The sequence below is a fragment of the Chionomys nivalis genome, chromosome 2, assembly GCF_950005125.1.
Source record: "Chionomys nivalis chromosome 2, mChiNiv1.1, whole genome shotgun sequence".
NCBI lineage: Eukaryota > Metazoa > Chordata > Mammalia > Rodentia > Cricetidae > Chionomys > Chionomys nivalis.
Window position 1 is genome coordinate 74,301,762 of NC_080087.1, and position 141,226 is coordinate 74,442,987.

At 49.3% G+C, this 141,226-nt stretch overlaps 3 protein-coding genes and 1 non-coding gene across 6 annotated transcripts; all 4 read right to left on the minus strand.

Moving 5' to 3' along the window:
* Positions 1-7,709: 7,709 nt before the first annotated feature.
* On the minus strand, positions 7,710-16,384 carry Nop53 (NOP53 ribosome biogenesis factor). 2 transcript variants are annotated; one of them, XM_057762176.1, is made up of 13 exons: positions 16,139-16,384; positions 15,708-15,772; positions 12,599-12,707; positions 11,980-12,179; positions 11,594-11,664; positions 9,934-10,029; positions 9,542-9,646; positions 9,268-9,462; positions 8,891-9,066; positions 8,719-8,785; positions 8,190-8,266; positions 8,034-8,090; positions 7,710-7,771 (listed from the first exon to the last, which is right to left on the minus strand). In XM_057762176.1, the coding sequence occupies exons 1-13, from the start codon at positions 16,360-16,362 to the stop codon at positions 7,765-7,767; spliced, it is 1,449 nt and encodes a 482-aa protein (XP_057618159.1). In that variant the 5' UTR covers positions 16,363-16,384; the 3' UTR covers positions 7,710-7,764. The 2 variants fall into 2 exon arrangements, with proteins under 2 accessions (XP_057618159.1, XP_057618160.1); XM_057762177.1 differs by lacking the exon at positions 7,710-7,771 and having other exon boundaries at positions 8,030-8,090.
* On the minus strand, positions 8,570-8,678 carry LOC130870611 (small nucleolar RNA SNORD23). The gene has a single exon (XR_009056755.1). It is a non-coding gene; the product is annotated as a small nucleolar RNA SNORD23 (small nucleolar RNA).
* Positions 16,385-19,306: 2,922 nt separating the features above from the next.
* Positions 19,307-38,090, minus strand: Ehd2 (EH domain containing 2). The gene is made up of 6 exons (XM_057762783.1): positions 38,029-38,090; positions 34,813-35,269; positions 34,304-34,401; positions 28,883-29,295; positions 22,834-22,998; positions 19,307-21,025 (listed from the first exon to the last, which is right to left on the minus strand). The coding sequence occupies exons 2-6, from the start codon at positions 35,214-35,216 to the stop codon at positions 20,474-20,476; spliced, it is 1,632 nt and encodes a 543-aa protein (XP_057618766.1). The 5' UTR covers positions 35,217-35,269; positions 38,029-38,090; the 3' UTR covers positions 19,307-20,473.
* Positions 38,091-40,890: 2,800 nt separating this feature from the next.
* Bicra (BRD4 interacting chromatin remodeling complex associated protein) lies at positions 40,891-113,908 on the minus strand. 2 transcript variants are annotated; one of them, XM_057761501.1, is made up of 15 exons: positions 113,580-113,908; positions 66,526-66,626; positions 64,110-64,155; positions 63,960-64,002; positions 60,785-60,850; positions 55,465-57,411; positions 54,940-55,116; positions 48,216-48,845; positions 47,865-48,045; positions 47,525-47,634; positions 45,960-46,021; positions 44,907-45,055; positions 44,629-44,723; positions 44,337-44,439; positions 40,891-42,686 (listed from the first exon to the last, which is right to left on the minus strand). In XM_057761501.1, exons 3-15 carry the CDS (start codon positions 64,148-64,150, stop codon positions 41,581-41,583), a joined length of 4,710 nt encoding a protein of 1,569 aa, XP_057617484.1. In that variant the 5' UTR covers positions 64,151-64,155; positions 66,526-66,626; positions 113,580-113,908; the 3' UTR covers positions 40,891-41,580. The 2 variants fall into 2 exon arrangements, with proteins under 2 accessions (XP_057617484.1, XP_057617485.1); XM_057761502.1 differs by lacking the exons at positions 64,110-64,155; positions 66,526-66,626; positions 113,580-113,908 and adding an exon at positions 61,914-62,014 and having other exon boundaries at positions 63,960-63,980.
* Positions 113,909-141,226: the final 27,318 nt, after the last annotated feature.

Sequence of the window (141,226 nt, forward strand, 5' to 3'; positions counted from 1 at the left end):
CTCCCAAGTGCTGAGATTAAAGGTGTGCACGCTCCACACTCAGCTCCCATTTTTCTTAATTGAAATAAACTTCTGGATTTACCTTGACTTTATGTGTATGTTTTGCCTGCGGGTGCATATGCGAACCACCTGCATACAGTGCCAGTGATGGCCAGAAGAGGACATTGGATCCTCTGAGACTGGAGTTACAGACGGTTGTGAGCTGCCATGTGGGGAGTGGGAATTGAACCCCCGGTCCTCTGGAAGAGCAACCAGTGCTCTTAAGCACTGAGCTATTTCTCCAGTTCCTTTATTAGGGTTCAAATGGGCTGGATTGGTGGCTCCATGATCTTTCAGAGAACTGAATTTCTGCTCCCAGCAGCCATGTCAGCAGGCTCACAACCCCAGTAACTCCAGCTATCTGACACCCTCTACATATGACATATATACCAATAAAATAAATAAAAGAAAAAGCAAGGTTGGGAACACTAAGGATCAGCTGGTGTCTGGGTGTCTGAGATAGCCAAGCTGATGAGACAGATCAGAGAACATCAAAGCTGGTCTGGCAGGCTCCCACTGGGTCCCAAAGAGCCCTCCTAAGGACCATACACAGGACATCTTTGTCCTTTCCCCTAGTAATCTCCTCAACCAGAATGTCTTCCAGCACTTTATGATATTTTTTCTCTCTCTGATTGATTGATTACTTAGAAACAGGGTCTTGCTTTGTGGTCCAGACTAGACCATGAGCTCCTTGGCCTCTCAAGCGCTATAGCAACACTTGTTTTAACTTTAACATAGTAAAATTACATATAACAGGTATCAAGCAAGAATTACAGTTACAATATTTCTATTTATCTTCTATCATAACTAAGGAAAACTATAACTATAAATTTTTCAACTCTATCAAAGACTCCAGAAGGATATAATATTATCTAAGTAAACAGAAAGTGCATTGTAAGCAACTTCCAAAACTAGAAATGACAGAGACATCTCGCTGCCTGGACAGTTACCCAAAGTTCTTCTGTACTGTTGGGGCATCCATCTTTAGCCTATAGGCCCATAGTATCTGGCAGACTTTTCCATGAAGCAGGAAATTTCAAAGATAGTTTAGTCACTTTCTTCTGTATCATGAAGCAGGAACCCTGAAGGATCATCTCACCTTTAGACAAGTTCAGCAGTCATTTCTCTGTGGGTACAGCATGTTCAGTTAAGTAGTCCAGGCAAGAGCAGTTTCTTGCCCAAATGGCTAACCAACTCCATGAGGAGCCTCTTCATGCCCATGTTCCTCTTGAAGTAGCCAGGAGCAGATGTGTCTCATTGTCATGAAAAGTCTTAAGTTCTTAAACATTTTAAATGCCATATTCTGAAGGTCTCTGAAAGATTTGAAGAATACCTATCTAACTGAAATATACTTCTATACATCAGAAAATCTAACATGACTCCAAACTTGACTATTATAGAGGATTATCTATTAACCTATATTTCTTAATTATACATTCCATTTTTTAATCATAATACCTTAATCAAGAGCAGAAATATACATATAACAAAACTGACCTTAAATTTGTATCAATAAACCAAGATCTATACCAAAGCAATTATTTAACCAATACAAGCAACACACAGGGGACTCCCACATCCGCTAAGTACAGTAGCAGGCCTTGCTCAGTCTTCCCCAGCTCTGAGCTATGTATTTTCAATTTATCTCCTGCTAGAAAATAAGCCCTGACCTTTACTCTCCCTGTGCTCCAGTGTGAACTCTTCAGAAACAGCAGACCAGAGTCAGTGACAGTGACTCTTGGGGTCAGAGGAAATGTGGGAGGAGGCATTTCCCCACTCACAACGCCCACTTCTCTGGGTTAGCCCAATCTGAACACAGCTCACAAATGGGATTCTAGGATACTTGAGCTTGAGCTTTAGCGTTTCACATAGCAAAATATGTTTTAAATTTCATGATATTTATCTATATGGTGGGCCCGTAAGAAGGTTCAGCGGGTAAAGGTGCTTGCTGCTAAGCCTGAAGACCTAAGTTCAAACCCCAGAACTCACATGGTGCAGGAAGAGAATTGACTCCTATGAAAGTTGTCCTCTGACCCCTATACCTGCTCATGATAAGCAAAACAAGCAAAGCATACGGCTGGGCCTGTCTGTAAGGGTTTTTCAGAGAGGATCAGATCCCAAGTGCTCTGGCCCGATGCATCATTGGTGTCTCAATGGGCTCACAATATGACTGATGTCTAGGAGGCGGCCAAAGGCAGGGGGTGGGGCCCAGCTTAAGAAACTGTCACCAGGATGTATGTCAGCATACATCCTGTCTTTGCTCCTCCCTTTGTTTACTCTCTTTGTTTCTGGGACATCTTGAGTGAACTGTTCTCTTCAACCATGCCCTCCCCACCATGAATCTCTAAAAAATCTCTAAAACCATGAACCAAAACAAACAATTCAAGGCTGGAATGTTGGCTCAGCAGAAAGGAGAATTTGCTGCTCTTTCAGAGGACCCAGATTCAAACCCCAGCACCTAGATCTACCACTGAGCCACACCCCCAGCCCCTCACTTGTTCTTCCTATAGGCTATACTAACTCTTTCCAGCAGGGTAGCACCCCACCTGTCAGAAGGCTGCCATCATAAATTTTCCCTTTTTAGTTTGTGCCTACTTGCCAAAGAAGTCAAGAATTGTTTCTGGTTGGACATGATGGCATAGGCCTTCAACCCCAGCACTCAGGAGGCAGAGGCAGGAAAATCTCTGTAAACCTGAGAGCAGCTGGGACTAAGAATTCCTCCCTGCGGTTACTGGCTAGCTGTATTTCTATGTCGCTGGTTCAAATCTTTAGACCATTTTCTTCCAGGGGTGTTTGTCATTTTGTTTGTAGCAGCTCTTTGTGGTGGATTTGAATTTGAATTCTGTCACGAATGTTACACTCCTCTCAGGCTGTTTCTGGGCTGAAGATGGGGTCTTGTCAGGCAGAAATTCTTAGTGGTTTTAGATGTCCTTTTTGTTGTTTCTCTGTTTTTGTTTTTTGAGACAGTGTTTCTCTGTAACTGCCTTCATAGACCAGGCTGGCCTCGAACTAGATCTGCCTGCCTTTGCCTCCTGAGTGCAGGGATTAAAGGTGTGTGCCACCACTACTTAACTCTTCTTTCTTCCTCCTTCCTTTTCTTTCTTTCTTTCTTTCTTTCTTTCTTTCTTTCTTTCTTTCTTTCTTTCTTTCTTTTTTTCCTATCCTTCTTTTTAATGACCTTCGGAATGGCTTCTCCAGGATAAAAATCTTCATTTAAAAAAAAAAAAAGGACCAGGCACTTTATAAATAGGTGAGGGAAGGGACTCTCGTTAGATTCCTCCCACGGTCCCCTATAAAGCCTATCCTGAAGGCTCTTCCTGTCATCCCTCCCCCTCCCCTAGAAAGGAATGTTCTGTAGGCTGGAGAACAGTACTTTATGTGAGGGTGGAGACAGATGGCAGGGGAAGGAGAGGTGGGAATGAAAGTTAGTGAAACACGGAAAATATTTTTTTTTTTAAGAGATGCTTTCCAAGTATCTAAGGAGTCTCAAACTCTGGGCTCTGGTGCAAAATGTCTGCACCAGCAGGGAACTCGATGGAGGAAGGAAGCTCAGGGCCAGAGAAGGCCACTGGGGTGGGTGATGGATGCATTGGGTGGGGTGGTCCTGGTCACCAGGTCACCAAGTGTGCAGCCTGATCCTTCAAGGCAAACTTCGGAACCTCAGTGAGACTGCCGGAAATGTGTGTTCCACATGCAGTAAATGGCCCATGTCCCATCTGGAATTGCATCAGAAACGACCTGAGAGGAAGGGAGCCCACCCACATTCCAATTACAAATCCTGGGCCTGTTGCAGGATAGTGTGACCTCCTTTCTGCAGGTGACTTAAGCCCTTCAGTCCTTCCAGTACAGTGGAGGATAGTGCCCTTGGCACTGGATGACGGACCTGCCAGTCAAGTGATTTAGGACTGAGACATTCTCTCCAGTCATTTGCTGACTACTGATATAACAATGGAGTTTGTTTTGTTTTGTTTTTAAAAAAAGAGTCCTTTTCACACGCTGATCTCACTCTTGGGGGCTGTGAGGAAACAGGGGAATCTGGGAGAAAGCTTAAGGCCTGGCACTTCAAGAATGGGAGGAAGTGTATAAGGGCCAGGGGTTTTTGTGTTCTGGTGCTGGGTGGGACTGACCAGCCACTCTGGCATGCAATCAACAAATGTCTTGCCAAGTCCCAGGGGCAGCAGGATTCCAGCAAATTCACTATCATTTTTCTCCCAGCGGTTCATTTTTTTTCTGTACTGAACCAACCTTTTATTTCCTTTTAAGACAAAAGTCTCAGAACTGAGACTGTTGGAAGAGTACTTGCTTGGGAAAGCAGGCTTGGTAGCTTATGTCCACAATCCCAGCACTCAGAAGGTAGTCAGGAGGATCGGAAATCCAAGGCTCTCAAATGTGACCTAGGAAATTTAAGGCTAGCCCTACTTGAGATCCCCACATCTCAACTTAAAAAGGGGTGGGGAGAGGAGAGACAGTTCAGCGGTCCAGACAGTTTGCTGATCTTAGAAGACCAGACAGTTCTGGAGGCTTACCTGTGTCTCCCTCCTGGATACCTCAAGGCCCTCTCTGGCTTCCGTGAGCAACACACACAAACATTAAAAATGATAACTTAAAACAAACAAGTGGAGAAATGATCCAGCAGTGAAGAGCACTGGCTACTCCCCCAGGGGCCTAGGTTCAATTTACAGCACCCACGTGATGCTTGAAAACCACGTGTAACTCCAGTTCCAAGGTCCTCCCAAGTTCCAGGAGAACCAAAGTACTTGACACACTAGCCACTGAGAAGTTCTGGCTGGATCCACTCACCCTTTGTTGGGGACTGTGGACCCCCAGACTCTGAATTTCCTGTGGCCCCCTGCCTGCCAGAGTAAACAACTTGTTTTCCTATGCTTGCAGCTGCTCTGAACAAACAACTTGTTTTACAGCTGCTCTGAGCACGAGACCCTTGAGAGTTCCTGATGGTAGGGGAATGGTTTCTGGTGGGCTTGCAGCTGAGAGTTAGGGCGTGGCCATTAGTCACGGAGACCCTATATAAGCTGCCCTATAACACAATAAAGAGCATTCTTGGCATTACCCATGTCTGTGTGTGTTTCAATCTCCATCCCTTTGCCCAACTTGCCAACCATAGCGCAGTGCGTAGCGTGTAGAGCAGGCGTTGCCCTACAACCCTTCACTCAAGAAGCCGTACCAGCACAAGCAGCAGACCCTAGGACACCCAGGATACTGCTGCTTTTTGAATGGGTGCATGGGGAGGTCGGGGATGGGGGCAGGGGTCCCTAGAGACCTCTTTCTAGACTGGTCCAGAGCTGCTGGATTTGTTCATCTGCAGCTTGGATGCCAAGGAATTTGACTTGTTTTTTCGATTTTTCAAGACAGAGTTTCTCTATAGTTCTGGAGCCTATTCTGGAACTAGCTTTTATAGACCAGGCTGGCCTCAAACTCACAGTGAATGCCTGCCTCTGCAGATTAAAGGCATGCACCATCACCACCCAGCGACACTTGACATTTTCATACCAGTTCCTTTCACTCTAGAGCAGGAAACAGGTCATGCAAGAGTTTCTGGGAGAGTGAAATCAATCGAAATACACGGTCCACATGTATGAAAACCTCAATTAAAATTAAACATACTGTTCAGCATTCAGGAGCGCGAGGCACAAGGATCAGGAGGTCAAGGCCATCCAAGGTTACAGTAAGACCCTGTCTAAAGAAAGGGATATGAAAGCTGGAGGACCATGGGGCTGGAGAGATGGCTCAGTGGTTAAGAGCACTGACTGCTCTTCTCAAGGACCCGGGTTCAATTCCCAGCACCCACATGGCAGCTCACAACTGTCTGAAAATCCAGTTCCAGGGGATCTGACACCTTCACACCAATGCACATAAAATAAAGTTAAATATTAACCATAAAAATTTAAAAAAAAAGAAAAAAAGCTGGAGGACCAGAAGTTCAAGGGCACCCTCAGCAAGAGTTCTGGGTTAGCCTGGGCTATATGAGTACCCGTCTTAAAAACAAAAACAAATCAGAATCTCAAGCTTGTTTATTACATTCTTTTAAAATAAAGGTTTAGGGCTGGAGACAGCTCAGTGTCTAAGGCTTTTCAGTGTACCTGGGTTCAATTCCCAGGACCCACATAATGGCTCACAACCATCTATAATTCCAGTTCCATGGGATCCACTACCATCGTCTGGCCCCTGTGAGCATCATATACAAGATACACAGACATACATGCAGGCAAAACACTTAATACACACAAATCTTTAAAAATAAAAACTTTAGGGCCAGCTGTGGTGACACACACCTTTGATTCCAGCAGAGGCAGGCAGATATCCAAATTTGAGGTCAGCCTAGTCTACACAATGAGATGTCAAAACAAAAACAAAAAAGTAAAAATGGATTTGTGTGTGTGTGTGCACTAACCACACACCTATGTAAGAGGCCAGAAGAGGCCACTGGATCCTCTGAACCTGACTACAGGTGGTTATAGGGACCTGATGTGGGTACTGGGAACTGAATCCAGATCCTTGCAAGAGCAGAAAGCTCTCAGCTACTAAACCACGTCTCCAGCTCCATTTTTCCCCTATAAAGATGCAAACTTGGTTGCTTGCCAAAGGCACTTATAAACAGGAAGTGAAGAGGGACCCCGTCTGGTCCCCTAAGAAGCTTGGATTTGCCTTGGACTTGCTGGGAAGGACTAAGTCTAAACCATGAGGGGAGGAAGGCAAGAATTCTCATGGTACTGAAGAGTCATATAGCTTCCCTTTCGCAGGGGCCTTACAGACTCCACTGTATGAAGAGTTTGACATTTGGACACATGATCTGCTGGTTTACAGATAAAGTTACGGCCATTATTCTCACCTGTTATTTACACTGGCAAGGCGTGATGGTGCTTGCCTGCTATCCCAGAACTGGAGGAAGCAGGAGGATCAGTCCTGAGTGCCCCTCACTACATAGTGTAAAGCTATGTAAGACCCCATTTAAAAACAAACAAAATTACAAAAATAATAACAGAAGTTGTAAGAAGATAAACAAAAGGCCAAGGGTGATAAATGTCACAAGGAAAGGGACTAGAGTACTAGGAGGCGCTATAATCTACAGCAGGATGCTAAGGGAGACTGCAGTGAGACCTGAATCTTGAGTAAAGATCTAAGGGAACTGAACTGGAAACCCTGGGAGCTTCCCTGGAGGTGGATATGAAGATGCAGCTCAGGGGTAATGGAGGTGTGGTTCAGTGGTAGAGCCCCTGCCTAGAATCCCCCAGTGTGGGGCTAGGGTGTGGTTCAGTGGTAGAGCCCCTGCCTAGAATCCCCAGTGAGGGGCTGGGGTGTGGCTCAGTGGTAGAGCCCCAGCAGAGCTGTGGTCTGCATACATTCAGCACTGGTGGCAGGCTCTGCTGGAGAGGGATGGTACCAAGGACTGGGACACAGAGGAGGGACAGACATGGGGTGAATGTTTGGAGAAGACACTGCTTGTAAGAAGAAAGTAACACGCCGGGCGGTGGTGGCGCACGCCTTTAATCCCAGCACTCGGGAGGCAGAGGCAGGCGGATCTCTGGGAGTTCGAGGCCAGCCTGGTCTACAAGAGCTAGTTCCAGGACAGGCACCAAAGCTACAGAGAAACCCTGTCTCGAAAAACCAAAAAAAAAAAAAAAAAAAAAAAAAAAAAGAAGAAAGTAACACGATGCCTGGGCTGGTCAGAGCACTTTATTGAGGGGCGGGGCTCCAATATCTGCTCAGCTACAACCTGAGGAAAGAAGGCAAAGTTGAGGTGAATGAGTGCAGGAGCATGCCTCAATGCCTCTTCTGGTTTGGGGCTTCTGTACCCTTGGGCACCGCACCCTCTCCACCCCTACTCTAGATTCCTGGACCCCCACCGGTTGACCAGTCACAGGGTTTGAGAAGGGCCCTGGAACTGGCAGCTTTCAGAGGGAAGGAAGACTACTATGGGGCAAGCAAATCAAAGGCACAGGATGCCGGTAAGCCTCACATAGGAGGGCCTCACTTACTGTATCTCGCGGAAGGCCCTCTTCTCCACCAGCTTCACTTTGTATTTGCGCTTGAACCTGGAGAAGGGGCAAGCATGGTGAGCATCCCTATATCATCGCATGGGGGGAAGGGTCATCTCAGTCCCCTCCCATCCTTCCCATTACAGTAGGTCTTACTTGGCTCGTTCCCGGGGCTCGATCATATTTCTTTTCTGGAAGCTCTTGAACCTGTCTCGGAGAATGTTACCTTCTGGCTGTGGGAGAGAGGGCAGAAAGACTTTAGCAGGGCCCGGGAAAAAGAAGGCAGGTCCTAGACAGCGCTGGGATCCAGAGGGAGCTCAGTGTTGTACTGGCGTCAATGTGTGCTATTCTGTCTAGGCTCAGAAGACAAAAATGCAAAACTAGGGCTGCAAAACTGGAGCCTCAGAGCCAGGCCAGGCTCCTGTGCAGGGCTTGAGGGGACTCACTAGGACTGATATGACAGGCTAGGACAAAAGGCCTTCTGAGGGTCAGAGGCTCACACCAGAACATCCACCCAGACCCTACCCCCGACCCTGTGCCCTCAGACCCCAGGCAATGGCTCAACTGGCCCAGCCCAGGGCAGCCATGGTGTCGCCCACAGCCCCAGAGGGCACGGGGAGCAAGGATGGTTGTCATCACTGGGCACAGGGTTTCCACAGCACCCTGCCACCCTCATGGAAAGTACCTTCAGCGTCCTGAGTGAGCCAGACAACTCGGAGCTGAGCTGCACATCAATGTCAGGGTCCTGGTACCTGCAACAGGGTTGAGGACACTCAGGGGTTTGGCTCTGATAGGTCTAGGGAAGTACAATGTAGCCTGGAGACCTCCATTTCCCGGCACCCTACCCCAGGCCTCACTTGAGCCGCCCCAGCCTGCGGGGCTTGTCAGCCTCTGCCAGTCGCCGCATGCGCCGCTGCTCCTTCCGCCGTGCCAGCTCTGCCAGTCTCCGGGCCACCTGGGCCTTGATCCCACGCAGTCTGAAAAGCTCCTGATGCTGAAGCCGGGCTGCCCGCAGTGCAGCCTGCTGCACCCGCTGGGAACAGAGATTAAGAGCTCACTCAGCCTAGTGCCTTCCCCATCCAGGACCCCTTTCGATGGCCCTGGGATCAGGTCACGCAACAGCTGATTGTCTTATTAACACCTCTGTCTGAGGGCCCTGGAAGGTGGTGCCAAGAGCCCTGTGCTGAATGAGAAGGTCCATGGCCAACATGAGCCCACAAGGTGGGGTGCTCACCAGCTTGCGAGCGGCCTTCTCCCGCCGCCGTTGCTGCTCTGTCTTCTTCTCCATCCTCTTCTCAGCACCAGCAGGGCCAGTGGGAGAGGTCTCATCGGTCCCATCATCTGTCTCTGGCCGCTCAGCGCAGCCTGGCTCATCCTCGCCATCAGACTCCTCCAGCAGTCCCTCACACATCTCCCGAAATACAGACTCCTAGGGAGCACAGTGATCAGCAAGTGGGAGTGGGTGGGGCGCAGTAGGGGAGTTACAGGTGGCGGTGGATGGGGCTCACCTGGGTGGCAGCTTGCTCTGTGGTGGGCAGGGCCAGCTGTCGCTCCAGCTTTTCTGCCTCTTTCTCACGCTGCAGCTCCACCTCGTGGGCCTCTCGAAGCAGGGCCTGGGCAGGGGAGTTCCAGGAGATCTAAGTGTCAGGAATGCCCTTCTGACCCCACCCTCCGCCTGGGCCTCAGCAGTGGTCCCAGCAGGCATAGCTGAGCCACTATCCCCTCACACCATGCTGGCTCTGGTTAGATGGTCTATTCCCTGAACAGGCAAGTTCCAGGGATGGAAGGGAAGGGGGGCCCCGAGCTAAGGGGAGGAGCTGTGGGGCAGGGCCGAGGAGAACAAGGACTCCAAACACTGACACCTGCATGTAGTCAGGCCAGACACCCACTCCACATATACCTGGTGATCTTCAAAGGTTGGGTTGTAGGAGGCTCCGGCAGGAATCACCTCTACTGCAGGCACCTGGGAGGGTTTGACATGGAGGCGTGGTGGTCGCTGGAGAAAGAGAAGACCAGGGAGGCAGGATGAGCTCCATGCAATGAACCGTCAGGGCACCCCTAAAATGCCTACAGTGAATCTCCAAGACCAGTGTGATAATATTAAGAGGTGGGGCCTGATGAGGCAGGCCTCAAGAGGACTGAATTTTTGTTTGTTTTGAGACAGGGTTTCTCTGTGTAACAGTCCTGGCTGTCCTAGAACTCGCTTTGTAGACCAGGCTGACCTCGAACTCACTGAGATCTGCCTGCCTCTGCCTCCCAAGTGTGGGAGTTAAAGGTGTGTGGCACCATCACCCAGGGAGGACTGAAGTATTATTAAAGGCTTCACCCTGCACCCTTTTCTGTGCCCAGCCTTCCACCATATAAAGACACGAACCAGGCCCACTCCCCTCCCAGATTTCTGGCTGGGGTACAGGAGGAAGAGCTCCGTCTGCCTATCTCAGGGTTCCACTGTGGAGATATAAAGGATCAGGAGACAGAGATGGAGCTCTCCCACATGGGGTGCCCTAGTGGAGGCTACAGGCTGACCAGCCAGTTACAGGACCTCACACCCTGCACAAGGGACATCTGCCCTTGCGGTGAGCAAGCTCCCCAGACAGGGCTTTGCTGGGCTCTCCTATGACAAGTCACAAGACCACTGAGGGAGAGGGGGCATTTGCAAACACACATGCCACGATCAATCTGGATGATGTACCAGCTTACAAGCACACTGCCATCTTTGGCTGTGCTGTGGGCCTTCTGCTGTGTGTCACAGCAAGGTATGGGTGACAATGCCACAGGGTCCCAAAGTACTCAGAGGACACGAGAACAGAAAATCCAGGGCCACCCAAGATCTTCCAATGGAAATCTCAGGTAACCAGAGTGCCCTCTACATCAAACGTTTTTGCCCACTGCAACTAGTCTCTTCCTTGGTACAGGACCTATACTGAGTGGTCCCCTAGCAGCCCGATCTCTCCCTCACCAGATCCTGTGAGTTCTACAGCTCCTGCCTTAGGACTCTGCCCCCATGCACACATGCTGGCTCAGGGCCCACTGCACACTCTTGGTTGCAGGGGTCTCTGGCCCTGCTTTGCCAATGGCTGGCTTGCTCCTCTGGTCTCTAGCCCCAGGGGCTTTTCTCCAGCAATGGCTCCTGGCCTTCCTGAAGCCTGTCCCCAACCTATATTTCCTGGAAATACACAACACACGGATATAAAGGATGAGGTTTCCTCCAGTCCCTCAGGGAGCTGTGTAAGTACCACCCCAATATTGCTGAGACAACACAGCATCTGGCTCCAGAGCTCAAGAGACGGCCACAAAGCAACCTCCAACCCACAGTGCCAGCAGTTTTCAGGCATTGCTTCTTTAACCTGCACCTCCCCAGCTGTCCTAAGCAGGCTGTCACCCACACTCTACACTTAGAGGAAGGAACGGAGGCTCAAGTGAGGCTACCTTCCCGAGGTGAGTCAACCAGGGGAGCTACGACAGAGACACAGGTCACTAGGATGACAGGCTCGGAGGTGGGGATGGAGATCACCTAGGAGCTACCCTCCCTAACCCACTGCCTGCCTGTGCAAACTCACCCTCACGCCTTTCTTCTTGGTCTGCTCCAGAAAAAATTCATCTTGACCAACCAATGGCTTGTCCAGAGGGTCTGCGGAGAGAGAGTAACTGCAGCGGGCTTTCTCCAGGGACCCTCTGCACTGCGAAAAATCACACTGAAATCCAGGCCAGGGATGATGCTCAGACCCCCGTGGCCTCAAACCACATCTAGGTGGGATCTGGGAAGTGGGGGAAGATAGAAGGCTGAGGTGGAAGCCCCCACAAGCAGAAAAGGGTGGCATTGAGGACCTCAGATCCCTGTTGGAAGACTGTCACACCAACACATGTAGTGTATGCCCTTGGCTGCCATATTCTTGAACAGTATACAATATGTATACAGTATACAAATCAGAACAGAATCACTCACTGTTTGGGTTCCAGAGGTCATAGAAGGGCCGCTCAACGATGTCTTGTGGTCCAGGTTTGACCTTTGGTGCAGGAGGGCTGAGGAGCCGGGCCTGTGCCTTGCGCACCTCCCTGGGCAGCTCTCCCTGCTTTGCCAGTTTCTCCCATAGCTCCTTCTTTCGCCTGAGCTTCTTGGCATTGGGGACCTGGTGTGCGAGGATGCTGGGTAAGGGGAGAGTGGCATCTGATAAGGTGACAGCTGAGCAGTGGCTCTTCCTGCCTCAGCAGCCTTTCTCTTGTCTACCTCAGAGTTGTCTCCTTGTGAAATGGCTCAACACACACCTCATGCCCACTACTTCAAGTGGATCTGAGCTTTCAGAATATCACATCTCCCACACTCCACCTCAGGGCAGCCTAGCCTGCTAGCCTATTCTCTTTTATGACAGACACTAAGCCCGTATCTCCTGTGCCCTGGAGCCTCTCTACCCAACAGCCCCTAGCTGGTCCAAGCTACCCTGTTGCCTTGGTACTAGGGCTGAATCCTCTAAGACACTCTCCAGAGACCCAGTGGCCTCCCAACTGCCACCATCACCCCACCTTCCTGCACAGAGTCTTTAGGGCCCAGAGCCGGAGGGACTCACTCTTTGGGAGCGGGGATCTTAGACTGATTCTCAAGGGTAAGGTCAACCCGTAAGGGTTTCTGGAGACGTTGTGACTTCTTCTGGACCCAGGTCCTCTTCTTGCTCCGTTCTGCAGCAGAGAACAATCCTCACCTTAGGCCTCCGCATCTTCATAAACCAATCCCTGACTTCAGCTCAAATGGGGCTGGGAAGCCTGCAGCCCAGACTATCCAGCACATAACCTAATTCCCAGACTGTTCTTGTTCACCCACAGGGAAGATTCCAGAAGCCCAGATCTGACCCACCCAGGGCCAAGGTCAGCAAGAGGCAGGCCTCGTGATGGGGACTAAGTCCCCACAGACCCATCTGGAGGGACTCAGAGACACAGTAGGGAAAGGACCTCAGAACTAACAGGGAAGAGGGCAGGCATCCAGGGGCACTGAGACTCAAGAAGAACCTCTCAGCACTCTTGCTTTCTACTTCCAAAGGCCATCAGGTAAAGGAAGAATTCTACTGCTAGCCTTTAATCCCAGCACTCAGGAGGCAGAGGCAGGTGGATCTCTGCGAGTTCGGGGCCAAGCTGGTCCACAGAGTGAGTTCCAGGATAGGCTCCAAAACTACAGAGAAACCCTGTCTTAAAAAAAAAAAAAAAAATATTCTACTATGGAGCACACTAAGGAGACCACGTATCGGTGGTGTATTACCTGAAATACTAAACTCTGGGGACTAAGGCAGGAGGATTGAGTCTTTGGCCAGCCTGAGCTAAACAGAGAGAACCTAACTGCACAAATTACCAGGGGGTGGTATGTAGCAGTGGCAGAGCGCCTGAGGAGCACACGGCCCTGGGGTCCGTCACAGCACTGCCAATAGTAACAGTAACAGCAAGACGGCATGAAAAACTGAGTGCCGGACTGGAAGGCGGCTCAGTGAAAGGTTCTTGCCACCAAGCCTGGCAACATGACTTCAATCCCTGGAACCAACAGGGTAGAAGGAGAGCTGATTCCTACATGTTGTCTTTTGACAATATGTGTGTTATGACACATGCACGAAAACACACAGAATATTGGGCTGGAGAGACGGCTCAGCGGTTAAGAGCATTGCCTGCTCTTCCAAAGGTCCTGAGTTCAATTCCCAGCAACCACATGGTGGCTCACAACCATCTGTAATGAGGTCTGGTGCCCTCTTCTGGCCTGCAGACGTACACACATACAGAACACTGTATACATAATAAATAAATAAATATCTTAAAAAACAAACAAACAAACAAACCACACAGAATAAATGTAAAAACAAAAATTTTCTTTAGGGATAAAACTTTGTAGCTTCAGCCGGGTGGTAGTGGCTCACACTTTTAAACCCAGCACTAGGGAGGCAGGAACAGGCAGTTCTCTGTGAGTTCAAAACCAAGTTGGTCACGAAGAGAGTTCTAGGACAATCAGAGCTGTTACACAGAGAAATCCTATCTCAAAAACAAAATAAAATAAAATTTAAAAAAACCTTTGTAGCTTGGCCCGTTGACTCCTACCTGTAATCCTAGTACTTGGGAGGCTGAGAAGAGGATGTGAATTGTAGGGCAGCTCACGCTACACAGTGACCCTTTAGCTAGTTTGGGTACGGAGTGAGATCTTGTTTCAAAACAAAAACAAACCTAGAAATCACTTAGTTAAGCATAAATAAGCCAGATTCAGAAAGATAAACACCATGTTTTCCCTTATATGTAGAACCTAGATTTAAAACTACATGCATTGGCCTGGCTGTGGCGGTACACGCCTTTAATTCCAACAGAGACAGATTTTGGTGAGTTCAAGACCTACAAGTTCCAGGCCAACGAGACTGAATACTAAAACCTTGTACCAAGAAAGAAAAACAAACAAACAAACAAACCAAACCAACTCCCACCTGTCACAAAATCAGAAAGGAAACTGTGGGACGGGGAAGAGATCAGAAAGATGTTAAGATGGTTTAGCAGTCATACACACCCAGTATTTGCAGGTGAAGGTGTGTGTGTGTGTTCCTAGTACTCCCATGGAGGCTCACAACTGTCTCTAACTCCAGCTGCAGAAGATCTGATGCTCTCTTTTGATCTCTAGGGCACCAGGCACACATGTGCCATACATATACATGTAGGCAAACCACTCATATACATAAATAAATTTGTTAAATTTTTTAGACAGAAAACAAAAGGGGGGACTATCAGAAGGGAACCCACTAAAGAAGATAGGGAGGGTAGCGGGGAAGGGAGTAAACGAGAATAAAGTACGGTGACATTAAGTCATCATGAAGCCCATTTCGTTATATGCTAATGTAAAAGTGAGTTTAAAAAGTTCCTGTGCCCCCATGCACTTCCCTAAAAGGATCTTCTGACTCACGTTGTGAATATTTGCTAGCGAAACGCCCAGCTTGCTCTGCAAAGCCACTGGCTACCCTGGTTGGCCAGGCACCAGCTTGTTTTCAGTGCCTGCTGAATCACTTCTGAGTGTTTTTCTGCCACACTGGTGAAAACCCCAATTAATCATCAAAGCAATCCCTAACTTGCCCTTGTCTTGGTGTCTCAGCAGGTCCAAAACCAAGTTCCTTACAGAGTAGGGCCAGTTTGTCAAGACACGTTTCCTACCTACTGGCTAAAGCAGATCTCACTGTGTAGTCCTGGCTGCCTCTGCCTCCCAAGTGCTGGGATCAGAGGGGTGGATTGGCACACCTGCCATCATGCCCTTTTAAACAAGGGGCTGAGGGATACAGCTCACTGATATTTGCCTAGCCACGTGTGAGGCCTGGGTTCAATCTCCAGAACTGAGAGAAAAAAACAAACAAGAAGATTGCTTTTCTTTTCTTTTTGGTTTTTCAAGACAGAGTTTCTCTGTAGCTTTGGAGCCTATCCTGGAACTTGCTCTGTAGACCAGGCTGGCCTCGAACTCACAGAAATTCACCTGCCTCTGCCTCCCAAGTGTGGGATTAAAGGCCTGCAGAACCACCGACCAGCAACCAGGCTGGTCTTAAACCAAGGCAACCCCCTGCCTCTATCTCCCAAGTGCCACCACATTCCCCCAAAATGCTGGCTTTTTAAATAATGGCGTCAATATAGATCTCTTGTGATGCAAGACTCACACAAGATCACAAACGCACTCCTTACCTTTTTTCTTGGATCCAGTGTCCACGAAGAAGAGCTTCTCATTTGGTGCCTCGGCCAACAAGCCACTGAAGGATAAAAATGCAAACCATTATCTAATATAATGCTGGGAAGACAAAGACCCTCCTAAGGTGGGGCCAATTCTCTGGGTCCATTCCAACACCTCCTAAAACCCTGGGATCCAGGGAAACAACTGGAGCTTGGTATGTCTACACACTGTCAGGCCATCTAGAGCGGCCCGGAGAGGCCCTGTGTCAAAATTTAAAAACAAGCCTAAAAGACATTTAAACTTTGTTGGAATTTCTGTAAACTTTATTAAAGACAGTACTAGTGAGTCTTCGACCCCGAAATTCCCGGAGCCGGAAGTTCCCTGTCGGTCTCGTACCAGGCCGCAATGAGCGAGCCCAAGCTAGCGGAAGTCCCGCCCCACGTACCCGGTCGTGCGCTCCTGCAGCCGCACGTCGTCTAGGAACTGGTCTACCTCTAGCCCCAGCGGCTCCTCAGCGAGCCTCCTCCAGCCGCGTTTCTTGTTTCTGGGGCCCCGCCGCCGCCGCCTCAGAGCCGGATCCACCGAGGTGGGCCGCAGCCCAAGGAAGCCAGAGTCCGCATGGCTTTTCGAGCCGCGCTTCTCACCGCCGCTGTTACTTCCCGCCGCCATCTTCTTAAAGGAAGAGCTCGGTCACTCAAACTCTGATATCCGGTTTGGAGTGTGCGCAACTCACTAGACGTATATCATGACGCACTTCCTGTTGCAGCCATCTTAGTAAAGTGTAGTATTACAAAGAGGTGAGGAAGGCTATCTTGGTAAAGGATAAATGGTTTCTCTTCCAGGCTTTTGTCTTTTTTAAATTTTTATTCTCGGCCGGGCAGTGGTGGTGCACGCTTTTAATCCCAGCACTTGGGAGGCAGAGCCAAGCGGATCTCTGTGAGTTCGAGGCCAGCCTGGTCTACAAGAGCTAGTTCCGGGTCAGCTTCCAAAGCTACAGAGAAATCCTGTCTCGAAAAACCATACTTTTGCCGGGCGGTGGTGGCGCACGCCTTTAATCCCAGCACTCGGGAGGCAGAGGCAGGTGAATCTCTGTGAGTTCGAGACCAGCCTGGTCTACAGAGCTCCAAACCACAGAGAAACCCTGTCTCGAATAACCAAAAAAAAAAAAAGAAAAGAAAAGAAAAGAAAAACCATACTTTTTTATTCTCATCTTATGTACATTGGTGTTTTGCCTGCATGTAGTTCTGTGCACAGGAGTCAGATCCCTCCCCTGGAATTGTAGTTATAGGCAGTTGTGAGCTGCCATGTGGGTACCAGGAGTTGAACCCTGGTCCTCTAGAAGAGCAGTCGGTGCTCTTAACCGCTGAACCATCTCTCCAACCCATTTTTTTTTAAAGGTCACATGTACTCCAAGAAAGCTAAGAACTCTCAGTGTATTACAAGATGACCTTCAATTCCTGATCCTTCTGCTCTCGCCTAATGCCACCCTACCAAGCTCCATTGTTTGCAACTTGGACTTGCAATTTCTGACCTGTGGAGAGTAGGCTGTGTAGATTCTTGGGTCTCGCTCTGAGCAATATACCTTTCCTGCTGTTCTGAAATTTTGCTCAAGCTATTTGTTTTTAATTCTTTGGCAAATTTCATATGTTACCTTGGCCATTTTTCCTTGCATCACCTTCTCACACACCTTTGCCACTCCTGCTGCTTCGCTCTTCTTCCCAGCAGTCTTGTCTCTCATGTCTTGTTTCATTATACACGGGATTTATTAAGATTGTTTGTATGAGCATGAGATGAGTGAAAGGTTAGTCACTAGATCAGAGGCAACTGATGAGCGCATATACCACCGAAAGACACCACTCCTCCCCAAACAGTAATACCATAGGGGTGGAGTCGGGTCAATTTCTCTTTAACTTTATTAAAGAAGATGCTGGACATGGGACTGCCAAGAAGACTCAGGTAAAGGCTGTTGCTGACATATCTGATGGCCTGAGATTAATCCCCAGAACCCATATGATGGAAGCAAAGAGCCAACTTAAGGCAAGCAGGTTATTCACAACCTTCACAGGGCATGCTGCGGGGCGTGTTTGCTTACATACACACACACACACATACTAAAAAATATCTGGTAGTCATGACTCTAACCCTATCTACTCAAGGCGGGAGGATCACGTGATCATGGACCATCCGTACTGCAGAGTTCCAGTAACTTAGGGGATCACAAAATGAAGAACAAGGACTGGGGAGAAGACTCGATGTGCTTAAGAGAGCTTTATGGGCAATCAATGAGGAGCTGAATTTGAATTCCCAGAACTTACATAAGAAGCTGAGTATGTGGTCTGGAGAGATGAGTTAGCTGTTAAAAGCACTGGCTGCTCTTCCAGAAGACCCTGGTTCCCAGACCCACATGGTGGCTCACAACTGCCTGTTACTTCTGCTCTTTGGAATGCACACACCTGTGTACATGCATGCATGAATACATACATACACATAAATGGAAAAAGTGAATCTTTTAAAAAGTTCCAATCCTAAAATATTGGAAATCAATAGAAGTCCTTTAGGAAGGTGAAAGTTGGACACAGAATGTGATATTAGAACAATGTTAGTTGCATACGTTATTTACAGACTTAGGAGGGGACTCAGAATCATTGCTCTCGGGCTTGATACTATACAATGCCTTAGTTTTCTTGGCTGTAAAACAGGAGTAATAATGCTGTTATTCTGAAGATAAAAGTTAATACATCTAAAGTACTTAAGGTCATGCCTAGCATCTGAATGAGCTACTGCCGCTGCCTCCACCCCCACCTCACCCTCCCAGGAGCCCCTGGGAAATAGTAGTCAACTGAAGGGGTCTACAAAGTATTACAAAGATTTTTTTCCTCCCGTTGTGCTGAGAGTGGAAACAGCCCTGTGCGGTGCAGGAAGGGCAGGCACTGGTAACATTGAGCCCCAGCCATACCACAGGACTTTTTTTTCCCCTCCAAGACAGGCTCAGTCTGGCCTGCTGCCTGGGATTACAAAGGACCACTATACTGGACTCTTAAGGAAAAAGACACAGGGAGGGAACACATCGCGCCAGGGTCACACAGTGGAGCTCGCAGGGTGTTGAGATGATGGCCTGGACTGAGTCACTGACCGCCTTTCCGCTTGATTACGCCAGAGGGCGTCCCTGGCCGCAGAGCGGGACTTGAGCGTGGGCGGGAGGCTCTCCAGGCCAGCGTGTCCTGGACGCGGAGGGTGTGGGCCGGGCGTGAGCCTTGTGCATTCAGACACTAATCCCTCCTCCCCCAAGACCCGGTGGTTTCGGGCTGCAAGATCTGCTCTAATGCACTTGCATCGTGTCAGTGCGCGCTGGAGGGCGCTTTGGGGACGAAGGGCGTGTTGTACCCAAACTGGCACAGGTCCACGCCCAGGTCTGGGTTCCCAGGCCCTGAGGCGGGAGGGAGGGATGTCCCCGGGGGTGGGGAGGGCCCTGAGTAACTTTTCTTTGGAAAATATGCAGGGCTGGCCCGCAGCCTGAGACTGAGTCAGCGCAGTGTTGAGTCACAGGCTGCACCGCCCTTGTGAGCCAGAACGGTCCCCCCACGCACCTCTTCCCTAGGGGTCTTCCGCCCCAAAATAGCCTGACAGTGAAACAAGCAGCAGTCTTAGCTTTATTGGCCCTGTGGGGGTCACTCTTGGGTTCCCAGCCCCTTCCAGCTGCCCCCATCTTCTCCATGATGTCCCCCACCAGGGGTGTTGAGAGCAGGCATGGGGGTCCCTGTAAGGAGGAGGAAAGGTTATAGCACCAAGAATTCCCAACCCCAGAATACCCGTGAGAACTCTGCCTTCAGTAAAGTGCCTGGCACCCCTGGGGCCTCTGTCTTTGGTAGGGACCTGAAGGTGGAAAGAGGGACCCGCTACTGGGGTCCCCAGCACTGGGCACATGGGGGCACCGGGCAGAGGATGCAAACCATCCTTGAAGGAGCTGGGAAGTTGTTTTTAATCTGCTGCAGAATCTTTGTGAAAAGGGTGTGTTCAGGGTTCAATGTTGTGGGAAGAAAGTGACAGAAATGGGTCCATATGAGGAAGGAGGAGGTCAGGTGTCTTCCTCTGAGCCCCCAATGGTCCCAAGACCTGAAGACATAATAGAGTAGGGAGCTCTAGCATGTCTGAGTAAAAGGAGCTGCTTACCTATAAAAAGGGACAAGGGGTCTTGCTGGTATCAGTATTTGTGTGACTATGAAGATGTCACACTCCTGAGAGTCTGTTCCACCAGGGCCCGGCATACAGTAAGTGCTCAATAAATATCCGATGGGGCTGCAGACATACCTCAGTTGACAGAGCGCTTGCCTAGCTTGCAGGAGACCCTGTGTTCACACCCCAGCACTGCATAGACCAGGAAGATGAAATATCCAGGTCATCCTCAGCTGCATAGGAAGTTCAGGGGTATCCTGGGCTATCTGAGACATTGTTTAAAAAATAATAATAAAAGGGAAAAAAGTCTCTATATGAATGATAGATAGATGTCTGTGTGTTTCTCTATGAAAGGCCTTGTGTATGTGAGGGTGGAGGTGTGAAGGATGGGACAGAGAAGGTTTGTCACTACCTCTGGTCCCCTATAAGTGCTTTGGCTGAATATCTGGTGTGGGGGAGTAGTCCCCCTCAAGTCCTTACAGCCAGGAAGGGTGGGCAGAGAGGGTGAGTGGGCCAGAGCAGGGATCTGCGTGTAGCCGTGTAGCCAACTGGAGCTGGGGAGCCACAGCAGGGCAGAGTGGGAGGGAGGACCATCAATCGCGCTGTCTCACTCAGCAGAGCCCTTCTGGCGTCGCTTGGAAGGCGGCACCAGGCGGCGGGGCAGGTTGGTGGGTAGCCCGTGGCCCTCGAGCTTGGCCTCGATGAGATGGCTGGCCAGGGCGAACTCCTCATCATCCAGCATGCCATCTCGGTCAACATCGCTCAGCTTCCAGATCCGCCCCAACACAGAGTTGGGAAGCTTGGTGCCTACCATCCAGGTTTTGGCCTTGGAACCACTCAGCTTGCCATCGGCAGGCGCCAAGTTATAGAAGATTTCGTCGTATTTGGACTTGTCCTTGGTCACCACCCATTCGGCATCATCTTCTGAGCCCTCCTCGCCATCCTCCAGTGCCTCGTCAGGGCCCCGCTCCACGAAGGGGCCCATGTGGGTGCCCTCAAACGCACCACCCTGCACGCCAACCTCCACACTCTCCAGCTCCTCCTGCCGAAGCAGCGGCATAAGCTTAGCAATGTCGTGTGTCAGCATCTCATCCAGAGCCTCCAGCAGCTTCGGCTTCAAGGAGTGGAACTTAGTGAAGTCATGTGCCATCAACAGCTCCTGGGGCGGGGGGGGGGGCGGAATGGAGAAGCTAGATGTCAGGGGGCACCATCGCAAGGTCATGCCCTTATCCCTCACTACTAGGCAGGGACTCTCTTACTAATGAGCCCTGTCCTGTTTTACTTTTTTCCCACTTTGAGTAAGGGTCTTGTTTAACCCAGGCTACCTTCAACTCATGGTGTAAGAAAGGATGGGCCAGGCATCGGTGGTGCATGTCTTTAATCCCAGCACTCAGTCTTGAACTCAGATACCCGCCTGTCTCTGCCTCTCAAGTGCCAGGATTAAAGGTGTGTGCCACCACCGCCTGGCCCGAGTACTTTTTAAATTCATTATTGTTGTGTTTGTGTGTGTGTGTGTACATGAGTTCATGTGCACCACATGCATTTGGGAGTCCGCAGAGGCCCAGAGAGGGTCTTGTAGCCCCTAGAACTGGAGTTACAGATGGTTGAGCCACCTTGTGTGGTGCTAAGAATTGAACCCGAGTCCTCTGAAAGAGCAGTCAATATTCTTTTTGTTTTGTTTTGTTTTGTTTGTTTTTTTTGTTTGTTTGTTTTTTTGTTTTTCGAGACAGGGTTTCTCTGTGGTTTTGGAGCCTGTCCTGGAACTAGCTCTGTAGACCAGGCTGGTCTCGAACTCACAGAGATCCGCCTGCCTCTGCCTCCCGAGTGCTGGGATTAAAGGCATGCGCCACCACCGCCCGGCAGCAGTCAATGTTCTTAACCACTGAGCCACCCCACTAGAGTCCCCACACACAGACCTCTTTTTTTAAGATAGGGTCTGACTATGCAGCTCAGACTGGCCTAGAACTTTCTGTGTAACTTAGGCTGGCCTTGAATTTCTGATCATCCTGTCTTTGACTTCCAAGCCTAGTGCTAAGATTAATAGGCATGAGTCAATATGCCTGACTATAACTCGGCTTTAATATGATAAGTGACTACCATATTGGACAGCACAGCTTGGACCATTTCCTTCAAAGTAAAATATAGTGTCCTTAAAGACAGAGGCTGTATTCATCTACCCCTCCCCCTTTAAAGATAGGGTTACATGCCAGGCAGTGGTGGCACACACCTTTAATCCCAGCACGTGGGAGGCAGAGGCAGCAAAGCTACACAGAGAAACCCTGTCTCAAAAAACAAAGACAAACCAACCAAACAAAAAAAGATAGGGTCATAAGTAGCCAGGCTGGCCTTGAACTACAGTAACTAAAGCTTCTTTGAGTTTCTGATCCTCCTGTCTCTCTACCTTGCTTAGATTGCAGGTGTACAGGATCTTGCCTAGTTCCTCTTCCTCTTCTTGTGCTAAAATATTTATTTGGATTTTATGTGTGAGTGTGTGCCCATTGAAATCAGAAGAGGGCATTGGATCCCCTGGAACTGGAGTTATACATAGTTGTGAACTGCCATGTGGGTGCAAGGAAAGGAACCCAGGACACCTGCAAGGGTAGTAACTGCTCTTAAGCTCTGAGCTGCTGACCCCCCCCCACCCCCCTGACTGAAATGCAAACACAATGACTGGAGTTCCTGCAGCCATTAATACCATGGGCAAGCATGGGAAACATAGTAGATCCCTGGCTCTACAAGCAGCAAGCTGCCCTTCCACCCCGAGTATACCCTAGGGTCTTCAAGAGAAAGAAAGTAACTTTCCATGTTAACTGTTACTATGGGTTTTCTCCCCATTCTGTTACCCTAACTCATAAGGCCGGGTTCTGCTGGATGAAAATGGCATCCAGCCCTCCAGCCTTCCAGGCTCCATCTCAGGATGGGGACTCTCATCAACACCCTGCCACCCTGTCTGGGGCAGCTCCCCACCTGCATCTTCTGGCAGTCAGGGAAATCCCCAGGGGAGATGTGGTGCTCTAGCTGGATCTTGGCGAAGATGACAGGCAGCTTGAGGATCAGCTGCTTCTTCTTGTTTTCCTTCCCGAACACCGAGGGCATCTCTTTCTTCAGGTAGCTGATGATGTAAGCATGCACCTGCAGAACAGCATTCACATCTGAGCCTACAGCACAGTCACCAGGAGGAGACTGGGGCTGGGCAGGGCCTGAGAACCTGCATTCCTTTCTCTGAGGCAGGGTCTCGTGTAACACAGACTGGCCCTGAGCACCTGGTCCTCCTGCTTCTGCCTCCTGAGTGCAGGGATGACAAGTGCGGGTCACTATGCACAGCTCTCCTCTTGGGCTTTTTGATACAAGGTTGAACTCTATACCCCAGGCTGGATTCAAACTTACAACCACCCTCCTGCCTCATGTCTGGCTGGAACCTCCTTTTCTTATATGTCACAGGTAGATGAACCCTTCTGTTCTATCTAGTGGGGTTCAACCTAAGCTCCCCTCTCTGCTAAGCCATCTCAGCCACTCCCAGCTTTAAGCTCCTGCAAGCTGGCCTCACCCAAATACCAGCCCAGAGCTGGGGCTTGCCTCTCTCCTGTCACATTCCTACCTAGTTCCACAGCCTGAGGCCCTCCAAGGCACTTGGGCTCAGCCCAGAATGAGTTGTCCTCAGCTGTGCCTAGCTCACACAATATTCTTTCTGTGTATATGAAGGCCAGAAGAGGGCACCAGACCTCATTACAGATGGTTGTGAGCCATCTGTCCAGCTGGGAATTGAACTCAGGACCTTTGGAAGAGCAGGCAATGCTCTTAACCGCTGAGCCATCTCTCCAACCCCGACACTTTGGTTTCTTAAGAATCCTTACGTAGTCCAGTTGGACTCCAACTAGCAATCCTCCTGTCTCCAGCTCCCAAATGCTGAGGTTAGAAAGACCTCAATTTGTTGATTGCATTTTAAAATCTTTTAAATGTGTTTGGGTGTTTTGTGTCTGAGCACAATGTGTGTGCAGTACCCAGAGAGGCCAGAAGAGGGCATCAGAATCACGGGAGCTAGAGTTAGAGATAATTGTGGGTGCTGAGAATTAAACCTGGATTCTCTAGAAGAGCAATCAGAGCTCTTAACTGCTGAGCATCTCTCCAGACACCCCCCAATAATTCCTAAGAGCCCCACTGACTGGCCCCTGCAGCTTCACCCACGTGCTGTACTCTCCCATCTTTCCCCTGCATACACTGCTCACCAGCATTCGCTGACCAGCACACGAACTCGTCCCCCTACCCAGGGCCTTTGCATATGACCATGCTCTCTACCAGGAGCTCTGTCCCAGCCTCCCCACGGACCATGAAAACCAAGTGTCCTTATCACTGCCATCTGATTATCTCCAGGCCCTTCGTCTTCTTCACAGTCCAGCTGAGTCATCATTATTTTATCTGACTGCTCTGTTTCCCTCCATCAAACTACAAGCTCTGCCAGCTCAGGCCTTGTCTGTTTCCTCTGCAGTCCTGGGACAATATGCACAGTGTCACTCAGGAAATCGTTGTGGGATAAACCACTGAACTTGAGAACCTTTGAACCACATTGTCGTAAGTTATTGAAACGTGAGTGAGAATGGCAGAATGATGACCGCAGGCATGTCTGCTGTCTACGGGCAGCTCCATCACTGAATATGCATGTCAGATGGAGACAAAATAAGGCTGGAGATGTGGGGTGATGTGAATGGGCAAGGGTAAAGGTGCTTGCTGCCTGAGTGGGTCCCACATGATGGAAGGAGAGAACTGACATAAATTGTCCTCCGGCCTTAATATATAGAATGTGGCACGAGCCGGGCGGTGGTGGCGCACGCCTTTAATCCCAGCACTCGAGAGGCAGAGGCAGGCGGATCCTGTGAGTTCGAGACCAGCCTGGTCTACAAGAGCTAGTTCCAGGACAGGCTCCAAAACCACAGAGAAACCCTGTCTCGAAAAACCAAAAAAAAAAAAAAAAAAAAAAGAATGTGGCACGTGAATGCATGACACACATATCATGCTCACACACAATAAAATAAAACAAGCAAACAAAAAACCAACAGTAATAGAAGAACCAACTCTTCTCAGATTGTAGCCACAAGCATTATAGCATTCTGGAATCACCCCTTCTAGTGGCTTACACTTCCACCAAGGGGCAGAGCCAGAGAATTCATGCGCACCCTGCCTTGTACAGACATGAACTGAGTTAAGGGAGTGGTTTACGAAGAACCCTTACTGAGCCTTCTTGGCCTTTTGGTTAGCATCAAGTTACATTTCTGAGAGCCCTTAACGGTCTTTTGCCACTGAAGGAGAGCACTCAAGGGAGGTTAAAGCCATGTGTGCTGTTATTGGTGACAGGGGTCTGGGTCATTTGTGAAGGGTGTGTGGGCGAGGATGTGCCCACGAAGTGGGATGGCATCATGAAGTTTGATCAGAGCCAACCCTGAAGACTAGGATCCCGGGCACTGAGCAAGGCACTGGGAAACTAAGCGTGAGCTTGCAGGACCAGAGGAAAGCATAACCTACATTTTTGAGAGGCCACTCAAGAGTAGGGGTGTGGTCAATATGAAAGTCACCGCCTGATACCGGGAGTCAACGGAGAAGTTGCGTGGTTGAGCAGAGAAAGCCAGTAAGGAAGAGCAGGGCTTGCCGGAAAAGGCAGTGAGGCGAGGGGCTGAAATGGTTAGGGAAGAGTAGGATTTGAGACAGCGAGCCACTTGGGAAGGGCGGAGGCCTGCCAGAGTGGGCCAATGGGGCAGGAGTGTGGGGACGCAGCCAGTGAGAATGCGTCAGTGAGGAGGAGGTGTGGCCTCCTAGAGTGTGTTAATAGGGAGGCTTTTGACCTGTGCGGTCAAATAGGAGGGGCGTGGCCTGAGGATGGTCTATTGGGGAGGGGTGTGTCCTGTTTGGGCAAATCAATTGTAGCTTGCTGTACCTGTTAGGTACAATGAAAAAGGGCGTGACATACGAGGACCGACCAATGTAAAGAGGTATTGCCTGCGAGGGCGGGCAATGGGAGAGGCGTGGCTTGTTTACTACTCCAGGAGAGTGGCCTTCTAGGGCAGCCCAAAGGGGTGGGGCCTGGTCTGTGAGGACCCTGGCTGAGGACCGTGGCTGGGGGCCGGTCGCCAAGGCAAGCGGGAGCGCTGATGGCTTTTCCAGAGAGGAAGTATGGGAAGGTGGCAGGAAGAGATAAGGGGGCGGTGCGGGCTGGGCCGGGGAGCGGGTCGGACTCCGGGGTTTGTCCCGGGTTTCCGGAGCCACCTCCCGCCTAGCTAGGGCGCCAGGTGTCCGGCCCGGCCCCTTGGTCCCTGTGCCGCGGGACCCCAGGTTTGGCTTCTGTTTCCCAACGAGGAGTAAGGGTGAGCCAAGGGGTACTGAGAAAGATGGAGAGAGAGGTGGGAAAAGAGAGAAGACTAGGGAAAGAGTATGAACAAGAGGAAATAATTGAAAAAGGAAGAAACTGATGGGGATACAGTGACTAAAGGGACAGCTCTGGCCTCCTGGGACAGACTCTGCCTTGGGTACCTAGTGCTCCCTTCCAAAGCGGATTCCTGCGGTGGGGTTGGAAGCGGTGATTCACTCCTCTCCAGCTCCTTTTAAACCACACCTCAGATGCCTTTACCACCTAGAACCTTCGTGGCCTCTTCTCCTGCCAGCTTCCTGCCCCACCTCCACCCTGGCGGCCTCCCCTGTGAATGCTCCGTTCCATCTCTGGCTCTGAAAGCAAAGCCCTTGCCCTCTTCTTCCTCTCTGAGGCCCAGCCTGAAACAGGCTGTGTCCTCCAACCCCCTCAGTCCTTCCTAGACCTGACTCCGCCTTCCAGAAGGCAGCTTTGAGTGCAACCCCGTCATCCTGCTCCAAACCGTTCCTCGTTTCCCTGGTGCCCTTAAACAAAGCACAAGAGTCTTAATGTAGCCGACGGGATCGGCAGTCCCCGGTCTCACCGTATTCCCTCTGATGCCCTCTCCTCTAAGAAGCCTTCCTGACTCCACCCCTGAGACTGGACCTTGGTTGGCTATCACAGCTGTGGGATAGGTCTCTTTTCTTCCCCCAGCAAAGGGTGAGCCTTAAGACTGCCTTGGATATTCAGACCTTGGAACCCCCCTGAGCAAGGCCAAGCAACCTCGGCCATTGCTGCATCTCCAGCAAGTCCCAGCAGAGGGCTAGGCACAGGAGTGACTTTGTTCAAGCTGAGGTGCTGCCCAGTGTCATTCATTCCATAAATATTTACAGAGCAATTCAAGCCCAGGGGCTAGGGACACTCAGTGAAGGAATCCTAAGATTCCAGGTTCTGCAGCACTTAAGTACGGAGTTGAGGAGGCAGAACAGGGGCCCTGACAGGCTCACAGGAGGTGACGACACTGAAGGGGTCACGACATGATAAAGGGTAAATCTGGAGTAGGTATGGTCATTAAGAGAGGGCCACCTTCCTGAGAAGGTGGCATTGAGTGAGCCATATGAACAGTCGGAGAAGAGAAGGCTGCCAGGAAGAGCAAACAGAGAGTACAAAGGCCCCGGAGTAGGACTGAGGTGGCCAGTATGTTGTGCAGCGGCTGAGGGAGAGAGTGGAGGTGAGGAGGTAAGGGGAAGAAGTGAGCAGCTGTGGTGATTTGAATGAAAATGACTTTCAGAGGCTCAAATATTTGAATACTTGGTTCCCAGTTTATAAAATTCTTTGGGGGGGGGGCTGGAGAGATGGCTCAGAGGTTAAGAGCATTGCCTGCTCTTCCAAAGGTCATGAGTTCAATTCCCAGCAACCACATGGTGGCTCACAACCATCTGTAATGGGGTCTGGTGCCCTCTTCTGGCCTGCAGGCATACACACAGGCAGAATATTGTATACATAATAAATAAATAAATATTTAAAAAATAAATAAATAAAATAAAAAAATAAATAAAATTCTTTGGGAAGGATTAAGAAGTTTAGCCTTGGGGCTGGAGAGATGGCTCAGAGGTTAAGAGCACTGACTGCTCTTCCAGAGGTCCTGAGTTCAATTCCCAGCAACCACATGATGGCTCACAACCATCTGTAATGAGATCTGGCGCCCTTTTCTGGTGTGTGGGAAGCAGAATGTTGTACACATAATAAATAAATAAATTTAAAAAAAAAAGAAGTTTAGCCTTTTTGGAGTAGGTACGCCAGTAGGAGTTGTTTAGTTTCTGGTTTTGGGGGGGAGAGGGGTTCAAGGCAGGGTTTATCTGTGTAACAATCTTGACTGTCCTGGAACTCGCTTTGTAGACCAGGCTGGCCTCAAACTCACAGAGATCTGCCTGCCTCTGCCTCCCAAATGCTGGGATTAAAGGAGAGTGCCACCATCACCTGGCCAGGTATGCCATTAGGGGTGGGCTTTGAGATTTAAAAAGGCCACAGCATCCCCAGTTTGCTCTCTCGGTGCCTTGTGCTGACAGAGACTCTCAGCTATTGCTCCAGCACCATGCCTGCCTGCCTGCCTGCCTGCCGTCACGCTCCCCACCATGACGGTCATGGACTCTCTAACCCTCTGGAACCACCACACCAATAGCGTTTCTTTATAAATTACCTTGGTTATGGTGTCTCTTCACAGCTATAGAAAAGTAACTAAGACAGCCAACGAGAGGACTCGGCTTCTGTTCAGTGGGATGGAAGGAGGGAAAGGAGGCCGGCGATAGGATGGAGACAGACAGGGAAAGATGCCAACTCAGGGCAATGGTAGAAAAGGGACCCTCCACACAGGACTTCCTTCTTCAAGCACTAGATCAACCCATCAGGAGAATTAACTAATCTGGGAGCTAGGTGGTGCGAATTAGCTGCACAAGCAGAGAAGAAAGAAAAGTCTGTCCCGCGACTTCAAGACCTCTCCAATTTAGGTCTCCTGTGACTCCATCAATCCTCCATAGCCTCCCGAAGTCCTCCCCAGTTCCCCTAAGTCTTCCTCAGCCTCCTTTAGTACTCTTGCAGCTTACCTTCCCCATCTCCTGATCTCCCTTTCAATCTTCCCTCAACTTTCCCAAGTCCTCCTGGGCCCCAGCCTGCCCTGCTCACCCGCACTAGACGCGCCCTCTTCACTAGGTCGTTGAGCTTGCGCAATGCCGCATGGCGCGGTAGACCTTGGATGTCACGGAAGAGGTCCTGTTCCTCCAGCTCGAAGAGATGTCTGTTGTCTGGCACAAGGAGCGGCTGGGACCAGAAGGAGCCGATGTAGACGCGCAGGACCTCGGGCGTGCCCACCACCTTTCCCAGCGCCCACATGAGTGCTCCGTAGACACGCATCAGCTGCTGTGTCTCCACCATGTCCGCCTTGTTGAGTACCACGCGGATCTTGTCCTCGTGTCCACGCAAGGCATCGATGGCCTCTGAGAACTCATCGGAAATTTCCAACTTGTGGGCGTCGAAGAGCAGGATGATGAGGTCCACGCGCTCGGCAAACCAGCGCAGGACGGCTGGGAAGTCGTAGCCTGGAGCAGGCAGAGGACAGGGACACGAGAAATAGAAGTCATACCCCAGTCATTAGCATTCATTTTTTCGAACTAATACTGGATGGTGCAAATGTTCAGATTATTAACCATGTAATTCCCTTGTATGCCAAGGCTCAGAGCCTCTACATGTGCCCCATAACTGCCACTTTTCAGGACCCAGACCCTCAAGCCATCTGGCTTCTTGGATGAGGCAACCATGCCCCCCCTTCACCTCACCCTCTGCCCCTCCACTCTCCTGATTCCCAGATCATTGGCTTTTCATTCATTCCTTAGGCAGACACTGGGCATTTGTTTTGACATCGATATATTTATTGGCATTTAAAATCCTGAAGTGTGGGGCTTGTGGGATGGCTCGGAGTGTAAAGGTGCAGCCACCAAGCCTAACAGCCTGAGGCAGGCCTGCAGCTTTCCTCTGACCGCCACTTATATGCCATGGCATGGACCCGAACACAAGAAATAAAATGTAATAAAAATACTTTCAAATGCTAAAGCTGGGGGCTGGAGAGATGGCTCAGCGGTTAAGAGAGCACACTGCTCTCCCAGAAGACCCCAGTGCAGTTGGTAGGCAGCACCCGCAGCAGGTGGGTTCCAGGGGAGGATCCAGTGTCCTCTTCTGGCCTCCTTGAGTACCATATTCATGTAAACATTCACACTCGCACACAATTTTTATTTATATTTAAAATATTTATCATTTATGTGTGTGTGCACATGTGTGTATGGGTACCTGCAGAGGCCACAAGAAAGTGTCATACAGACCACCCACAGCTGGAATGACAGATGGTTGTGAGTCACCCGAAATGAGCATGAAAAATGAGCTTGTGTCCTCTGCAAGACCAGCAAGTCCTCCTAACCACAGAGCCATCCCTCCAGCACCCGCATAACTTTCAAAGATCCTTAGGTAGCCAGAGATGATGCTGTACGTCTTGAATACCCACACTCAGGAGTCAAAGCAGGTGGATCTCTGTGAGTCTGAGGCCAACCTAGTCTACATAGTGAGTTTCAGGACAGCCAGAGCTGCATAGTGAGACCCTGTCTCAAAGAAAAATCCTAAAATGATCTCAAAAAGGCCCCTGGTATTTCTGAGCCTTCTCCCAGCACTTCCCAGGGACTTGGGTGTGCCAGAAATTGAGAGACAGGAGGTCAAGCTACAAAGACTTTTGTGTGTGTGTCTGTGTGTATCTGTGTGTGTTTACACGTCTATGTATGTCTCTCTGTTTGTATATGTGTGCTTGTATGTCTGTGTGCATCTGTGTGTGTTTATACGTCTATGTCTCTCTGTATATGTGTGCTTGTATGTCTGTGTGTATCTGTGTGTGTGTTTATACGTCTATATATGTCTCTCTGTTTGTATGTCTGTGTGTCTGTTTCTGTGAGTGTGCCTGTATGTCTGTGTATGCCTGTATGTCTATGTGTGTCTATGTATCTCTCCATGTGTTTTTGTGTGGGTCTGTGTATTGTGTATGTTCATGTGTATCTGTGTGTATGTCTATGTGTCTGTACATGTCTGTGTGTGCACATGCCTGTGTGTGTCTGTGTCTGTCTGTATGTCTACATGTGTGAGTGTGTATGTGTGAGTGGGTGGTGCACATGAGTATAGGTATCCATGGAAACCATAGGTGTCAGATCCCCTGGAGCTAAAATGACAAGTGGTTGTGAGCAGTCCAATGTGGGTGCTGGGAACTGAACTTGGTTCCTCTACAAGAGCAATTTGCACTCTTAGCCACGGAGCCATCTCCCCAGTCGTGCTATGTCCTTGCCACCCTATATGTTTAATAATTTGTGTCCATCCATTCACTCATTCCTTCCTCCCTCTTCTCATTCATGCCCTTCAATATTTCTCACTTTTATTCCTTCACTTATTCATTCACTAATGAGCAAAACTTAGGAGAGTGTAAAACCCACCCTTGACCTGGCAAACAGGAAGCCCTGCCCTGCCCCCATGTACTACGATATTAGCAAGTAGCTCAACTTTTCTGAACTTACCCATCCCCTGATTCAGCAGAAGGGGAGGCTGAGGTGGCCCCAAATCTGCCCTTACAGTCTGGGGACAAATCTGTGCCCAGAGTAGTCAAGTTAGGATATGGGGGGTCCTGGAAACTGTGGAGAGTCCCTGAGGGGGTGCTCTGGCTGGCCTAAGCACAGGTCAAGGAGGACTTCCTGGAAGAGGGGTATAGGGCAGCAGCTGGCCAGATAAGGGGCCTCACTGGTGTCCTGACTTGAGCTCAGGCTATAACAGACTCACTTGTCCCACAGAATCAAGTAGACAGCAATTTATGTCACCGTTCGCCAGCTGAGGAAACCAAGATACAGAAGGCGTGCAGGCAGGAGGCAGCCGGACAGGAGTCACCTCAGTAGCTGTAGCTGCCTGTTCATCCCCCCACTCTCACCCCAACATGGGCCCCAGGACACAGCCTGTTCCTTGCTGATGGAAGGGGAAGGGGCAGGGATATTGTTCTGGGGGAAGGAAGGGCCAGGTCACTGCAGGGGCAGCAGCTGGGCCTCTCCCCACTCCCTAGTATCTACATACACCCTGGCCTGGATTTGGAAAGTCTGTCTCATGGGGTTGAGAGGGAGGGGGGAATGGAGAAAGGGAGGGGAGAGGGAGGCAGGAACGTTGAGTCAGTGTGGGAATGGAGACGTGGCAGAGAGACGGGATGTTCACCCAAGAAAAACAGTCCTGGTTACCCGTCGCCCAGGCACCCATTTCCTCCATACAGCTAACGTAACACTTCTCAGGGGTTCCTATGGTTTGTCTCCCTATTCACTGGCGGGAAACCGAAGCACAGAGATACAGGTGGCTTGGTTAAGTCATTACAATGCCAGGGAACAAAGCCTGGCATGCTAGTGCATGCCTATCATCTCAGTGCAACAGCAGCTGAGGCAGGAGGACTGCCACCAGCTAGGGCACAATTTGAAATACATAGTGAGTTCCAGACCAGCCTGAAATACAGAACAAAAAGGCTCTGTGTCAAAAAAACAAGGGAATGAAAACATTAGCAGATCTAGACTAGAAGTGTTCCAGCAGGACACTCCGGGCAACAGTTACATCGGGGCAAGCTTCTCTGGGCAGCCACACCTCTGCCAATGTACACACCTACCACAAAACAGCTGGATGCATCAGAGTCTCCTGCACTCAGACTCACACTCCCAGACACATGCTTGTGTGTCGGAGTCTGGGACCTGCACAGATACACGTGCCACGTGGTCACAAAGATGCTTGGGACCCACACGGCATCACAGACACAGGAAGCAGTACACACTCCAGCACGGAGGACTGTCTGAACACACACTATGTGGCAGAGACATTACTGTGATGTCCATGCTGACCTCCAACTGGTCACAATCCTTCTGTCTCGGCTTTCCTGGCACTGGGATGACAGATGTGCCCTGCCACACACACAAGCTCTCCGGTAATGAAACAACTTTCAATACTGACCCACACAGACGTGAATACAGATTCACGCACACACACACACCTGTATAGAGTCACACACAGAGCTGAGGATGTAGTTCACTGGTAGAACGCTGGCCTAGGATCCCCTAGTGAAATGCTGGGGACGTGGCCTGCTTGCCTACTATGTGTGAGGCACCAACACTGTGGCCTGCTTGCCTACTATGTGTGAGGCACCAACACTGCAATAAAAACAACCTCACAAGATCCCTCCACGTCCCCGTCCCACACTTTCCCTCAGAATCACATAAAATCACAGCTAGTCACAATTAGAGGTACACAGCGCACGTAGCCAGCCCCTGTCAGTCACTCTTCCGTCAATTACTACAACTTCAGAGTCACGGCCACCACGCCACACCTGCCAGTCCACCCCATCACAGGCAGACACACATCGCCTCCCCTACTCATCACACAGTACTTCCCCAGGATTTACCGTTCTCCCCTCCCCCACAAGTCCCCCTGGACAAGCAGGCTCCACCCCCTATGCCTCCAGAGCCGGAGGAAGGGGATCTCCATCCCCACCCCTCATCATCTCCTGCGGAAGCTGGGGCCCTGGGCTCCCTCCATCACTTAGGCGCAGCCCCTGGGCTAGGCACACCAGGAATTCCTCCCGCCCCTGCTCCTCCCCCACCTCCAGCTGGCAGAGCACGGTGACCACTTCTGCAGCTGCCTCCGTGCTTCTCCCTCGGGGCTGCTCTGCTGGACAGCAGCCAGGGGCACTGGCACTTTTGGAGCCAAACTCTGCCCTGGCCCCGCCTCCTGCCTGGCCTTGGGTCCCCTCTGCCCCACACAGTTGCCTCCTTTGCCCCAATTCCCTGGCCGAGGCCTAGGGATGGGGGTGGTGGTAAGGACAGATAGAAAGGCTGTGGGCCCAGATGCTAGGGTGGGGGAGAAGTTGGGAGGGGCTAGAGTAGGGGCGGGGCTAAAAGACTGGGCAGGGTGGGAGGGGACAGGCTCACTGGAGGCCCTGCTGGAATTTACCCCCCGTTGCTCCCCCTGCTCAGCTGTTTATAAATTCCAGGCCCGGCCTTGGCCCCCACCCAGATTCTCCCTCTTAGCTCCATCTGTGGCCCAGCCTCCCAGCCAGGAGCTCAGAGGAACAAGCATGGGGCCCAGGGCCTCCCTGCCCAGCCTGTCTCTTCCTGGGACTCTCTAAGCACCTCCCTCCCTCTTCATCTCTCCTTTTCCATCCTCCTAACCGGCCCAGACATGTGGCTCCAGCCTGCTCACATGTGTTCACCCGTGCTTCCCCCGCCCCACCACCAGCACCAACGGAAGGAATGGCAGCCTCCTGTAGCTCCATGTTTCTGCACGGGGACAACCAAAGGAGACTCCAGCCTCCTCCCTCAGACACAGGGTCCAGCCCTAGCCTCCTCCCTCAGACACAGGGTCCAGCCCTAGCCTCTTCCCTCAGACACAGGGGATCCAGCCCCAGCCTCCTCCCTCAGACACAGGGGTCCAGCCCCAGCCTCCTCCCTCAGACACAGGGGTCCAGCCCCAGCCTTCTCCCTTACACTAGGCTTCCTCCTCACTCACCGCGGCTCACTCTCTGTTTGGCACCTGACAGGATGCCCGGTGTGTCGATGATGCTGATGCTCTCCAGGACCTGGTTGGGGAGTTGGGCACACATAAACCTGGGGGGGGGGGTGGAGACAGAAGGTCAGGGGTCAGTGTAAAGAAGGGTAGAAAGAGAAGGGGCAGGTGCGGAGGACAGGAGTCCTAGAAAGAAGGAAGTTCAGAGAGATCGTGGGATCTACAAAAGAAAACAGATCTGTTTCTGGGGATATCCCAAGTAACATTATAACCCTGGGTTACTTTCATTTTCCAGATGAATATGAGAGGCACAGAGAGGTTAAATCACTTGACTAAGGCTGCCCAGTACTCAGCAGCCCAGGCACAATTGGAAGCCAGGCCTTCCATAGGAAAGGCAGCAGATGCAGGAGGGGAAAGAAGTAGGCAGAAGGATGAGAATCAGAGCTGAGATGGATAGAAGAATTCTGGGATAGATGTCCCTCGTCCCCCCTCCTGGCTGACAGCTGCCACACCTGTTGAGGAAAGTGTTTCCAAAAGGATTGAGTTTGCGGAAGGGCTTCTCTGGGTCCACAACGAGAGCATTGCCCGGCACGGTGCCCTCTGTCTCGCCATGCATGACAGCCACGAAGCAGTCGGTGGTGGGCTCTGGACCCACACGAGAGCCAGGAACCTCCTGCTCCAGAAGGTACTGGATGAAGCTGGTTTTGCCAGTGCTATACTGGCCGGCCACCAGCACCATGGGTTTGCCATCGAAGTCGGCATCTTCGAGGGCCGGTGAATGGAAAGCCCCGAAGCGGTAGTGTTCCTCCAGGGGCAAAAGTTTTGTGCGGTACAACTCCTTGAGGGAAGAGGTCACAGTGCGGATGGCCTCAGGTCGCTGGCCCCGAGCCCCGCCCTTCTTCAGCCAGCTGAACATGGTGACTTCGATCCTACGGGTCACCCAAGGAGACTACAGGGTGGAGAGCTTACCTGTAGGAGAAAGGAGGAGACATGATGGAAGACTGCTAGGGAATGGCTAGAGATGGGAGGAGGAGCAGGGGGACTCAGTTAAGGGGAGGAGAGGGGTTTGCCTGGAGATTAACAGCGGTGTGGTTCAAGGGGGAGGGGGCCGGGAAACAAAAGGGAGAACAAAGGAAAGGAAGGAACTGCTAGGGATGGGGGCGGGACACATCCCTGAGCTGGATGTCGAATCCATCCCTAATGCCAGTGCTTGGGAAGCTGAGGCAGGAAAAATCACAAGTTCTCAGTTGACCCGGACAACATGTAAAAAGACCCTATCTCAAAAGACCCCACACGTCCATCATTGGACGTATTTTCACTGGAATGGCTCGCTCCATGCTGCAGGAGTCCAAGAAAGGAGCCACCCAACCAGAGCCCCCAACAGAGGACCTGGCCACACAACAGTTAATGATACCTGAGAAGCTCCAGGTATGGGGGCAGACAAGGGAAACTGACCACAGGGTCAGCAAAGGTCAGGGCAAGGCTGACTTTTGAGGTTCTTCATGAAGGACAGGCAAGACGAAGGTCTTAGGCAGAGGATGACATGTGCAAAGGCCCAAGGGTGTGACAGGCTCTCGGGCGCTGGGAACTGAGGATTGTTTGGTGGGGACACAAAACCAGAGGGTTGTGAAATAAGGAGCAGAGGCTACCTGGGTGCACCCAGGTCAAGAGAAGCCCTGGACATGAGGAAGAAACAACGTGATAAGCATAAGCCAGACACCGTGCCAGCTTGTATTTGGGGTGTGGTGCTAGAATGGAACCCAGGACCTTGAGCATGCTAGACAATCACAATACTGCTAAGCCATATCTGAGCCCCTCACTGGGGGATTCTAGGCAGAGGCTCTACCACTGAGCCACACCCCAGCCCCTCACTGGGGGAGTCTAGGCAGGGGCTCCATCACTGAGTCACACCCCAACTCTGTGCTAGCTCACTTAATTTTCATGACTATCAAGTGAGTTTGTCATTATCCTTACTTTAAGTCTTTTCTTTTTGAGACTGTGTCTCACATATTCCCTGATGGACTCAAACTTACTATGTAGCTGAGAATGATCTCGAACTTCTGATCTCCTTGGTTCTACCTTCCTAGCACTGTGATTACAGATATGCACCGCCATGAGCAGTTTTATCCAGAGTTGGAGCTGGAACTCAGGTTTCCAGCAAGCTAAGGAAGCACTCCACAGCTGCATCCTCATTCCTACCCACGTCCTAAGGAGGAAATTGAGCCTCAGGAGGATAGCAATGGCTTGCACAGGATCCCCGGGCTAGGAAACACCCCAGCCAGGCAATGCGTTCTCAGACCCTGTCTCCCTTCCTAGGTTCAAGAGCATAGTTAGAGAAAAAGTCATTACCAATCCTGAAGCAGTGAGCACCCCCGAAGCCAGACTGTGCTCTCTGTATACCCCATACCTTCAAGAGCCTTTTAGTCACTGCGGAGTCTGGGGTGACACCGCTCCTGTCTGTCAAGAATAGTTTCTTTCCTCGCTCCATAAGTAGATGTTTATTATTTGAGAATGAGGTTTTGGTCAGATTGGAGTCCCTCATGTCATTTTTCGCAGAAGGAACAGAGGGCTCCCTGGAGAAACAGCTGTCCCAAGGCTGGGGCCAGGAAGGAACAGTCCAGTCTGGATCAGCTCAAAGACCACCGGGGATGCAGCACCCAGCCTGATGTGGCTCCCATTAGCCAGAGATGAGACAATTTTTCCTTTTTTCTTTCATTTTTCCTAAAATTCATTTCTTTATTTTATGTGTATGAGTGTTTTCTAGGCATGCTTGTCTGTGTACTATGTGCAGGGAGTGCCCTTGGAGACCAGAAGAGAGTGTTGAATCCCCTGGACTGGAGTAACAGACAGCTGTGAGCTGCCATGTGGGTACTGGGGATTGAACCAGGGTCCTCTGGAAAAGCAGCTAGTGCTCTTAATCCCCAAGTCGGAGCCATCTCTCCAACTTTCTCCCCCTTAAAAAAAAATAGGGGGGGGGGTTCTCACCGTGTAGCTCTGGCTGGCCTGGAACTATGTAGACCAGGCTGGACTTAGATTCGGAGATCTGCCTGCCTCTGCCTCCTACATCTTGCATCTGGCTCAAAAAATGGGACAATCTAAGCATCAAGAAGAAGCCCTGCAAATCAAAATCTAAAGCTCCTAAAATCCTAGTGACACAAAGGGAGAGAAAAGAATATAAGGAAAATGGATTGGAGCAAAGAGGTAGGAGAGGTGACAGAGGCAGGAACCTGTGACATAGCTACAAAGGGAACCGTGGGGGTGTCCCAGACAGGGAGGCCGCTGAGGTACATCTCAAAAAGGACCGTTAGGAATGGCTAAAGGGTCTATGCACTTGGTGAGTCAGGAGAGGACTCTTGGGTGCAAGACAGATCAAGGAGAGCAGAAAAATGGGTGTGTTAATATTCCTAACAGGGTGTGGACGGTGGGAGGCTATTTCAAAGCGTGGTGTGTGTGGGGGGGTGGTTCTTCAGGATGAGGAAAGTTGGGGAGGAATTGGCAGAACTGGAAGTGGGGTGGTGGGGGCTAGGAAAGGCGGAAGGACTAGGAGAGGCTGGGAAAGGCTGGGGAGATCTGAGGAGGTTGGGAGAACTAGGGGAGAATGGAGGAGTTGCTGGGGAGAGAGGTCCTGGGGGAAGAGTGTGGGACCTGGGAGGGACTGGGAAGGAAGGTCAGGACGCAGATTGTTACAGGAGAGCGGGGTTGAGGGTTGGGGTTTGGGGAGCACTCACCAGGGACCCGGGGAGCGCAGAGCAAGCTGTCTGAGCTCTGTCCCGTCCGCAGCAGAGTGAGCCGGGTGGGGCTGCAAGGGAGGAGTACCGGGCAGGGCGGGCCCGGGCCCCCCGTCCCAGCCCGTGTTGGCCTCGAGCGCCACCTGGCGGGTATTGTGAAGACATACACAGGCTCACTTGTGTAATCCTTGGTTCGAGCTGTGCCTGGTCCTCCAGTTTTTGACTCCCTCCCAGTCAGTCTCTCTTGGCAAACGAGTAGACAGCGGCTGCAGCAGGTATACCAATAACTATCCTGTCATAGTAGTGCATGCCTGTATTTTCCAGCACTGGTGAGACCGAGGCATGAGGATGGTAACTGAAACCAGTCTGGACTATTTGGCTGGATCCTATCTTAAAAATAATTGTAAAGGTCGGGCGGTGGTGGCGCACGCCTTTAATCCCAGCACTTGGGAGGCAGAGGCAGGCGGATCTCTGTGAGTTCGAGACCAGCCTGGTCTACAAGAGCTAGTTCCAGGACAGGCTCCAAAACCACAGAGAAACCCTGTCTCGAAAAACCAAAAAAAAAAAAACCAAATTAGCCGTAACGATCCTCTTGCCTCAGCCTCCCAGATGCTGGGAGTACAAGTGTATGCTACCACACCTAGCAATCAAACAGTTGCTTTTCTGAAGACACTGCCTGCCCACAATGCCAGGCATTGACCACAAGAGTGTCACCATCCAATTGGTTCAACGTTGCCGCCCAGGGGTTACTATTGATGTTATTTCTGTATGTGGTTTGTGCATGTATGTACTAGTGTGTGCCTATGGGCGTGTGCAGAAGCCAGCCTACACCTCGCATCCTCTATCAATCCCCAGGCTATGTGCCCTTGTCACCCTGGTGCTGGGATTGGAGGTCTGAGATGACGTGGCTTTTATGTGAGTTCTGGCGATCGGGACTCAGTTCTTGATTGCACAGTAAGACCTCTCACCCACAATCCGTGGTAGACAGCGTCTTACACACTACTCTGTAGCAGAGGATGGCCTTAAACTTTTGATCTTCTTGCCTCTGTACAAAGTGCTGGGATTACAGGTATGTACCACCATGCTGTTTATGAGACGCTGGGAATGGAACCCAGGGCCCCCTGCATATATAACCAAAGTTTTGCTTTTTCAAATTTTTTGTTTGTTTTTTTGTTTTTCGAGACAGGGTTTCTCTGTGGTTTTGGAGCCTGTCCTGGAACTAGCTCTTGTAGACCAGGCTGGTCTCGAACTCACAGAGATCCGCCTGCCTCTGCCTCCCAAGTGCTGGGATTAAAGGCGTGCGTCACCACCGCCCGGCTTTTTCAATTTTTTTTTTTTTTTTATTTTGGTTTTTCGAGACAGGGTTTCTCTGTAGCTTTGGAGCCTGTCCTGGAACTCCCTCTGTAGACCAGGCTGGCCTCGAACTCACAGAGATCCGCCTGCCTCTGCCTCCCGAGTGCCGGCTTTTTCAATTTTTATGTACTTATTTAAATCCATAAATTATTTTGATGTGTATGGGTGTTTGGCCTGCCTGTATGTCTGTGTATGTATCACATGCACCTCAGAGGCCAGGAGTCAGATGCCCTGGGACTGGAGTTACAGATGAGCATAAGTCACAAGTAGGTGCTGGGAATCAAACCCAGGTCGTCCACAAGAGCAGCCAGTGCTTTTAAGTGCTGAGCCATCTCTTAAACTCCCATTTAGCCGGGCGGTGGTGGCGCACGCCTTTAATCCCAGCACTTGGGAGGCAGAGGCAGGCGGATCTCTGTGAGTTCGAGACCAGCCTGGTCTACAGGAGCTAGTTCCAGGACAGGCTCCAAAGCCACAGAGAAACCCTGTCTCGAAAAAACAAAACAAAACAAAACAAACAAAAAACAACAACAACAAAAAAAACCTCCCATTTATTTGTGCTTTGAGAGGTCTTGTATAGCCCAGGCTAACCTTGCCCTCCCAGCCCCAGGTCATTGAGAATAACCTTGAACATCTAATTCCACCTCTGAAGGGCTGGGATGACCAGAACTCCTAAGTGTCTTTAAGATTTGTTTATGTGTCTATGTGTGTGCCCATGTGATTTCTGTGTAACGTGTACAGGAATCCAAGGGACCAGAAGAGGCCGTCATATCTCTGGTACTAGAGTTGTGAGCACCCATCCGGCTGCTGGGAACCAAACCTAGCCCTCTGCAAGAGCAGTAAGCGCTCTTAACCACGGAGGCATCTCTGCAGCCCCATAAATGTCTTTGAACAGTAAACTGTCTGAAACAAGGTGCTGCACGGATGGTTGAGAACACTGACCCTAGACTGTGAGGGTCCCAATGCCATGTTTCCCAAGGTTCAGAGCATTTCAGGCAAAGCCCAAAGTACATAACTGGGTAACGTAAGAACAGACAGTATTGGTTTCAGAGGCAGGGACTTCCAAACTACCTTCTAGTTAACAAAAAAACCGAAAGAAACAAACAAAAAAAGCCCAAGTCCCCTTACATTTATTTGTGTGTGGGCATGTATGCCACTGCACAGATGTAGTGGTGAGAGAACAGCGTGGGGGGTCAGCACTTTCCTTCTCAAGTCAAGTGTCAGCAACCAAAATTGAGTCCTGGAGGGTGCTGCATCTATTAAGCCATCTCACAGGCCCCACGGGGCTTAGAACATGGCCTAGGACCCACTGGACACTCAACCAACATATGAAATTCCTCTCTGTCGGCTTGGTCCCAACCCACCAACACCAATCCCAAAATAAAACACCCAAAAGCAACAAGGGCCGGAGGGGGCCTGAGTACAGTCTTAAAAAAAAAGGATCAGCTTTTAATTTACAAGAGTTCTAGATGTACAGAATTTTCCCTTAAAAAAATCGTTATACACAATAAATACAGTACAAAAAAAAATCTTTATCTTACAGTACTAGTTTTGTCTCCAAGATTTCAAAACGTGGCATGGTGGGCTGGAGGCCAGAAGGATACAGGGAAGACAGCTTGGGAGGAGGAAGCCCCGTGTCTTGTTCCTCGGGAGGGATGGGGGTGGTGGGAATCTCTCTTACTCTCTCCTGCATGTACACACGCAGGATGACTCTGGCATGTGCATGTATGGATGGGACGCAGGTACTCTGGGACACTGGCTTGAGTCCTCGCTTCCTAATTTTCCAGGCTCTGCAGGGAACGGGAAGTGAGCCGAGCCTGTCTGAAGGTCTCTCACAGCTCTGAGTGCCCTGGACAGCGATCCATAAAGCCAATCAGATAAGGCCTGGTATTCAGGTGTTACCAGAGCGTCAACCCAGTAGCCCAGTCCTGGGAAACACTCACTCTTATCCCCTGGCCTGTGCCAGGGGGACATTGTACATTGCAACAGAACCCCCCTCCCCTAGAAAGCCCACGCCCCATCCCAATTCTCTAGCCAACGTGGAAGCAGGAGGGTGGCGAGGCCTTTGTGACTCAAATAACTTAGGCAAGAATTGTCGGGGACTGGTTTAGTGTCCCCTTAGAGGTGGAGGTCGGCTGCCAGGCTGCTCCCCTGGAGGTGGGGTTGGGAGCACCTGACAGGGGCCGCAGGAGCAGCCCAGTGTTATCTGTTCAACGTCCTGGCACCGAGGCCACCGTTGTGACTGGATGGTGGAAAGGCGTCTGGCCTGTGCAGGGGTGTTGGGGATGTGGGGTTGCCAGGCATGGGCCCTGTATGGGGGTAGGGAGCTGCGGGTGTCCGGCCAGGGGCCTGTTGCAGGTTAAGGATGCTGTCGATGGCGCTCTGCAAATGCTCAGTGAGCGTATCGTCCTGCGGGCTGTCACTAGAGAAGCTGGCCTGGTCCACATCAGGGGACTCGGACTTGCGTCGTTTGGCCGGGGGCAGTGCAGGTGCTTCCCAGCTGGGTTCGGTGGGGCCCTGGCTGGTGGTGGAGGTTGGGGTTTCTTGGGGTGGTGGGCCGCCCTTCAAAACACGCTGATACAGTTCGTCCTCCACCGCAGCCAGCTCGCGAATCAGCCCACTGGTAGCCTCATCCACCTTGGCAGGTAGCGAGGTCGGGCTGCTTGCACCCCGCGGCCGTCCCTGCGTACCCTCGGCAGTACCTGGGTCACCCACATTCTCACGGTAGGTCTTGCGCAATGGTAGACGTGGGCAGGGCGCAGGCACTGTGGGTTTGCGTGCTGCGGGCGGGGGATGGTCCAGAGTGCCATTCATCTGTGCCTGCGTGGCAGGAGGGAGTGAGGGCAGAGCTGAGCGCGGCGGAGGCTCCGCCCCTTTCGCAGGTGCAGGTACAGGCAAGGGCTGGTGCACAGGGTCCAGTGCAGTGTTGTGCACCACCTTGCTGAGCCCCGCCTCCTGCTTGATCTTGAGTTTGAGGCCGATGCGGCTGCGGGCCTCATAGGTCTTGATGGGTGGCCGGTTGCGAGAGGGCATGGGGCCATCCTCATCTGCGTCCAAGGATGAGGTGGCAGAGGATGAGGATGAGGATGTTGATGACAAGGAAGATGATGTTCGGGCCCAGGTCACCGAAGGGGAGCCACCAGCCCCGCCGTGCCGGATCACTAGCTTGGTGGGCGGGTGAGGAGGGGGCTGGGCAGAGGTTCCGGATGTGGAAGATGAGGATGATGGGCCATGGCTGGGGAGCCGGTGACCCTCGGAAGACACTGGGACAGGGAAGCCAAGGGAGCGGGAGGAAGACACGTACTCGTCTGTGGAGTTGGGACAGAGAAAACCCTCAGGGTTAGTAGGTAAGCTGAGAGAGGTACTTGTATATTGAATATCTTATCTTCAGGTCCAGGATGAGTCTAGACTAGCCGTTCTCAACATGTAGGTTGGGACCTCCTTAGGAGTCAGACAACCCTTTCACAGGGGTTGCATAGCAGACATCCTGCATATCAGATATTTACAGATGACACATAACAGTAGCAAAATTACAGTTATGGAATAGCAATGAAAATAATTGTATAGTTGGGGTCCACCACCACAAGAGGAAGTGTATTAAAACTAAAGGGTGGCAGCGTTAGGAAGGCTGAGAACTGCTGGTCTAGATGAGCAGATCCTTGGGTCACCCCACACTGCAGGCTTCCTTTATCAATGACTCCCAAGCCCTGCCTAAAGCTTCACTGCCCTCCCAGGGTCACGTGTGTAAGACAAACAGTAAGGATTTAAACAAGCACAGCTCCAGACAAAGGGTAGTGGCCTACATGGTCCACGTCGGTCATTCCGGCTACTCAGGAGCCTGAGGCAGGAGGATCTGAGTACAAAGGCCAGCCTGGGCAAGTCTGGGTGCTCAGTGAGACCCTATCTCTAAAAAATTGAAGGTAAAAATAAAACAAAAGAGGGTTGGGGAGTGGTTCAGTGGTAGCGCTCCTGCCTAGAATCCCACAGTGAGGAGTTGGGGCGTGCGTGGCTCAGCAGTTCAGTCCTAGCCTAGCATGCTCCCAGCCCGAAGTTTAAACACTTTGGAGGTGCTAACCTCAAAGACAAACAAATGCTCCAGGGTGACTTCCTTGTCTTCTTATGGGCTAGGCATACGTGTCCCCATAAGGCACGCTCCTGGCCCCTGGCTGCTTGCTTATGGCTCTGATTTACCCCATGTCGCCCATCAGACTTGTTACAGACATTCTTATGTGGGGATCACAGGGTCCTTCCCAGACTCACTAGGGATACTCAGGAGACACACATCCTTTCTAAAGGCAGAGAGCTCCAGAACAGACCTCAAAGGGTTCAGAAAGATTACACACTAGTGCCTGACTCCTGTGAGTACACAGCAAGGCCTAGGGCTGGGGCAGGGGGAAGCAGAATGATGGATTTTTTTCAAGAGAATAATGGTACTTGAATGTAGGACAAGGCTGAAGGAGAATTTTGGAAAAGCAAGGGGCTGGGGTGTGGACACATGCTTTCCTTAAAGGACAAAGCTTATAGGATGCTTAAAGTGCAAAAAGGAAGAGGAAAGCCTCGTTCTTAGGGGGGTGCAAGCAAAGAATGGGCACAGAGTGGGTGTGGCAGGAACCTTGCTTGTGTGCCTCAACCCTGGCTCTTCTCTCCTGCTTCTGCATCAGCCTAGGCTGGCAGAAACGCCCCTCCTCCCCGCTTCTAGGGTGGAAACTCACAGGGAGCTATAGCAAGGGAAGGAGGGGCTCGTGTGCCCCCTGGTGGCTAAGAAAGGTAAGGCCACTCAACACAATCCTTGGATTTGGTTTTGTTTTGTTTTTAGACTAGGCTGTACACAAACCCAGAGATCCTTCTGCCTCTGTCTTCCCCGTGCACCCCATGCACGTCAGGTTGCTTGCTGAGAATCCCAGCATCGAGGTGCATGACAGATGGGGGGGATGCTCTCCCCATCCCTCCCCTCTCACCAGGCTTCTCCTTGGCGAGCTGCTTATCCAAGGCAAGGGTGGTCTTCTCCTCTTGAATGAACATTCGGTCGATCATAACCATCTCTGCGGAAGGACTGACTCTCTGTGGCGGGGTGATATAAAGGACACAGGAAAAGCAAGTTAGGGAAGAGAAGGCCCTGGCAGGATGTAACTGGTCAGGCTCAGACCATCTACCCCCCTCCCAGCTAAGGGGAGACCACCCACTCCTGTCCAGAACAAGGCAAGGACAGTTCACAGCAGGGAAGGGACCCCAGCAGCTTGAAAATCCTACCCGGGACTCTTCCAAAAGCAAAAGCCGGTATTTATTGAGCATGGCCTGGGTGCGTTTGAGGAGCTGCGTGGAGACAGTCTCAAATTCTTCATCCACTGAAGGGAGAAAAGTCATACAGGTTAGGAGATGGATCAGGGGATGAGTGGACGGCACAAGGCGCCTGTGGCCGAGCGTACAATGCTCACCCTACTTCATGCTCTGTGGCCTGAACACCAAGGGCTGGTGGCTGAGCTGGGGGCACTTGGGGACGTGGGAGGAGAGCAGTGGGGAGGCCTCACCTTTGTGGTAGTCGTTGGGGGAGGGGAGGGCACCCTGGTAGACGTGGTAGGGCAGGAGGCGATGGAGGGCGTCCTCAAAGGAGGGAAAGGCTGTCTTGTAATCGGGGTGCAGGACGGAACCCTGATGTTTGTGCAGATGCTCCAGGAAGCTGGGGGTGGGGTTAGACCACATACACAGAGCTGGGGTGAGGGCCAGAGAAACTGATCCTGAACCTCAGCCCCATGATAAATTCAGACTGCAAAGGAGGGTGGTGCCAACCTGGCTCCCTGCGCCCACTTGTCTCATGGCTTCCCTGGCCGTGGACAAAGTTAACAGGTGACAGAAGAGGAAAGAGAAGCCTGGGAAAGTGAGGGGATGTCACTCTTGCTTAGAGGATCCAAAGGAGAGAGGGAGGGGTTGAGAGTTAGGTGGGAACCTTCAGATCCATGCTGCTCTGTCTCCTGCCACCAGGGGGCAGGACCGCTCCACTGCCTCTGTAGGGTGGGGCTGCCTAGGAGGGTGTTAGATTATAAGTACCTGTTTTATTTCCCAGCTGCGGTTTTCTACAGAATCCCTACTACAACGGGTTGGGTTTCCCGATCACATGACCACGTGCCCCACCAGACAAGCCTTGATGAGCGAGCAGCCCTCTACACCATGGGGCAGATCTCCTGCTCTCCTCTCTTTGTTAGCAAACACCACTCAGGCCTCTGAGTTCTCAAACAGCCTGCCTGCTCTCACCAACAGGTGGCCACCTATTCAATTTACCTGACTCACTCAAAACATGGTTCCCTATCTTCCCTGACCCTTAAAGTTATGTGCACTTAACCCACGGGCCCATCCGGACACCCCGGCTCGTCTCCACCACATCTGACAGGCTACAGAAACAGCAACAGCACTGACATCAAACTGTGGATGGAAGCCAGGGCCTGGTGCACTGCAGCCTCTTGAAGTAAGCAGCCCGCCATTGTTCCCTTAGCAGAAGGGAAACTGAGGTCAAAAGGGAATGCACACAGCTCGGGAGAGTTGGAGCTGGGGCTCTGTAGAGGTCGGGGCAGGTGGCTGTCACTCACCAGGCTTCTTTGCTGGGTTGCAGGAGGGGCTGTTTCTTCAGGCTACACAACTTGCTGTCATACTGCGGAAGGAAGACAGGTGAGTGACAGGTGCCGCCGGAGGAAGACTTCTAGGTCTCCTCAGTCTATGTCCCCCATCTAGCCACGGACGTAGATGGTAAAGGGAGCTGGCACCAGCTACAGCATCCCTGCCCATCAAGAGAAACCTGGTAGGGAAAGCCAGGTGTGCTGTCATATGCCTGTGTCCTGGTTAGCCCGAGCTGTAACTTGAAACAGCCTAGAGTCACCCGAGAGAAGCCTCAACTGATGTCTGCTCTTTGGGGAATTATCTTGATTAACTGATACAAGAGGGCCCAGCCTTCTGTGGGTGGCAACATTTCCTAGGCAGGTGACCCCAAGCTTCGGAAGAAAGCTAGCCTAGCAAGAAAATAAACCCATGAACGATGAAGCCAGTGAGTGAGCCAGTGAAGGACCATTCCCCCATGGTCTGTGCTCCAGTTCCTGCCCTGGCTTCCCTCAATGATAGGTTGTGATCTGAAAGAATAAGTCAAATAAACCCATCCCTCTCCTAAGCTGCTTATGATTACAGTCTTTTGTTTTGGTTTTTGATTTTTGGAGACAGGGTTTCTCTGTGTAGCTCTGGATGTCCTGAAACTCACTTTGTAGACCAGGCTTGCCTTGAACTCAAGAGATCCACCTTCCTGTGTCTCCTGAGTGCTGGAATTAAAGGTGTACACTACTACCACCTGGCTGGTTACTGTCTTATCATAGCAACAGAGAGCAAACAGAGACCCATCTCAAAAAACCACGGAGCTGGATGTTTGTGAGTTTATGGCCAGTCTTGGACAGAGACCCCATTTCAGAACCAAGGAGCGGGGTAGGAAGATGCGTATGGGGTCAAGACCAGCCTGGTTTACACACTGAACTTCAGACCAGTCAGGACTACAAAGAGAGTTTCTGCCTCAACTAAAACAGAGAGGAAGGGAGGAAACCTGCTTGGGAGATGTGGCCTAGGTTATGGGGAAAGAGTATTAGCAAATAGGTCCAAGCTCTTGCTGCCCCCCCCCCGTGTCCTCTCTGTACCAGCTCACGGAGGTCTCCTATGTTGACTTTTTAATTTCACCGTGATTAATAATATCCTCCCTCGTCTCCATTTCCTCTCTCCTTCTAGTGAATCTAGTTTCCATATACTTAGTTTGAGATAATTGGTCTGTCAAAACTTCTTTACCAAAATCCAGGTTTGTGCAAGTCAGTGCTCCATCCTCAAGCCACACCCCAAGCCCATCACTGGGGGATTCTAGGCAGGGGCTCTACCACTGAGCCACGCCCCAAGCCCCTCACCGGGGAATTCTAGGCAGGGGCTCTGCCACTGAGCCACGCCCCCAGCCACTGAACCGCCCACATCTAAACTGCTGTATTGGTGCTTCACCTCTGATCCTGCAGAGGTCCACATACTCCTGCCCCTAGCTAGCTTTCCTCACCACCTAAGCAGCCCTTGCCCCGTGTCCTATGTCCATCTCTTGCTAGCTCACTCTTTGATCCCTAGTTGCTCTGAGGCTCCTTACCTGCAGCGCTGGGGGTTTCCCTGGCCCAGACACAGCAGCTTTGGCCACACTCAGGGTTGGAAGGTTGCTGGCAAAAGCTTTGTTTTCGGCAGGAAGTAAAGGAGGGAGACCTAGGGGGGGAGCAAGGGAGAGGACCCGGGGTCCCCAGCATGAAGGCCCTTCCTCCATTTGAGCACCCTTCCCATCCCACAGCCCTCCCACCAATGCCTCATTCCCAATACCTGGGCAGTCTGCCCTCCTTCCTCGACTGGTTGGTGCCAGGAGGGTAGGGCGACACCCTGGGCTCTGGTACACGGCAGTTCTACCTGATCCCTTTGCCTAGGCAGGCTCCTCTCCCTACCTGGGGTTGCCATAGATGTGGCGGCAGGGGCATGGCTGGAGGCGACAGGAGCCCCAGGTGGTGCCTGTCCGCTGACTAGCACAGAGGCAGTAGGACTGGAGAGGGGCCCCAGGGTGGTAGACGTCTGTGGGGTGGCGGGGGTGCCTCCAGCCTTATTCTGGAGGACAATCCCAGATGGCACCTGAGGAAGGACAGGTGGCTGAGGGGTGGGGCATGGGATGGCAATAGGGTAGCCAGATGCACACGGACACATTGTAGGCAGGGCAGGGCAGGGCAGGGCAGGGCAGGGCAGGGCAGGGCAGGGGGCCAGTTTGGGAAGTTGGGGGAGTTAGTGTCCCTACTGATGGTTACCTGGTGAAATCTTTCCAGAAGTGCTTTTGGCTGGGGCAACGCAGGAAAGGGGGCAGTTACCATCTGGAAGGCCCGAGGTGGTGGTGGAGGGGGTGCTGTGGGCTCAGGGACCATGTGGAGGGCTGGTGGCGGAGTGGGGGACTTACGGGGTCCCTGACCCGGTGGGAACTGGGGCTGGAAGTCAGGGGGTGTGGGGACCGGCAACCTGGTAGAAGGCTCAGAGGAGGAGGCCACAGTGGAGGGGGTAGAGGCAGGAGGGAGGTGGGGGGTTGAGGGCAGTGGACCCTCAGGGGGCTGGGATGGGGGTCGCAGAGGGGGCTGGGATGGGCCTGGGGCCGTGGGGCCTGGGGTGCCAGCTGGTGGTGGGGCACCCAATTGATTCTGGATGACAAAGATACTAGCTGAGGAACCCTGGGGAGGAGGACAGGGGTGCAAGGTAGGTTCCAAGGGTTGGCAAGTCAGGCTCTGTGGCTGGGAAGGAGGGCGTGAGTGGGGTCTTGACGGTGGGCGGGAAGGGGGCCTGGCAGGGTGTGGGGAGGGCATGTGGGGACTGTCTCCCAGGGGAGCCTGGTGAGGTAGTGATGGGGAGGAGGCAGGGCCAGGGGCTTTTAGTGGAGCAGCTGCAGGGATCTGTGCAAAAAAGGGAGACAGAGGCAGAGACAGGCTCAGATCAGCCTTGGCTTCCGCTCTCCCAAGACACTGTAACCCCAGGCCCCCCTCACCCAGCCCTCAACCATCCCACTCAAAGGCTCCATTCTCCGCCTACTCCAGTCCTGTTGGAGGCAGGACCCCACTGCCACCGCTCGCCTTTCTCAGCACCTCGCTTCACCCGGCCACCCGTGCATTCTCTCCTACCCACCCCTCTGTCGCCACATGCCCCCACCCTACTCAACTCTCTGATCTCCCCTGTGCACCCCCCACCCAGCAGACCAAGGCAAGCCCTGCAGGGTGCACAGGTGGGCAGCAGCAGAGGAAGCAGTGGCAGGGAACACTGGGAGGAGCACCACAAGCTGCCGAGCAGGAGGCAGGAGGAGCACAGCACAGGGAGCTGCCCGCATGACATTACACAGACAACACTCGGGGTATGTGGCTGCTGGCCAGTGTGGGAGGCTTCAGGACTCAGCAGCAAGGACAAGAGGGCAATAGGAAGTGGCCAACCATGGGAAATGGGTGTGTGGGTGGTGTGTTCTGGGCACTATTCTGCTGCCTGTCTCTCAGTGTGCCCCTGACCTATGTCCACTTTTGTATATGTGTGGCCGTTCTAGACAGTGCCAAGTCACCCACACCATCCAGCCTGCATCCTGCACCCATGTGCACTGACTGTCCTTCCACCTAAGCAGGTCTCGGCCAGTTTTGCCCCTCAGGAATATCCTCAAGTCATGACCATAGTAGGCACTGTGCAACCAGTGAGTGCCAGCTGTGTACCCAAGCTGTGGCCGGCACCTTGACACTGTCCTAGAGCAATGAGCTGGCCACAGTACTGGATAATGGGATGCCTCACGACGAGGGTAAGTGGGTAGAGCTGGCAGATGCAGAGGGAGTCTGCCACCAACAAGATGTGGGGCTTGAGTGTAGGTCCCTGTGCGGCTGCCACCCTTCTTGAAGCCTTTACCACCTGAGACATTGGGCTGGCAAGATAGCTCAGCAGGTCAAGACCTGCTGTCAAGTCTGAGGACCTGAGTCCGATGCCCAGAGCCCACATGGTAGGAGACAACCATCTCCCACAACCACCTCTGCACGCCGCACATCATCTGTGACATGCACGTGGGCACACACACAAAGACCCGAGACCAGAGAACCTGGGGGCTCCTCACACTACACCAGTAATAGCAGTCCCCAACCTTCCCAGTGCTGCGACCCTTCAATACAGTTCCTCGTGTTGTGATGACCCCTAACCACGACACGACTGTCATTACTACTTCATAACTGTCCTTTCGCTAGCTATGAACTGTAATCTAATATCTGTGTTTTCAATGGTCTCAGGCAACCCGTGTTTGCTCGCCCCCCACAAAGGGGTCAGGACCCAGATGTTAACAACCACTGCTCTACACTGACACAATCTGTAGTTCATTCAGCATTACTGCCTGGTGGGAGACCCCCAGCATCTGGCCCCTAAATCCGGGACATTTTGAACAACCCTTCCAAGCTCAGCTCTGATTAACTTTTGGCAACTAAGAAGTAAAATACACTTAAAACAAACTAGACCAAGCAACCAGCCTCGCCATCCCTACAGCACTGCCAGCTCTTGGCAGAGGGCAGAGTAACAGATCTGGGCCTGCCACACAGTAAAAGGGACCATCCTCCGACAATCCTGCAGAAGGCAGCTCGCTCTGGTGATTTCAAAGCTTCATTCTGTCGGGAATGGCCTCAGTTGGTAGTGTGTCTGTCCACTATGTACAAAAACTTGGGTTTGATCCCCAATACTACTTCAACCTGGCACAGTGGCTGAAGGGCTGTGAAGGCAGCTAAGGCAAGAGGATCAGGAGTTCAAGGTCATCCTTAGCTAAACAAAACAAAACAAACCTTTAACTCAGTTGTTCCTTCTCCAAGAGCAGGCAACACAGAAAATTTGGAAGGGGTAGGAGGATGGGGGTGGAGCTTTAGTATCTACCTGCAAGGCAGGGCAGAGCTGTGCTGATATCCTTTAAGGTTTTTTTTTTTAATTTTTATTTTATGAATATATATGTTTTACCTGCATATATGTCTGGCCCACAGAGGCCAGAAAAGGGCACTGGAGCCCCTAAGACTGGAGTCACAGACGGCTGCCAGCTCCCTTTCAGATTATTTTTGATTGGTTTACTCAATCTTTCCACAAATAATAAAATGTTTCACTTAAATTTCTTTTCTTTTCTTTGGTTTCTCGAGACAGAGTTTCTCTGTGTAGCCCTGGATATCCTGGAACTCAATCTCTAGACCAGGTTGTCCTCAAACTCACAGAGATCTGTCTGCTTCTGCCTCCTGAGAGCTAGGATTAAAAATGTGTACCACTATCACCCGGCTCAAAATAAATAAACCTTAAAAGAAAGACAATCCCAGTCCTTGCTCACAGGGATATCCACTGTGGCCATATATACAATAGGCAAACCAGAGTATAGCCCAGTGTAAAAAGAGCAGATTATTGTACTGGTGCCTAAGAAAAGCCAGTGTGCTTCCATTACCCTGAACACCTTTCCAGTGAATGGGCCACACAGGGTGTGGGAGAGCTAAGTGAAACAAGACTGCATTGCTGAGCAAGTGTTTAAACTGGCTTATGAGTGCTGGGGACACGGCTCGGTGGACCCCGCACCTGTCCACAAGCCTACAGACCCAAATTCAAAACCCAAGATAAATATATGCACACAAAATAAATTGAGCACAAAACTGAACCAAGCAGCAGTTCTGTGTGCACACCAAACCTGCTAGCTTTGCTCACAGCACAAGTACAAAACAAGGGGGTTTGCTTTGCTTGTTTTTGAGACAGGTCTCACTTTATAAGCTAGACTAGCCCCAAACTTCCAGTAACCTCCCTGCCCCCGCTTCCAGAACGCTTCAGTTACAGAAGCGCATCACATCTGCCGGAATGATACAATGTTAAAGAGACAATTCTTCCCAGGGCTGTCATACTGCACTAAAATCTCAGGAGTGTGGGGCAGAGATAACACATACAACCTAGTCTCAAATATCCAAGTAACAAAAACAAAGCATTTGCACCACAAAAACACACAAACACCAAGAAAGACTGATGGTGGCTGGTGAGGTGGTTTGGTGCATAAGAACACTGACTGCACTTCCAGAGAACTGGGGTTTGATTCCCAGCACCCACATGGCAGTTCACAACGGTCTCTATTTCCAAGGAATCTGACACCGTCCTCTGGCCTCTGTCGGCACTTGGCATACAAGTGGCAGACATACATATATGCAGGCAAAATACCCATACAAATAAAAAAGTAAAATAAAAAAAAATTACTACCAATTTCTAAGACAGCCCTGGCCACCCCACCTCCTTATATTTAACCCCACCCATACCAAGCCAGGATTAGTATCTGTGATCAGGAATTCCCCAGAAGTAATCGTATGTCACTTCCGAGACAAGGCCAAAAAGAAGCTTCCTACAGCGGCTCTCACTACTTATCCACTGTGGAAGCCAATCATGGCTTGCTGTGGCCTGTCCCTTCAGACGCCCACATGGTTGAGCTGGCAAGCAGGTTCACCAGCCTCAGCAAGCCTTTACATGACTGCCGCCCTGCCCAACATCTTCTTTATTTCTTGATTTAGCCCAGGCTGGCCTGGAACTCACTAGGTAGATCAGAATGGCTCAAACTGCCTGCCTCTGCCATATAGGTCCTGGGATTCGAGCTTGAGCCTTGCCTATCAGTCTCACGTCCTGCAGGCCAACCTGGGACTCACTGTGAAACCCAGGATAACCTTGAACCTCTGGGTCTTCCTGCCTCTGGCAAGCATAGGCCACCACACCCAGCTGCCTGGCTCTCAGTGTTGGTCGGGCCTGGTTACACATTCTCACATGAATGTGTAAGAATACAGCGTTCATGAATTTACATGAGTATCCTCACTGTAAAGTAGCTGCTGTCATCATCACCCTTACTTGAGAGGCAAGGAAACTGAGGTACAGAGAAACAAGCAACTTGCCTAAGACCCCAGGGCCCAGAGGTGGTGACAGAAGATACCAGGACTCTCCCCTCCCCAAAACTCCACAATTCCCTTAGACCATGGCTTGTCACCTACATGCATTGCCTGCTAGGGGCATTCATGGGTTGCAGTCAGCATTTAAAAAGCATAAAAGGACAGAGCTGGAGTGCTGGCTCAGTGGTTAAGAGCACCTATTGTTCTTCCAGAGGACCCAGGTTCTATTCCCAGCACTCACACCAGGTGGGTCACAACTGCCTGTAACCTCAGCTCCAGGGAACCCAACGCCTTGCCTCTGACCACTAAGTGCACCTACAACCACTGGAGGTCCTGACTACAGCAGACACAAGCAATTCCTACTCTGTGTGGAGGACACACTAGCTCACTGATTCAACCTAAGCCTTCCTCCCAGTCCTCAATCTAGACAGAAGAAACATGTTCAAGTTTACATGGTAGACAGTCTATAAAATTGTGGCTGTTGGAGACCAAGTCCACACTGACTTTGCTATCCAGCCCCTTGCTGGATAATATATTTCTGTTCCAATTCCCACCCCTCCTCTGGCTCTTCTTTTTCTTTTTTAAAACAAGTTCAAGATCTGCCTCTCTAGAATAAAGGGGCAGCCTGCCTTAATCTCTCGTGTGCTTACGATTCACATGAGAGCAAAGGCCCACTTTCCTCACATGTAAAAAGTGTCCACAAATCAACAAGAAGCCGACCAAGAACCATCAGTTGAAAATAGCAAAGAATATAAACAATTTCATAGAATACCTCTTAAGAATATAAAAACTTGCCTGATTTCATTGACAATGAAAATAAATACAACTCAAAGACGAGTACAAGGCACTCCAGTTCACCGTGAATGTACTAGTGAGACTGGAGGAAGAGGGGTGCACACTGCACTACTGAAGAAGCTGGACCACTGACAGTCCACAGACGACAGCCGAGAGAGCATCACAATATAAAGCCACACCTTTTAGAACCGGGAAACCCAGTTTAAAGAACTTATTCTAGGTTATGTGTGGCAGAAGGACAATAAATGAAAGGCTTAAACTGGACAATTTAGCAAAACTCTCTCAAAATGTTCAAAGAGCTTGTGATGTATCTCAGTAGCAGGTGCTTGCCTAGAGCCCACCAATGAGGGGTCAGTGGCATGTCTCAGTGGTAGAGCCCCTGCCTAGAATCGCCCAGTGAGGGGCTGGGGGTGTGGCTCAGTGGGAGAATGCCTGTCTAGAATCCCCCAGTGAGGGGCTGGGGGCATGGCTCAATGGTAGAGCCCCTGTCTAGAATCCCCCAGTGAGGGGTCAGTAGCATGTCTCAGTGGTAGAGCCCCTGCCTAGAACCCCCAAGTGAGGGGCTGGGGGTGTGGCTCAGTGGGAGAATGCCTGCCTAGCACACACCAAGCTCAGTTCAAACCCAGATTACAAAACAATTCATCCTGCAAAATGCCACCCACATGAAGTCATTGTCTGTGGCCTTGTTCATAACAAGTCAAAGCCAGGAGTGACTTAGAAGCCCACCGACAAGAGTAGCTAAAGAAATAATGTACCCACACAATGGTCTACTATACAGCCACCAAGGTCAAGTTTAACAATCGGTACAAGTGTGAACCTAGGCACAGCACACTACTGCTTTTTATAAAACTGGAAGACAGAGTGTTCATGTGTGGTTATGCTCACATCCACACCAAAAGGAAATTCAAGAGCCCTGTCTAGGAGAGGCTGAGGAGACAGGGTCTCATATAGCCCAGGCTAGTCACAAACTCCCTATGTATTATCTGACCTTCCCGTCTCCACCTCCTGAGCACAGGTTACAGAAAGGGTCATCATGTCTGACTTTAGTATGTTTTGACATGTAAAGGAGCTGTGTTACCCAATATAGGAAGAGGTCATTTCCCAACTCTCTGTGACTTGTGTCCCCATCTAAAGCTGGACTCCCCCTGCACTGGCCCTGGTCTCAGATGTGCACAGTGGCCAGGAGACATTCAGGGAACACGAGAGTGGAGAACAAAGGAGAGCGTGATTTCCAAGGCAGCAGGACAGAGGCAGGCAGGGCAGAGCGGGGAGCTGCGCAGAGGACACCAGGCTGCCAGGGCGCATCTACCTGGGGAGCCGGAGCTGGGGAAGCCTGGCTGTCGGGGGTCTGAGCGCCGAGGCCAGCTCCTTTGGTCACGGGTGTGGCCAGGGCTGGGTCTTGGGCAGGAGGCGGGGCGCTGACTATGACCGAGGCAGGCACCGAGAGGTGGGGACCCTCTGTAGAGAGGGGCTGCTGGCTCCTCTCCTGCAAGGGGCCACCCACACAGGATCAGAAGGCCCCCGCAGAGGCCATGGGCTCCCACCTGAGCCTGCCACCCCCACTCAATCTCATGAGGAACTGTAGACAAGAGGCGCAGGGCAGGCAGACCTCAGAACCTCTGGCCACTATCCTGTGTGTTCCATCTGTCTGCCTGTCTATCATTTCATCCACCCATACTCCCTTACTGAGATTCCCAGTCGGTCTGTCAATCCCATATTTGTCAGACAAGACAACCTACAAACCTTGTGGACAACCCTGAGATCCCCCCACTAGCCCCCTCAGCTCAGCTATTTGCCACCCAACCCTTCCCCCCCCCCCAATGCTCCCCCATACCTGGGGCAGGAACATCTGGAGGGAATCCTGAGTGAGTATGGCCGTTGTGGCCGCAGGGGGTGGCTGTCCCAGGACTATCTTCTCTGGGCTGGCCTGAGGAGGGGTGGCCTGAGGCTGGGTGGCCGCCTGTGGAGTAGGGGCCTGTGGAGACTGCTGTGCCGGTGGCTGTTGGAGACCCAGGGGCAGTGATGTGGTGACAGCAGGGGGCACCTGGGTGGCAGGCTGAACTGCCAGAACAGACGTGGCCTCCCCAGTGGTAGCAGCTGGGGTGGTGGGCTGCACCAGCCCATCAGGGGTATTGAGCATGGCCACAGCACTGGGGGGCAAGGTGACACCCTGGAGGACGGTGGTGGCCGTAGGGCCAGTGGGGGCAGGCTGGCTCTGGGTGGGCAGGCTGCCAGTGGCCAGAGACACGGGCATCTGGAAGAGGGCGGGCTGGCCCACTTGGATGGGGGCTGCAGAGAGGATGTGCGCGGCGCTGTGTGCCCCAGAGTGGGGTGCCAGCACAGGGCCTAGACTCAGTGGGCCTGCCAGGTTCTGGTTAGTGAGGATTGGGTTGGCAATGAGCTGTCCACCTGCATGGGGTGCTGCGGCCGTGAGGATCTGGCCACCCACATTGGCAGGCAGGGCAGAGAGTGACTGGGGAAGTTGAACAGCTGGGCCGCCTGGCAGCAGGAACTGGTGGTTCTGGCCAGGAAGCATGTGCTGGGCTGGGATCACGATACTGCTGCCTTGATTGAGGAGGTGGACGCTCATGGGCTTGCTGAGGGTTCCGGGGGGCTGCGGTGGAGCTGTCCCCGTGGTGGTGACCGGTGGTTGCTTGAATACATTTGCCTGCAAGGCTGGTGCGGGGAAGCTGGACAGCACCACATTCTGGCCAGCTTTGCCTGCGGCCATGAAAGTCAGGTTCTGGGGGGCCTTAGGTTGCTGTGGCAGGGTACCTGGTTCGCCCTGGATGGTGAGGGTTGCCCCCGTGGGGGTGAAGGGCTTGGGTGTCAGCTGGTAGAGTTTGGGGGGCAGTACCCCCGCAGGCTTGGGCTGGATGGGCGTGGGGGTTCTGTGTAAAATCACATTGGGTGCTTGTACCAGAGGTGACGTGCTGAGGCCCGAGGCCACCGCCAGCGGCTGTCCCGAGGGTGCCCCACTGGCTGTTGCAGTGGCGGTACCTGTCCCAGCAAACACTGAGTTCCCATTGAGAGTGGTGGTCACGGCAGCTGGGAGGTTTTTCTGGATTACTAGGCCAGCCCCTTGGGGGGACACGCCGGCAGACGCCAGGGTCACTGGCTCTGAGGGCCCGGCTGCCGAGGCCAAGTAGCCACTGACAGGCACCTGCTTTGCCAAGAGCTGGGAGGTGGGTGGGTTAAGGGCCATGACAGGCTGGCCCACCACTTGAATAGGTGCCAGACCCAAAGTGGCTGCTGTGGCACCCCCAGGGCTGCCATTGGGAAGGCCCTGGAGGCCTGGAATGGGCTGAAGGGTCACATTGCCTAGGCCCACAGGCTGCAGGAAGGGCTGAACGCTTAGGGCCTTGTTGACCACATCCTGGGGTGGCACCAGGGCCTGGTGGGTCAGTACAGTGGGTGGAGCTTGCAGGCCCAGCAGATCGGCACTGCCTTGGAAGAGAGCCTGAGCTCCTGCAGTCACCGCAGTGGCTCCTGGAGCCCCTGTAGCACCAGTCCCATTGTCGGCGGGCTGTAGGGTGGGCAGCTGGAAGGGGCCCAAGTCCAGTTCAGCCTCAGCCTCCAGGGTCTGTTCTGTGATGTTGGCCTCCTGAAGACTCTGCTGGAGAATGTCACAGGGCTGTTCTGGGCCCCCACCGCCCCCGCCACCTCCTCCTGCTGCAGGGGAGCCCAAGATATCATCTTCCAGGAAGTCCAGGTCCACGCTGGGGGCAGGCTGGCTGGGCTCTGGGTTTAGGTGGTTGCCAGAAGCTTCCTGCACATGGAGCTGGAGGGCAGACAAGAGAAGGCAAGAGCCGAGGTCAACATGGGGACACTTTGGTGTCAAAGGCCACTACAATTTAGCAATTTTCTATCTGAAAGTGGCTGGATGCAGTTCAAATCCTGGCTTGGTTGTGTGCTTGACTGCAGCTTGCTTAATCTGACCCCAGTTTCTCCATCTGCACCTACCAGCAGAAGGTAATAAGAATACTGGAGATAGACGTGAGCAAGACTGCTCAGTGGGTAAGAGCACTCATCTCTCAAACCCGAGTTCCAGCCCCGGAACCCAGCGTGGAAAGAGGCAAATGAGTCCTTAAAACTCTCCTTAGACCTCCACGTGCAAGCCATGCAGCCATGTATCATCACTAACAAGGGTCATACACACAAACATACCATATTAATAATTAAAAAAATACGCTTTTTAAAAAAAAGATGAGTCTCATTATGTAACCCTGGCTGACCTGGAACTCACTATGAACTCACAGAGAGCCGCCTGCATTTTTTTTTAATAGTCAGTCGGGAAGATGAGACAGCTCTGAGGAGAGAGGCAATGGCAGCCTTGACAACCTGAGATCAACCCCTGGATCCCACAAGGTGGCAGGAGAGAACCAACTCCTGAGAGGTGTCCCCTGACCTCCACACAAATGCTGTGGTAAATTCATGTACACACACGTGATTATGCACACACACAGGTGCACACAAAATAAGTAAAATAAATAAATAAATGAAATTATAGTCACAGAGACCCATAATATTTATTTGTAGTTCCAATACTCCCTACAAACCAAGGTATTTAATGATTTTTTTCTCTTATTGGGAGGGGGAGATTGAGACAGGGTCTCTCTGTGTAGCCCTGGCTGTCTTGGAACTTGCTCTATAACCCAGGATGACCTTTGTTTGCCCAGGCTAGATAAGAACTCATTATGTTACCTAGACTGGCCTTGAACTTGCTTACAGCTAAAGATTATTCTATATGTCCATGTGTGCCTATGCATATGTTTGTACAACACATATGTGCCTGGTTTCTATAGTGGCCAGAAAAAAGTCGAACTCCCTGGAACAGGAAGAGTCACAGACAGTTGTGAGCCACCATGTGGGTGTTGGGAACCAAACCCCACTCCTCTGCAAGAGCAGCCAGTGCTCTCAACCACTGAGCATCTCTCTAGACCCCATGGATGACTTTGAACTCTAGTTCCTCTTGCTGCTAATCTCCCGAGTGCTGGGACCTTAGCATGTACAACCACACCTACCTGGTTGTTGTCCTTGTTTTAATTTTTTTTTTTTTCGAGACAGGTTTTCTCCGTAGCTTTTTGGTTCCTGTCCTGGAACTAGCTCTTGTAGACCAGGCTGGCCTCGAACTCACAGAGATCCGCCTGCCTCTGTCTCCCAAGTGCTGGGATTAAAGGTGTGCGCCACCACCGTCCGGCTTTGTTTTAATTTTTATAAGAGCAAACTTTACCAGGAGTTCTGGGTAATACACTGCATAATGACCCAGCTGCCCCTCAAGGGTTGCCATAGGAAGGCACACATGTGACATCATATATGACACAGACAAAACTTGTTTGGCTCCAAAGTTCAATATGAGGCAGCGGGGTTGGAAGAAAGACAGACCACAGCACACGAACTGTTGCCGGGTTTGGGGCGGGGGGGGAGGGGGGCCGAGGCTGGTGCCATGCTCACCGAGACTGCAACCAGTGGCAAACAAGCTCAGTAGACTTATGGTCCAAAGGATCAAAGTGGCAAACACAGCTCAGAGGCTTACAGTCCAGAGGGCCATATAATACACAGGTTCGAGGTTTTATGTCACCTCCTCAGATTTTGACTAGATGGAAGATTCAGAGCTGGGCTGGGCATGTGGCTCAGCTGGTATGGTACCTGCCTAGAGAGCATGAACCTGGGTTCGGTTCCCAGCACAGACTCGGTGTGGTGGTGCATGACCATAATCCCAACAACTGAGGGGAGAGGCAGAAAGATTAGAAGTTGAAGGTCATCCTCAGCTACCCAGTGAGTTTCTGACTGTTTGGGACCACATGAGACCTTGTCTCAGAAAACCAAAATACCTAAATTTCAATAAAGGTCTGGGCAGGGTAGTGATGGCACATGCCTGCCTTTAATCTCAACACTCAGGAAACAGAGACAGGCAGATCTTTGTGAGTTCAAGGCTAGCCTGGTCTACAGAGCGAGTTCCTGGACAGGATTTCTCTTTAGCTTTGGAACCTATCTCAAAACAAAAACAAAAACAAAACATAAATAAATAAAAGAAAGAAGGAAGGTTGGTCTTAATAAAGACAGAATGGTCACCATTGTAACTGGATCTATGAATCTACATTGTTTTTCTAAACTTGATCGTTACTATAAAAGGTTATTTTTTTTTTTTTAATTTTTTTTTGGTTTTTCGAGACAGGGTTTCTCTGTGGTTTTGGAGCCTGTCCTGGTACTAGCTCTTGTAGACCAGGCTGGTCTCGAACTCACAGAGATCCGCCTGCCTCTGCCTCCCGAGTGCTGGGATTAAAGGCGTGCGCCACCACTGCCCGGCTATAAAAGGTTATTTTGAATATATTACAGTTGATACAAAACTCAATGAAAATTATTCATAAAGTAACATGTTAAAAGAATGACAGTTACAGCGACAGGGACCAGGAAAGACAAGAGGAGGGCAGGAGCAGCAGAGTGGCATAGGAGAAAAGGGAAAGAGGCACTGGGGGAGATGGCTCAGTCTGAAAATGGCTTGCCTCGTAAGTGATGATTTGAGTTCGATCCCCAGAACCCATACAAATGGAGAGGACCAGGGCTCAATCCCCAGCACCCACAAGGTGGCTTATGGTCATCTGTACCTGCAATCCTAGGAGATCCAACACCCTCTTCCGGACCACACATACTGTGCATACATGATGTACAGACAATCATGCAGGCAAAATGTTCACACATAAAAATCATAAAATAATTTAAAAAAATCAGAGGCACCAGTAATCCCCATGGTGGAGAGAGATACAGACAGGGAGTCTTCAGGACTAGCTGGCCACCCAGCCTTGCCAAGTGACAGTACTCGAGGCTGACCTCATGTGTAAACATGTGAACTCCAGCGCACACACACAGAAGCAATTAAGGACTGGCACAGACAAGCACACAGGACGGGCTCAATGCTCCATACCCCCATCTTCACTTTCAGAGTTACATAGGGGAGGAACCTTTCCTAGAGTCTTATGGTATCTACCAAATACACCAGAGCTGGCCTCTGCCCCTCTCTATGGCCAGGGTGGTGGGACAGCTTGGTTCCTGAACACCCCTCCCCGCAAGCAAACACAACCAGGGCATGTACACCCTCTGCAACTCCCTCCTGCTCCAGCAGCGTGGGAGACCACCACTGGCCAACCACTTACCCCAGGACCTTCATAGAAGGCACTTTGGGCCTCCACGGGGGCATCCAGGAGGTCATCGCTATCCAGCTGCAATGAGATCCCCCCAATCCAAGGTCAAACGTGAACAAGGCAGGACAAGGCTCTAGAGCAGAAATCAACTTGGGTTTGAGGTAAAAAAGGAGGGGGGGGGTGTGGGCTAGCTGCACACTTATCACCAGAGGCGCTTCCCCAGCCTGGCCTCTAAGACTCCACCCCCCTTGAAGCGCCTGCCTTGATCTTGGGACTTTGCCCTCTTGGTTTGCACCCATGCTGTGCTCCTGCGTGGAACTCACAGTCCTGGTAGCACATCCTTCAGGGGCTGTGGCAATGCCACCTGCTCATGGCACTGTCCCACGATTTTCACTAAACCCTTCCCTTCTCCCTAACATCGTATCTAACACACAGTTGTGTAGCCACCCGCCTTCTGGGGGACAGGACTTGCTGAGTCCTCGGGCATCTTTGCAGCTGAAATGAGCCTAGCACAGGTAAGAGAGATCTATCTGCCCTCCTGAGTGCTGGGGTTTATGGCACGCACTGCCATGCCTGGCCACCCTCTACTGTACGTGCTATCGTCTGGGCTACTATCTCGCTGCACTCTTGAGGGTTCAGCACTTCAATGTCGCTCCTTTAAGAGGGAGTATTTGTTTCTCTCTTCAGATTACACACTAGAATTAGTGGCTCCCTCCTTCCTCAAGGCAGATTCTCATATAGTCCACCTCAAACTTGCTGGTGGTTAAAACTGGCCTTGAACTTCCGATCTCTTGTCTCTACCTGCACAGGGCTTTAGTCACAGGTGCATCCTACCATACCTCATTTTATGTGGTGCTGGGGACTGAGCTCAGAGCTTCTTATATAAGCCAGGCAAGTACCCTACCATCTGAGACACATCCTCAGCTTTTAGCAGCTCCAGTCTGTGTGACTCAGGAGATTAGGTCATAAAAGGTATTAAGGCTTCCTCCTGGCTCTCTATCATGGGCTGCCTGTGACAAGGGAAGTCAGCTGCCAGAGCCTGAGGACATTTGAACAGTGTGAGAGAGACACCCATGGGAAAGGGACATAGGGGCCCTGGCAGTGGCCACAGGAGAGAGTCAGGATAGGTATATCAGCTGACCTTAGACAAGCCGCTAGATGCTTGTAGCTCCTGTTCCATACAGGTTGCTATGATCTCAGGGGGATCTGACCCAGATTTCTAATGTGGCAAATCTGCAAAAGCTTAACAAATATGTACTAAGTAGCCGTGTGGGGGTAATCTCTCATACCACTGTAGAAAAAAAAAACACAGTTCCACCCAGGTTCCCAAACTGCCACATTCCCCAGATAGTGCCTATCTTTGAGTCAAATCTGAGTCCTCAAGAACTGCTGTCAAGTTCAGAATAAATAAGTCTGTTCTGTGTGGTGGTGCATGACTTTAATCCCAACATCGAGGAAGCAGAGGCAAGTAGATCTCTGTGAGTTCAAGGCCAGCCTGACCTACATATTAAGTTCTAGGCAGCCAGGATTACACAAAGACCTCGCCTCAAAATCAATTAATCAATCAATAAATCAAATAAAAAAAATCACCTAACCAAAGTCTAATTCACTCAGTGCCATCCTGCAGTTAGTTCTGCCTTAGTCTAACCCTGTTCCCTTGAATTTACCACCTCTCTTGATTTCACTCGTGCTACCGCACTGTAGTCACCTGTAATGTCACCTCCTTAGAGTGACCCTTTGACTGCACCAGCTAGAGGAGGCCTTTGCTTTCTTTCATTTAAAAAAAGAAAAAGTCATTTTATATGTATGGGTTTTTGCCTGCATGTATATCTGTACATCACATGTATGCCTGGTACCTCTCAAGGCCAGAGGAGTGTGTTGGAACTCCTAGAATCGGAGTTACAGACGATTGTGAGCTGCCATGTGGGTGCTTGGAATTGAATCTGGGTTCTTTGGAAGAGCAGTTAGCATGCTTTGTTTGTTTTATTGAGACAGAGTCTTTCTGTGTAGCCCTGGCTGTTCTGGAACTTGGTCTATAAACCAGGCCGGCCTCAAACTTAGAGATCCACCTGCTTCTGCCTCCTGAGTACTGAGATTAAAGGTGTAGGCCACCACTACCTAGCAGCCAGTGTTCTTTTTTTTTTAAGTTTTTTTTATTTTAAATCTTTATTTATTTATTATGTATACAATATTCTGTCTGTGTGTATGCCTGCAGGCCAGAAGAGGGCACCAGCCTCCATTACAGATGGCTGTGAGCCACCATGTGGTTGCTGGGAATTGAACTCAGGACCTTTGGAAGAGCAGGCAATGCTCTTAACCTCTGAGCCATCTCTCCAGCCCCCTACAGCCAGTGTTCTTCACTGCTGAGCCATCCCTTCAATCCAGGGCTGTTTTTCTTTAATGTCTTTAATAATATCTGTGTATGTGTTGTACACACACAGCCAGATGTCCTGCTCTTCACCTCTCTGCCCTACTCCCCTCGGACAGGGCCTCTCGCCGAATCAGGAACTAAGCTAGTGACCAGCAAGCCCCAGCGATCCCATTTCTCCTCTCCCCAGAGAAATGGAACTACCAGTGCACATGGTCACGCCTGGTTTCTAACGTGGGTACGGGATCTGAACTCAGGTCCTCATGCTTACGTGTGGCATCTTATCCAGAGAGCCATCTCTCTTTCTAGTCATTTCATGCCTGATATTTTTAAGGAAAACCTAGTGAATAGTGAATAACTTCTATTTACTTTTATTTATTTACTTATGTATCTGTTTATTTACTTAGAGACAGGGTGTCTCTGTGTAGCCCTGGCTGTCCTGGAGCTCTACTATGTAGACCAGGCTAGCCTCTAACTTAGAGATCTGCCTGCCTCTGCCTCTGAAGTCCTGGGATTAAAGGTGTGTACCCGGCCTTTTTTTTTAATATAGCATATTTTAATTAAATAAACATATTCAATACAGCATTGTTTCCATGTTAAAATATGTGTTGAGATTGAGATATTTTGCATTCTTTCTTTTTGGTGACTGACTTAGTTACCTGGGAAGACAGCACAGCAAGAGAACAGGACTGGATGGGTCTCTTTCTTGCACCGACAAAACCCTCAGAGAATGTCTACTGTCTTAGGGAACCTGGCTCTCCCTTCCGATCCTCCAGTCCCCATGCCCAGGGATTGCCCTTCCCTGCCTCTGGTACTTACCTTTTCGGATCCATGCAAGAAGTCATTGAGGGCCTGAGGGTCACTGCAAGAGAGAGGGAAAAGAGACCTTAAGGAGCTAGGCTGAGGAATGGAGGGAGGGGAGAGGGGTGGAAGACGAGTGGGGAGGGAGGGGGGGAGCCCGTTACTCACCAAATCACGTCTAGTAAGCATCTCCCATCCTCATCATCCATTTCCACTAGATGGGGCAGGTGTGGGAAGAGGGTGAGGGAGACATGATTAGATTGAGGCAGTCTGCCCAGCTGCCCCTTTGCGGGGGCACCTGGAGGGGAGGGTCAGAGCAGCTGTTCCCAGAGTGCACAGGGCTGGATGGAAGGGTAGAAGAAGCACCTCCCAGCACCTTCCCAAACAGAAATTCTGACCAGGGATGGGGCAGGATCCCTATCCTCTGGTCCTCACGCCCAACATGCCCCCACATCTGACAGGGCATCAGTCAAGACTAAGATCTCTGATGGTGCACAGGCCTTATACTAAGCGCTACGGATAGGTCTAGCAAACCATGGCACCCCCACTTTAGTGATAAGGAGTTGGAGGCCCCCAAATGGCTACTCCCCATCTTTTCAGTGAGTGGGCTGCACATGCGCGAACCCCAGAGAACACGCCTGTTCCAACCTCCAGGGCGCAGATCAAATCTGCCATTCTACTTTATAACCTTCAAGAGTCGCAGAGTCAAGTACAGTTCAGAGTCAAAACCCCAAACTTGCTGGGTGTAAAGGTGGCACACGCCCTTGATCCCAGCACTCAGGAGGATGTCTGTGAGTCCAAGACCAGCCAGGCCTGCATGGGTGAGACCCTGTCTCAAAAACAAAAGAACCTGAACTGCTCTCTGAGGATCTTCTCAGACCCCCATCACAGGATGACTGCGGCTCACACCAGACAGACTTCAGCTTGAGCTGGCCAGCCTGTAGGCCCCTGGGCCTATGTACTTCACACCCCACTCATCCTGTCTTCTCAACACAGTCTGTGGCCCAGAAGATGGCAGGGGTCTGTGCTGAGCATCAAGGTGACAGAATGAGGAAGGGAAGGCAAGGTAGAGATGACAGGAAGGCCGTCACACTCTGTGTCCTGGGTGAGCCCTGGAGACCTACGCAGTGTGGGTCTTAAGCTAAGGGTAGGTGATAGGGGTGACACATGGAGGTGGGAACTGAGGCAGCAGAAAGGGAGTGAGGGGGGGTGTCAAGAGGCTGGGCCGGGGAGGTTGCAGTGTAGGGCTGCCCCCATAGCTGAATGATGAGGATGCGGACGGCTAACGTTTGTCTTGAGCCATCTGGCGCTCACCGCTGGCTAGCACTGTCGCAGCCCATGACAAAGTTTAGCGTGGTCAGCCCCCAGGAGGAGGAGGAAGAGGCTGCTTCACCCACTGCACCCCAAAAGGAACGGATGCTGTCTGCATTTTCCCACCATACAGCATTCCTGCCTTCCAATCAGCCACCCATTTCCTCAGAGCACCCAATATCCCCTCAGCCCTGTAAACATTCCTCCAAAGGGCCCTCCTCTCAGTTACCATTCCACACTGTCCGCCTTTTTGAGACAGGGTCTCTCATTGGCCTGGAGCTCACCAATTAGGCTATAGGCTGGCCAGCTAGGGAACCCCAGGTATCCGGTGGTGTCCACTTCCCCAGTGCTGGGATTCCATGCCCTGTTTTTTACATGGGTTCTAGGAATCAAATTCAGGACCTCACAAGTACTTTACCAACTGATCTCTCTATCTCTCCTGTCTACATCTGGCTTTCTAAGCTTCGCCCCCCCCCCCATTCTTCCAAACACCCATCCATCTGCTATCCTATTCTGACTACACATCCATTGATCATCTAAGCATCCTCCATCCCCACCATCTTTTTAAACTCCCACGCATTCACCCTTAGACACATCTGGGCAAACACACCCACACATCTTTCCCTCCTTCCAGTGCAGTTTTCTACTGGCCTGCCAGTCCTTCTGTTCCAATAACATGAACTGGACACAATGAGAGGACCACAGTCCCCAAGTTGTAGGACCTTATAGCTGAGGACAAAGGGAACTGCTTTACTAAATAAAGTATCTTCCTGGCCTTTCCTTTCTTTGTCATTATTGTGGTTGATATAAGATCGTATGGGAGCTCTGCAGGGGCTCTACCACTGAGCCACACCCCAGCCCCTCACTGGGGGATTCTAGGCAGGGGCTCTACCACTGAGCCACACCCCAGCCCCTCACTGGGGGATTCTAGGCAGGGACTCTACCACTGAGCCAGACCCCAGCCCCTCACTGGGGGATTCTAGGCAGGGGCTCTACCACTGAGCTACACCCCAGCCCCTCACTGGGGGATTCTAGGCAGGGCTCTACCACTAAGTTAGACTGACATTGTCTCAGTACAGAATATAGAGGAAAAAGTGAAGCTTTAGGAATACCCTTCCTACAGCTGTACATGGGGATGCAGGCCAGAGAGGAGGAACTGAAGGAAGTCACTAAACTCACTAAACCAAGCTCTGCAAGTCAGAGGCCAGTGGGTCCCACAAGTATTCAGAACAACTGCTCCTCCAAGAGTGAACTGGGGGTCTTCCCTGATTACCTGTGCTATGAACGAATCATGAAGGGAAGGATGGGGTGGCCACTCCAGGTCTACGCAGGGCCCCGGGCTGGGGACTTTGACAGTGTCCTTTGTGGAGCCAGCTGTGGGAAGAAAAGAGAAGCTGTGAGGAAAGAAGGCCATGAGCAGCAGAAGACAGGGGACACAGGCGGGTTGTGGGAGGAAGAGGCAGGAGGATGGAGAGTTGTAGGGAAGCCTGGGTTACATAGCAAGATTCCGTTTCAAATATTTACAGAGACGGAAACAAACACTGCTACAAACTGAATCACAGCTAAGAACCATCAGTAACTTCTTTCCCACAAAGACTACCCAACAGCCCAGGTGGACCTGGGAACTCAAGATCCCCCATCTCTGCCTCCAGCACCAGGATTATAGGCCTCCTGTCAAGTTTTCTTAAAAAAAAAAAATTTATTTATTTATTTATTTATTTATTTATTTATTTATTTATTATGTATGCAATATTCTTTCTGTGTGTATGCTTGAAGGCCAGAAGAGGGCACCAGACCCCATTACAGGTGGCTGTGAGCCACCATGTGGTTGCTGGGAATTAAACTCAGGACCTTTGGAAGAGCAGGCAACGCTCTTAACCGCTAAGCCATCTCTCCAGCCCCCCTACTGTCAAGTTTTAAAAAGGGAGCAAAGGGTCAGGCACGCCTTTAATCCCAGAACTCAGGAGGCAGAGGCAGGCAGATCTCTGTGAGTTTGAGGCCAACCTGGACTACAGAGTGGGTTCTAGGACAGACTCCAAAGCTACAGAGAAACCCTGTCTTGAAAAACAAAAATAAAATCAAAAAAGGAAAAAACAAACAAACAACAACAACAAAACAGAGCAGGGAAAAGAGACAGGAGAAGCAAAGAGGGAAAAACACAAATTTAAAGTTACACAAAGCAATCTTATACACTATATACTAGAGAACATGATCTATAGTACATATACATATACACCATAGCATACACTATACCAAACCATTTACTGATGCTTCAGTTTAAAATAAAATACCCAATTCTAGCTCTTTATTATTATTATTTTTTAAAAGATTTATTCTGTATACAGTGGTCTGTATGCATGTACACCTGCAGGCCAGAAGAGGGCACCATATCATTGTGGATAGTTGTGAGCCACCATGTGGTTGCTGGGAACTGAACTCAGGACGTCTGGAAGAGCAGCCAGTGCTCTTAACCTCTGATCCATCTCCCAAGCCCTCTTTATTATTTTCTGTATGAGCAAATGAACCCAAATAATTGTATTTGAAGTACATGATCACTTTATCATTGAGCCACACCCCAGACCCTCACTGCGGGATTCTAGGGAGGGACTTTACCATTGAGTTGTCAAACCCCTGCCTTCTAGAGTCAATTCCTTTTTGGGGGTTTGGGTAGGTGACGAGGGAAGTATAGGCTCTCACTATGTAACCCTAGTTAGCCTAGAACTCACAGAGGTCTTGTCTTTGTCTCTCAAGGATGGTAGTTAAAGAAAGGTATGTACCACTGCATCTGGCCCTATGGCCAGTTCTTATTATTTGAAACAGGTGTGTTATATTAAGCAGCCACAATACTCATTGAAACATGGCATCTATGTCCTGGAGGATAAAGAGTCTGGTTCCTGCAGATCTGTGGTCCATCAGCCACTTAACACACAACTTTGGTTTTGTAGGCGGAGGCTGCTTGTTTGTTCCTGGCTGCCCAGACCCGAAATAATCACTCAGAAACTATAATAATTACAACACTGCTTGGCTTATTAGCTCAGGCTTCTTATTAACTAACTCTTACATCTTAAATCAATCCATTCCTATTATTTTGTATTTTACCACGAGGCTTGTGGTTTACCGGTAAGGTTCCAGGGTGTCTGTCTCCCTCGGCAGCTACATGACATTGCCCTGACTCAGCCTTCTTTTCTCCTCTATCTCTGCTTAGAATTCCCGCCTTGCTCTATTTTGCCCAGTTTCTTTATTCATTAACCAATAAAAGCAACACATACACAGAAGAACTTTCCACACCATGGTTTCTTTTTCTTTTTTGGGGGGTGGGTGGGAGGAGGATTTCTTTGTGTAGCCCTGGCTGTCTACACTCTGTAGACCAGGCTGGCCTTGAACTCAGAGATCTACCTGCCTTTGCGTCCCATCCCAAGTGCTGAGATTAAAGGTGAGTGTCACAACTGCCCCTCATAGCCTTGATTTTTGCATCTTATCTTGGATGTCCCTTACTGAGGTCACCACCAATGGAGCTCACCTCACACACATACTCTCTCCAGAAAGCACTCTAAAGTTTCTTTGGCTTACAAATGACAAACTGCATGAGTATCCAGGGGACACTTCACACCAGGAAATCATCAGAAAATAAAAGGTCCAGCCACACAGACAGACACAGTGGCCCACACTTGCAATCTCATCTCCTGGAATGCAGAGACAGGAGGATAGTGAGTTTGAGGCCAACCTGGGCAACCAAGCAAGACTCTGTCTCAAGAAACAAAGCCATAGTGGTGAGATGGCTGAGAGGGGTGAAAGCACTCCGGGCCTCCTGAGACTGGAGCTACAGCAGCAGGAACGTGAGTTCACACCCACCTGCTTGAGAAGAGAAATGTGAACTATTACACAGCACCTGTCTAAGACCCTGAGGCCCAGGCCCTCTCTTCCTGGTCTCCCGGTGTGCTGCCTGCAGCTGCAAGTTCCTGCAGTGGCTGCACCATCACTGCCCCTACAACCCTACCCCTGGCTTCTGGCTTGGCTCAAACTCTGCAAACACCTGTCCCCAAACGGGAGCCCAGGGGGAGCTGAGGGGAAGCCCTAAGTACTCTGTGGGAACGGTTTGTTTTGTTGTTATTATACTTATTTGACTGGCGTGTGTGCTCACAGCATGTGTGGAGGTGAGACTTCTCTCCTTCTACCATATTGTTCTTGGTGGCAATACCTTTGCAAGCTGAGCCATTTTGTCACTTTGTTTTCTGTTTATTTCTATATATTTTGTTTTTCAAAACAGGATTTCTCTGTGTAGCTCTGGCTGTCCTGGAATTCACTCTGTAGACGAAGCTAGCCTCGAACTCTAGAAATCTGCCTGTCTCTGCCTCCTGAGTGCTCCATTAAAGGTGTGTACCACCATGGTCAGGCTTTTTTTTTTCCTGAGTCTTGTTCTCATTTCGTTACCCCCCACCCCACCCAATTGTCCTAAAGCTCACTATATAGTCCATGGGGCCTTCCAACTCACAAAGATCCACCTGCCTCTGCCTTGTTCTGACTTTTGAGTGCTGGCATTAAAGGCATGCATCACCACACCAGGCCTGGTTTTGATTTTGAGAAGTGGTATCACTACTTGAACTATAGGGGCCTCAAACTACTGCCTCCGCCCCCTAAATGCTGCAATTACAAAAACATCCCATGGTACGCATAGCCTTGGTTCCCCAGGCTGGCCTCGCTTTCTCGGGTCCCAATGATCACGCTGCCTCCAAGACCAGTCACATTCCATGTCTAACTGCTGAATGCTCAATATTGTTGGGTTTCCTTTGCAGTAGTCATGTTTTTGGTTTTGTTTCATCTTGATTTTCTTGTTTGTTTTATTTGATACAGGTTCTCACTATGTAGCTCTCTGGCTATCCTGAAACTCACAGAGATCCACCTGCCTTTGCCTCCTGAGTGTTGGGATTAAAGATGTGTGCTACCATACCAGGCTTTGCAGCAGTCATGTTAAAAAAAAAAGAAAAAAAGAAATGGCTCAGTCAGGAAAGTGGTGCTTTGCATGCCGGAGGCCCTGAATTTGATCACTAGCATCTACCCCACATAAAAATCTCGGTATGGGGCTGGAGAGATGGCTCAGCAGTTAAGAGCACTGGTTGCTCTTCCAGAGGGACCTGAGTTCAATCCCCAGCAACCACATGGTGGTCTGGTGCCCTCTTCTGGTGTGTCGTGAGGCCTGGTGCCCTCTTCTGGTGTGCAGGCATACATGCAGGCAGAACACTGTACACATAATAAATAAATAAATCCAAAAAATCTGGGTGTGGTAGCATACATTTGTAATCTCAGCACTGGGGAAGAGGAGACAGAGGATCTCTGGACTTCCTGGCCAAGTGGTGTTTCAAAAGAGGATGACACTAGAGGTTGTTCTCTAGTCTCCAAACATTCAGAGTGAGTCAGAGTGAGCAAGAGAGTGATACACACATAAAGAGAGAAGGAAGAGAAGAGAGATGGTTCCCTAGTAAGGGACTGGGGCGTGGCTCGGTGGTAGAGCCCCTGTCTAGAATCCCCCAGTGAGGGGCTGGGGTGTAGCTCAGGGTTAGAGCCCCTGCTTAGAATCCCCGGCGAGGGGCTGGGGGTGTGGTTCAGTGGTAGAGCCCCTGCCTAGAATCCCCCAGTGAGGGGTTAGAGGCATGGCTCAGGGTCAGAGCCCCTGCCGAGCATGCACAAGGATCCTGAGTTTGAGCTCCAGAGAAAACACACAAACATTCAACAGCACACAAAAGGATGCCCAGTGTGACTCATCATCAGGGGAAATGCACTCTGAGCCCCAAGCAGACAAGGCCCCACACCCCTCAGAGTGACTACCGTGAAGAAACTGGGAAGTAGCAAGTGCTGGCAGGGCTGTGGGAAACCGGAGCCCTTGCTCATTGCTGGCAGGAGCACAACCCCGCTGGCTGCTGTGGACAGGGTTTGGCAGTTCCTCAGAACATTAAAAATAGCACTAGCACCGAGCACTGTAAGAAGCTCCACTTCTGGGTATGTGTGCAAAGGAATCGAATGTCCTGAAGAGGGATTTATACACCAGAGACCACCATAGGGTTTCCCACAACAGCTGAGAGGAAGATAACCGTGAATGGGCAAATAAACTGTCCTGTGTATCTGTACGATGGAACATTTTGGATCAGCGTTTCTCGACCTATGGGTCACGATCCCTTTAGCAAACCCTTACTTATCTCCAAAAAATTTACTTTACGATCCCTAACAATAGCAAAATGACAGTTATGAAGTAGCGATGAAACTAATTTTACAGCTGGGGGGTCAAAACCAAATGAGGAACTGTATTAAAGGGTCGCAGCATTAGGAAGTTGAAAACCACTGTCATAGGCAGAACTTGAGTTTGGAAAGAGGAGCTGGGCGTGATGGCTCGTGCCTGGAACCCCAGCACTCGGGTCACCCTAGACCAAAAGAAGGCCTGCTTCAGAGAAAACAACACCAGGGGCCAGCAAGCAGGCTCAACAAGTAAAATCATCACCGCAGAGCTTGGAAATCCATTTAATCCCTCTGCAACTGTAATATACAAAATAAATCAAAATGAGGCTGGAAAGATTGCTCAGTGGTTAAAGCACCAACTGCTCTTCTAAAAGACCAAGGTTCAATTCCCAGTGTCCACAGTACAGCTGACAACCACCTGTAATCCCAGGCTCTCTTCTGGCTTCCATAGGCATTGCATGCATGTGGTGCACAGACATATGCACAGGCAAAACACCCATACATATAAAATGTAAAACTAAAATGAATAAAAAATGTAATTAGCCAAATAAAACTCACATTGGTATCGGCTAGCCCATGTTTGATGATCTGCTTCCCCTTCACTGGCTCCCTGCCACTGGGCCCTTACCAGGGCGGGAGTTGTCACCTGCTTCCTGCCTGAGACCCCTGAATCTGAGGCTGAGGTGGTAGAGGGAGGTTCAATGAATATAGAAAACGGATAAATGAATGAAGTTAAAGAAGTCCATTGTTTGGGGGCATCTAATGAAAAGGGCACACACTGAGCACTTCCTTTATGTAGGGAGAGGTAAAGATGGCTGGGAGGTCCGTGGCTGCGGCGGGGAGGGAACATGGCCAGGGTTCTCACCCAGGGGTGGCCCTTTCTAGATCACCCCATATGGTCAAAACCTCTTGAGAAAGTAACTGAGCCATATGACAGCGGGTGCAGAGCCCTGGTGTGGAAGTCAGGCCTCTAGACCTGGGCCAGACCTGCGTGCACAGCATGAGCTGAGTGACACGGATGGAACCCAAGGTGTCACGGCTCTGCCTCGGTCTCAGGACACAGCAGACATGTGACCAAGCTACAGTCAAACCAGGACTGGGATATACATAAGCAGCTGCATCTTTGTCCCTGTAATTGTAGAGACCCGAGGCTCCCTTATTCCTGTATCTCTCTCAGCTGAGCCTGACTGAGACCTGAGGCCCACTCGTCACTGCAGCTCTCTTCTTCAGTGACTGAGTCCCAGGTCTTACTTGTTACTATAGCTCTACCAAAAAGCTGACAGATACACCACTGAGTCCAAGGACATTGCCCAAGCATGTCTTAGGCATCGGTACTAACTGTCCCCACTGAGTGACAGTGACGGAGGAACAACACTGAGTCATGTTTTCCAATAAATAAAATGGCACGCAGGGAGTGAAGACACTGTCGGACCTAAACTTGAACCCAGACCCCATGACTCTGAAGCCCTGATGTTTCCCCATGAGGCTCGCCAACTATAAGCAGTCTCGGAGAAGAGCAGTAACAGGGTGTCCTTCCAAAAGGCCTTGAGGATCCCTCCCCCAGTCGGAATGCAACCAGAGTTTTGCATCATCATTGGTAGCTGCAGGGGAGCCAGCCTGCTAGCAGGATCCGGAATTCAAAGGCTCCAGAAAATTCCAGAGAAAGGCTACTGTTCATTTCCAGAATGATGTTAGCGAGCCTTAACATTCCCGGCACACCTGCTCCTTCCCATCACCAGCACCCCAGCACCTCTCATTCCTCACTTCCTCCGCTTGCTTTCTCACTCTCTGTGGATGGCCTGCCAGCCAGTTCCATAAACAAAGACCTTTCCTGAGGCAACAGTCAAGCCATAGTCACACCTCTGAGGCTTGGGAAACCAGAGCAGCAGGCTTGGGCCAAGGGCAGGTTTAAAACAACCAAATAAACTGGGTGTGGTGCACCTGTCATCCCAACATGCTGGGGGGGGGGGGGCTGAGGCAGGAGAATTACTGGTTTGAGGAGGCCAGCCTGAGCTATGTAAGTAGACCTTGTTCCAACTCTTCCCAGTCAGAAAAGAAAGAAGAAAAAAAAAAGACTCCCCTCTTCAGGGGAAAAAAATCCCACAAACTGTAATAAAACCAGTACAGAAGAATGGAGAACCCGAAAGCACATTTGGTCACATGTATCTGTATGTGCACTTTAGGTCACACTGAGGCATAAGCTGGGGGGCATCCTATCTCCTTATGATCACTCTCAGCTCCCCCTGAAGCTATGGTCGCCATGGCGCCACACAATAAACACTAAAGTGTACAGGCGTGACTTCTGTAAGACAGTGGAAGTCACAGAACAAGTTCTTCTAGTAAACAAAGGAACTTGCTTTCTGGCTTGGACGGAGCTGGAGCTGAGCTGTGGCAGCTCTTCTGTCATTCAGCAAAGGCTGAAAACCCATCTAAAGATCTGCAGTGAGGAGAAAGACTGGGTTTAGGGTTACAAGATGGCTCAGGATGTGAAGGGCCTGCCGGGAAGCCTGATGACCCACGTGGGATCCTCAGAACATAGATGGTGAAAGGAGCTGCCTTCTGGCTGTCACACATGTACTCTGACATTCTCCAGCCCTCCCCACAAATAATACATTTAAAAATGTAGTTGACGAAAAGAACACTGTGTAGTAATTCCTCAAGGGCCGCTGCCTCCAAACATCTATTTAATTATTTATCTGTAGAGACAGTGCTTCATTTTGTAGTCCATGATCTTCCTGCCTCAACTCTTGCGGTGATATTTTGTGCTTTAACAAACAAAGCTTGCCTGAAGATCATAGTATAGAGCTAGCCACGAAAGCCAGACAGTGGTGGCACACACACACCTTTAATCCCAGCATTCGGGAGGCAGAGGCGCGTGGATCTCTGTGAGTTCAAGGCCAGCCTGGTCTACAAGAGCTAGTTCCAGGACAGCTATGACTGTTACACAGAGAAACCCTGTCTTGGGGGGGGGGGGGGCGACTAGTGGCTACTCTGTTTTTCTAATCTTTCAGCTTTCACCCTCAATATCTGACCCCTGGTTTTTATAATTTAGAGTAATTAGAATTCATGCTACAACCTCTCTCAAGTGTTAGGATTACCGGGTGTGCCTCCAAACCCAGCCACCTGTTGCTAATCAAAGTCCTCATCTTTACCTATCAACTGGAAGACAGAGGCCATCAGAGTGACTCCGCCTTTCTTACAATCCTTACCTTTGCTGGGCACTGAGACACAGCAGTAAATCACACACACAGCTACCTTCATTCAGACACCAGTGCAAGTCTGCACACACACACAAGCACCTCCACAGTCTCTTCCTCACGCCAGCAAGGCCGCCTTGTCCCAAGCCTCAAGCAGTGGAGGTGACCTAGGTGTGTCTTTGGCCACTATCATCTGCTTCCTCAACTATCTTTCCCACTAGAGACAGAGCATAACCCAGGAGCTGGGTACTGCGGTTTTGTTTTGTTTCAGTCCTTTTCTGAGGCAGTCTCACACAGGCTGACCTCCAGCTTGCTAACTAGCCAAGGATGTCCCCAAACTTCTGACCCTGCTGCTTCCCTCTCCAAAGTGCTAGATCACAGGTTTGTGCCTCATACCCAGCTGTACTTCTGTTTCAAGCCTCCAATAATTGTATTTCTTAGAGCAGTCACAGAAGATTACCATGTTGTGTAAATTCATACTGCATATGTAACGTACGTCAAACTTGGACTAGATATGTTCGCTTGTATACAGATGCACATGTTCTTGACTGCGCACAGTTTATAAGTCTGTGCTTGGACATGACGGCAATCACCAGCAAAAAGTAGTCTTTTCCTAATTCATACAAAATGAATCTATCGGGGCTTGCCTAGAATCCCCCAGTGAGGGGCCGGGGTGTGGCTCAGTGGTAGAGCCCCTGCCTAGATTCCCCCAGTGAGGGGCTGGGGTGTGGCTCAGTGGTAGAGTCCCTGCCTAACACACATAATGCCCTGGGCTTGATCCCTAGCTTAGCCAGTAAACAAAAAAGCCCCAACCTAAAAAACTGCCTATCATCTGTCCTAGCACCAAACTCAGGCATGGGATGAGGTGTTGTTCTGGCAACGAAGGAATGCATTTCTGCACAGGAAGCAACACCGGAGGCCCTAACATAAACTGGCACAAAGAAAGCATGATCAGACATGACGCTCTGTGCTGAGCTCTGACAATCTCTAGAACTGGGGGAAAACCCTGAGGTATGCAAGTCTTAAGGAAGAGGAGGGTAGATGGACCATCAGGGGACCTCGGGGAGCCTTCTAAAATGCTGCCGTTGCTCTGATTCCAGCCTTCGTGATGCTTATTTGGATAATATTGGCAACATTCACCAAGCGATGCTTTAAAAGGCTATGCATTCCTCCCTCAAATACTGAACCAAACATGGCTAGTTTGGAAAAATGCCTTGTGCATCCGGTTGTGGTGGCATAGACCTGTAATCTCAATCAAGCTACGTAGGAGGCTGAAGCAGAAGAATCACATATTCGAGGCTAACTTGATCTATGAAGCGAGTCTGAAACAAGCCTGAGCTACACAGCAAGACACTGTCTCAAAAAGAGAAACCTAGGTCCACACAAAAACACATACACATGCCCGGTTCATCGGACTCATAGGTGGAAATGATCCCCAGCCAATCGGCAGATGGCTCAGCCCCGAAGGAGATCCATATAAAGGGGCATGCAACCATAAGAAGCAAACGGTCCAAAACATGATGGCACAGGGACTAGAAAACAGGAAGTGGAAGAGAAGTCAAACCCAAAGGCTACCCGGTCAAGGTGCTGGGATGAAGTGTCCAGGTCAGCTGGGTCCAGACACAGAAACAAGTTACTAGTAGCCAGAAACCCTACCGACAGCGGGGTAGGGAGCTCACAGCTGTGGTGTCTTCTGGGTAATAAGAATGTTCTCAGGCTGGAGAGGTGGCTCAGAGGTTAAGAGCACTGGCTGCTCTTCCAGAGGTCCTGAATTCAATTCCCAGCAAACACACGGTGGCTCACAACCATCTATAATAAGATCTGGTGCCCTTTTCCGGCATGCAGGCAGAACACTGTATACATAAAAAAAATAAATAAATCTTAAAAAAAGAAAGAATGCTCTCAAAGCAACTGCAGCTGTAGTTACACTCCTCTGAGAATGTGTGAAGGCAACTTTTATTTATTTTACTACATTTATTTTAGTGACAAGGGTACATGTGTGCCACATGTGGAGGTTAGAGAATGGTGTGCAGGAGTCACCTCTTCCTCCACTTCATGGGCTACAGGGGTTAAGATCAGGTCATCAGGCTTGGTGACAAGTGCCTTCTCCGTGATCCCTTGGTGGACTCCAGCCAGCTGAGCTCTGGAATCCATTGGTACCCCACACCTCTACACTTACACAACAAATGAATGCAATTGTTTTTAAGGTGTGATGGACGGGCACTGCGATGGTTCACAGCTGACAGCACCTGATGCACTTACAGAACACCTAGCTCACTTCCCAGCACTCATATCCAGCGCTCACAACTTCCTGTATAATTAGAGCTCCTGAGGACACAACATGCCCTTTTGGCCACCCTGGCACCCACACTCATGAGCATACTTCCACCACAGACACACATGTACATATAATTAAAAGTAAAAAATAAATCTTAAAATTGGGGTAAAGGAGGTAAAAGAACACATATTTTGAACAGCCTTGTATGTGTAAAGAGCTGTGGGAAGGAAGGGCAGGCCACTGCACACATTGATTAACTACTCAGGGAGCTGAGAAGTGACCAGGGACAAGGACAAGCTTCTTCTGACTTTTAAAAAACACTCAAACATCTGGATCTGCTGGGGTGGGGGAGCGTGTTGAACATTGCACTATTCAAATTTCGTGGTCATGTAAGCATACTAGCCACCACAAAGATGATTATTGTTAATGCTGTACCAGAGATGGTGCCAGAGTCTTGGGTATCTCAGGCAGGGGTTCTTCCACTGAGCCATGCCCCCAGTCCCTCACTGGGGGATTCTAAGTAGATATTCTACCACAGAGTCACACCCCCTAGGCCCAGGCAGTCTATTCATTTTCTGTCTTCACCTCCATCTATTCAAAGTTTCCAGTACTCACTGATCTGCCCAGAAGTCACTTAGACCTCACAATGGGCATGAGTACCTACCAGGCTCATGACCTGGGCTCTGTGTTCCTTTTCAATGAAAAGGAACTTCCAGTTTTTCTTCATCCCCAAATCTCAAATGTAGAAGAAATTCATTTAAGTACATAATAAACATATGAATTAATGCCCCACAGAATGTGGCCAGCAGATAGGAAAGAAAGGCACCATTGCTCATGATAAAGAAAATGATGCTTGCCGGGCGGTGGTGGTGCACGCCTTTAATCCCAGCACTTGGGAGGCAGAGGCAGGCGGATCTCTGTGAGTTCGAGACCAGCCTGGTCTACAAGAGCTAGTTCCAGGACAGGCTCCAAAACCACAGAGAAACCCTGTCTCGAAAAACCAAAAAAAAAAAAAAAAAAAAGAAAATGATCCTTGCTATATCCAATGTAATAGTCCGGTTCTTGTTACCATAATGAAATACTTGAGGTGGGTTACTTTAGAGAAAATAGACTGATTTAGCTCAGAGCATTGTTGGAGCTATAACACAAAAGAACACGGTTTTGGAGAGAGTTGTGCACACTAGGCAAACACTCTACCAATTGAGCTACATCCCTGTCCCACCCCCACCCCCTTCCCAGAGTCAGGGTCTCAGGTAGCTCCAGCTGGTCTCGAACTCTGGGCTTCCAGGCTTCTCCCGAGTGCAGAGATTGCAGCCACCAAGCCCAGTTTCTGTTTCTTTATGCAGCCACAGCACACGCTGCAGGGAGAGGGCTCGTGCCTGGGTCCTGATCTCATCTAATCACCTCTAAACAGCTGGATTAAGCTTCTATCCTCTAATTCCATTATCTTAAGACCCAGGGATGAAACTCTTCCATGAGTTCCTGGGGGTCAGCGCCCAGGCTGGCCCAGTCCTGGTATTGAATGCTTCCGTTCTGGCGACTTCCGTGTCATACTTGTCAGCTTTAATTAAGGCCTCAAAAAAGAATCAGAAGGGAAGGGCTGGTTTAAAGAGAAGATGCAAGGGAGGGGGAAGTGATACGGGTAGAAAGAAAATACTGCACATAGTCTCTCGTACACAGAACCTCGATTTAAGTATTTGTGAAAGGAAGCAGGGAGGATGGGAAGGAAGGATAGCAACATGGAAGGGGGAGGGGTAAGGGAAGGTACAAGGACATGTATTCAATGCCATTGTTGGACTCGTTTTGTACACTCTTCAGTTAATTTAAAGTCAATATGGGGCCGGATGGCTCAGCAGTTAAGAGCACTGGCTGCTCTTTCAGAGGATTCAGGTTTAGCATAGCACCCATAGGGCAGCTCACAACCACCCATAACTCCAGTTCCAGGGAATATGATACCCTATTCTAACATCTGTGAGCACCAGGCATGCACACAGTGCACATACATACACACAGGCAAAACACTCATACTTAAAATAAAAACAAACAAATCTTTTTTAAAAATCCATTAAAAAATAACACAGGGTTCACCACTGTGTTCACAAAGAAATCAAAGAATTAGGGCCGTCAAGATGGCTCGGTAGATGATATTTGCCACAAAAGCCTGATCACCTGACTTTGATCCCTGGATGGGAGGGTGGAAGGCAACAATGGACTCAACAGAGTTACACATGAACATATACACGCAAACACAAACACATACATGCTTGCATGCACGCACGCACACATACACAACCAAAAACAGATCCTTTGCTTTGTGAAAGTTGGAAATTGAACACAGGGTCTTCCGCACGCTAGATGGCCACCACTCTTGCAGCTGAATCACATCCCCAGGCGCTTGACCACATACCTTTGGTATGATATAATGAATGGGCCCTTGGCCTGTGCCTCTGTCTTTCCAAACCCATGTCACTCCATCTAGTGAGAAGAAAACACCAGATATTCCCACCGGGTCCATTCTACAAAATCCCCAAGGGATGGTCCTTAAAGTCACTAGAGTCATCAAATATTGGGGCTGGGTGAATCAAGGACACAACAAGAAAGGATGGGGAATTGGTGACTAAATAAATATAAGTGGTGTCCTAGATGATATCCAGGAATAAGAAAAAAATACACGAGCCATGCAGTGGTAGCGCACCCCTTTAATCCCAGAACTCGGGAAGCAGAGGCAGGAGGATCTCTGTAAGTTCGAGGCCAGCCTGGTCTACAAAGAGAGAGAGAGAGATATAAATGAGTGGCAGGTGTGGCTCAGGCCTGTAGCCCCAGAACTTGGGAGGCTGAGCAGGAGGATGGGGAGTTCAAACCAGCTTGGGTTTACATAGGGAAAGCCTCATTCTGAAAAACCAAAGGCTGGGAGTGTGGCTCAGTGACAGAGCTCCTGCCTAGACTCCCGCCAGTGAGGAGCAGGGGGAGAGGGCCGGGGAAAGACTCAGTAGCATAGTAGTTGCCCAGCATGTTCAGGGTCCTGGGTTTTATCTCAAGCACAGAAAACAGCAAAAGCAAGCCAACAGGCCCCTGAGTCTACAGAAAGAACCCTGCTGCCAACAGGCTCTAACTGGCTGCTTCCCTGTGCAATGAGCTGTCCTCAGGGCTCAGGTGCCCGTGCCCCACAGCTTCAGGCCTGAAGCCACTGTCCTCTGCTAGCTCACGGTCACACCCAAGGCACAGGTAGGACGAGATTGGCTCAGGTCTGTCAGCCAGCACTCTTCCTTGATTCCTCGTCTCATGTGGCATAAACCCTCACCTTCTTACCCAGCAAGCGGTCTTCCACCCCCCATCAGCCACACTGGCTCGTTCGGTTTCCCAACCCTTTGCCGGGCACGAGTCTGCCTCAGGACCTTTGCACGCGACTGCTCTTGCTTTGGTCCTTCCTCCCTTTCCCAGCTGTCACCAGGTCAGTGGCTCAAATGGAGCGCATCTAGACTGCAAGCCGCCTTCTTGCCAGACAGCCTCCCTCCTCCCAATCTGCTTTGTTCCAAAGAGCGGCTGACATGCCATAAACATGACTGATCTGAGCTCCTGCCTGCTTCCCACGGGAGGAACTGTTGGACAATATTCTTGTTTGGGCACTTTGTGTAAACACTGACTGGATGATGGAGGGCTATGCTCAGTGTGACCAGAGATGGTGCTGAACAGAATGACCAGGATGGGGTATGGGGCATCCAAGGGAGACTGTCAGCACCGTACCCTGTCACTCAGACACAAGACCCAGGGGACCCAGCAAGGACTTGCCAACTATTAATGGAAAGAAGGTCAAAGGTCACAGAGTGGATCACACCCAGCGGTTACTGGGGGATCAGAGACACACACAGTCTGTCTGGGAAGACAATGATACCAGGCTTCAGATCCATCACCAAAGGTGAAGGTGGATCAGCAGAACCAGCCAGAACAATTAAGAGACCCAAGCAACAAGGAACCAGGTCAACACAAAGACAGCGTGTGTCCAAAGGAGCCTGCTGGGATGGTCGCTTTGCAGGTGTCCCTTCTTGCTGGCCCTGGACAACAAACAGCTTCGGAGACCAACATTCCCAACAGGGCTTCCCATCTGCCATAACTAGGCTGGGGAAAACCCAGCACTCAGAGGTGGGAGCAGAAGTATCAGAAGTTCAGTCATCATCCACTACAGAGCAACTTTCAAGAACAGAGTCAAGCGAAAAATGAAAAGTGTGCAAAAATTCCCACTAGGGGGCAACACCATCGAATAGGGACTCCTTGTCTACCATGCAACCAAAAAGATATCCTGCATCATATAGACGGTGGGACCCCAAAGGGCCTGGAGGAGGGCATCTTGTCCATGGGCAGCAGGGGGCACAGGGGAAGACTGTCATGCTCATCTATAAAGGTTTGAGAAGACTTCATTGAGAGCCAAACACGGACTAGGTAGGCAGATGTTGATTTGGAATAAGGGGTAGATATGGACCCTAAAACACATTCCAGAATGTTCTGAACAGCATACGACCCATATGCCCTCCAACAGGAGAAGGCATGAATAGTCAAAAGGCTAACAAGTCGAGTTTCCATTCATGGCCGGTGGGATGGTAAACCAGTCAGCCGCTGGGGTCATCTGGCAGTTAGTTGTTGAGGTAACAGTCAGCTGGCCTGAGCCAGAGGTCCCATTCGTTCTCACATAAACAGCATAAATGAAAACACATGCTCACGCAGGAAATCAGACACACTCACAGGATTCACGAAAACTCAAAAGTAAAATCAACCCAAACATCTAGCAACTGAAGAGTGAATCATGTGAAACGCGGGTCCACGGAGCTAATGTAATGTATTTCACCCACATAAAGGAAGAACGTCTGATATGTGTTACAGAGTGGCAAGAAATACCAGACTAGGGGCTGGAGAGATGGCTCAGAGGTTAAGAGCATTGCCTGCTCTTCCAAAGGTCCTGAGTTCAAGTCCCAGCAACCACATGGTGGCTCACAACCATCTGTAATGGGGTTTGTTGCCCTCTTCTGCCCTGCAGGCATACACACAGACAGAATATTGTATACATAATAAATAAATAAATATTAAAAAAAAAAGAAATATCAGACTAGAATGACAGTGAGCAGGGCTAAGTGTTACAGGCCTGTCACCTAGCTACACAGGAGGCTGAGGAAGATCCCAATTTCAAGGCCTGTCTGTGATACAGTGATTTCAAGGCCAGCCTGACTAACTTAGCAAGATGCTGTCTCAAAATAAAAAGATTTAAAAAGAAAGTGAAAGGCTGTGGACACAGCGCAGTAGTAGTGCACTCATCTACTACAATACCTGAGGGAGGGGCTGGGGGCGTGGCTCAGTGGGAGAGCCCCTGCCTAGAATCCCCCAGTGAGGGGCTGGGGGCGTGGCTCAGTGGTAGAGCCCCTGCTTAGACTCCCCCAGTGAGGGAATGGGGGCAGTGTAGAGTAACTGCTTAGCATGCAGAAGGCCCTGGTTTTATTCCCCCAGTGAATGGGAAATCATATCATGAGGGTATGTTCACGCTCAACATGTGACATGGGTTAATCTAGAGACAGCAAGTATGTGTGCACTCCTCAGGGGTTATCATGGATGGAGAATGGGGAGGTGAGTAGCTAAGGGACACGAGGAAACGAAAACTGTACTAAAATTTCTCTCATGTTGAAAGGACTCGGCTGGTGTGGGGACTATATGCTTGGATGGGCTGGTTGTCGGTATGCAAAGTGCATCTCAATTAAACACTGTCACAAAGAGCAACCAAGCGGAGTTACTGTGGAACTGCCAGAACAAATTTACTTTTTTAAAATTTACTGAATTTACTAAAATTGTCTGAATTTACTTTTGTTAAAAATTTCTCCATTACATTTATTTACTTGTTTTGTGTTGTGGGGAATTAGGTTTGGAGGTCAGAGGTCAACTTGTGTCAACTCTTTCCACTATGTGGGTCTTGAAGAGTGGAACTCAGGCTGTGAGTCTTGGCGGCAGGCACCTTTACCCACTGAGCCATCTCTGAATTTATTTTTTCACCTTAAAAAATAAGAAAGTAGGGATGAAGGGATGGCTTAGCAGTTAAGAGCATGTACTGATTTCCAAATGGACCCAAGTTCAATTCTAGCACCCACATAGCAGCTCACAAATGCATATAAGTCCAGCTCCAGGGGCATTCAATACCTCTGGTCTGTAGGCACCTGCAATCTTGGGGCACACACACAACACAATTTAAGAAATGTTAATAAAAATATGGAATGTGACCAATCTGTCCTGGCCACACCGACCTACCATTAAAAATTGTGATGTACTCCCCAAGTCACTCTGGATCACAGCAGGCTTTCTTAGGTTCAGGGGCCCTGAGGTTAGACCCTCCCCAACCCCTTATATGGAACAAGCACCTCCTTTTCCTCGAAACCATTACTTCACTTAGTCAAAATTAAAAAATACACCAAACCTACATTTCCCCAGAATCCCTCCGCCAGCCTCCACATGGATTTCCCCAGCCTCTGCCTGATTCTCACAGGGACATAAAGAGAAGCTGAGTCCCTTGTGTTCCCGTTGGGTTAGAGTTATCTCAGGACTCCAGTCAACCTCGCAGGAAAAGTAAATGTCCTCCCGTGGCCTGCAAGGCTCCACCCGAACGTCCCTCGAACATGCAGCACGGCACCCAGCAACCTCCTTGTGATGGGCAAGCAGGCCAGCCTTTGATCTGCCTCAGGACTTCGGCACTAGCTGTTCTCTCCAGACCACACAAGACAGACCTTCACCACCCTCCAGTCCGGGTTCATATGCACCTCTTCACTGAGGGCATCTCTGACCTCACTGTCTGTACTTCATTCTTCTTGTTCTCCTGACCTGGAATAATCAGCACTGCATCTAGTAAACATCTGACTGACCTATTCTGTTTATTGTCTGTTTCCAGATGCTTAGGAAATAATTTCTGGGTAACTATACTGCTCACATATGTGGTATTGTGGTAATGCCTGGATTCAGGAGACAGAGGCAGGAGGATGAGGAACTCAAAGCCAGCCTGGGCCACATGAGACCTTGCCTCAAAACTGCATCCAAAATCAGGAAGAACTGGATGAGGACGAATGCGCATGCACAAGAGGATTGGTTTTCCTCTCAATATGAGGCATAGTTGACAGCTAACCCTGGGAATCGACCGCTGGAGATACCTTTTTTTCTGCCTTTTTAGATATATGCAATCATTTCAACACGCAAGCTGGCTCAGCTGTGAGACCATGTGCCCTGGGTTTAACTCTGCCCTATGCCTGCTGATTGTGCAACCTGGAGAGAACGTCCTCCCCTCTCTGTGTTCAGTTTCTGGGCCCATCATACAAACATCTTCTGAGGAAGGTTCTGGACACTTAAATAGTCTCCAGAGACGGGGGATATGGTTCAGTGCGTAAAGGCACTTGCTATGCATGGCTGATGAACTGAGCTCTAGCTCATTACCCATTTGGTGGAAAGGGGAGAATTAACTCCCATAAGTTGTCCTTTGACCTTCATATTCATGTGTGGCGCAGGCGCACGCGCGCACACACACACATCACACCACATTAAACCATCTCCCACATACATTAAACTACCCCCCACATATACACACATCCCACACACACCACAAACATTAAACTACACTCACCCACCCAGATATACACACCACACACACACACCAAACCACCTACCCCCCTACATATACACACATACTACACACATCATACACATTAAACCACACCCACCCCTCACACACACATACATATACACGCACACCAACCACACCACACACACATACACACGTGCATATACACACACATTAAAAAAATAAGTTATAGGGCATGGCAGAGCACGCCTTTAATCAAAGCACAAGGGAGGTAGAGGCAGGCAAATCTCTGTGAGTTCTAAACCTGCCTGGTCTACAGAGCAGTTTCCAGGTCTGCCAATACAGAGACCCTGTCTCAAAAAAGCAATCAAAACAAGTAAAATGTAGCAAAACAAACAAACAAACAAAGAACTCACTCTGTAGATCAGTCTGGCCTCACACTCAGGGAGATCCACCTGCCTCTTCCTCCTGAGTGCTGGAATTAAAAGTGTGTGTCACCACGTCTCAACCCCCCCCCCACAACACACTCAATTTTTTTCTTTCTTTCTTTTTTTTTTTTTTTTGGTTTTTCGAGACAGGGTTTCTCTGTGGTTTTGGAGCCTGTCCTGGAACTAGCTCTTGTAGACCAGGCTGGTCTTGAACTCACAGAGATCCACCTGCCTCTGCCTCCCGAGTGCTGGGATTAAAGGCGTGCGCCACCACCGCCTGGCCTCAATTTTTTTCTTTTACATAAATAAGGCGGAGAACAATTGAATAAGACACCCAAGGCTGCCGTCTGGCCTCCATAAGAGTTCAGGACCAGAATGCCCAATTTAAAACCAGCCCTGCCGTTTTTGATTACACCGCAGGGCAGCTCCTGTCACCCTCCCTGCCTCACGGCCTTTACTATTACTTTTCCGAGTGCACAACTGCCTTCCTGTTTGAATACACAGGGCATGCTTCCTCTTTTCCTCCAACATCAGCTTCCCAGTTTCCATTCCCATGAGACATGAAAAACACACACACACACACACAAATAAACTTCCACATCAACATTCCCGGCAGCATTATTCCTGAAAACCCAACACAGAAGCAACCAAAAATAATCTCCTCCACTAAGAAACGGAAAGTCCACACAATCCATCCATGGATACTACTCAGCCACGAAGTGATTTGTGGCACAACACGGTTGGACCCTGACCACGTGACACTGCACAAAAGACTGCCCATCACATCTTGTTACTCATCTGAAGTACCCAGAGGAGGCAAAGCCACAGAGAGAGAAAGAGAGAATGCAGAGGCATGACTGCAGGGAAGGGGAGGGTGGAGTGGGGGAGCAGAAGGAGCAAGCACTGGGTGGGTCTAGGGTTTCCCTCCAGAGTAATGAGAGGGTTCTGGAACTAGAGAACAGGATGTTTGTGGACGTGCACGAGAGGGAAGCCACGTAACTGAGTGTTTTACACACACATTTTACGGTAAGTGAATTGTCTCAGTAAAGCTTTCAGCAATGGGGTTGGCCTTTTGAGACAGGGTTTCACTGTGTTCCCCTAGCTGGCCACAACTTTTTATATAGATCAGGCTAGCCTCAAACTTATGGGTGATCTTCTCGCCTCTGTCTCCAGAGTGCTGGTGGAACTGCAGGCATGAAATAAAAGTACTTTAAAAAAAATTAGCCGGGGGGCTGGAGATATGGCTCAGTGGTTAAGAGCTCTTTCAAAGGTCCTGAGTTCAATTCCCAGCAACCACATCGTGGCTCACAACCATCTGAAATGAGATTTGATGCCCTCTTCTGGCCTGCAGGCAGACACACAGACAGAATATTGTATTCATAATAAATAAATAAATATTTTTTAAAAATTAGCTGGGCAGTGGAGACACATGCCTTTAATCCCAGCTCTTGGCAGAGGATCTCTGTGAGTTTGAGGCCAGCATGGTCTACAGATCAAGTTCCAGGACAGTCAGAGCTCTTGCACAGAGAAATCCTGCCTCAAATAACAACAACAACAACAATAATTTAAAAAGCGAAAATGGAAAGCTAGGAGTGGTGGTTAAGGCTTGTTATCTTGGGCAAATCTGGGCTCAGAATGAAACCGTACTTCAAAAATCAAAATAAACTACATATCATTTTAAGCGAAGGAGCTGAGGATGAAGCTCACTTGGGAGAAGGCTTGCCTGGATGCACAAAGCTCCAGGTTCCATCCCATGAATGGCACCAACCAGGCATGATGGAACAGGCCCATAATTCCAGCACGTAGGAGGATGAGTTCAAGGTTATCCTTGCCTACACAAGTTCAGAGCTAACCTTGGCTACATGAGATGCTGCTGCAAAAACAAAGTAAAATTTTACAGGGAAAGAAATGAGATATATGACCATGGTTACCCCAACTCCTCATTCCAGCCCAAGTCTCTAGGTTGCACACTCCCTCAGCTCACACCCTCCATCACACACCACACCCCACTGGAGACACAGAGGCACGTGAACTCCAGGCCTGGCTACACTCCTGAAGTAGACTTCTTCTTGGACTGCCTTTCTTCCTAACAAGCTAGCCAACTGACCCGCATAGGTCTCCCAGCCCCAACCTCACTCCCAAAGCCTAAAACAAGCCCAGCCAGAAGCCATAGGAGGTGGATGAGGTAGGGGGTGGGGGTGGGGTTGCCTCTGCCTCTGTGCCTCAGCAAACACACCAAGATAGGTCAATAAAAAATTTTAAAAAAACAAATAGTCTTGGGGTGGGGAGATAGCTAAGGGAACAAAAGTGCTTGGGAGCAAACCTGGCGACCTACGTTCTAGCCCATCACATCATTTAAAAGGTATATATCAGGGGGCTGGAGAGGTGGCTCAGTGGTTAAGAGTACTGGCTGCTCTTGCAGAGGATCATGGTTCAATTCCCAGCACCCACATGGTAGCTCACAACCACCTGTAACACCAGTACCAGGGAATCTGATGCCCTCTTCTGACCGTCACAGGCACCAGGCACACATGTGACAAACAGATATACATGCAGGCAAAACATTCATATGCAAAAAAAATTTAAAAATATTTAAAAGGCACATATCTGTAACCCAATGGATTCCTAAGATGAGAGACAGAGACAGTTGACCAGAAGTTCCCAGCAAGCAAGCCTGGAGTTGTTCCCAACACAGAAACCAAGCCTCAGGGAGGTGCAAGAAGAAAACCAACTCCTGAGTGATGTGCTCTGACCTCCACACTTGCTCCAGGGTACAAACACACACAAAATAAATAAAAATACAATTGTCATTTTTAATTAAATTAAAATTTAAAAAGGTGAAAGTTCAAGGCCTCTCTGAACTACAGAATGAGTCGAATCTAGTCAATAATCTAAGGAGACATTATCTTAAAATAAAAAGATTTTTCAAAATTACAGCTGTAGTGATTATGATACAGTTCAGTGGTAGGTAAGTCTAGAATGCCCCAGTGAGGGGCTGGGGGTGTGGCTCAGTGGTAGAGTCCCTGCCTAGAATCCCCCAGTGAGGGGCTGGGGGAGTGGCTCAGTGGTAGAGCCCCTGCCTAGAATCCCCTAGTGAGGGGCTGGAGGCGTGGCTCAGTGGCAGAGCCCCTGCCTAGAATGCCCCAGTGAGGGGCTGGGGGCGTGGCTCAGTGGTAGAGCCCCTGCCTAGAATCCCCCAGTGAGGGGCTGGAGGCGTGGCTCAGTGGTAGAGCATATGTGTAGCATACAGAAGGCTCTCTTGTTCACCCCAGGAGTTGAGAGGGAAACCAAGGAAAACATAAAGCAGAGAAAGCTCCATACTGCTCCTAAGCAATTGTTTTGTGAAATAATTCCTAAAAACAGAAAACCAAAACAAGAAGACATCATGTACAGATATACATTCTTGCTTTCAAGTAACAGTCACTGATTGCACAGCTTCAAGGCTCTAGAGGCAGTAGTGATTCACACCTCCCAGCCCCGCCTCTCCACCCAATGGGGAATCCCATTTCTGAATCCAAAACTGTCTCCCAGACTAACCATAGTGGTGCACACCTTAAATCACAGCACTCGGGAGGCAGAAGCAGGCAGATCTCTGTGAGTTTGAGGCCAGTCTGGTCTACAGAGCAAGCTCTAGGACAGTTAGAACTATATGGATAGACGGGGTGTGTGTGTGTGTCCTGTGGGTGTTGTGTAACAGTTTCCTCTGAGACCAGAACATTCCATCCATCCTGCATGAATACATGAAGCTCCTTAAGCAGACAGGTAGACAGCTCACAAACAGCTTCAGGAAGTCCCTGAAACTGAAACAGATTCACTGTCCCATCCGGTCAAAGTAAGCAACAAGCTGAGAAACCCCCTCAGGAAGAAGGAAGCTGAGTTGCCAAGAAGGCTCTCAGGGCAGAAAAGTTGCAAAGAAGAATTCCAGACCAGACCAACTGCCTGGAAGAGATTTAGACCAACTGAGATCCTTGGAAAAGGACACTCTCGGCCTGCTGAGCTGCCTGCAGGCTGTACAGTGTGCTCCAGGTTCCAAGCCTTGTGAGCTGTCACCCATGCTGAGTGGGCTTTGGTGATACTCTATGGTTCATCAAATTGGACTTTGGTGGTATCCATGCTTCGTTTTGTAATGGGATCCCTCTGTGGGGTGAGGAGATGTGTGTTACTTCCCCCTAGGAAAAGTTTTGCCACACAACAATGAACACCAAAAAAAAAAAACCAAAAAAACAAAAAAAAAACCAAAAAAAACACCAAACAAACCAGGGGCTGGGCTGGAGAGATGGCTCAGCAGTTAAGAGCACAGTTGCTCTTCCAAGGAAATAGATTTCTTTTTTTTTTTTCTTTTTTTTTTTTGGTTTTTCGAGACAGGGTTTCTCTGTAGCTTTGGAGCCTGTCCTAGAACTCCCTTTGTAGACCAGGCTGGTCTCGAACTCACAAAGATCGGTCTGCCTCTGCCTTTCGAGTGCTGGGATTAAAGGCGTGCGCCACCACCGCCCAGCAGGAAATAGATTTCTTACGCCCACATCCGGGAGTCCACAACCACCTGCAACTCCTGCTCTAGGGTAATCCTCCAGCCTCCTAGGAACCTGAACTCATATGCACATACCCATACTCAAATGTATGATTGAGAAACAAAAGCTGGGCATGGTGGCATACACCTTTTACTCCAGCACTTCTGGAGGTAGAAGCAGACAGATCTCTGTGAGTTTGAGGCCAATCAGGGATACATAGTGAGTTTCAGGATAGCCAGAGCTTCATCTTAATATTCTGTCTCAAAAATAAATAAACAAATATTAAAAAGAAAAAAATCAGTAGCTTCCTTCAATCCACAAATATTTAGTGGACACTCACTGTGTCCTAGTCGTTGGGAGACTTCCTCAGACCTTAAATTGTTGTTAAGAGAAAAATCAGCAGAATAATAAAATAGCAAACAAATTAACACAACTCATCAACCAGGTGAAGGGTTAAGCACAATTGGCTAGGATGACAGAGTGGGGGGCATACAACTTTAAGTTATTTATTACTTACGATTTCTTTTTCCTCTCTTCCCCCTCCCCTTTCTTTAGATGTCTCAATATGCAACCCCATCCGGTTGGAACTCACTGTATAGACCAGGCTGGCCTTGAACTCACAGAGATTCATTTGCCTCTGCCTCCCCAGTGCTGGGATTAAAGGCTTCACCATCAGTTTACCTATTATTTACTACTGTATATGTGCAAGATGTGTGTGTGTGTGTGTGTGTGTGTGTTGGGGGAGGGCGAGCTGCCCACATGTATAAGTACACATATGAAGGTCAGAGAACAGCTTTGTAGAGTTGGGGTTTGGGGTCCAACTCAGATCATCAGGCTGACGTATAACAAGTGCCTTTACCCGCTGGCCCCTGTGGGAACAGACTTGTCAGCAATGTAGACCTGGAATCAGGGACCAGGGAACTAGGTGGGAGAAAGTGTCCCAGGCGGAGGGGGCGGCAGTGCAAAGACCCTGAGGCAGAAACGCTCAGGAGGGCTCTGGGAACAAGTAGGCCACTGTGACCGGGGTTAGAGGACACTGGAAATGAAGTCAGCCCGGCAGTGTGGGCTGGGGAGTAGGCAGAGCCCATCCTGGGAACAGTGGGCTGAGTTCTGTGTTTTGACCTTCAGGGCTGCCCCAGTGCCCCTTGCAAGCTTCTAGGACTGCAGTCCCGACCATGGGGCACTGAGATGGCACTATCAACAGGGCCACAAGATGCTTCTGTGCCTGGTGTTCTCATATTTCTGCCTCCTTTCTCTACTTGGCAAACTGCAGGCTCTCACCTCTGAGGGCTCCTGAAATGAAGGTGGTGGGCTTTGATCATCAGCTAAACAAAAGAAGAGAAAATGGAATAAAATTGTATGTGCGTCCATGCATGTGCACATGCATGTACCCCTCTGTCCTGGGTCAGAGGCAAGCAGATCTCTAAGCTTGAAGCCAGCCTGGGCTACAGAACTAGTTCCAAGACAGCCAAGACTACACATAAAAAACTTGTCTCAAAAACCAAAACCAAACAAATTACATATCATTTCATCATTTGGTGTTTTGAAATAGGGTCTCATGTAACCCAGGCTGGCCTAAACCTCTCTACGTATCCAAGCATGACCTTGAATTCCTCCTTCTCCTGACTTCATCTCCCAAGTGCCAGAACTACAGACATGGGGTACCCGTGTGCATTGCTGGGAATCAAACCCAGGACTTCCTGGATACGAGGCAAGCATTGTCCCCACAGCGTCACATTCCCAGCCTCCATTCCATGACTCAGGCTAGCGTATCCAGCCCTATTTATCAACCACCATGGCCACCTACAAGGTACCAGGCTGGACACTTTAACCATTTTTCTTGTTTTGTGTTTTAGCACAGTGGTATCACTATATAGCCCAGGCTAGCCTGGAACTCATAATCTACCTGCCTCAGCCTCCTGAGTGCTAGGATCCTAGGGCTGAGCCACCACATCCAGCTTTTAACTGATCTTTTCAGGCCACCCCTGAACTGGGTACCTTTCCAGCTACAGCAGAAGGATGCGGAGCCCCTCTGCGCCCCACCCTCACCCCAGTAACAGCAGCTCTCCAAGCACCTGCCAACTGGCAACGCATGTCTGCTGCCTAAACGGACACTTCTTACAGATTTGAGGTCGTGAGGACCAGAGAGGGTGAGCTGGAGACTCCAGGTCACGCAGGATGTGCACAAGGGAAGTGGTTTCAGGCGGACAATAGTTCCGTACATTTAGACCTTTGATCCTGGAGCTAGCCCAGCTTTGAGCCTTTCTTCTGATGTTTCTAACTCTCCCCTGTATTCCCAACACACTTCCTTTCATCTCCCAAGCTCCTGTTCCAGACATTCAGGCTCACGTGGGCAAAGGTGCCTGCCACAAAGTCTGATGACCCAAGTTCCATCCCCGACACCTGTACCTGATATGCGTGCCAACACAAAATAATTAATATGACTAAAGATATTTTTATAGTCAACGTTGGTCAGGTAAGCACTGAGGCATCTGTAGCTAAATGTCCTAGGGCCAGCCTAGAAGCTGAGGGCACAGAGAGCCTGGCATACAACAAAGACACCTGCTCATTTAGAATTTACACTCAGTTACCTAACAGGTTGACTTTTGAGACAGGGTCTCACCAGCTCTGGCTGTCCTTGAACTCCTGAGAGATCTGCCCGCTTCTGTTTTCTGACTACTGAGATCAAAGGTGTGGCCCACCTGGTCTTCCTTACCTGGGCTTTTAAAAATTACATTCATTTCTAAAATTACATTCATTTTGTTAATCTGTGTATATGTGTGGGTGCCTGTGTCACAGAGTGGAGAAGATGTGGAGGTTAGAGGTCAGCTTGCCAGTCGGTTGGTTCTCTTTTCGACGTGTGGGTTCCAGGGATCAGGCTTGGTGGCCAACATCCTTATCCACTGAGCCATCTCAGTTTGTGTATTTGTTGGAGAATTCACTACGTAAACTGGCTGGCCTTGAACTCACAGGTATCTGCCTGCCTTTGCCTCTAGGATGCTGGGATTAAAGGTGCGCACCACTACCTCTGTCTGTTTGCTTGCTTTCAAAAAGATTTATTTTAATTTCAACTGATGTGTTCCTGTGTCTGGGGGCACGGAGTATGTGCATATCAGTGTGGGCTCTGGAAAAGGCCAGAGGTGCCAGGTACCCTGGAGCCACCCAGCATGGGTGCTCCTAACCACTATGTAATCTTTTCAGGCCCCCTTCTATTTGGTTTCTAAAACAGGTGCCTCATGCCTCCACCTCCTAAGTGCTGGGATTCTAGGCATTTTCCACCATACTCGATTGAGCACTTACTTTTTTTAAAAGCAGGTTGACAGAAGACAGAAAAGAACACTATAAAATATATTACAAAATCACATATGTATTTATATGTATTTATCAACTGATTAAAACATAATATTATGATTTCTACCTGTAAATGCAAAATTACATGTGAAACGTTACACCAAATTATTTATTTTGGTTTTCCGAGATAGATTTCTTTTTTTGTGTATCTTTGGCTGTCCTGGAAATCACTCCGTAGACCTGGCTGGCCTTAAATTCAGAGATCCACCTGCCTCTACCTCTTGATGCTGGGATTAAAGGCGTGCACCACCATGCCTGGCTATTTAAATATTTCTATTATTCATAAATACAAATATGGCTCTAGGTAAAATCAACATAAATGTACTGTAGATGGCATTCCAGACACTGTTAAAGAGTTAAGAAGGAAAGAAAAGGCCTTTAGGGAAAGAGTTAAAAGCTAACATGTTTTGTTGTTGTTGTTGTTTTGTTTGTTTGTTTGGTTGGTTTTTCAAGACTTGGTTTCTCTGTATAGCCCTGCCTGTCCTGGAACTCACTCTGGAGCTCAGGCTGGCCTCAAACTCAGAGATTCACCTGTCTCTGCCTCCTGAGTGCTGGGATTAAAAGTGTGAGCTAACAGTTTTAAATTTGCTGATAATCGGGACAGAGGCTGAGGCAGGACAGCTATGAATCTGAGGCCAGTCTGAACTGCACAGTGGACTCCAGACTAGACTATGGATATAAATAAAGTGCTAAGTTCATCCTTGGTTCAGGAAGGAAGGAGGAAGATGGGGAGGCTGGGGATGAACAGAGGCCCTGGGATAGGACTTGGTCTGTTTAGAGGAAGGAGGCTAGAGGGGCTAAAAGGAATGAGTGACTGAGGACAGCCAGTGCACTGAATAAAGACAATACCCAGGTCTAGCTCATACCAGTAATCCCCAGGGCAGAGCCTCTGACAACTGACATGATGATCTCATGGGGAATGGTCTGTTTCCTTATTCTGGATTTTGTGAGCTTCTGGAAGTAAGGGCGTGAGGTACAAACTAAGCCTGTTTAGGAGAATAACAGACAACCTAGCAGAGTCAGTCAAGTGGTACCCACTGGGAGAATACGGGAGTCACAAAGGGTGAGAAGTAAAACCCCTTCCTTGGCTCTTCCTCCAGGATTCCTCCATTTGAAAATCCTTTACAGGCCTGACTTCCCTTGCTTCCCGCCAAACTATGCGGCTCACGTGACTTGCCCGTGGACCTTGGTATGCAAAGGGCAAGGCCCGGTCCAGCCCAGCAAGGAGTGTCCCTTTCCTCCTTAGCTTCACAAGCCAGCCTCAGGCTCTGAGCCACACTACAAGTTCATCAGACCCTGTCCTGCTCATCCCGGATCTGGCCAGGCCTGGAGAATCAAGAAGTAAACAAGACCTGAAGACACCAAGAGGAATTTGCAACACCTGACCTCAGAGATACAAAGAGGAAGAGATTCGGCTTCAAGCAAGCACACCAGCCTTCAGAAGTTCCCAAGGTCACCTGGCACAGTGGTCCACAGCTGTGGTCCCAGCACTGCAGCAGTGCAAAGCAGAAAGGTCAAAAGTTCAAGCCTCCTCAGTTACAGAGTTCCAGGTCCAACCGGGTTACACAGCGGAATCTTGTTATCCCTGCCCCCCACCACACCCCAATAAAAATCCCCACAGACAAGAACTCAAAGCCCTGTAGCTATGGCTCAGTTGCTACAGTGCTTGCCGAGTCCAGGGTTCCGTCTCCAGCATCATATAAACTGGGTGTGGCAGCAGATGGCTATAATCCCAGCTCTTGGAAAGGCAAGTAGAAACAGTCAGGAGTATCGGAAATTCAGCTACATAAAGTTAGAAAGCCAGCCCGGACTGCATGAGTCCCTGTCTCAGAAACAAACGGGCCAGGGAGAGGGCTCGGTGAGCAGTCAAGCTGAAACCCCACAATGGATCCCTGTGCCCCACAGGGTGGAAGGAAAGCATTGACTCCTGCAAGCTGTCCTCTGACTTCCTCATGGCTTTAGAACATGCGCACATGTACACACTCATGCACACGCATACTTGCACGAAAGAAATAAAATGTAAGATAATTTTAAATACAACAAGACCCAAACAAAGTCTTTCTGGTGACACGTGTCTCTCAAAAGGTAGTTTTTCAGATTCTCCCACAGCATCCCCAATGGTGGGCTCTGGGGTCACCCAGCAATCAGACTCAAATATTTTCAGCCATATGTACAAATATTTACATGGAGTTCAGGGAAAGTGTATACACATATCCTGCCTCCAGGGCAGGTCCTGAGGCCAGTGAGTCACTTGAGTGGCTCACCACCATCATTCTTGGGCTACTGGAGCTGGGATATGGACTGTGGTCCCTGCTGTTAGAAAAAGTCTTTGTTCATTGCCCAGTGTGCAAGCCAATGAGTTCTGAGTTGGACAGACGGGTCCGTTTCTTTCTTTCCCTCCCTTTGTAGCCAAGGCTGGCCTGGAAATCCTGGTGATCCTACTGTCCCTGTGTCCTCAGTGATGGGAACACTGGCACAACCTGCAGCATTTGGCTACAACTCCACAATTCTCTCTTGCTTCTTCTTCTGCAATACCCACCAAGCCCTTCCTCTTTTCTAAGATTACAATTGAGACTCAAGAACCAACCAGTCAGCCACAGACTGTCTCCAAATCAGCCTGGCACCAACTGGCTACTAAATAGCTCTGGTTGTGTGTGCAAGGGACAAGAATGGCGAAGCCCTCTTGGAATGCAATTTGGCAAGCCTCTGCCTCAGCTATGCCTCTCCCAGGAAACATTCTTGCACACGAGATCTGAGGTACAAGGATAGAAAGGAAATGTCAGGTCAGGTCACTCCCAGGCTCTAACCATTCCCTACAACCAACCCCAGGCTCCCAGCTCACTCAGAATCAAAGCCAAGTTCTGGCCAAAAACACAGAATGGAAACTCCAAAGCAACAAAGAAGCCCGCTCTTCAGCTCAACACAGAATAATGTGCACCACAAGACACCAAAAGGGCTAGAAACAGAGCCCGTCATTAAGTCCTTGCCTTAACTCAGGGAATGGGGATGTGACTCAGCAGTAGAGCTCCCGCCTAGCACCCCCAGTGAGGGACTGGGGTGTGGCTCAGTGGCAGAGTTATTGTCTAGAATCCCCCAGTGAGGGGCTGGGGGTGTGGCTCAGTGGTAGAGCCCCTGCATAGAACACCCCAGTGAGGGGTTGGGGGTGTGGCTCAGTGGTAGAGCCCCTGCCTAGAATCCCCCAGTGAGGGGCTGGGGGTGTGGCTCAGTGGTAGAGCTCCTGCATAGAACACCCCAGTGAGGGGTTGGGGGTGTGGCTCAGTGGTAGAGCCCCTGCCTAGAATGCCCCAGTGAGGGGCTGGGGGTGTGGCTCAGTGGTAGAGCCCCTGCATAGACTATTCAGCTACCTAGCGTACTAGAAACCTAACTAAGTCCGATCCTTAGCAGAAACAAAACACTCAGGGCGGTGTGGGGGGGGGGTTAGTGGAGGGGTGTGCAATGAACACAGGAGATACTCGAAAGAGAAATAGCAAGACAGAATATTTAAATCCAACCATATAGAAATTATAACAAACATAGCCTGACATGGTATTCATGCCTACAGCTCCAGGTGCTGGGGAGAAAGAGACAGGAGAACCACTTGAGCCAGGCAGGGATTTCTGGACTACAAACAGCACCTTATCTCAAAAAATAAAAATAAACAGGGTGGTAGTTGCAGCTCGGCTTTAATCCCAGCATTCAGGAGGCAGGGGCAGGTGGGTCTCTTAGTTCAAGGTCAGTCTGGTCGGCTGAGGGAGTTCCAGGACAGCCATGGAGATGTAGAGAAACCCTGTCTCAAACACACACACACACACACACACACACATACACACACACACACACGGTAGGAGAAAAGTGACTCCAAGTTTTTCTCTGACTTCCACACTGTGTTATGACATGAGCAACCCCCTCAAAAAAAGAAATGATAGGACTGTGTGTGTGTGTGTTTGTGTGTAAAAGAAAACCTGTTTTTTTAATTGGTAACTTTGGGGTCAAGTTGACAGAGTGAACTTGTGATGACTGACAGTGACTGCTTGACAGGATTAGAATCACAAGCCTGAGGCTGAGAGTTCTTAGACTGGGTTAACTGAGAGAGGAAGACCCACCCTTGATGTGGGGAGCACTGTTCCCTGGGCTGGGGTCCTGAACTGAATAGAAAGGAGAAGCCAGACACAGTATTCGGTCTCTGCTTTCTGACTGACTGCACAGACACAACATGACTGGCCACCTCACACTCCCACTGCCGTGCCTCCTCCATCCTGCTGGGCTTCACCCTCGATCTGTAAGCAAAAATAATGAAGGAAAGAAGGGAAGAACAAAGGGGTCAGGGAGAGAAAGAAAGGAAGTCTGTCTGTCTGAGATTTGCCCGCAGTGAATGAGAGCCTCCAAGGAGTTCGTCAGCACATGACAGTTTCAGGCCCTTGCACTATAGCCCAACCTTGTCTACTTCACAGGAGGTACAGTCTCAAGTCAAAAAACCTTGATGACAACAACAGCTGGGAGAAACAGCAACTGGCAGGGGGACCTTGTGTCATCGGAACTAAATTCCACAGCCATCCCCCCAAGGAGTGGTGTGGATCGACAGTCACTGGAAAACTGGATTCTTCAGCCCTACCCCACCTCCCTGGGCAAGCGCCCCTGAATCGCCTCGACTGTCCTTAATGTCAGCACACGGGAGGCCACGATGAATTCTGAAATATCTACAGCACTCGTTACTGTGAAGAACACAGAGCTTTGGTGACCCAGAATGTCATCCTTCTGACCATCAAGAAGATAGTAGGGCTCTCTAGCTGGTAGAGAAGCTGAAGCTGGGAGGGGAGAGAGTTTCTTGCTCTGGGCACAGCAGTTTGTCACTAGGCCTGAGAAGAAGGAGGTGCCCTCACACTTACCTAGAGACCCAGGAAGCTGGTGACCATGGTTATGTTAAGAAAGGCATTAAGGGAAAGGAGGCTCGGAGGCAGCAGCTGTGGCTCAGGGGCAACTAGGGGATAAGGGAAGGGGTAAGTTATTTTGCAAAGTGGCTTTGGGCTTTTTGGCCTTGGATCCTAGAACCAAGAGGCCTCAAGTGAATAAAAACCAGGCAAAGGTGTGTGTGTGTGTTGTTGTTGTTGTTGTTTTGATAATGATGATAACAACAGTGACAATGCTACCCACCATGGCAGTATCTCCATGCCTCAGTTTCTTCCTCCATGAAATAGGGTCCTCCTGAGCCAAACTCCTAAACTCAGCCATGGGTAATAACACGATACTCGGAAAGGGTCTATCCCAGAGCATAGACAGACCACGGAGAGCCAACTCAGGTTGTCATAATCTAGAAACTAGATCCTAGATAAAGCCCTTAGACAGGACAGGGCTGGAGCTCAGTTGGTAGATGCTTATTTAGCATGCACAAACACCTGGGTTCAAATCCCAGCACAGCATCAAGATGGGCATGGCAGTGTACTGGGGAGTGGGAGATTTAGGAATTCAAGGTCATCTTTGGCTGTATTGTGAGTTCAAGAGCTGCGTGAGGCCCTGTCTCAAAAATAAGTCCTCAAATCCACTGAAAGGAGCCCCGAATCCTGGGTCCAAATTGGACAAGGATTAGTAGTAGTACATGGCTTTAATCCCAGCACTGAGGACACAGAGGCACCACCGTGAATCTGGGGTGAGCATGGGCTACACAGTGAGTGTCAGACAAGTGACGGCTACACACTGAGATGCTGTCTCAAAACGAAAAAAAAAAAATGGAGGGTATACAGTTAGAGGTATGTTTTTCTAGGGAAAGGTCTGTAGCCTCTAGGGGACCCCTAAGGGTCCCCAGAATCAGCATGTGCTTAAAGAAGGAAGAAAGGCCCAGGCCAGGCTTCACCACTAGGGTGGCCTCGGTCCCCTCACTCTTGGGGACCTCACCCAGGGGCCTCAGCAGTCAAATAAACACCCTGTGAGAAAGCTGCACTCCTCCTCAACCCCACACTCCCCTCCCGCCTTTCAGAACATTCCATCACCCTTCCTCTTACACTCTGGAAACCTGTTCAGATTCTTAGAAATCAACTGGGGTGCCCTCCACACCCTGCTACCTGTGTGGAAGTTGGGTGTAGCCTCCTCTACCTAGTAAGTATGGACTGCAGACTGATTACAGGTTAGGTCCTGGACAGCCTGAAGAGGACACCTGTGCCAGCAGGCACGGGGCTCTGGGTAGGCACTTGCTTAGGAGCCAACAGTGGATCATTGGGAAACAGTTTCAGACCCAGCCCAATAAAGACAGGTGAGAGAAGGAGAGGGAAGCCTGGGTGTGGGGAAAGCAGATAAAAGGGTGGGAGATAAGGTCAGGGCAAAGAGCCAGGTCACAAGGACAGGGTTTTCCACCTAGAGAACCTGGAGCCACAAGAGGTGGCAAAAGTGTTGCTCCCCCCCCCCAGCTTCATAGCTGCCTCCCTTTCTCCACGAAGGCGTCCGTCATCCATTTTTTCCTTCCCTTTTTTCTTTTTTTTTTCTTTTTCTTTTTATTTATTTATTTGTTTGTTTGTTTTTTGAGACAGGGTTTCTCTGTAGCTTTGGAGTCTGTCCTGGAACTCCCTTTGTAGACCAGGCTGGCCTTGAACTCACAGAGATCCGCCTGCCTCTGCCTCCTGAGTGCTGGGATTAAAGGCGTGTGCCACCATCGCCTGGCCCCTTTTTTTCTTTTTATATTTATTTGTGCATGTGCATGCATGTACAATGTGGCATGTACGTGGGGGTCAGGGGCCAACCAGTGGAGTGGGGAGTTGGCGCGCTCCACTCTGGGCATCAGGCTTGGGCAGCAAGCATCTTTACAGAACCATCTCACAGCCCACTCCCCAACATTTTCTTTTTCTGAGATAGGGTTTCAGGAAACCCCACCTGGAGCTTGCTATATTACTGAGGATGGCCTTGAACTCCCTAACCTCCAGCCTCACTGAGCCTCCCTATAGGCCTACCCTCCCAGATCAAGACTGGTTCTGTCCCTGACCCAGAGCTTCCAGAACACCTGCTCTAACCCAGAAGACCCGACCTTAGTTCCTCTAAGCCAAGAAGTTTCTGGAAACTCCCCACTTCTTCAGGAGGAGACACTGACCTTCACACCTGGGCGAGACTCCCCTCCCCTCCAAGTACACAACAAGGGTGGATGGACTGACTCAGTCCTGCAAGTCCCTTCTAGGGAGCTGCCCTCATACCACATCTCCACCTACCAGCCTGTGGCCCTGGCTCATGCTGGATTCTCTCTCCGACACCCTTTCTGTTCACAAAGCCACAACACACATGTCCAGTTCTTAATCACCTCAGGCTCAGGGCAACTTCTTACTGTTAGCCACTGTGTCCAGTGCCTGCAGAAAACATTCTACTTCAAGAAGCCTGCCAGACCAGGCAGTGGTGGCGCACGCCTTTAATTCCAGCACTCAGGAGGCAGAGACAGAGTTCAGGGCCAGCCTGGTCTACAGAGTGAGTTCCAGGATTATTACACAGAGAAACTCTGTCTCAAAAAAAATAATAAGAAGAAGCCTTCCAGGATGCAAACCTCCTCCCAACCTGGTCCAGGAACATGGATCCAGATCTCCCTCCCTTGCCTAGGACGTAAAGTTCAGGCTCAGGGCACACACTACAGGCCAGAAAGATAGACACCTCAGAATGTGTTAGAATTAAGTAGCAGCAAATGTCAACTCAGGCAGCAATTTGGTAAGTGTCCTTGGAGAAGTTCTCTGCCTCTGGAACAGACAGATAGCCAGAAGTCACCTGGGAGGCTGGCCTATAGATTTTTTTCAACCACCTCTCCTCACCCAAACCCACCACCACACCACCATCTCAGTGCTGAGGATGAACTCAGGGACTCCTGCATCTGAAATTACACTCTACTGGAAGGTAAGATGGCTAGGCAAGTGAAAAGTGCTTGCAGCTAAGCATGAGGACCTGAGTTCAAACCCTGGGACCGCATTGTGAAAGAAGAGGAACAACTGCTGCCAACTATCCTCTGAGCTCCACTCACGTGTTGTGGCATGTACTCCCTCCTCTACACACAAATTAATCAATAAATGTAATAAAAGATTGTTTTAAAAAGGGAGAGCAAAATGCTGAGGCAAGCAGTGTCTGTGGCTCATAGAACATGGGACAGAGAAAAGTACCAGATGACAGATAGCACATGTGTGGTATCTGAAAGGGAACACCGGGGGAGGAAGACCCGGCAAAATTTCCACACAAAGCCATCAGCCATCGGCAGGGACAGCAAAGGATGAGCCATACCCTGAGACAGTGAGAGGCCGCAGCCAGAGCGGCTGGGAATAGTAGGGAAGCAGGAGAAGGGAGACGCACGTGATGCTTGTGCACTTTCACTGCACTGCTAGATGATGGTAGCCTGTCGTATGTATGTGTGTACAGATGTAAACAGACACGTGGACCTGGACTCGTACGTGCATTACATGTAACCCTGTCTTTTGTTTGGAGATGGAATCCACTATGAAGCCAATTTGGCCTGGAACTCCCATGTTCCTGCCTCAGCCTCTCCAGTGCTGGGATTACAAGTCTGAACCACTATGCCCACTGTGTGTGTCTGTGCATGCGTCTGCACAGGTACACATGTGTGCAGGTAGAGGTCAAAGGAACCTTGGGTGTCATTCTCCAGGCACTTTCCACTTCTAAAGAATATTTTTTAATATTTTATTTCTCTTTATGTGTGTGTGTGTATGTGGAGAGAGAGAGAGAGACAGAGAGAGAGAGAGACAGAGAGAGAGAATATGGAACTAGAGCTGTAAGTACTTCTGAGTCGCCTGAGAGAGGTGCTAAGTTTTGAACTCTGGACCTCAAAATAAAACAGCAAGCGTTCTTCAATCAAGGGACCCGTCCCCCATATACTTTTAAGTAGATTTTATTAGAAACTGAATTAAGTAACTATCTCTCACTCTACTATGTTGGCGAGGTGATGTTTAAGTGCAAAGTTGGTTCCATGTTCTCCAGCAACAAAAAGGAGGCACAGCTAGCTCTGGGCTTCTTAACAATCAAGATGAGGACCGGCAAGATGGCTTAGCAGGTAAAGGTGCTGGCCACCTAGCCAAACCACCTGAATTCTATGCCTGTGCCCTATACGGTGGAGGGAAGTTTGTCTTTCGATCTCATCGGTGGTGTGTGCATGCGTGCACACACACACACACACACACTAAAATGTAACTTGAACAGTTTTGCTTTGTTTTTTTAATCTAAGTTAAAGCAGACATCCATGGAAAGGGTCACACTCAGGGAAATGTCTGATGTCTGGGTGGACACCAGAGAATTCTGTTTATCAAGTAAGAAACCAGGGACTCTAACAAAACAAAATAAGGAGCCCTGAGCCAAGGCTGGCAGAAGTCTATGAGGTCAGCGCTCAAGAGGCCAAAGTAGAACTGGAAGTTAACTGCCAGCAAGAGCAACTTCGTGAGAGCCTGTCCCAAGTTAAAAAGGAAAAGGAAGGCTACAAACATAGCTCAGTAGTAGACATCTGCTTAGCATTCCCTAATGAGGAGCTGGAGTATGGCTCAGTGGTAGAGCCCCTGCCTAGATCCCTCAGTGAGGGACTGGGGGTGTGGCTCAGTGGTAGAGCCCCTGCCTAGAATCCCCCAGTGAGGGGCTGGGGATGTGGCTCAGTGGTAGAACCTCTCCCTGATCTGTAAGAAATGGCACTGCGTGAAAGGGACTCACCCTCACCCTGTGGGCTGAGTTCATGGCCTAGTAAGTTAAGTGCTGGCTGAACAAGTGTGAGGATCTAAGTTCGAATCCCTGGGTGCCACGAAAAGCTGGGCACAATAGCATATCTGAATCCCAGTAATCGGAAACACTAGAATCTTGTGTGCTCATGAACCTGTTAGCTTGGCAAAACAAGAATCCCTGACTTAAACCAGGTGGGAGGCAAGGATGGGTACCCTAGGTTGTCCTGTATTCTATAAACATACATGTCTCAGCAAGCGCATGCCTCTACACATACTAACTCAAGTCACACGCACACACAGAAGACATCTGACCTGAAGGACAGTCAGGTGTGGTGATGCCTGCCTGGCATTCCAGCACTTAGGAGGAGCAGGAGCTCAGGGTCATCCTTAGCTCCACAGCAAACTAGAAGCTATCCTGTGCCACATGGGACCCTGTCTCTGCAAACACACTAAAGGAGAGCACTCAACAGGTGGCATTCCACAAGTGTGAAACGCTGGTGGCACCCATGACCCAGGAGCCGGGTTGACAGACATCAGGGACAGATGCTGGGAGGGTGCTAGCTGGGTGGGGTCAGGAATGTGCTGTGTCTTGATGAGGTGTGACTTACACTGGTGTGTGCGCTGGCCACGACTTGTCAAAAGACAAGGGTGGACTCTGTATATTTTATTGTGTGTAAATTACATCCCGGTGAGAAATGATGCTGAGAAAGATTGACAGTACTCCTGCATTACCTGAGGGGCAGAAAGTCCAAGACACCTCTAGAGGATGTTTCCAAATACTAATATGGTCTCATATATATATAATTTCATGCATAAATCATTTATTAATATAAAATATAAATAGCATATACTATTTTTAAATTGTTTAAAACTATGTTATATATACATATATACATACAATAAAGACATTAATAGCAACAGAAATAAGGACAATCAGGGCTGGTGAGATGGTTCGGTGTTACACAAGCCTGGAGACGTGAATTCAAGCTCCAAAACACCACAAAGATGAAAGGAAAAAACAGGCCACACAAGTTGTCTTTTGACCATTACAGGTCTGCTACAGCATGTGTATACACACACAATAATAAAATTGTAAAAGTGGAACAAGTTAAACAATCTACCAGAAACTACGTCAAGATTGTTTCTCTAAAGATGAGGCAAGGGGGCGGGGGGTTCATGTAGCCCAGGCTGGACATAAACTTTCTATATAGTCAAGAATAATCTCAAATCTCTGATCCTCCTGCCTCTATCTCCCACATGCTGGGATGACAAGCACGCAACACCACACACAGTTTGAGATGTTAGGGATTGAACCTAGAGTTCTGTGCACATTGGGAAGCACTCTACCACCTGAGACACATACTACCCTGGTACATGTGTATATGCGTGTTTGTGTACATGTGTATGCAGGTGCCCAGAGGCCAGTAGAGAATGTGAAGTGCCTTGTTCTATGACATTCTGCTTTTTTCTTTTGAGGCGGGATCTTTCATTGAACCCGGAGCTAAGTTGGCCACTGGTAAGGCCCCCAACTTTGCCCTATGCTAGGGTAACTGACATGTAAGTGACCATGCCCAGCCTTTGATGTGGGTGCTGGGATCCCAACACAGGTCCGCATGCTTGTGCAAACCACTTTAACAGGAAACACTAGGCCATCTCTCCACACCCTAGACGTGCTTTTTATGCATTTTTTGCTTGTTCCTATTTCTTCCTTTTTTTTAAAGATTTATTTCTTTATTATGTATACAGTGTTCCCTATGCATGCATACCTGCATGCCAGAAGAGGGCATCAGATCTCATTATAGTTTGTAAGCCATTATGTGGTTGCTGGGAATTGAACTCAGGACCTCTAGAACAACAGCCAGTGTTCTCATCTCTTTAGCCCTCATATTTCTTTATTTTGTGAGGCAGTGTCTTCTGACTTGAACTCCTGATCTTCCTGCCCTCACCTCCCCAGTGCTGAGACTCATGCACACTGGGATTTTTAGAGTGTTTGTTCTGAAGTAGGCTTGCTCTGTAGCCCAGGCCAGCTTGGGACCCTCCTACTTCAGCCTCCGTACCGTCATGCCTGGTGTCAACATGTCTTACTATGCTGCGTTCACCTCTCTTGCTCAACTTGAATACCCAAAACCATGAAGTAGAGGGGCCATCATGAAGCACCTCAGGAACTACCAATCCTCCTGAAGAGAACTCTCTCCCCCACACCAGGCGTTCAAGGCACTATGGGTACCCCAGGCAAGAGAGAGGTTAAGGTCCAGCATACTGGTGAGACCCAAGTTGTGGAAAGCAGCCTACCCCGCATCTGGTCAGACAAGCTGCAGAAGTGCCCATACCTGATTCAGGGTACTAGGGGAACCTCATCTTCAGGCACCCTGGAATGCTGGGATAGCAAGGCTCCTGTGGGCTCTGTCAAAGTCCCTGAGGTCGTTAACAACAGTCCCACAGCCTGAGACAAAATCTCTCAGCTCACTGTGCCCCTGAGCCTGCTCAGGACAGAAGAGACTAGGGAAGGGTCCCCCAAGAATCATGAGTTCCCTCCATGCAGAGGGAAGGACAAAGCCAGCAACAGGAAGGGTGCAAAGGCAGCTGAGCAGGCTGGAGTTGGGGGAGGGAGGTGTCCTGAGTCATCAACCTTTCATTTCTCTTACCCAATCAAACTGCAGAAAGAGCAACTCCATCCCCCAGCTCTAGAGCACTTCCACCAGCTGTAACCAACAGACTTCACTCCTGATGCTGGTGCGGAGCCTGGCACATGGGGCACATTTGCCATACCAGACTGCAGTGAACAATGGGATTCTCAAGACAAGCAAGTCTTATTCTTCTTGCACTTGGGGTTCCCTACCCTAGGTTTAGAGGAAAAGACCAGCCCTAGTCACAGAGTCAGAAGGGGCAGAGCCTGGCCTAAACCCCAGGCAGCTGACCCAGACACTCTAGGGACACATCACCATGCAGAGGCCACAGTCCCTCTTCTTCCACTCCCCCTTGATGAGAACATTTCTCTCTCTTTCTCTTTTTAATGGATTTGTTTTTGGGTGTATATGGCACAATGGATTAAAACCAGGGCTTCACACATGCTGCTGGGTCACAGCCCCAGCTTCTTTCTCACTAGGGGATTCTAGGTACTCTATACTGAAATTCTACATCCACGGTCCTCTTTATATTTTTATTTTATTTTATTTTGGTTTTCCAATACAGGGTTTCTCATTGTAAATAGCCCTAGCTGTCCTGGAACTAGCACTGTAGACAAGGCTGGCCTCGAACTCAGAGATCCATACAACTCTGCCTCAGGAGTACTGTGATTAAAGGCGTGCGCCACCACCAAACACAAAGTCTCACTAAATTTCTCCGGCTGACCTTGAACTTCCTCTGTATCCCTGACAGGACTTAAACTCAGGATTCTCTTGCCTCAACCTCCCAAGTAGTTAGGATTTCAGGCCCAGACACAATTTCTTCCCACAACATCAGAACCTGTATCCCACACTCCATGTATCCAAGACATGAACTCCCAAACCTAGGCAATCAGACAGAGTCCCATGGGGTGAGAGCACCTAAGTCTCAAAAGGGAGAACTCAGAGAACGGATAAGCAAGCTAAAACCCACATGCCTTGTGGATCTGTTTGGCCGACCTGAGAAACGGGCTTAATGTCACCCCTCACAGCACAGGACATCCCCTGGAGAAGGTGAAATGGAGTCTGGACCCGAAACAAAATAACAAAAACCAATGTGTGTTAAGATATGATACCACTAAAATGTCAATAGAAACACCCCAGCAGACAGTGACTTACACAGTATGGAGGAGGGGTAACAGACAAAATGAGGATCAAATGAGGACTGTCCCCAGAACTTCTGGGCAGGATATGCTGCTCTGAACTCCAGGTGGGCACTTTCAAATTTCCTGAAAGTGAAAATTCGGACTGCAGAGACAGCTCAGGGGTTAAAAGCGTACTGTATGAGCCAAGCGGTGGTGGCACACGCCTTTAATCCCAGTACTCAGGGAGCAGAGGCAGGTGGATCTCTGAGTTTGAAGCCAGCCTGGTCTACTGAGCGAGTTCCAGGATAGTCAGGACTGTTATACAGAGAAACCTTGTTTTGAAAACCCAAAAAGGGGGGGGGGGATAAAAGAGAGTATTGTAGTCCAAAAGACTCAAGTTCACCAAGTACAATTCTCAACGCCAATGTCAGCTGGCTCACAACTGGCTGTAACTCCAGCTCCAGGGGATCTCACACCTCTGACCTCCCTGGGCACTGAACTCACATGTACAACTCCCGCTACCTCCCACATATATGCAATTTAAAAATAAAATCCAAATGTGAAAATAATTATGACAGAGGGAGCCCAGAGTCTCCTTCAGATCAAGGCTTGTGCTGGAAGCCTTCTACAATTCAGCCACTTAAACTTCACAGCCGTCCAAGGGAGGGGGAATTCTGATACCCAGAGGCAACTGAGGCTGGATGCTAATGACCATCATACATGGCACCCTCACTTAAAGTGCCTACACTGGGCCCAGTAAGATGGCTCAGAGGGTAAGAGCACATGCCACCAAGACTGATGGCCTGAATTCTATCCCTAGATCCCACACGGTAAAAGGAAAGAACTGATCCTTGCCATTTTTCCTCTTGCAATTTTTCCTCTGATCTCTACATAAATAAATATAATTAGAAAAATGCTAACACCACTAATAAATGCACTGTCTGGGTGGAAAATCATTCTCCCCCAGTCAGGCTTGGTGGTACATGCCTTTAATCCCAGCATTTGGGAGACTGAGGCAGGCGTCAGAAGTTCAAAGTCAGCCTGGGTTACAGAGTGAGTTCCATGACAGCCAAGGCTACACAGAGAAACCCTGTCTCAAAAAACCCAAAACAAAAATATATATGCTGCCAAATCTGATGACCTGAATTTGATCACCAGGTCCCACATGGTAGAAGGAGAGAACTGACTCACCCCAATTGTCTTCTGACCCCCACACATTCAGTGACACTTCTGCATCCCTACACATACAATACACAAAGTGCAAGACGCCACTGGGGAGGTGACTCGGCAAGTAAAGGTGCTCCCCGTGCAAGCATGAGGACCTGAGCTCAGATCCCCAGAACTGGACTATATAGTCCCCGCACTGAAGGAGTGGAATGGAGACAAAACAGGCATTGCGGGCTCCCAACTAGTTCTAAGCTGAGATTCCCTGTCCCAAAAGAATAAGGTGAGGGGAGTGATTGATAGAACGAGACACCTGGGAACTCCCTCTGGCCTCTGCACCTGCACACACATGTGTGCATACACACAACATACACATCATACATGCACCTATGAAATAAAATAAAATATTTATCCTGGAGCGCTGGGTGGAGCTCAGTGGTAAGAAATAAGTAAAGAAGATACTGATGTCGTTGTAGTGGTGAAGTCCTCATCCAGACTACCAGGGAGCTGACCAAAAACATGGTTCAAGGACTTGGGACCTGGGAGATGGCTGTGCAAGCCTGACAACATGAACTCAATCCCTGGATGTAAAGCCAAAGTGGCGAGTATCTGTAACGCCAGCATTCCCACCGCAAGACGGGCCGCAGACACATGAACCTTCCCTAAACTTTTGGGCAGACTAGCCTGGAGTACCCAGAACAGGGGCAAACAATAAGAAAGACTCCGACTTCCAACAAGGTGGAAGGTAAAGCTGCCCTCTGGACTTCGTACACATGTAACCATGGATATACACATACATGCAAATAAATATTTTTTAAAATATTCAAGGACTGTGTGGGTAACAAAACCTAAAATAAGAGATGTGTCAGGGAGTGACTCAGTGGTAGAGCCCCTGCCTAGAATCCCCCAGTGAGGGGCTGGGGTGTGGCTCAGTGGTAGAGCCCCTGCCTAGAATCCCCCAGTGAGGGGCTGGGGTGTGGCTCAGTGGTAGAGCCCCTGCCTAGAATCCCCCAGGGAGGGGCTGGGGTGTGGCTCAGTGGTAGAGCCCCTGCCTAGAATCCCCCAGGGAGGGGCTGGGGTGTGGCCAGTGGTAGAGCCCCTGCCTAGAATCCCCCAGTGAGGGGCTGGGGTGTGGCCAGTGGTAGAGCCCCTGCCTAGAATCCCCCAGTGAGAGGTTAGAGGTGTGGTTTACTAGCATGCAATGAGAGACCCTGTGTTCCAGATGCAGCACTGAGAACTCTAGCTTCCTGTTCTGTGCCTGCCCATTACAAATTCTCAGCCCAGCTGGGTAGAAAAAGAACTGGCTGAGATGAGACAGACCCCAGACACAGTGACCATGAACTTCACTAGAGTTGCATTTCCTCACAGCTATCGGTTATAGCTGGTCCTGGGTTTCATGGAAGGGGAGAGATGGGGCCAGAGCCAACAAACCCCATTTGGCCAGGAAGTTGCCAACTGAAACCCATAGCTGGTTTCCAGAGCCTGCCCTGCAGAATTACACATGGGATGCAGGGGAATGAAGACAGGATGTCACGGGATGCAAAGACTGCAACAGCTGCTAAGGTAGCCCAGCAGACAGGCTGGATAAGAACACCCCCGATGGAGAACGGCTTCCTGAGGGTACAGCATCCCAGATGCCTCTACCAGGTCTTGATTCAGCAGGCTGACGATACACAGTAATGTAACCACACCATCAGAGGAAACAAAGTCTGTCTGGCCAGTAGAATACCAGAGTCCAAAACAAGATGGAAAAGCCACAGTGAAGATGTTTGGGGGGAATAAGGTGGAAAAGGTAAAGAGCAAGACAATGGGAGAATGTGGGACAAGCTGTACAAAATTATGTTTCTCAGGAGACAAATGCATACACAACCTTGAGTTGAGAAGTTGTCCCTGGAGAGGAAGCTGAGGGAAAGACAAAGGCAAGCAAAGAAAATGAAGCTGGTGTGGTAAGACTCTCAGCCAACTGGAGGTAGAGGTAGAAGGGTGAGTTGTTCAGGGTCATTCTGAACTAGCCTGGGCTAAGTGGAACCCTTGTTTTAAAGGGGGAAGGGGTGTTAGTGAGATACCTGGGGGTAAAGGTGATTGCCACAAAGCCCAACGTAGACAGAGCTCAATCCCTGGGAATCACATGGTAGAACTGGAGTTCTGCAAGATGTCCCTAAGACCTCAAGAAGTGCATGCCCGCACTAGTATATAAATAAACAAAATCAAAAACAAAACCAAAACAAATACACAAAAATCACAAGCAGGGAGGAGAGAGCAAACCAGCTTAAACTTCCTCCGGCCACTGAGACAGAACTAATCAAGCACTGCAGCTGCAGGGAGCCCAGCAAATCTCCTGCTGACCTGGGTTCTGCACCAGCACTGACCATAGGGCCTGGCCCCTAACAGCCCCCAGCAAGTTTAACTGGAAACAATAGAAGAAACAAAGACACTCTGCCTTCCCAGTCACCAGCCAAATCCCAAGAACAGACAACTCATACACAAAATTCATTGTCCCCAAACTAGAAATGCCTTCAGAAAGTTCCTCAGGCTGTCTCATGAGGGTACCCTGCCTGTCCTGGAGACATAAAGGCTTCAGTCAATTGAGACCAGTCAACCAGGGGCTGGTATAGACAGAGAAGTGGGGAAGATTCCTTGGGGACCACCCAATTCAGCATGTCCCAACCTTGCTTGAAGCTATGGTGTGGCATATCCTTCACAGCTGGGGATAAATAAATAAATAAATAAGAAAAGAAAAACAGAAAGCAAAGAGAGGGTAAAGTGGTGGGGGGGGGGCTGTATGACCCTGCCCTGCTGGGAGAGGGAGCCAGGTGCAAGGTAGATGCCTGGGGCTGCATCCAAGAATCAGGGGAGGAGACCAGGATGAGATGACCTGGGACTCCCGCCCCAGCTCCTGCCCTGCAGGGTGGGAGGGGGGGAAATGGCAGGCCTGGCTGCTTCTAGCCCAGGCTCCTTCGAAGGAATGCCATGTTTTCCTGTTTCCAATTAACATCCCCTAGCAGCAACCCTCCACATTCTTGAGACTAGGAGTCAAGGAAGCCTGGGGGGAATGAGGAGGGGGAATCCTGGAAGGCTAGCTGGTGTCTGGCCTTAGGGCTAGAGAGACCGCTTAGTAGACTGTAGAATCTCTTTCCCCTATCCTCCTAGGTGACCCAAAGGTTTGATACTGACTCCTGGTTCTTTGTAGGTTAAGGCAGACCACCCCTCCATATCCCGAGGAAGGTGAACAAAAGTTTCAGGGGTTTCTGGAAGGAACCAGGGAAGTGTACTGTAGCAAGACATAGGACTGTCCCCTTTGGGTCTAATTCAAGTTTCTCCCATCTTCCCCAGTTGGGCACCTCTTTTCAGGACACCTAAAAGGCCCTCTCCTCTCCTCCCAGGGTGTCCCATCTCAGGGTTATCCTAGAGTTATGTTATCCTTAACAAGGGAAGAGATCAGTGGGGAGCATGGGTGTGCCAATCCTCCTAGAATCAGACCCGATGCTGCAGGAAGTACCTCTCAACACTAGCCCTTGCAGCCTGACTAATACAACTTAGCCTCAGTTTACCTTCCTGTAAAAAGGACATCACCTATATTACCTCCCTCACCGGGGAAGCCAGGACTCAGCAGCACTCTCCTCCAGAGCGCACAGTCCCGCACTGGAACGAGCACACTGGGCCACTGCGCTTATTCTAGTCTCTTATGCTCTACTCCAGCCTCCCACACCCCCAGGCCATCCCTATCCTAAACTAAGATGAAATAGAAATCACACTTTTGACTTCTCCTTTCTCTCCCTGCGGGTCAGGTCAAAGAACTTTCATTTTCACAGTGTACGGGGAGGAGCCAGGCAAGCTACAGACCTGCCTGCCTAAGGGTAGAGCTAGTGTATCAAGATACCAAGTGGGTCCCAGGCCAGAGAAGCAGACACCACTACAACAGTCCCTAGTCAAACAATCAGGTCAGCTTCCCTCTCTGCGATCACGTGACAGCCATCAAGCCAAGTGCCAATCAGGTGAAGAGGTGGGTGACAGCGCCGCTGGGTCCCAAGCAATGTCAAGCCTTCACCCAGCTAGACCAGGGCTCTCCCTATCCGAACACTCACTAGACACAGGTGAAATGATCCATCGAGCTGAGCCCTCATCATCCTCTGCCAAACCCGCTTTCAGGGGGAAAACATCTGGCAGATTCTTCCCCAAACCCAGGTCCACTGAAATCAAAAGGACAAAGTACTAACAGAGAGAGCTAACCGGTTTTGAACTAGGCTGGATAAATTCTAGGGTATTGTGAACTGGGGCTCAGAGTGACCCAAACAGTGTGACCTTAAACTAGTCTTTCAATCACACTAGGCCTCAGTTAGCCTGCCTAGAAAATGGACCACTCACTGTACTCACTCACTCCTCAGACTGTAACCAGGGTAGGCTTCGTTTAGCAGTAGCCAATCCGGGGTAGAGAGTGGTTATTTCCGGCTTCTGGGAGGTGGGGGAGCTACAGAGGAAGGCAGGGTACCGATGTAAACAACTGATAAGTCCCATGGGGCAGAGGAAAGGGGTGGTCTCAAGCGAGGCTTCCCCTGTTTCCTCATCTTGGGGGTTGGGGTCATAGTTGACCTAGGACGCAGGTGTGGGGAAAGGCTGTGTGCCAAAGATCTCTTGACTTCCAGCCCAGAGTCTTGGGTGTTCTCCACACATCCCCACATTTTTCTTACACTATGTTGGGAGAGGAGCGACAAAAGGGAATGAAGGTTTAAGACTTGGGGTGGGATACCAAGTGCAGCGAACACAGGCTAGAGACCTCAGAGGGCCCTGTCACCAAGACTTCTCCTGGAGAGCTGACCCAACAGCCTCTGACCCCACCTCCTCCAGGGACGTTCAGCTGCTCCGAACCACAAAGCAAAACAAAGGGGTGCGGAGAGGAAGGAGCCAGTATGCCTTCCAATCACTGCGGGCGCCCAAGCTCGCGCCCTCCCGCGGCTCGTCACCGGGTCCTCCGGCTGGCGGAGGCCCAAGGCCTGGCTGGGCAGCTCCCTGGTCCCTTGTCTCCCCGCGGCTGCCGGTGACAGGAGCCGGGGAAGCAGCCCAGGGGCAGCCAAAGCGATGGGAAAACCAGATGGTCCCAAACCTCCTCCTCCCTCCTCCTCTTCCACCTACCTACCCACCCATCTATCCATCCCATTCCTCTCCCTCGGAGCCCGCGGCCTGGCCGCCCTCCGCAGGGACCTGGCCGGGATCACCCCGGGGAAAGGACTGCCTTTGTCTAAAGGTCACCACCCGGAGCGCGGTGCCCGGGTTGGGCCTGGTGCCTCCCATTCCCAGGCCCACGGAGTTGGAGCTCAGGGTCCGCCCCAAATCCCGGGAGGTGACAGGCGTGGAGGCTCCCCTTTTCCCTTCCTTTGATACCCAGAAACAGGCCCCCTGCCGGACCAGACAGCTGAGGGGGCGGGGGTCCCCTACGCTCCCTGTCGGGGGTAGGGGAACCAAGTCAACTCCTCATTGTTTAGGGGCGATGGAGAGGGGGAGACCTAGTGGCCAGCATCCCAGTTCATCGCTCCCTACAAGCCTGCAGAGGACCCCCGGTTCTCCCAGGCACCCCCAAGAGGGACTTGGGGAGGGGGGCGCACAGGACGCGCGACAGGAGGGGGAGGAGATGGATCCAGCTGTCTATGGCCCTCGCCTCTCCCCAGAAAAGGCTGGGAGCACGAGGAGAGGAGGGGGTCCCGAAGGCGGGTGGGGGGGTCCCTGCCCCTCCCCCCGTGGGACGTTCGCGCTCGCCCCTCTCCTCCGTTGCATTGTATCCCGGAGAGGAAACCGGGGCGCAAGGTTTGAGATCGGAGCGCAGTGAAGGGGGAGATCACTGCAAGATCGGGGCGGCGGCGGTGGCGGGAGAGACCTAGGATGGGGGTGCGTGGATAGTGGTGGGCGCCGAGCACCAAAAAAAAAAAAAAAAAAAAAAATCCAGTCTCAGCAGCGGCAGCGGGAGCTGCGCCCCGGTTGGGGGGCTGAGTGTGGAGTGTCGGGGGGAGTGGGTTCGGCCCCAGCTACGGCTCTCCCCCCCAACACACACACCCTCGCCGCCGAGCCCCACTCCCCCCCTCGCTTTTGCGCCCTGTCACAGCCCCGACTCGCAGGTAGAGAGAGTTAAGAGATTTAAAGAGAAATTGCTACATTGTGAGAAACTCACCCTGATGTTTGAGCAGCCGTCGGCGCGGGGTCTCCGGGACGGCCCCGCACGGGCTGCACAGGGAGGACCCAGAAGGGGCCGGCCGGCCGGGCCGGTCAGCGCACTGCCTGATCGCATGGCGGGCCCGGCTCCGCTGCGCCCGGGCCCGCCGCCGCCCTTGCAACGAAGCGGCCCCGCGCGGCCCGGCCCCGCGCCCGCTCCGGGGAGCGCCCCTCGGGTATGCAAAAAAAAAAAAAAAAAAAAATTTTTTTTTAATTGAATGAAAAAAAAAAAAAAATCTTGCTGGTTTTGTGTCCCGCCCCCCCTCTTCCTCCTCCTCCTCTTCCTCCCCTCCGCCCTGCTAGGAGGAGGAGCGCCAAGAGGCTCCGCCTCTAGTGTGGCAAATAACCAATCATGGCTAAGAGTATTAGAGAGGCAGGTCTGGTAGCAAATAAAAAGGTGCACACTCTGTGGGCGGGAGCACAGAGTGGCAGCACCGCCCCCTCCTCCTGGCTCGGCGGGTCTGCCAGAGTGCCTGTTCGGCTCCGGTGCCCTGGGTCGGAAACCTGCAGCTGGGATTCGGGTTGGTGGTGGTGGAAGAGGAGCTGGAGGGTTCGTGCGTGTCCACATCCCCGCGCCAGGTCTGCCTAGGCCCAAGATGGTGACTTCTACGGGATGATGCGCCCCAGGGCACCTCAGAAGACGAGAAGAGAGAGCGATCGAGGCTTCAAGAGTATGTGGGACACAGTGATGCTGCTCCGTGTCGGACTCAGAGAGTGCCGGGGATGGGAACCTTGGAGGTGATCGGAACTCCAGGCCTGGCGTATCAAGTCTTTCCGAGCCTGGTGATTTTGAGCTGCTTGTGGCGTAGGGACCAGTCCGTCCTGTTAGAGAGCCAGGCGGGCCGCACAGATCCGAAGCTCAGGATCCTTTGCGCGACACTTGGAGTCACAGATCTATTTGCAGAGCACTTGGTGAGCGGGCATTTTAGCCCTTCGCAGCGCGTCCCAAGACCGCTCTGGCCTGCCGTCTCGGACCGCACTGACCTGATCACTTAACATTCAGGTCTCACCTACCCTTCTGTTACCCCGGGGCCCTAGAAAACCTGGTACACACAGCAGGTATCAAATAAATTTGTGTTGCATAAACGACTGATTGATCTGTTTTGTAAGCTTTATCGTTGATCCCATGTTGGCACTACCCGTAATATTTATTTAAGCATACATTTTACTTTTTTTTTTTTTTTTTTTTTGAGACGAGGTTTTACTACGAAGCACAGGCTGAGCGCTCCTCCTGCCTTCACCTCACAGGTTTGGGGATTACACTTGCTTGACACTATGCTTGACTCAATTATTTTTTGATTGTTATTGTGAGGGCGGGTATATAGTTCAGTGATAAGAGTGCTTTTCTAGTATGTGGAGGTCCGGGTGCAACAATGAAAAACTGTAAGAAGCTGAGGCCGTGAATCAAACAAGCACGATCCTGCTTCATTGTGGTCTTTCCCACTTGCTGCCTGTGTGCTGTGATGTAAGTTACTTCATCTTTCCTCTATTTCCTGTTTTCTAAAATGCTGACGGTGGGGTTGTTGAAATTGCTCAGTGGGTAAGGGCTCTTGCCACCAGACCTGGCGATATGAGTTCAATCCGCAGGTTCCTCATTGGTAGAAAGAGAGAACTAGCAGCACCTGTAAGTTGTCCTTTGAGCTCTATGCTTGTAATAATTATTTTTTCAAGACAAGGTTTCTCTGTAGCTTTGGTGCCTGTCCCGGAACTAGCTCTTGTAGATGAGGCTGGGAACTCACAGAGATCCGCCTGCTTCTGCCTCCCCAGTGCTGGGATTAAAGGCATGTGCCACCACCGCCCGGCTGTAATAATAATAATAATTTTTTAATGCAGTGGGCCCATTTTATAGAGTCCATTATAAAGCAAAGGAAGTGTCAGCTGCTGCCATTATGTGGTGACTTGGTAAAATGAAAACTATCCATTGCAAAAGTGAACCCTCGAAAGTGTTCACTCTCAGTCACACAGTGGTCTTACACAGCCCACTGGAGGTGCATGAACCACTCAGGAAAACCAGCAAGTACACATTGCTCTTATTTTTGTGTAGTTGGCCCAATGATTTGAGCTGGGAGTGTTTCTAATTAGAACTCCCCTCAGAACTGTACAGGCAGAATCAGTGCACTTGGGAGGTGCAGGCTGGAGGTCATCCTCAGCTACTTCGGGAGGTGTAGGCCAATCTGGGCTATATGAGAGCCTGACTCAGCCTCACAACTTGCCCAGAGGTGACAGAACTGAGAGCCCCCATCTAGATATGGCCATACTGTACAAATTCAGCTTTGGCTACCAAAAGGGAAGTGTTTCGCCTATCTAGGAAGTGGAGCCCAACCCTCTGCTGAAAATGTCCTCTGTGCAAAGTGATCTGACCTGGGTGGCACTTGGGTGTCTATTAGAGCTACAAGCTCTGGAAAACTCAGAACGTAAGTCCTGACAGACAAGAAGCTAGATGGCTTGAGGCCAAAGGGTTGACTGCATTTACTCATTCATTCATGTGGGAAATGTGTTCTAACCGCCTGCATTAGGAATTCAGTGACAACAGGCTTGTTGTGCTGGCCTTTGGAGGCTGAGACCAGAGGACTGCTGAGCATTCAAGGCCAGCCTAGGCCGTTTGGGAAGACCATGACTCATAAAGAAAAAATAAGCTGGTGATGTAACCCTAGGGATAGAATGCTTGCCTAGCATGCAAGAAGCCCTGAATTCTACCCCCAACACTGCATAAACCCTCCATGGTCATGTGCTTGGGAGGTAGATGCAGGAGGATCAGATGTTCAAAGTCATCTTCTGATATACAGCAAGTTCAAAACCTGGGCTACATAAGACTTTGCCTCCAAAACAAAGGTTTGTTGAAAGGAGAGATTGTCTATGGCTAGTCACCTACCTGATCCTTATACAAACCCTGGACCTCTCAAGAGAGGGCTTTGAACTCATGCTACTTGGGAGTTTCTGGCTGGATGTGGTGGAGCCGTGACAACCCAGCTCCCAAGCTGAGTCACAGCTGGCACAGCCCTGTGGGATCAAATGTCCATCTTCCCTGGGCATTCCTGGAAGCCCATCCAGGCTTCAGAGCTGGTGACAAGTGTCAGTGCTATTAAAAAAATCACTTGGTGGCCGGGCAGTGGTGGCGCACGCCTTTAATCCCAGCACTGAGGAGGCAGAGGCAGGCGGATCTCTGTGAGTTTGAGGCCAACCTAGTCTACAAGAGCTAGTTCCAGGACAGGCTTCAAAGGTACAGAGAAACCCTGTCTCGAAAAAAAAAAAAAATCACTTGGAGAAAATGGGGAGACAGCTCAGTTGCTAGACTGCCTTCCTAAGATGCATAAAGGTCTGGAGTTCATTCTAGCTCCACACACACGGGCCATGGAGTTACACCCTGTAATCCTAGCACTCTGGAGGTAGAGGCAGGATGATCAGAAGTTCAGGATCAGTGGTTGGAGAGATAGCTCTGTGGTTAAGAGTTTGAATTACTCTTACAAGAGGACCTAAGTTCTATTCCCAGCACCCATGTCAGACAGTTCACAACAGCCTTTAATGCCAATCCCAGGAGAGGTAATGCCCTCTTTTAGCCTCCTTAGGCACTGGGATTTGTGCATATATATTGAAACAGGCACACATACACATAATTTGTTAGAAAAATAATTTTTTTTCTGTTTTTCGAGACAGGGTTTCTCTATAGCTTTGGTGCCTGTCCCGGAACTAGCTCTTGTAGACCAGGCTGGCCTCAAACTCCCAGAGATCTGCCTGCCTCTGCCTCCTGAGTGCTGGGATTAAAGGCGTGTGCCACCACTGCCCAGCAGAAAAATTAATTTTTATTGATTTTTATTGAGCTCTACATTTTTCTCTGCTCCCCTCCCTGCCTCTCCCTGCTCCCTTCAACCCTTCCCCAAGGTCCCCATGCTCCCAATTTACTCAGGAGATCTTGTCTGAACAATAAATCTTTATACATACATATGTATACACACACACACATATATATATATATATATATATATATATACATATAAAAGGTCAGCTACTTAGTGGATTGAAAGCTAGCCTGGGCTACATGCAACCCGGCATGTCTTTAGCCTCAGTACTTGGGAGACAGAAGCAGGTGGGTCTCTGGGTTCAAGGCTAGCCTGCATAATGAGACCCTGTCTTGAAGGAGAAGATGAAGAAAAAGGAGGAGAAAAAGAAGAATCATTTTTAATGATTTTATTTTTGTGCATTGATGTTTTGCCTGCATGTATTTTTTCATGAGTACCAGGTCCCCTGGAACTGGGGTTACAGATAGACAGTTGTGAGCTGCCATGTGGGTGCCGAGAACTGAACCGGGGTCCTCTGGAAGAGCAACCAGTGCTCTGAACCATTGAGTCGTCTCTCCAGTCCCTATTTCATTTTTTTTTTAACCTCAGTATTTTGGACTAAACCCAGGGGTTCACACAGCAAGGGCTCTAGGCACCATCCCAGCCCTCTTGTTTTATTTGGACAGGATCTAAGCTGCTAGAGTTCAGGCCTTGAACTTGCCATTCTCCAGCCTCAGCTTCCTTAGCAGCAATGGATAACAGGCCTGCACCACCAGGCTGAGCTGATTGTTTAGTTTTAATTATGACAGTATAGTGGGAAGGAAAGGTAGAAACCCCTCATGTTCTTGGACAGGTTCAAATATTGAACTTCCTTCTTTCCTAGGGACCAGACATCTTGTCAACCGAATCCTCCTCCAGCCAGGATCCTCCAGCCTCCTTTCTCACGTATTTCTGCACCGTGCCCTGTCTCCTTCCTTTAAAGCCCAGAACCCCTCAGAAACCCAGCTCCTTAAAGCCCAGCTTCTACCCATGAGAACCTCATCAGCGCCATCTGTCTACAGAAAGTGTCAAAGGCATCCGTCTCTTGTAGCGGGGGTGGGGAGGTGGGGGGTGGGCTTCAGTCTTGCTATTCAGTCAAAGATAACCTGGAACTCCTGACCCTCCAGCCTCCACCTCCCGGGATTACAGATTTCATCACCATGCCAGGATGATGCGGTGTTAGGGACTGGAACCCAGGGCTTCCTACACACTTGGTTAAGTACTTGAGCAACTGCACCACATCCCCAGCTCTATTTCATTGTGTGTGTGTGTGTGTGTGTGTGTGTGTGTGTGTGTGTGTGTGTGTGTAAGTCAGGAAATTAAACAGGATTTGGTTCTCTCCTTCCAACACGTGGGTTCTGGAGATCAAACTTAGATCAAGGCTTGATGGCAGGTGCCTTTATTCGCTGACCCATTTCACCAGACCCCTCCCTTTGGCTCCTGTTAGGAACCTTCTTGTTTGGGCTCCTGTCAGGCAGTGGAAACTTAAAACTTTGCTTCCCAATTGTTTCTCTATCCGAAAGCCTGCTAGCACACGATTGGTGCATTTTCCTTTTGCATGTAACACTTCAATAACCAAAAGCCCGACACCCATCTTGAAACACTCCTGCCTTTCCAGGTTGCTTTAAAAAGGGGCAAGGAGAGAAAGTTTTCATGAGGCTTTCAGGAGTCTGGGTCTTGGTGTCCAGGAAAAGGAAAAGAGGGAAAAGAAGGTACTAATTCCTGCGTAGTCTCTGTCCTCTAGCCGTGCCCTTACTTAGCCGGTGGCAGCATTGTACCAGCTCTGAGCCCAATCCGGATCAGAGCGCAGGAATCCGGCAGAGAAATCAGGCAGCGCCTAGCCCAGCCCGGCCTGGGGTCCTTAGCGCCGCAAGTGCGAGGGGCGGAGCCTAGTCTTCGATTGGCCCAAGCATGGGGGCGTGGCCACAGCTCCGCCCCACCTTTCTCCCCCCCCCCCCCCGCGCACACACAAGATAAAATAGGCTTCGCGCCCTGGTGCTCAAAATTATTCTCGGAGTGGGCGTGGTCTAGGTTTGTTTACACGCTGCCATTGGCTGGATTTGAATCGGGCCGAGCGGGTGCGCTGCGGGGGCGGGGCCTCGGAGGGCGGGGCTGGCGGCTGACAGCTTCCAGTGTACCGGAAAGCTCATGATAGAGTTTTGGCTCTGCAGAATCCTGTTGCGTTTTCTGTCAGCTTCTTAATAAAGGCTAGCCAAGGAACTGAGGTGCATGTTTTCATAAAAATTCCTAAAACCGAAGTAAATAAGTGAATAAATTTTTAAAAAGCAAATGCGACCCAGCTGTCCAACAATGGGGATCTGAAATCATCTGTGATCCAGACACACAGTGGGACAGGAAGTCACTGTAATAAACGAGGAAACCGCGAAGTGCCACAGAACAACTTTTGCACCCACCCAAGAAAGGAGGTCCTAAAAATGCAAAAAGTATGGGTGAAAAGGCACAAGTTATCTGCTCATGTATTGCACAGAATAACTTACGAAATGGAATTGGATAGCCTGTAGTTGGGTGGATCATAGGTCATTTTGTAATTTCGTGAAGTTAGAATTTGTATCACCTACTCAAATAAATATACTGTAAATTGAAATAAATAAAATATAAATTTAAGCCAGGAACGGTGACAAACACCTTTAATCCCAACACTTTGGGGGGTAAAGACAAGTGGATTTCTGTGGATTCAAAGCTAACCAGGTCTACATAGTGAATGCCAAGACAGTCAGGGCTATGTAGAGACTTTTCACCCATACTTTTTGCATTTTTAGAACCTCCCTTCTTGAGTGGGTGCAAAAGTTGTTCCGTAGAGAGACCCTGTCTCAAGAAAATAAAATGATAATAATAATAATTTCTGAGAACCAGGTCTTAGCACCTGTGTGGGAGAATGACACAGGGGATATGAGTTTATTCATTTCAGGCCACCAGGACTATACCAAAGCCAAAGATATGAGGAAAATTTATTATTTACAGAAGCAGTAGCACCCTTTATCTTCAGGAGACACATTCCAAGCCTCCCATGGATGCCTGAAAACAGGTAATATTAAACACTGAATACTTTTTTTCAATTATTTTGCACTAGGGTCTCATGTAGCGAGGTTGGCCTGGAGCTCCTAATTCTCCTGCCTCCACCTCTAATCACTAAAACTGGCTATGCGTCAGATTGAACCCTGGATTTTGTGCCTGGTAAGCAAGTGTTCTACCAAGGGGGTCTCACCCTGTAGCCCGGGATAGCCTTCAAGTCGTTATGTAGCCCAGGCTGGTTTCCAATTTCTAGCAACCTGGCTCAACCTCCAGATTGCTGAGATTACAGGTGTCTACCACCTGCCAGGCTTGTGTTTTGCTTCTGTTCTTTTTTCTTCTATGAATATATACCTATAACAAAGTTTAGCTTATCAATGAGGCACTGTGGTCATTTGAGAGAGATATCTCCCATATCCTCTAGTATTTGAGTACTCAGTTCCAAGTTGGATGGCCTTGTTTGCGATAGGTTTTGGAGGAAGGGTAGGTTTGCTGGAAGGAAGTGCTACACATAAATAACAATAAAAAAGGAATCTTAAACAACCCCAAGGCTGGCAAGACAGCTCATCAGGTAAAAGGCTCCTGATGCTAAGGGTGATGACCTAAAGTTTCAAAAGTCTGTACCATGGCCAGTTTGCTCTCTCAGCTTCCAGCTCCAGTTGCCACACCTACACATCTACACTTCCTAGCTGGCCTAGCGACAGACTCTTATTCTTTCGAAACCATAGACTCAAATATATACTTCGCCTTGTTCACGGCATTTTATCACGGTAAAAGAAAAATTACTATGACAGACACCTGAAGAAATTAACATAAGTAGGGTGTGGTGGCACACACCATTGATCTCATCTCTGGGGAGGCAGAGGCAGGTAGAGCTCTGTGAGTTGGAGGCCAACCTGGTCTATATAGAGAGCTCCAGGACAGCCAGGACTACACAGAGAAACCCCGCCTCAAAAACCAAAATAAATAAATAAAATAAGAGATTAACATAATAGCAAAAGATTTCTTTTTATTGTTATTTATGTGTAGCACAAATTCTAATTGGTATTAATAATAAAAACCCAGAGTCAGATATGGGGGTTAATGGAAGATCAGAGACGCAGAGCAGTCACTAAGGAGACCTTTTACCTCTACCAAATCCTTCAAGTGAAGGGGCAATCCTGTCTGTACGAATCCTCAGACGGCATGCTCAGATTGCATCCTCAGACTGCATCTCCAGACTGCATCCTCAGACTGCATCCCCAGACTGCATGCTCAGACTGCATCTCCAGACTGCATCCCCAGACTGCATCCCCAGACTGCATCTCCAGACTGCATCCCCAGACTGCATCCCCAGACTACATCTCCAGACTGCATCCCCAGACTGCATCTCCAGACTGCATCCCCAGACTGCATCTCCAGACTGCATCCTCAGATTGCCTCTGAGCTCCTGCTTTATATTTCTCTCTCCATCAAGCATATAACTCCTGTTTCCACCTCTCCAGTGCTGGGAATAAAGGCATGTGACTCCCACATACTGGGATTAAAGGTGTGAGCCATCACTGCCTTGCTCTGTTTCTCTTTGAGATTGAATCAATCTAGTGTTACCCAGGGTGGCCTTGCAGTCACAGAAATCTGTCTACCTCTGCCTTCTGGGTGCTGGGATTAAAGGTGTGTGCCACTACTGCCTGGCCTCTATGACTAACTAATGGCTTAGCTCTCACTCTCATCTTAAGGCAAGCTTTCTTTGTTAGATCACAAAATATCACTACATTTATGTGTATGCATGTGTCTGTGTGAAAAAATACTTGGAGAGTGTGGATGTCCTCAGAGATCAGAAGAGGTCACCGGATGCCTTGGAGCTGGAGTCACAGGCAGTTGTGGGTTGCTGGAAGCCCAAGTCAGGTCCTCTGGAAAGTCTTAACTCCAAGCTCCCTTTCCAGCCCCTCTCCCCGTGTTAAGTTCCCCTCCCCCATCCTGACAGGGTTTCTCTGTGTAGCCCTGGTTGTCTTGTAACTCCCTCTGTAGATCACACTGACCTCAAACTCAGAGATCCAGTTGTCTCTGCATCTTGAATTCTAGGACTAAAGGCATATGCCACCACTGTTGGGCCCCAAGTTTGTCTTTTTGAGACAAGATTTTGGTATGAAACTCACTATGGGGCTGGGGATATAGTTTGGCTGTTAAGAACGTTGGCTGCTCTTGCAGACGACCCAGGTTCAGTTCCCAGTGGTTCACAACTATCTCACAGTGATCCACCTGCCTCTACCACTCCAGTACTTGAATTAAAGGCTTATGAGGCTACACCCATCTTAAAAAAAAATCTTTAAGAAACAAAAAGAGTGGCTTTGGAGGGGAAAAGGTTGAGGGGACAGGAAGGAAGAGAAAGAGAGAGGTCACTGGATTGGTAAACATGGAAATGAGGGTTCTGGGGGTGGTGGAGCTGAGGCCAGCTTGCAAACGGTGGTTAGCGAAGCACCACAGTGCATGAAAAAAGTTCAGCATCATTAGTCATTAGGGAAGTGGAAGTTCAAAACCACACTGTGACAGCAATACACACATACCAGGGTGACCATAGTCAAATGAGTAGAGGGCACAGTGGTAGTTCAGAGGGTAAAGTGCCTGGTTTGTGAGCAGCGAAGCCTTAGTTCTGATTCATAGCACCCGCTTAAAAGCTGGGGGGAGGAGACAGGATTGGAGACAGGTGGACCCCTGGGGATTGCTGGGTTGACTAGTGAACAAGTTTCAGATTTAATTAGAGTCTCTGTCTTAAAATAATCAGACAGAGAGCAATAGAGGAAGACACCTGAGGTCTAGCTGTCATCCAAGCATATATGCACTGGTACCTGCATGCACACTTGAATGTGAACACACACACACACACACATTGATGGTTAGTGTTAGTCATCAACTTAACAATATCCAGAATCACCTAGGAGACAGGAAGGCCTGTGAGTGGACCATCTTTTTCACATGTTAAACTCTTTTTTTTTTTTTTTTTTTTTTTTTTTTGGTTTTTCAAGACAGGGTTTCTCTGTGGTTTTGGAGCCTGTCCTGGAACTAGCTCTTGTAGACCAGGCTGGTCTCGAACTCACAGAGATCCGCCTGCCTCTGCCTCCCAAGTGCTGGGATTAAAGGCGTGCGCCACCACCGCCCGGCTTTCACATGTTAAACTCTTTTTTGTTCTTAAATTCTTTTAAATTCTTTTTGAAATTTTATGTGCATTGGTGTTTTGCCTGCATGTGAGTCATTGTAAGGGTGTCAGATCCTGGAAATACAGACAGTTGTTAACTGCTATGTGAGTGCTGGGAATTGAACTCAGGACCCCTGGAAGAGCAGTCAGTGCTCTTAACCACTGAGCCATTTCTCTAGTCCCTTGTTCTTAAATTCTATTTTTTTTTTTTTTTTTGGTTTTTTTCGAGACAGGATTTCTCTGTGGTTTTGGAGCCTGTCCTGGAACTAGCTCTTGTAGACCAGGCTGGTCTCAAACTCACAGAGATCCGCCTGCCTCTGCCTCCCGAGTGCTGGGATTAAAGGTGTGCGCCACCACCGCCCGGCCTTAAATTCTATTTTTGAATTCATATAAAGTATTTCAGATCAGTGATTTTAAAAATATTTTATTTTTTAAATATGTATGAGTGTTTTGCCTGCATGCACTTCTGTGCACCACATGCACACTGTGTCTGAAGCAGGTATCAGATTCTCTGGGACTGGAATTGCAGCAGATGTGGGCCGTCTGGGTGCTAGAACCAAACTCTAATCTTCTAGAAAAGCAGTATGTGTTCTTTTTTGTTTGTTTGTTTAGTTTGTTTTTGAGACAGGGTTTCTCTATAGCTTTGGAGCTTGTCCTAGAACTAGCTCTTGTAGACCAGGCTGGCCTTGAACTCACAGAGATCCACCTGCCTCGGCCTCCTGAGTGCTAGGATTTAAAGGTATGAGCCACCACTGTCCGGCAGCATTTTTCCAGCCCAAATTATTCTTTTCTTAAGGATTTATTTATTTATTTATTTATTTATTCATTTATTATGGGTATTTTGCCTGTATGTAAGACTGTGCATCCTGGGTGTGCAGTGCCCATGGAGGCCAGAGGAGGGCAGTGGATTCCTGGGAACTGGAATTACAAATGGTTGGGAACCATCATAGGGCTGCTGGGAATAAAATCAGAGTCTTGTGGAAAAGCAGCCAGTGTTCTTACAGCTGAGCTCTCTCTACAGCCACAAATTATTATTTTTTAAATATTTAGTCTGTCTGTCTCTATGTGTGTGTGTGTGTGTCTGTGCCTGTGTGTTTGTGTGTGTATTTATGCATTTTGGTGTTTTGAGATGGGGTTTTCTGTATCTCAAGCTGGTCTCAAGCCCAGTATGAGACAAGGAGAACCTTAGACTCTTTATGCTCCTGCTTCCACCTCTTGTGGGTGGAGACTGAAAGAGTGTATAACCACACCTGGCTTAGCCTGTGTTTTTTGAGAGTCAGTGGGTCCCAGAGTTTGGGGCACTGAAAGAGCTTCCCTTAGGAGGCAGCTGTGAAAGAGATGGGTGTGCTCTGTGCTTTGCAGATGGGTGTAGCCGCCCAGCGGGTCAGTTATTCTAGGGTTGTAACCCGCCTGGCAGGTCACTTATTCCAGGGTCCCGAAGAGGCGCTATCTGAAAAGACATGGGCGGGAAAGAGGAAGGAGACCAAGCAGAGTTCTTGTCAAGGTCTCCGTTTATTAGTGTAATGGTTGTGACTTATATAGCCCTTGAATGAGGAATTTGGCTTGGTATGGGGGCAGGGGCATGGCGAGGGTAGGAAGGGATCTTGCCGCAATGGTCACGAGTGGACACTTGGTCATGAGTGGGTCACGAGGTCACGAGTCGGTCAGGAGTCGACACACCTAGTGTTCTCTATGCAAGCGGAATCGTTCCTTTTGTGATTCCAACCAAAAACAGTTCTCTAGATAGTTGGAATGTGGGGCGGGTTTCACTAACAGATAGCTCTCAAGATAGTTGGGTGTGGGGTGGGCTCTGCCAACAAACAGTTCTCAATACAGTTGGGGTGTGGGGCTCTCCGTAAACATCCCCAGGACAATGGTTCCCGCCATCATCCCTGCAAAATGGCTCCTGACAGATGGGTATCAGGGGTTTCCACACAATCACTTCCCTTTGCATGGGAAGTCTGGGAAGTCGGGGACCAGTCAGCAGAGGAAGGCAGCAGGTGGGGCAATGCCAGCTCAGCTCTCTCTCTCCAGTCTATTGGGAGAGACTACTCTATGCCCACCACAGGTCTGAAATTTCTTTCTTTCTTTCTTTCTTTCTTTCTTTCTTTCTTTCTTTCTTTCTTTCTTTCTTCCTTCCTTCCTTCCTTCCTTCCTTCCTTCCTTCCTTCCTTTCTTTCTTTCTTTCTTTCCTTTTTTGGTTTTTCAAGACAGGGTTTCTCTGTAGCTTTGGAGCCTGTCCTGGTCCTCTTGTAGACCAGATTGGCCTTGAACTCACAGAGCTCCACCTGCCTCTGCCTCCCAAGTACTGGGATTAAAGACCTGCGCCACCACTGCCCAGCTGAGATTTCTTTTGTTGTTGTTGTTGGTTGGTTGGTTTGGGGTTATTTTTCAAGACAGAGTTTCTCTGTTTAGCCTTGGCTGTGCTGGAATTCACTCTGTAGACCAGGAGGTCTGAGGTTCCTGATTCAAGTAGAATGAGTCAGGCTGGCTGAGTGGTTTCCTTCTGCTGGCTCAGAGGATCAGAGTGGGGAAAGGAGGCCAAGGGTGCTTGATAGAAGTGATTCAAAAGATGAGCCTCCAGCCGGGCGGTGGTGGCGCACGCCTTTAATCCCAGCACTTGGGAGGCAGAGGCAGGCGGATCTCTGGGAGTTCGAGACCAGCCTGGTCTACAAGAGCTAGTTCCAGGACAGGCTCCAAAACCACAGAGAAACCCTGTCTCGAAAAACCAAAAAAAAAAAAAGATGAGCCTCCAAAAGAGGGGCTGAGCAATGCCCACAGGTGGAGACCTTAGTTCTCTCTTGCTAAGAGGAGGAGCAGGAGTCTGTGTTGCTGGAATTTATCTTTATTCTTCCATTGCTGGTGCAAGCTCTGATTTTCTTCCCATTTCCTTAGTCCTTCCTTTTCAGCGTCCACCCTAATAGGCTTCCCAGAGGCCTGACCTTCTCAGAGTGCAACTAAGGGCCACCCTAAACCTTTCCGTGTCTGTCCTGTCTTTCTGATGTACTCATGTGGGGGAAGGGCCATGGAAAACTTGCTCCATTGAAACTGTGCTCAGAGAGCTGGAGAGATGGCTGAGTGGATGCTCTTCCAGAGGACTGAGGTTTGATTCCCAGCACCCATGTGATAACTCCATAACCCAGCTCCAGGGGATCTGATGTCCTTTCTGACTGCTACAGGAACTATGTACACACATTATACATACAAGCACAATCCTCATACATGTGAAAGGAAGAAACAAATTTTAAAAAATTTAAAGAGAAACAAACCAAAGAAACAATACTCAGGGAAAACCGGGAATGTCATTCAACTGGTGGAGTGGTCCCCTAACACGCACGAGGTCCCAAGTTCCATTCCAGTACCACACAAACTGGTTTGGTGTTCCAAACCTGAAATTTTAGCACTGGTGAAGTGGAGGAGAAGGTCAAAGTCATCCTCCTACTTAATGAGTTTGAGGCCAACCTGAGCTACGCCGGACTGTGACTCAGAAAAAAAATATGTCCAGCGTGAGGTGGGTTCTGTGACAGGTCTGTCCTCATCACACACAGGAAAACTGAAGCATGGGGTTGAGAATCAGAGACTGGCTTGGAATACATGGGGAGCAGAAGGAAGACTTGGACATGCTGTGCTGTATGGGTCACTTTTGTATCATGTGACAAAATATGTAACTGAAACCAAATAAGAGGAGAGTTAATTTGGGATCACAGTTTCAAAGGGGTCTCTTCCCACCATGGTGGGAAAAGCAGGGCACAGACAGAATGGCTGTGCCCACCAGAATATATGTAGACAGTTCATATCATGGTGGACCGGAGTGCAGAGAAGGACTGTAACTATGTATTACCTGCAAAGGCCTGCCTCCCAATGACTTACTTGAGACATACAGCTGTTTCCTCCAAGTGTCAGCACCTTCTCCAAACAGCACCACCTGCTGGGGAGAAAGTGCATTTTCAGGGGACCATTTTAGATGATTGCTAATGGGTGTATATATTCAATAAAACCACAGATGGGGCTGGTGAGATGGATCATGGGTAAAGGTGCTTGCTGCCAAGCCCGATGGCCTGAGTTCAGTCCCTGGGACCCACATGGTAGAAGGAGAGGACTGGCACGGGTTGTCCTCCACACATACGGTGTGGTATGTGGGGGCTCCTCCAAAATAAATAAATGTGATTTTAAAAACACAGAGCAACATCTGGGCATGATGGCTCATGCCCTTAATTCCAGCACTCGAGAGGCAGAGGCAGGCAGATCTCTGTGAGTTCAGGGCCAGCACGGCCTACAGAGCAAGTTCCAGCTAGGGCTACACAGAGAAACCTAGAAATCAGAGACTTATGCCTGTTGTCTTCCTCAGTCACTCTCCACTTCATTAATATATTTTTTGGTATTTCTGGGGATTGAGCTCAGGGTCTCTGAATGAGAGACCATCACTCTAATACCGAGCTATATCTCCAGTACTCTGCCTTATGTATTGACACAGTCTCTCTCTGAGCCTGGACATTGCTTAATGGCCAAAGAGCTTCAGGAAGCGAGCTGTGTCCTCCTTCCCAGGGCTGGGATTACAAACACCAGTAGCTGTGCCTGGCTTCTTACATGGCTACTAGGAATCTGAGTCCAGAGCTTCACACTTATCAGCAGGTGCTTTAACCACTGAGGCATCTCTTGGATCACCCATATCGTCCGGACTAATACGTCTGGGACCAGCCTCAACAAAAATACCTCTTGCCAGGGTAGGGGCATTGGGATTTAGAAATATAGTAAAGACTACAAAGACGTGTTTAAAAAGAATAAAACAGAAACATGTAGAATAGTACCAGGAGGGAGTTTCAGTGAATACTGAAATTGCCCGTGTTTAATTTCCAATTGCTTAAAATACCCTTGACCTCAAGAGGTAGAAAACCAAAACCAAAAAAAAAAAAAAAAAAAAAAAGGCATTAACATGATATAAGGAAATGAACAGACCAGTTGAAGGCTACACCCATAGTTAAACATTCTGTTTCTAGAACAAAACAAGTCACACTCACACCCTAGACCAAAATATTCTGTACACAAACCACTCCTTTGGTGGAATCCAAAGTTATCTCCGTAAGGGAACTGGAATTTAATTGAATCCTTAGACTTTTGTTTGAGGTAGAAACACATCTACTTCTCTAGTCCTGAAATACAAGGCCTTAATGTTAGCCACACCTGTTGACAACACCTTTGAGAGAGCAGAACTCTCTGGTTTGAATCTAGGTGGGACCTTTGTTTGAGGTAGAAACAATAACCTTGAAGGAGAGAGGTAAGTTCCAAGTCTCTGACTTTTGGTCAATGTGAAAATGGGTTCACATTTTTGGGCTTCCATACTAATAGGTTTTTCCCCTATGTTTTTAGATGTGTTTATCTATTTTATATGAGTTTCAAATGCAGTTATGGGGGGCTGGAGAGATGGCTCAGAGGTTAAGAGCATTGCCTGCTCTTCCAAAGGTCCTGAGTTCAATTCCCAGCAACCACATGGTGGCTCACAACCATCTGTAATGGGGTCTGGTGCCCTCTTTTGGCCTGCAGACATACACACAGACAGAATATTGTATACATAATAAATAAATAAATATTTTTTAAAAAATCAAATGCAGTTATGTGTGTGCACCATGTGCATCATGTCTAGTGCCCCAGAAAGTCAGAAGAAGGCACTGGATCCCCTAAAACTGGAGTTACAGAATGTGAGCCACCGTGTGGAGGATGGGAACTTAACTTGGGTCTTCTGCAAGAGGAACAAGTGCTCTTAGCTGCTGAGCCATCTCTTTAGCCCATGGGTTATTTTTTTGTTTGTTTTAGTTTTTTGAGACAGGGTTTCTGTGTGTAACAGCTGTCCTAGAACTTGTTTTGTAGACCACTGGCTTTGAATTTACAGAGATCCACCTACCTCTGCCTCCCAGGTGCTAGGATTAAAGACATATGACACAGTGCCCGCCAAGCCCCAGGGATTTATGTTAAATGGATTTCAGTTCTGGTCAAACCTAAGTGTCAATTTCATCATGGAAGTTCTGAGCAAGAATGGGCCAGTGAGATGGCTCATCAGGTAATGGGGCTTGCTGACTAAGTCTGATTCCTGGAACTCACGTGGTGGAAGAAGAGAACTGCAGGAAGTTATTCTCTGTCCACATACACTGTGAAATTCGTGTTTATGACACACACTAAATGAATGAAGGAATAATGATTTTTTTAAAAAAGATGCCTCTGCTTAGCTAAGCTGTGAAGCAGAGACAGGTCCAGAGGGACATGTGTGTGAGCACTTGTCAGGTTACCTATCCTCTGTGTCTGACCTTCTCACACCTTATCAGGGCCACTGGGATTAGGGCAGCACTGGAGACACACTGGAGTCCTAGAAAATACTGGTGAATTTTTTACTTGTTCAGAGTTGGACAACAATTAACACAGAACAAATATTCTTTGGAGAAAGGGATCTCAATTTTCCAAAGAGCATCTCTATTTATTTCCACAGTAAGTACACAGATTTATGTTTTTAAAGAAAGGTTTTATTTTGTGTGTGGGTTTTTTAAAAGTTTTTTTTCAAGACATGGTTTCTTGGTAGCTTTGGAGCCTGTCCTGGAACTAGCTCTTGTAGACCAGGCTGGCCTCAAACTCACAGAGATCTGCCTGCCTCTGCCTCCTGAGTGCTGGGATTAAAGGTATGTGCCATCACTGCCCGGCATGTTTTATTTTGTTTTGAGGGCTGATTTTTATTGGGGCTGGAGAGATGGCTTAGAGAGGACCAGAAGACCTGAGTTCAGTTCCCAACACCTACAACCACCTGTAACTCAAGCTCCAGGGGATCTGACAATCACACACATGAGCATCCACATAAATATACGAACATAAAAGATTTATTTTTAAATTGTGTGTGTGTGTGTGTGTGTGTGTGTGTGTGTGCAGTGTCCATGGAAGTCAGAAGAGGACATAAGATGCATGGGACCTAGAGTTACAGGCCATTATGAGCTGCCTAATGTGGGTGCTGTAAACTGATCCCTGGTCTTCTGTAAGAGTAATAAACTCTTTTAACCACTAAGCCATAAATACTGATATTTTAATTCTTGCTTGATACCTGTTTTGCTATATTTAATTTTTCTTTCTTTCTTTTTTTTTTTTTTTTGTTTTTTTTTGTTTTTTTGTTTTTCGAGACAGGGTTTCTCTGTGGCTTTGGAGCCTGTCCTGGAACTAGCTCTGTAGACCAGGCTGGTCTCGAACTCCCAGAGATCCGCCTGCCTCTGCCTCCCAAGTGCTGGGATTAAAGGCGTGCGCCACCATCGCCCGGCTTATATGTAATTTTTCTATGTTAAAGTTAAAACCTTATTTTTTATTTAAACAGAAAAGGGGAAATGGTGTGGGAAGTCCCTCTCTATATATGTTGCTTTTATGGGTTAATAATGAAGCTGTTTTCAACCAATGGCTTAAGAATACAGCCAGGCTGGAAGAGATATATATGGAGAGAGTATCCAGAATCAGGGAGAAGCCATGTAGCTGCCACAGGAGACAGATGCCTCCATCAGAGCCCACCAGAACCTTGCCAGTAAACCACAATCACGTGGTGATACACAGATTAATAGAAATGGGTTAATTTAAGATATAAGAGTTAGCCAGAAATATGCTTAAGCTATTGGCCAAACAGTATTGCAATTAATACAGATTTCTGTGTGATTATTTCAGGAGTCTGGGCAGCCGGGAAACGAACAAATAGCCTCCCCCAACAAAGCCATCTCTCCAGCACCAAGTTTGCATTTTAAAACATTTTTTAAAAATTTGTTAATGTATGTGTTTATGCATGTGTGCCAGAGTATATGTGGAGGTCAGAAGATTTGAGAGTTAGTTGTCTTCTTCCATGTAATTCAGAGAAGGAACTCATGTTGCCACCAGTGCTTTTACTTGATAAGCAGTCACACCTGGCTTGTTTTGTTTCTAGACAAGGACTCACACTACAGCCCAGGCTATCCTCAAACATGTGGTATTTTTCCTGCCACAGAATCCCAAGGCTGAATGGCAAGTATTTTTCACATAGCCATTAGTATGAAGTCTATTTATTTGTCTCCATATTTGTAAAATTACCAAAGATAGAAAAACAGAATGTAGCCGGGAGGTGGTGACACATGCCTTTAATCCCAGCACTCTGGAAGTAGAAACAGGTAGATCTCTGTGAGTTCGAGGCCAGCCTGGTCTGTAAGAACTAGCTAGTTCCAGGACAGGCTCCAAAGCTACAGAGAAACATTGTCTCGAAAAAAACAAAACAAACAAACAAAAAGACTGAATGTAGTAAAACATAGATTCCTCAATTTGCTGAGACATAAGGATAATAAATAGATCAAGGTAAAAAAAATTGATGAAGAACAAAGGGGAAGGCCTGGAAACTACTTCGGGAGCTGAGGCAGAAGGTTCATTAGTTTGAGGGCTGCCTGGGCTACAGATAAAGGGAGCTAGGGATGCAGTGGTAAAGCAACAGGGTAGAATTTACCACTAAGGACCTGGAAGTATGGCTCAACAGCAAAGAACTTTCCTAGACTCTGCAAGTGAGGGGCTAGGGGTGTGGCTCAGTGGTAGACCCCCTGCCTAGAATCTCTGAGGTGCTGGAGACGTGTCTCAATGCAAAAGCACTTGTATAATAATGCACGAGGTCCTGGATTCAAACCATGGTATTGTTTAAAATTAAATAAAATAGTTTTTTAAAAAAGTGAATCTTGCAACTCCTGCAGCCAGGCCCTTGGCTTCCAGGAAGCAGCCTGCCCCTGAGCATGCGCAGAGTGGCTTTGCTAGTCTCCATCATCCAGGGAATGGTGCTGAATCTATACAGGAGGGTGTCCAGGGCACACAGGCGTTGTTTTATGAGGCCTCAGTCCCTCTGTCTCACCCCTCCCCCTACAGCCCTTTCAGGGCCTTGCCTTCCCTCTCCCACCTTCTAACCGCCTGCCTCCCAAAATGGCGACCAACCGCCTTCTTTCCCGCCCGGTGTCGGGTCACATGACCTCCACAGGACCCGCTCTGCAGAAGCCACGCCCCTTTTCTCTAAGCCTCGGGGAGTCTGGCCCAGGGGCACGCGCCACGAGCCCGGACCGCGCGTGGCACGCTCGTGACGACGCCGGGCCATGCACGCGCGCACACATCGTGGCAGGCGCACGCGCCCGGGGCCGGGACCGGGCTGCGCGTGCGCGCCGGGCGTCGTCCAGGAGCCTCGCGGCTGACGGGGGCGGCCGCTGGGAAGGCCCCGCGAGGCGCGAGGCACGAGGCCCGGCGCGCGAGCCCCCGGGGGCGGGTAAAACCCGGTTGCTGCTGCCCTTGCCCCTTTCCCCTCTCTCCCTAGCCCTGTCTGCCCGCTCTTTCCTCTCACCTCGACCCCTCTTCACCCTCTCCTTGGCTTCATCTTCCTCCCCAAGCGCAGGCCTCTGTGGCCCCTGTCCAAGGACGCCGCTCAGCTCCGCGTCGCGCACGCTCCTTCTGCACCCCCGCAGCCCCTTCCTCCTTGGAGAAGACTCTTGGGGTGCCCCCAGCCCACTGCACCCACCTTTATTTTCTACCCGGTTCCTGCCAGGTCCCCCAACTGCCCCCTCGCAGTGCCCCAGCTCGCGCCGCGGGCCCTACCCGACCTCTGTGCCTTCTGCACCGCGGCCTTGCATTCGCAGGCCCCTCAGCTGACCGCCCCCTTCCTCCTCAGGTGTTCTGTTTTGGGGGACCCGGATGTATCTCTTTTTGAGGCTCTTCCAACAGGAGCAACAAACTCCCCTCTCTTCCCTGATCATGCCTCTGCCTCTCCCTATACTTTTTCTAGCAAAATTACTATGTTTTTTCAACCAAGATCTCCCAGTTTCCAGCAAAAAATAGAATAATAGTAATATTATCTGGACTACAATCCCCCATTTTGGAATATTTTTCCAATTACAAGAAACCAACTCATTTCTTCCAGTTTCTCATGTAATGTGTTTGCTCCTCCAAACCTCCCTTCTTCCCTGCCCCTCAAATTCCTTTTCATCATCAATTCTCCCACAATTAGATTGTGCCCCCACAAAACCCTCTAGGTTCCTCCTACCTGGCTGGAGTGGTGGGGAAGAAATAAGGTTTAAAAAAAAAGTAATTTCCTCCATCTTTATCTCTTCAGCTTAGTATTGCCCCACTTCCTCCCCAAATGGTCTTTCTTCTCAATTTCATACCTGTTTCTCTGCTTGTTTGGGGATCCAAGTTCTGACTGTCCCTTCCTTTTCACTACCTGTTTTCAGGGCAAAGTTATTGGATGAGTTTTCAAAAATTACCACCTCACCTTTCCAGGAGGAGATAGCGAAGGTCTGATTCCACCTGAACCCCCTTTCCTGTGGGGCTTAAGCTAGGCCCTCCTGTTCCCTGGAGAGTCACTCACTTGCTTTTGGGGTGAGTTTCCTTCCTTCTTTCTTTTGTTTTTGTATGTTTGTTTGAAACAGGGTTTTACTATAACTTTAGAGCCTATCCTGGAACTTGCTCCGTAGACAAGGCTGGCCTCGAACTCACAGAGATCCATCTGTCTCTGCCTCCGGAGCGCTGGGATAAAGGCGAGTGCCACCGCCCAGGCCGAGTTTCCTTCTTTTGCACCTATTCAAAGACCACCTGCTGTGTCCTGTGGATCGCTTTCCAGCATTTCTGAGCATCTCTACACCAGTGTGAAGACTATACACATTTCTGACAAAATCAGCAGAAGGATAAGTATAATCATAAGGGAGTCACTGAAAGATATCTCAGGTCGCACGCATGCTGATGTCTTCTGAGGAAGGCAGATTGAAGTATGTTTTCGTTGTTGATGTTCATTGCAAAACAAAAATCAAAAACCTTTTACCTTTTCTGCTGGTTCAGGGTAGCAACTCAGATCCCTACAAGAACAAGCAAGTGAGGTCATAGTAGGAAAGATTATGGTAATCAAATTATGTTCTCTTCATTGAGTGATGGCAGCTAGTGCAGGGAGCCAATCAGAAATACCAGTACAGGGGCACTGGAGAGATGGTTCAGTGGTTAAGAGCACAGGTTGCCCTTCCAGAGGTCTTGAGTTCAATTCTTACCAACCAAATGGCTGCTCACAACCATTTCTAATAGAATCTGATGCCCTCTTCTGTCATGCAAGCATTCATGCAAATAGAGCATTCATATATATATATATTTTTTTAAAATATTTATTTATTATGTATACAATATTCTGTCTGTGTGTATGCCTGCAGGTCAGAAGAGGGCACCAAACCCCACCACAGATGGTTGTGAACCACCATGTGGTTGCTGAGAATTGAACTCAGGACCTTTGGAAGAGCAGGCAATGCTCTTAACCTCTGAGCCATCTCTCCAGCCCTAAAATATATTTTTTAAAAAAAGAAATGCCAGACCAGGTTTGCAAGAATCTTTTTAAGACAAGGCCCCTGTCTTGTAAACTGTCTTTATGTGAAAGTTAAATTACCAATGCTAAAAATGAATTTAATTTAATAGTTTTAAAATGGCAGGGCAGGGATTTTTTTTTTTTTGTCCAAGACAGGGTTTCGCTGTAGTTTTGGAGCCTGTCCTAGAACTAGCTCTTGTAGACCAGGCTGGCCTCAAACTCACAGAGATCCTCCTGTCTCTGCCTCCTGAGTGCTGGGATTAAAGGCGTGCACCACCACTATCCTACTGGAGAGGTGTCTTATTAGTTAAGAATATTGGCTACTTTTCCAAAGAATCTGGGGTCAATTCCTAGCATTCACATGATGACTCATAACCATCTATTAACCTAGTCCCAGGAGCCAGGACTCTCATCTGGCTTTCCTGGGCACTGAATGCATGTAGTACAAAGACATACATACAGGCAAAACATACTCATAATTTTTTAAATTGGTAGGGCAGGAGATGTAGCTCAGTTGTGAGAGTACTTACCTAGCACTCATGAAGCCCTGATGTGATCTTCAGCACTGGATAAAACCCAGTGTGGAGGTACACACCTATCCTGCCAACACTTGAGACAAGAGGATCAGAAGTTTAAGGTCATTCTCTTCCATGAGTTTGAAGTATACAAATGGGATGCTTATAACCCTGCCTCAAGAAAACAGTAAAAACAAAAAAACTCAAGAGTATTGATCACACCAATAACCCCAGCACTCAGAAAGCTGAGTCAGAAGGATTGTTAGAGTTCAAGGCCAGCCTGGACTAGAGTGAAGTTCTGTCTCAAAAAAAAATGAAGACAATGTGAAAATAATATTTTTGAGTTAGTTGTGGTGGTGCATACCTTTAATCCCATCTCTTGGGAGGCAGAGGCAGGCATATCTCTGAGTTCTAGGCCAGTCTGGTCTACAAATTGAGTTCCAGGACAGCCAGGGCTACACAGAGTAACCCTATTTTGGGGGAACAAAGTTGAAGGACTAGTGAGATGAAGAGATGGCCCAGCAGTTAAGGGTAATGGCTGCTCTTCCAGAAGACTAGAATTCAATTTCCAGCACCCACATGGCAGCTCACACCTACCTGTAACTCCAGTTACAGGGCTTCTGACACCCTCACACAGACATACATGCAGGCAAAACACCAATGAACATAAAATAAATTATATATATATATATATATTTTTTTTTTTTAAAGATAGAAAAATGGTTTTCTAGATTTTATTTTGTGTTTTCCTCTTTTTTCAAAAAGGGTCCCAGGCTTAAACTCACTGTGTACTATTGAGGATAACCTTGAACTCCTGGTGGTTCTGCTTCCACGCCCACCCCAGTGACTGGAAGGAATGGAGGTGTATGCCACCATGTCCTGATTGTTATTCTAGATGTCAGTGTTTCCTTTCATTGCTAGGACAGCTTATGGGAGGGAAGGAGCTTCGGAGTCTCCTTTCCTCCTTTTTTTTTTTTTTTGGTTTTTCGAGACAGGGTTTCTCTGTAGCTTTGGAGCCTGTCCTGGAACTGGAACTAGCTCTTGTAGACCAGGCTGGTCTCGAACTCACAGAGATCCTCCTGCCTCTGCCTCCCAAGTGCTGGGATTAAAGGCGTGCACCACCACCGCCCGGCTTCCTTTCCTCCTTTAGTTGACTGGACGCCAGAGTCTTTCTTCGTGAGTGTCCTTCAGATTCCTTTGTGTCTCCTTTTTTTTTTTTTTTTTTTTTCATATGGCAGAACTTTGCTATATAGTCCACACTGGTCTCAGACTCTCAATTCCCTGCCTCAGTTTCCCATGTGCTAGAAATATAGAAATATGCTGCTACTACACAAGACAAAATCCAGTCTTTAAATAAGTGATCAGAGGAAATGAATCAGTTCTCTGGTTAAAGCCATATGGCTAGAGCAGGAGGTCTTCCTGGATTATTCAACTTCACAATGAGGTAGAGGAGTCCAGTGCCACGTGTGGGATAGTAGCATAGCAGAGTGCTTAAGTGTGAAGGCTTCCAGATGAGACCGCTTAGGGCAGGATTCTAATTCTGAGCTGGAACAAGTCATTTATCTAGGTTTTCTTTGTGTCACCCATGGCAAGGTTAACAATGTAGCACATGCCTCAGAGAGAGGGGATGAGGGAACTAAAAATGGCATGAGTGATCCCAGCAGTGCTTGGCATGTAATTAAACCTCAATAATATCCACGCTGTTATCGTGAGTATGATTATTACAAGGGTCTGCCAGGGAGACAAGTAGAGACTACGGGCAGAAGAGGACATGAGCCCTTGTTAGAGAGGACAGTAATCTCTGGTTCTGTCCTGTTGTTCCCTGTCAGGGAATATCAAATCTAAAAGTTTTCAGGAGCTGATAGAAATGTGCATATGTAGAGGAAAGACTCTAATTATGCTAGGATAGAACAAGGGTTGTGCCTTTACACAGTGGTTTACCACTGAGATCTCTCTCCAGCCCTTGATTTTTGAGACAGAATCTAACTATGTAGCTCAGACTGGCCTTGATCGTCTTATGACCTCTCCACCCAAGTACTGGGATTGTAGGCAAGTGCCACTGTAGCTAAAAATAAAAATCTCTTCATTAAAAAAAATTTTTGCTGATTAATTCAATTTGTGAAAATTCTGTATAGGCCAAAGAAAATGGGTCTATAGTTTATAATAGGCCCTATTTATTCATTTATTAGTATGTGGTTTGAGAGAGACAAGGTTTCATGTTGTCTTGCTATGTAATAACTGATGCTGGCCTGAACTCCTGATCCTTCTACCTAAGTGCTGGGATTGCAAACATCTGCCCATGCTCAACTTTATTTTATTATAATTATTTATTTGTTTTGAGATAGTTTCTTACTGTGTCACCATGGTTGGCCTTAAACTCACAGTGATCTTTTATGCTCTGTTTAGAGCACTGTCTCTCATATCGAGCTATGATGTGAGCTACCATGTTTGGCTTGATTAGCCTTTATTTTTGTGTTATATTTCTTAATGTAAGTGTGTGCACATGTGTGTGTGTGTGTGTTATGTTGCATGATATGGCAAAGATTCATCTCTTTTCAATTGTTCCACTTTTATTTTTGAGACAGGATCTCTCACAGAACTTGAAACTCGTCCCTTCAGCTAGACTGGCTGGCTAATGAGATTTAGGAACCTGGTCTCTGCCTCCTCCCAGCCCCTCCAGTCATAGGGTTACAGGCACATGCCACTGTGCCCATCATTTTACATTTCAAGGATCCACACTCAGGCTGTCATGCATGCACAACAAGCACTTTACCAATTAAGCCCTCTTCCTAGCTTGTGATGGGCCTTTTTAAAAAGAAAACATAATAGCGTTGCTTCGGATCCCCACTGTTGAATTAAATTGTTTTCTAAATTGTTCAGCAAGGCATCCATGATGATAAACAAGGCATAAGGTTCTAAAGCTCACAGCCCTTATGCAGCTATAAAGCTAAAATTAACTTGCAGATGAAATGCAAACAAGGCAGTCCAGTCAGTTTAATCAAATTGCAAACATTTTAATGAGAGAACAGCTAGCTCACTGCCATCTTTAATGTTCCTAGAAAGGGTTCTCTTGGTGACTGTCTTACTGGCCCTTTTTGGTTTTAGCCAAAACCTTGTGGTGTCTCATTTCTCTAACCCACATTTTGCATTTTTTAAAAAAGATTTATCTTGGCAGGGCAATGGTGGTGTATATCTTTAATCATAGCACTCAGGAGGCAGGGGCAGGCAGATCTCTGAATTTGAGACAGCCTGGTCTACAGAGTGAGTTCCGGAACATCCAGGGCTACACAGAAAAACAAAACAAAAAATTTATCTTTCTACATGTCTGTATTGGTGCCTGGGAGGCCAAAAAATGTCATTGTATCACTTGGACCTCAGCTGAATCTACCTGCATCCTCCTCTGTTCAGCCTGCAATAGTCAAAGTAGTACCTTGGCAGAAAACAAAAACAGACCGCCTCCTTAGTGCTTCCTTCTAAAGGATCCTTAATGATCCACATATTCCTGGGCTTTTTCTTTTAGATTGTCTTCAGAGTAAAAAAAGAAAATTACAAGATTCTTAGAAGTCACATGCATTGCCTCATTTCTTGCACTTGGGGAGATGGAGGCAGGAGGATTAGGAGTTCCAGGTCTACTCCGGTTCCCTCTACTCCATATCAAATTCAAGGTCTCAAATTTTTTAGAAGGCAGGACCTGTAACTAGTGATAAAGCACTTGCCTGGGGTGTACACGACCTCCGTTCAATCATCAGTACTACCATTGTGACTAAAACACCTGTTGGATTAATTTATTTGTTGACAGAGCAAATCAGATGTGCACTACCGCCTGAGGCTCAGAGCAGGCTGAAGATTCTGAACTCAAAAGTATGTTGGAAAGCAAATGTCAGTGGTGGTGGCACACACCTTTAATCCCAGCACTCGGGAGGCAGAGGCAGGCGGATCTCTTCTGTGAGTTCGAGGCCAGCCTGGTCTACAAGAGCTAGTTCCAGGACAGGCTCCAAAGCCACAGAGAAACCCTGTCTCAAAAAAAAAAAAAAAAAAAAAAAAAAAAAAAGAGAGAGAGAGAGAGAGAAAAGAAAGGCAAATGTCATCTCCCATGCCCCAACCCTAGATACCTTATAGGTCTGCTCAGGTTATTGGTGTTGTTCTGGAATTCTCTGTGCAGACCAAACCAACCTTGCCCTTGCTATGATTCCAGTGTCTCAGCCTCCTAAGTGCAGGCATTGCAGCCATGTTCTTCTGTCTGGCTTTTATGCCCTCTAGTTTAATCAGAGCAGTGTGATTGTTGGGTTTTGTTTTGTTTTGTTTTGTTTTTAGGAATGCAGGTCCTAAAATCAGACGTCTAGGTTTCAAGTCTAGATTTCCCACCTCTCCCCTAACGACTCTGGTTTGATCATTTAATCATTTAGTTCCTCAAACTGTTCCGAAGGAGTGATAACAGAATTACTTGATGGTTGCTGAAATTACTTGTTGGTGAGTTAAATGCTCAGAAAGCCCTTGGTTCCAAATCTGACTCACAAAAAGTGCTTAACAGAAGTGATATTTTAAAAATAATTTATTTTTATTTTATGTGCATTGGTGTTTTGCATGTATGTATAGCTAGCTGTGTGAGGGTGTCAGATCTCAGAATTATAGACTTGTGAGCTGCAGAGTGGATGCTGGGTAGTACATGGGTCCTGTGGAAGAGCAGCCAGTGCTCTGAGCCATTTTTCCAGTCCCCAACAGGAGTGATTATTATGAGCTCATTTTTTACTGGTTGATGAAGGGGATAGGGCCTTTTCTCGCACCTAGTAGAACTGCTCTGTAGAAGCTGCTCTGCAAGGTAGAGAGACCCCTTTTGCTTATAGGTGCACCCCCACTCTGCTTATCAGAAACTCAGGAAACTCTGAGAATCTGGAGGCATCTCAAGTCTCATTTAGTTTCCAAACCTGAACCACATGGTGCTGTGTACATGTGTGTATATGTGTTTATGTGTTCAAATGTGTGTGCCAGAGTGGTGGACATTTGTGTGCATGTAGAGGCCTAAGGGTGACTATGGTATTCTCTTCAATCACCTTCACCTTAAATTTTTTATTATTGTGTGTGTGTATATATATATACATTTGTGACTGTGTAAAGGTCACAGGACAGCTTGTGGGAACTGATTCTATCCTTTTACCAGGTGGGTCCCAAAGACTTAACTCAGGTCCTCAGGCTTAGTAGTAAGTGCCTTTCCTTCTGAACCATCTTGCTGGTTCATCTTTTTATATCACCTATTTTATCTATTTTATGTATTGGGGTGCACATGTGTGCTGTCACGTATACATATGTATGTGCTGTGGAGGCTAGAGGTTGACGTTGAATATCTTCATCCATCACTCTGCATTTTATTTGCTGAGGCCCTTGAATTGGAGCTCACTGATTCAGCTAGTCTAGTCAGTGGGGTTGTCCCAGGGATTCCCCATCTTTGTCTCTAGGCACTGGGATTACAAGTAGGCTACTAGCCCAGCTTTTTTTTTCTTTTGTTTTTGTTTTTCGAGACAGGGTTTCTCTGTGGTTTTGGAGCCTGTCCTGGAACTAGCTCTTGTAGACCAGGCTGGTCTCGAACTCCCAGAGATCCGCCTGCCTCTGCCTCCCAAGTGCTGGGATTAAAGGCGTGCGCCACCACCACCCGGCTCTAGCCCAGCTTTTTATGTGGGTGATGGGGATCTAAACTCTGTACGGAAAGCACTTTATCCACTAAGCCATATCCCT

Excerpts from the sequence above, each read along its gene's own strand:
- Bicra (XM_057761501.1), bottom strand. The coding sequence starts at position 64,150 with ATGGATGATGAGGATGGGAGATGCTTACTAGACGTGATTTG. Across the intron at positions 48,846-54,939 it reads CCCCAGCTCCGGCTCCCCAG|ATCCCTGCAGCTGCTCCACT; the intron begins GTAGATGCGCCC and ends TTTTTTGCACAG. Across the intron at positions 44,724-44,906 it reads CCCCAACGACTACCACAAAG|TGGATGAAGAATTTGAGACT; the intron begins GTGAGGCCTCCC and ends TTCTCCCTTCAG.
- Ehd2 (XM_057762783.1), bottom strand. The coding sequence starts at position 35,216 with ATGTTCAGCTGGCTGAAGAAGGGCGGGGCTCGGGGCCAGCGACCTGAG. Across the intron at positions 34,402-34,812 it reads GGAAACACTTTCCTCAACAG|GTTTATGTGTGCCCAACTCC; the intron begins GTGTGGCAGCTG and ends CCCCCCCCCCAG. Across the intron at positions 29,296-34,303 it reads CAAACAGAGAGTGAGCCGCG|GCTACGACTTCCCAGCCGTC; the intron begins GTGAGTGAGGAG and ends TGCCTGCTCCAG.
- Nop53 (XM_057762176.1), bottom strand. The coding sequence starts at position 16,362 with ATGGCGGCGGGAAGTAACAGCGGCGGTGAGAAGCGCGGCTCGAAAAGC. Across the intron at positions 9,463-9,541 it reads CAGAGCAAGCTGCCACCCAG|GAGTCTGTATTTCGGGAGAT; the intron begins GTGAGCCCCATC and ends TGTGCTCCCTAG. Across the intron at positions 8,786-8,890 it reads CGCAGGCTGGGGCGGCTCAA|GTACCAGGACCCTGACATTG; the intron begins GTGAGGCCTGGG and ends ACCCTGTTGCAG.